Source organism: Thunnus albacares, chromosome 21, assembly GCF_914725855.1.
Source record: "Thunnus albacares chromosome 21, fThuAlb1.1, whole genome shotgun sequence".
Lineage (NCBI taxonomy): Eukaryota > Metazoa > Chordata > Actinopteri > Scombriformes > Scombridae > Thunnus > Thunnus albacares.
The window spans coordinates 5,135,101-5,279,279 of record NC_058126.1 but is presented as its reverse complement, the minus strand read 5'-3'; the positions used below and the strand labels follow the sequence as shown (position 1 = coordinate 5,279,279).

Here is a 144,179-nt window from a genome sequence, read left to right as displayed (position 1 = left end):
TAGAGTACAGATACACTCAAAAACACAACACAAGTTTTGGAGTATCAAAGTGGTATAAGTTCTGCAGGTTGGTATTGTATTGTACTTTTCATTACTTTTATTTTATTTGGCCTACATATATATTACCACATGGCTCCTTTGTGTGTTATGACACCAGTTTTAAATTTATGTAGGCTAGTTTCCTTTGTGCCTTCACCACAAACCTTTTCCTAAATTAAATTAAAGCAGCTTTGAATACAGGGTGAAAAATCTGTGCCAGTGTCCACATCACAAAGAACCCCTTTTTAAAATTGATTGCCATATCGAAACTGATCTGAGATCCTTTCTAACAACAGCAAAATTATATCAAACTGGTTGTAAAAAGGTATCAAATGACAGTACTCCAGCAGCATAATCCAGGTCTGGAGTACAGTTAAAATACTATTTTTAGCTATAGCTTTCCTGGCCAAACCCTGCAGCTGTGCAGTCCAAACTTCCACTACTTGAAGGGCATTTAGTTATTTTCATAATCCTACAAGAAGGCTGAGAAGCTGTTTTAGGAATGTTATTAATATCTATAAGAGGCAGGTCCAAGAGTCTCCGTAACCTGCATATTAAATAACTGAAGTCAAAAATAGAACCACAGAAAATAAATCCCTTAAGTACTCATGGTGTATTCTTTTTAAAAATACATCCTCATATTATTATTACTAATTTATTATAAGAGTGAGTTGCTTACTGCTTTTTTTTTTTTTTGCAGCAATCACCAAGCATTAAAGATACTCATTTATGCTGCTGTCAAGTCCATCTCCAACCATTCTGTCTTTCAATCAGAAGAAGACAAGAAGACAAAATGAAGACCAAACACACACACACCATTTTTTAAGTCAACTGAAATTACTCTCACTTAGCGAAATGACTTTGTAACCCAATTCTACCCTGTTGGAAAACAGCCAGGGAGCGCTGGAGAATCAGTAGATGAGAAAGAATTAGTTGAAAGAAAGTTGTCACTTTCTGTCAAATGTCACCATGAATACATTTTTTTTTTTGAAGACGGCAGAGAGTTCAGGAGCATGAAAAGACCAGATGTATCAAAGGACATTATGTCTAGAAGTCAGAAATATATAAAAGTGAATACCTTACAGCATATTCTTGTCCAGAGTCAGTGTTCAAGCACCAAATTCAAACTGTCATGTCAAAAACCAGGTTACTCTGCTTTGTAAAAAAAAAAAAAAAAAAATTGCATTGACATTACAGCCTTTCTAATATGGAGTACAGTCTGTTACAATCTTTGCATGAAAAAACATGTTCTCACTGTCAGAGCTGGAGGGGATGACGACAAGATGCGACAGGCCTTCGAGGATGCTCGTGCTAACCCGTTTGGCATTGATTTTGGCTTTTCACCATACTACCATACATCAAACAGCTTACAGTAGCATGACTTCTTAACTGTGTTAGCGGTGGAGCCATGCTCTCTATCAACTGACTTCTGTCGGGAAGTTCGGAAAGAGGCTGCAACAGCTCCAGGCTGTTTGTCAGTATGACATCATACATTAGTTAATGTGTGTTTTTTTTTATTATGGGGATCATACTGTATCATGTCTATAATGTTACACTGTGAAAAATGTACAGTCCTGGCAAATTATTTTGTACATTTACTCAAGTGATATACGTATGGTGACATATCATGCACATTTCCAGATCAATATTTATATTCTGGGGCTCCAGTGGAATATATTTGCAGTTTAAAAAAAAACTCCTACTGGCCCTCGATGCAGCACCTCAGTTTAGCCTCTGTCTGACACAAGCTGTTCTAGCTCCTGTCTGTTGAAGGCCCCCCTCCCAATGAGCCCACTGATGGTCTTGTATATAATCTCTAATAATCTTGCTTTTAATTTGACAAGCTTACATTATTAATTTCTAGTTGACATTGTGGGTGTATGTGATGTGTTTTTTTTTTGCTTTGTACTGTTTGTTATTGTGCTTTTATATGTTTTATTTGTAAGGGACTGCAGATGAAAATGGTCCAGTACATCAAATGTTAACATTTATGTTTAAAACTGTACATTGTCCTAATAAATACAATACAATTCTGATTGGTTAGCACCGCAGACGCTGCCCTCAGCAGACCACTGCTGGCTCTAGAGGTTACATAAACAAACAGTAGTCGGATTTGCTTCTTTTTCTCATTCTTTCCTAAAAATATAAACTTCTCAGATACATCTGCACATGTTGGAGCCTGAATCTGATCCAAAATATGTGAGTGGACAATGTGAAAAAACCCGTGGAACAACGAGACGCCTGTTTGTGGTCATGTGCAAACATCTGATGTCAGTTCGGTGTGCAAGTAGAGGTAATTTTGCAAACAAAGCATTCAGGGCAGGTTGAAGCCTCAAGTTTTGCAGCTTTGACCAATCCAACATTATAACTTTATATATAAATGACAGAAAATCACAAAAATCTTGTTATGACCCCTTTAATAAACCTGGGAGACTGAACGACATGCATGTTAAGATATGCTTTTTGCATTTAGGGATCAAATAAGCAGTAGTGTTGAAACAAATACGAACACCGAGCAATCGCCGAGAGCTCTAAGACCTCTCCACAAGAGGGATCGGACAGTAAAACCGCACAGATCCTGATAAGTACTTTCCAACACTGCAGTGGCACCGTATGACACTCTCAACTCCAATTACATGCAGAGCCTCTTCTTGAGACTCACACCCAGCTCACCTAAGATGTTAGGCTTGAGGTTCATTGGCTATGCAAGAGGTGTTTGTCCCCAGAGAGCCTGCACCATCTTTGTTAATTACCCCTTGTCTACCTTTTACTTTCGAGAAGGCTCCCATCTACTCAAGTCAAGCTGAAGAGGGAAAAGGTGTGCATCTTGAAGAGTGCTATTATTCCTCTCGTTTTTTCCAAGTTTCAGTTGCTCAGAGGAACTTAAACTGACTATAGTTGTTTGGTTTAACTGTGTAGCTTTTACATTCAGTAAAGACTCCACAGGATGGACAAGAGCTGAAAGCCTTTTCCACTTTTTATGTCATGGCGATAGATTAAATGCTCTATTTTTCTCAAATCGCAGTCAAGTGCACTGTTGCCGGTGCATTGGGGGCGTGCCAATACACTTCAGCAAGAATGCATTATCATACATTATAGGTGGGCATGTTAGAGGCTCTTGACTATCACGGCCAATCACATTTGCAACTTTCATCCCATTTAAACGCAAGGCTTTCATCGTCATGATGCACAGTTTGGGAATCCGGCGGAGAAGAAACTTATCATCCGGGACGTGCAGATGTATAAATATAGCAGCTTAAATATTTAGCCGATAGCAGATGATTTATGATCCATACAATAATCATCTGCAGTTAAATACCACAGTAGTGCTAGTTGTTTTATTTCTGAGTTTATTCCGAAAGTTTTCTTCAATTTTGATTTGATTTGATTTGATTTATCCTTGGCTTCACTGTGCCTCTCCTCCCACATGGGGCGCACGGCAAGTCTCCTTACCAAAGCATCACAAGCCAGGAAATAACCTCACTGTGCCCCAAGAAAATGTTAGTTTGCCTTTTCAGAGCCGCACGCCTGCACCAAAACAGAGGTCCAAGTAATTATCCCCAAGCTCTGATTTGTAGGTCAAAATATATCTGGATGTACATTAAACCTGGAAGTTTGCCAAGACATCATAGTTATTTACATACACATATTTAAAAAACACTATAATTCAGTGTGATGCAGTTTCCAACTATATACTGAAAGCTAGTCATTTAAAAGCTACAATTGTATGTGATCTCTACAGCTACAAAAACGTTTTGGCTTGTGTAATCTTTGATTTTTTTTAATCTACAAATCACCATATCAATGCATTCTAGGGGTACAGACACCTTCATCAACACAAGTGACCACTTACGCAGGTTTCTTTAATCAAGGCAATCAGTGGAATAAGTGTTGAGCTCACAAAAACTCAAAAAAGTGTTTTGATATTGGCAACAACAACGTCTCTAATGTAGAGAGAATATGCACAATATACAACCATACAGACGCCAGCAACATCTGAACTTTAAAAACTAATTAAATTAATTCTACTGACTTCAGAACATTAAAGATATGTTGCAGAAACTTTAATGAAAACCAGGCTATTCCACACTCAACTGACATCAGCACTGTTATTTGCTTGATGTAACTTCTTGCCTTTAGCAGTGCTTGATTGTATTTTTTATTGTTTTAACATTAAACGTAACATCATTCAAAAGCTGTCTCTCTATGACCTCAGCTTCATATGTCCGTCCATTCCCTGTAATTTCCCTACTTAATCAAAAAGGCAGGAAAATATTGTGGATGACTAATAAAGTGATAAGATTTTGCATTAACGCATGTAGGAAATGTCACTCGAAGCTGCCCAGGGCTTATATTCTTAATTATAAATCATTTGGTTAAGCTGCCTGGCATTACTACACTGTTAAACAGGATCTTGTGGAAGTACCTGACTCTTTTTCACGTTTGATCATGTTCCTGCTGTGACTTTCATAACCAGACGACACAAATGTGACTCCCATAGCCAGTGAAGTAGTCTAGATGACTAACCAGCAGATATTTATTTAAGCTTCGATGTTGACGCACCTTTCAGCAAATCATCATTTGTGTCGTGACTTCATGCAAGTCTCAGCCCATATTCAGCTGCTGGCTCTAGCTTCATATTTACTGTACAAATATAAGAGTGGAAATTGTCTAGATTATTGTAGCATAAGTATACACCTAATAGCAAATATCCAGATTAGCTAAACTCTCCTTGGTCGCTCCTTAAACCTAACAAACTTGTTTTTGTGTCTTCACCTAACCAAACTTTAACCATAAATCATAAAATATATGTATTTTTCAACAGGGTTTTATAACGAGACTGTACTCCCAAGAAAAACAGCAGGATCAGTTGTTAGTGCAAGTGCTTCAAAACAACATATATTTACCTTCAGCGTAGCAAAGGAGGAAGTCACATGACTTTATTATATAGCAACAAATCCCATGTAGAGAGGAGATTGTTCATTCTCCGCTTCCAACCACAAGTTTCACATTTCCTGTCTTTTAAGAACAATGACCACGATCATCCTCCAATCCTTACCATGTTATTATTACTGTAACCATGACGACGAAGGCCACCTAACCTTAAGGAGGAATATCAACCCAAACCGCAATGTCTCCCTGAATCTTACCAAGTGTTTTTTATTCCTGATCAAACCTTAAAAGATACAGCTGCTGTTTTTCTATATTTTTCTTATTTACAACAAATCTTTTATTGTGGAGAGCCAAACCAACAATGAACTGATCCTTCTCAAAGTATTGTGTGTGTGTGTGTATATATCCATCGCTGCTGTTGTTAGTCTTGGGAAGGAAGTCAAGGACGGTGTGACTCATTGACGTGTTTTTAATGGTTTTTGGACAACAACGGAGGTTTACAGCACAGATATGATATAGTAGGCTTCGGATAAACACATAATACTTGTAAGAAGGACGAGTTGGTTTGAATGAGCACATGAGATTTGTAAACAACATGAAAAATGTAGAAAATGGCCAGCCTTGTCCTTTAACCGTGGTGTTGTCACATCATAAAACATGTTTGTGTCAGTTTTGGAAGGCACAGAGAAATGATGTCTTCTTCCCAATAGGGCCACTCAGATCAGAAAATGTTTGTATGTGTCAACAAATTTTGTCATTTAATTTGAAGAACTTGTGGGTTTAAGATGCTGAATAGTGTATTATTTATAGCTTTTCTTTCAAATTCAAGCTAAATACTGAGCAAGATGTTTAGAGAAACAAGTAAAGGCAAACTATTGCATCAGCACTTGTAGAAAAACTCAAATGCTGTTTTTTTTTTTTTACCTCTAAGTTCTTGCAGTTCGTATCACATTTGTCTGACACTGATTCTGGCACCGTCTATGTATTTTTTACCATAATGTGTACAGCCGGAAATGCTTGACCTTTCTAGTCCATCTGCCTTTTATAAACCGCTAATTAAGACTCCAAAAAGGGATCTGACACCTAGCCAGTGAATAGACTCCTAAACACAACGATGTAGGAGCTCAGCAGTCATTGTGTGAGGTAAATGTCAGCTCATAACCCGCAAAAAAAGGCTGTTATTACTCTAAAAAATAAAAGATTTGTTACAGAGAAACTACCCAAAAAAATTTAAATATCTTTGAGCACTTTGACTCTCTTTATTAAAGGCAGAAAAATAAAAAATAAGGTCCAGCAGACCTTTAAAAACTCTTAGAATCACTATCATGTGTGTATTTATTAATGATTGTTTGATTTTTACAGTTTAACAAAAATATAAATGCTAAATGTAATGTTGTGACTGGTGAAGCACATGTAAAGTCACATGTGCAGTCTCCCCTACTGTCTCCCCTTCCCCTCCGTCTGGTGAATTAAGACGTTTTGATTTCATCAGAGAGGAAAGAGGAGTTGGGTTTTTTTTCAGTTTTTAATGCAAATTTTTATCCAGAAGGTTTTGATGTTTTGAAAAGTATCCCTATAAACTGCATCTGATTCTGTGTATTTGCAAATGAGTATTTTTTTTTTTGCACTCAGCATAGGTTGGATCTGCACTACTAAACCGAGCGTAAAGGGCTCCTGTGTTTAAAACATGATGGTTTTATTATGAAAATTTCCTTTCATCTATGTTAAGAGAAGTAATTTGACTAATGAGCCTCTGGCTGAATTATAATTGACAAGTGCCAAAGACCAGGTGTTTCCCTGTATTTGAATTTCAAAATCATGCTGGATAGATGTTTGCTTAAAGCACGTATTCAAATGCTGAGTGTGTCAAGATGAGGGACCAGTTTTGGCACCAGCTGCCTGGCACTACAGAGCCCCTGATTACGGCACCGGGGGCGACATGTCAACTTGAAATACTACGCTCTGGGTTAGCATGTTTTGAGGCCAACAGCTCCAGTAAAAACCCCAGCTGGATCATGACTTTAACTCAGTGTGTGATGGAGAGTATAGACGAGAGAGGGCTGCAAAAGAAGCAATCCCAGGCAAGGGCATCTGCAAGGCCAATAAATAATAGGGTGTGTAAGGAACTGGGGTGATGGCTAGCTGTATTTATTCACTGCTCTTCTTGACAGCTCTGTGAATGTGGTGTTTTTCTTCTTTTTAAACTCTCTTGCCTGCAGAGGGACAATTAAAGAAGCCCATGCTCGGTTCTAGACTCAGTGAATGATTATGGAATACTGATGAGAGGTGATGCCCAGCCAATCCTAACAGAGTTTCACTGCTGAGTCCTGCATTGATTTGTTTCTGTTCATCTTTTTTTTTTTTTTTTTTGCCGACTAGATGAAAAAGGCTCTACCAGCTGACAGACTGAAAAAATAAATCTGGTTGAGGATGATGAAGGAAATATACACTGGGCTGAGGTAGTTTTTTTTTTGCTCAGGAGACAGAATGTGCGGACCATTAAGGTGTTTAATTTACATTTCACATTATGTTTTGTCCTGATAGTGCTCTTTATGAACTACACCAGGGAACAGACATAAAGGGCAAGTTTCACTCGAAAGGTTCGGATATAGCTAAGTAAATGAAGCCTGTATTTCACATTTTTATCTCAGTAAACCTTCAAAGAATCAATGGCCAGCATTGGGGTTTGAGGACTTTTTATAAAATCTGAATCCAGTATTGATAGTTAACGAAGTCAACGGTCAGCCGTTTGGTTTCTTAGCCCAATGGGAGCCCATGAGTACAGGCCTGACCCCCTGGAGTTCCCCTCCTGGGCCTGGCTCCACAGGGAGGCCTCGTCTCCTTATCTAGGCAACTTTTCTCCATTCTGAAAATGGCAAATAATAGATGTCTTCTGGTGTGTTTCAATCACCATTTGTCTTCCACTTGGCACTTGCAATTTAATGAGCAAGAGGGTTACGTCCGAGTAGAGGAAGATTTAAAATGGAACGCACTTGCCCTCGTCTGCAGACTACTAAAGTACTTTTCCGTGATGGATTGTCAAACATCTGTTTGCAAAATTGCCCGCACTTTGCAGTTACTTTGTCTCACCAATGTACCAATTAATGTCAAGAAGGAGACAACATTCTCAGTCAAAAACAACAAGCCACCTGGACGCTGTGGCTGCTACAAAAAGTGGGAAAATGGATGGATGAATCCAGGATGATGTTATTTGCTACTTACAATTTTAAAAAGCAAAAGTTAGATATTCATTATGAGGCTAATCTAATATTTAAGAACTAAAACTTAAAGATTGCAATTCAAAGAGCAAAACATTCAGGTTGAGATTTATTAGATTTAATATTTTAGCTAATTAGCTAAATGAGAATCTGAATTTACTGTCTGTTAATTTTTGCTAGCAAAAAAAACATCCCAGAAGGTATGAGATTCAGTTGTTTTACCAGTTATCGCAACAGTATCACCACCCCACATAACAACAAAGGCAGAGAAACTGAGGAAAAAGCAAAATTTGTGTGAAATGGTGGAAGGAGAGATTTGGGCAACAAGAAGTGTAAACTCTTCAGAAAGAATCAGAGGTGAGTGAACTTAAAACCTGCGATGAACTTCAGCTCTGCACTGATACTTGGATGAACTAGATCATAAAATAATACTCTCAGTCATGGCATAGTGCAATATTTCTCTGTTTTCAGTCAGTTTTTTTAATACTATGTCTCCCACATACACATAATGTCGACTATCATGATTTCAGTCTTACAAATGCTTAAAATAATCTAACAGGAAACAACTGGCAGTGAAAAGATCTGGAAGCATGAGATCAGACTTTTGAAACATCACACAATGATTTTTATCTCCCTTCTGTTTTACAACCAAGTGGACTCAGGCCAGCTTGGTTGGATCGGTCGTAGCGTCCAGTTACAACATGAGCTTCTGCATCATGTGACAGTAAAAAACGTTCCATTGAAGGCAAAAGCAAATGAATTCTTTCAGGCTGGATTATGAGCAGTGTGCCTCCTTCTGCTCTTCAACAGCAGGAAAAACTCTGAGCCGCAGAATAAACCTGGAATCAAACGACATGAGTTCTCAAATCTTGCCTGTAAAGGGCAATATTGACTGTGAACTTAGCTGCTCACAGTACGTGATAGGGCAAAGATGGCTGTCACACACATAAAGACAAGCAATCACACACCAGCAGCTCTCATTCATTAATATATCATTTGTACAGAAGCCTTCATTGTGAATACAATTACAAAATGTTGTATTTAAATCATGTATTTAGGTGTTTTTGAGATTAAGGCTTACTCTTATGATTAAACGATCCTTCCAAGGTGATGTCTTCCAATAACTTGTTTTGTCCAGCAACAGTTCAAAACCCAAAATATTTTATTTACAATGATATAAACCAAACAAAAATAGCAAATGCTCACATTTGAGAAAGTAGGACAAGCAACTGTTTGGTATTTTTGCTTTATAAATGACATGAATGATAAAATAATTTGTTAGTAAGTATTTTTCTGACAATTGATCAATTGATTTTCAGCTGCGAGATTTAACCAGTGAAGCACCTTCCAAAGAATTACGTTTCCAAATTGTCTCTATGAATAGAAGTTAATAGTAAAAATGAATTCTCTTCCAGTTCATTTCCTCTGTTTGCCTCCTAATCTCCCATTAGTATTTGCCAGCATTCACTCTCAGAACTTGGTGATTCTTGGACCACTTCACACTGCATGAGCCGGGACAGACTGGGCTTGTCAAAATCAAACAAAATTACTGTCGGATTCCAGCTGAACTGGACTCGTAATAACCCAGTCTCCTGTTATGAAGCCACAGGAAAACCTCCAGACCAGATTTAATGCTTGGGGGGTGGGCTTAGAAAAACTTTGTGTGACCTTGACTTTAGTCTATTAAAACCAATCCACCAGGAGAGTTTTCCTGATTTGGTCATTCAGCCAGTGTCTCCATTGTCCTGTTTAATGATATGCTTCTCATCTAATCTAAACAATAGCACAAGTGTTGTGCTGATTACGGTTGACCCTAAAAGTAATTGGCAGGCTGCTTGCCAAAGCAGGGAATTAATCTAATGTTTTGGAGCAATGATGAATCAAAAGCATTCAGAGGAGATAAATCACAAGAGGCCCAACAAACAAATGACAGTGACTGTAATTATCAGGAGGACTTTGTTTTGCAGCTTCACCTAAGAACTCAGTGTACTGAGAGAAAGGCAATAAACCTCTCTGAGACAGAGGACGCAGTCTCAGCAGACTCCCCAGCTATTGTGTAAGTTGATGCCCAGCAATTACTTTTCTGCGTCGACCACAATCGACACAACACTCAAGGGGAGGCTGCAGATTACAGACCTCTCTCCTGAGAGGTGTGAACAGGAGGGTTGCCGGCTCAAATGCTGAACCATCTGGGAAAGTGTAGTTGAAGAAAGTTAATGTGAAATGCTCTTGCCATCTCGCAAGACCTAAAATCAGGAGGCCCTTGAGCAGGGCACTAAACTGGGGAGTCACTTCACAACTGTATAGTCATAGCATACAGAATGCACTTCAAAGAAATCAATGTATAGATCGGTAGACAATAGACAGCATACAAAAAACCTGGCATTTTGAAGTGTGCATATGGGAGTTTTTCCATTGTGAACCTGCTTAGAATTAGGATGTAATATGGAGTTTGCTCATACCTTCGGAGAGTTGCCAGTTCAATAGTGTTTATGAAGAAAGATGAGTCTATTTTTGGTGTCCAGACCCAAGGAGGGAAGTGCTGCAAATGACTGGCAATTGCAGCACTTCCAAGGCTTTGATAGTTTGATGGATACTAACTTCTCCCATTTAAATAATAAGTGAAAAGATTAACGACTACGTTAGAAGATGTCTGGTTAGGGTTATGGTTAGGGTTAGGGTTAGGGGTTAGGGTAATTAGCTAAACTATCAAAGGTTTGTGGCCTGTGTTCATAAAATGTTAAGGAGAAAAAGTCAACTATGATCCCATTTCAGTGAGAAAGTCTTTCTGTGTGTATGACTTGCAATGACTGGAAGCTAAAGATTAATCTTTGTAGACATGCATTAAATTCTAAGTCATTGTTGAGTATCTACTGCACTTGACATTAAAATTTTAACCATTCATGTTTTTAACAAAGTTAAACAACAGTACAAAAACAGCTCAAATAAAGTTTTACAAGCCCAGCAGGTGTAACATGAAATATATCATTGTAGCTGTTGGTTTCTCCTTGATATCCACCCACAACTTTTTTTAGCTGAAGTCTCTGCTGTCCAAAAAAATATTCCAACACCATCCCAACCAGTCTGTCCTGCTAGTTCTGGCCATGTCTCAACTAGCTGCAGCCACTTGAATCTAGCCTGGTTCCAGACTCCTGAATTACCGCCCACATCTCTGATTTGTTGAGAGTTTCATGAAGGAGCTATTTCAGGCACCCCTGGTTCCAGAAGTAATGATCCAAAAGTTCATTTTTCCCATTCACAATGTAACATGACTCACAGTTGGAGCTCTTCTACAGCTTGTATCAGCATGAAACTTTCCTGATTAAATAATCAGTACAAAAGAGTAACGACAGCATTGTTTGGTTCTTTGATAAAAAAAAGTAAAAACTTTGTGGGTGGAAGTTAACTTCACAATCAATGAGCTAAAACTTCTTTCACATGCAACAGTTGGCAGAAGCTAAAGGTTACGATGTTGAGAAAATCGATTTTACTATCTACTGTATAAATTTGCTTTTTATTTCTTGATCATTATTTGTCCTTTCTTTACAACTTTTAATTCTCCATAGAAACAGGAAGTGGGTATTGTAGTATTTTTTTAGCCATCCACCGTGCCAAAATGATGAACAAAACATGATTTCCCATAAAGTTTAAACCATTGACACTAGTGGTCATAACATAAACCTGGAGTGTTTCTATTTTTTAGCAATATTGAGGGAATTGTTTGAAGAACATTTTGAATGGGACTACAGAATAAGAGGAAACACTTGACAACTTTATATTGGTCTGCTGTTGTGGATCACAGTTGTTTATTTTCTGCTAGTTGGACAAACAATCAACCAATCAGACCTTTACGGAAAGGATTAACATCATCGTATAGCATAACTTGGTGGCTACTTAACTCACATCTATGAAAAACAGCCACAAAAATGGTGACAAACAGGAGACTCAGCTGTACTCTCATGAAAATTTCTCCAATTGTCCTACATAATGTTAAATGAAGTGCTCATTCCAACCACTTCCACAGCGATTCATTGGTATTCTATTATTTAGAGTCATCCACTATACCAAACTAACAGAAAAACCATGTTTTCTTAGAAACCAAGTTGAAATAATAAAGCTATAGTATTGTTAAATTATGCAAGAGACTTGTGTGTCTCTGTATTCAAGAGCACCGAGGATTAATATTGAAATAAAATTTAAAGTGGTAAAAACCAGCAGCTGTATTTGTCAGATAAATAAAGGTTAACAAGGACACAGTGAGTGATTCTGCTTCTGTTTTTGCAATGTGTTCATAATCACCATCTATTCTTGCATATTTTATTATCGCCGAGTGTCATCGATTGATGAATGCAAATCAGATTCAAATGGGTGGTTCTAAAATCAAACAACACTGATTTGTTTCCAAATCTAACAATAAAAATCATTTCGAATCCAATTTCCAATCATGACTGATGAATAATGAAAACATGTCAGCAGACATAAGCCAAAAAAAACAGGCCAGTTAGTCGGCTTGCTGTGATGTTTGTTTGTTTTTTTTTGCTCTCTGAAACACTTTGGCCGCTGACGAGAGGACTGCCCTCCCCGCAGACGATGTGCTGAAGGTGCTGCTTCTTGGGGATCTTTTGAAAGAGCATAAACATGGGTATTCATAGGATTCTGGAGAGCTTTCTGAACCGGTGCAGAGCTGTCCCTCACCGCAGCTGAGACAGTCACAAAATACCTCAAATTAAAGGATGTTGGGCAAACACTTGAGTGGGAAGGGAGTGGAGGAGGGCAGATAGGAAAAGAAGAGAAGGAGGGAGAGAGGCTTGTGACGATGCAAGCCAGTGCTTTTATGTCCTTCCAGGGCTCCCTCTCACATAAGGGTTTACTCACAGAAATCTGCCGCCTGTGGTTCTTCATAGAGTTTTGAATTGGCCCTATCGGTGGGATTTGTTTGCACAAAAGGGAGACATTTGGCCAGGGATTATCACAGGCCCAGACCTCCATGTCTCAGCTCACTGTAGAAGTCTGCCAGAGATGCTACTTCTTGCCAAACTCCTGCAATTCTGAACAAAATCGGTGTGCACGGGGCTCTACTAAGAGCAATATTTCATGTTTAAAAAGTTTGGAGAGTGGTTTCTTTTTTAGAAGCGCTCACAAAAGCCGTTTTCAACTAGCACATCCACTATGTAGTACTTCCCCTCTTTGTGAAAGACAGTCCTGGATGTTATCAGAGTTTAGTGTAATGTTAGCAACTCTGACCTGCTCTTTATTGGATTTGGGGAAGTTTATACACCAAGACCCCAGCTAATAGTTCCAGAGATAGTGTTTTCCAACATATTGGTTAGTCATCATCCTAAAAGCTCTTCAGCATCCATGAATCATCAACCCCAAAGACCTCTGAGCTCTAGCTTTTAGCACTTATCATATATGTAGTCAGACAGCTTTTACAAGATTCTCATTCAAAAATGTGCATTTAAGTGATTTTAACTAACTAATGAAGCTAATTAGTTAGCTCAACGAGCTAGCTACAGCTGATTATCTGCCAGCAACAGTTGTCTTTTTATATAATGAAAATGATAAGCAGCTTTTGTCTTCTTCCTTCTTAAATCAATACTGTCTGAAATATTTAATTTGCCTCTGTTAAATCTGAGCGGTAAATCTGCCACTGTTAATCACTGTAAACTGCATATATCCGTACATTTATGTGTCGTGCGAGAATAGAAAGTTTAAAAGGCATACTGTAGCAACTTTAAAGGTCAGGGATTAGCTGACAACTAATTTGTAGGTGCACTCGGTTCCTCAGTTTACGGATGGAGGTAATTTTAACAGTCTGAGGTCGACAGCAATGTTGTGATTGTATTTATACTTCTAATGCTAAAACCTACCTTAGCTGCTGCTCAGGGGACTGCAGATGGAAATCTGAAAGCTGGTGCAGATCGTTTATTGTTCTCCGTCCCTGTTGAGGGTGAGAATAAGTAAATAATGTGCCCAGGAGCCCCTCTCAGTGCTCATTTCCACTTGTTCATTGCAATCCTTTCCTCTGGGTTTTTCCATCCTTAAATGAATTCTCAGCATTACTACACTATTTCTTTATTGCAAGCTGGGAAAAAAAAAGATATTTAGATATTTGCAAGATGAAGTTACAAACATCAGTGTTTTCATCAGATAACTGATGCCGTTAATCACAAGATCACAGTGTCAACATCTTCTTTTGCAGTTGTGTCTCAACCATCTGCTGTGTACCATGAAGCACGCTGCGCACAAGAAAACAAGAAAGGAAAGGCACTGATTAAAGGAAATTTGGTAAAAAAAGAGGTTCTCATTAATTTGAACAGTAGCACATAACTGTCTGTGAAACATGAAAATGCTGCAGCTGCTTATCCAGCTCCGAAAAAAACAAAAATAGAGAAAGATTAGTCTTGTAAGATCATTTCAATCAGATTCCCCTTCAAAAGGATAAAATGGCATTGCATCATATCTCTTAGAGAAGCATGAAACTGTTTATTCTCTCTCTCTGTTGGTGTTTATTCTGGGCCGAACACACAGTAGCGTCAGGGTAACGATCTCTTACACTGAGAACCACCACAACAAAAATAAATAAATAGATAAAATGCCGGGGTGCTCATGGGAAGAGGGAGACAAAAGCGAGTCATGGAGGATTTGCAAAGTGAGGAAAACAAAAAAAAAATATATCAACATCACAGCCGATTTTGAGGCACAGCTGCATCTCATCGGAGGAGCTTGAACCTTGAAGTCTTTTCTCTGCCCCTTTTCCATGCAGATGCAACTTCTGCCTCTCTCTCCCTCCCCTCCCGTCTTCTTCTTCTTCTTCTTCTTCTTCATCACCCTCTTCTTGGCGTTCCAGTTCTGAGCATTGCCACTGTGAGTGTAATGGTCTGAGATGCACAAAAACAGAGATTTAAAAACACATAAGAGAGGAGAGGAGAGGGGAGGAGTGGAGAGAGAGAGAGAGAGAGAGGAGCTCCAGAGGCGGTGGCGGCGGCGGCGGTGGCATTGAGTATATTTTTGTTAAGCTTCTTTACTGCATGCCCCACAGATGTACAAGAGGAGATGCAGCAGCTACCGTGGAGCGAAAAAAAAAAAACCTGGAGAATATCTGTTTGCCTCATTAAAAACGACACTCTCAGTGAGGTGAGCGCAAACAAACAGACAATAGAAATAATAAGAAGCCCTGCAGCCCTTCACATATTCAAATGAGTGGGATACATGCAGATTTGCACTTCATTATTTAAAAATGCGTCGTCCGTGCTCACTAAATACGACCAGCCATCAGGATAAAACAAGCGGAGGAAAATAATAAAAAAAAAAGAATTAATTCCACAGTAGTTCATAGCTGTGAAACCCATTAGACTCCAGACAATTGGGGCACATGTATTCCGCATTGTGTCGTGTGCAATATGGAGAACTACCCGAATCGGGCAGCTAAAAGGTGAATTAATCAGTTAATTAATCAGAGGTTTTTCTGTAAATTATACACACAAGTTTTTCGACAACTCAAAAGAGATGGAAAAAAAACGATATGAGAATAGTTGAAGTCCCTCGATATCATTGCATATGCATGTATCATCTACATAAAAAGTAGTCATTGTTCCACAACAACACAGACACATTTAAAAAAAGTACTTTCATTAAAAAGTTTACTCCCAGAACTGCTGTTTAAAATTCAAGATTGTCCGTCCGCGAGTTCTTTGGCGTTATTCCATAGTGACTCGAAATGTATCATCTCAAAGATAAACACGGAGAGATGATTTTTTTCCGACGCATTTCATCAAGAGCCAATCGCCACAAAAATAAATAAAAACCACTGTGAAAGACTTTTCACGACTGTTAATCTGTTTCTAATAAAGTTTCTGTTTTTAAACTTTATTAAACTGATAACATATTCAACTCACTGGCATCACAGCTGTTCAGAAGAAGTTATGCCAGGTCATAGGAATACATACTCAAAAATGCCTATAAAAACTGAACTAGACTTTTAAAAGTAGTGGAAGCAAGCTAACGTAACACTGACATATTATCATCTTTTAAGCTGATATGGCAAACTTGTTAGCCAATAGGTGCTTAGATACAGAAAAACGTCAGTATTCACATTTCAGGTTACCAGACAACTTACTATATTGGTCTGAATATAAAATGACACTGATTATGAGATTCCAACAGCACTTTTTGACGATACAAAACACTTTCACAGTCGTCCTTTTGGGGAAGTTTCCTGACATACTATTAATTCGAGCAAGAACAGAGGCCTCATCCTTTCTCGTAATAGTGAAATATTTCCATTAAAGCAGAATGTAAATCCCACATTTTGTGTATCTTGTCACATATTCATTCTCTCCCCTGTCAGGCTCTTGGAAGAGCGTCTAAATTAGCTTCTCCAGCAGTTAGCATCTTTCAGACTGTTTTTTTTTCTGTCTTTTGGAGCTCCTAATTACTAAGTCTTGGCTGCTTGAAAGATGATTCAGTCTGCGGCCGTCTCTGTAGTAAAAACAGATCGGAAGACACTTTGGACTCGTTTTTACTTGTCATGAATTTATTTCCTCCGCGACAGAAAAAAAAAACATGTTAAATAGGCCTTCAGAAAACTCTTGTACTGAGTTTCTGAAGCTAAACTGAGCTAACGAAACCCTTTTAGGGCTCACTTATAGACTCACTATGAACAGACTAGAAGAAACTGGCTAGCCAAGCGACAATAATGCTACAAATGACCCATAATGCAACACTGCCCATCTTACAGCAGTGCACTCTCCATTCAAAATCACGTAATTGTCTCATTTTTGAATATAAAATGACTCTGACTTTTTCCAAAATGTAATTACCAGGATAAAATATCGTGCCAGTGCAGTAAGTCCACTCTTGCTTGGATTTTTAGAGCTTCTTATAGTGAAAGCGGCTTCCTGCGGCTGAAAAAGATTCTGTAAACACTATAACTTACCCGTAGTCATGATACATGTGAGAGACATCAGCTCATGCTTTTAAAGAGAAGAGAAAATCTGATTAGAGTCTGGAGCACACGTTGAAAACTGACCCACAGATATGTGCTAATTAAGGAATTAATTGGCAGAAATAGTAAAGCAGGTTATTTTTTTTATACGTAAATATGTTAAAAGGTCATTTCACAGGTCGGCAGCCATTTTTCTTTGATCAACTTCGACTGAGCTCAGACAGTGTTGTTTGTTTTAGGTTTTTATACTTTTTTTTTTTTTGGTTAATGCTGCCATTCAAAAACCTCAATAAAGCCTTATTTGCCGGGGGATGCCACACAGCAAGGCAATAAAGTAAAATGTTATTTGAATTATGTATATGTGAGGGAAGTGCTGTGAGTACAAAGCATTAGAAACAGGTCCTCTTTAGGGATGTTATAATAAAATTTCACTCAATATGCAAATTTTCTCCACGTTTTCAAGGCAATCATAAGTACACTCTGACAATGCTCTTTTGCTTGTGTGGTCTTTTTTTTTTGTATTGAATTGAAATATGTTGCTTTTCTGAGTTTAATGTTTTTTTCCCGCTCAATGCGGTTTACAGTATCTAGGCTGAGGAAACTGATGCATTTCGTCATGGCACAGACAAACACTAATAGGGATTTAAGGGAAATAAAAGTTGAATCATAAATTTCAATGATAAATTGATTATGTCTGTTAAATTTCAATGTAAACCAGTTTTCCTTTTCCTTCCAGTCATGCATTTGTTGTCGACTGAGAAGTTGCAGGCCGCGCTCACTGACAACATGACGACATCAAAAAAGAGAGTCGGTCACCAAGTTTTTAGTCATCGCAATACAAAGCAGAAGGAGCAACATGCACATTTGTCAAATAGATGTTTTATCAGGCAGATCTTATGAACTTATGACAGTCCTCTGCACATCCCGGTGGGGACGGAGGAGTCTCACCAAAGGGTGTCATTAGACTGACGGGAGAAATGAACGGTCAGATTCAAAGCTTCCTTTGTGTGTAATTAAGGGAAATTATCCTTCACAGTTTTGGCAGGGCAACGGGCTGATGAAAATTTGCCTCCGCTGCGGTCAGACTGACTGCAAAGAGGATAGTAAATAGCTTCGCCGCTGAAAGATGTGTCAGAATGAATCCTCAGACCACCTAATGTTATAAAATTGCGGCTTCCCTTTCAGTTAAGGTGACATTAAAGTGACTTTGAATCACATTGCACAAATGGACTGTGTCCTATTATTCAGCATTTATTCCAAAACTTTGCAAAACAGCAATTAGATGGAATTTTCTGAACATTTCCTTCTGGATGGATTGATTTTTCAAAATACGCTGGAGAAGAAATCCTTTAAATTGAACTTTTTATAACTTACAAAAAATATGAAAACAGATTTGTTTGCTTTGGCAAAAGAGAAATTAATAAAAATATTATCGTAAAACATAAGCCTAATTTAATGAATTCTTAATCTGGATGCTTCCAAACATGTAGCCGGTAACCATCTGTCCAATGTAATGATAGATAACTTTATTTTGCCGCCATCCAAATCACTGTCACTCAGGGAATAATGCACATTGATAAATTCAAATAGCAGTCCAAACTTTTTCAAAAAATCCAATCCCTAATATTAAATGCAAAATTATGTGTTGTTGGTAAATTGCACACACAGCATACTCATGTTTATTAGTCTGTCTTGGTAATATAACACCTTTGGACATTGAGTTTTACTGCATCCTCCTGAAAAATAGCCAGAAATATGTATCAGCGTGCACCTTGCTACAGCCTAACAAAGCAAGGCTATAGCCAATTGTGTTATAATCTTGTATAATCTGTAGTGTTTCCTGCGCACTGGAGACTTCTGGCAACAAACAGTGCACCCTAAAACCCAACCAAGCACGAAAAGAAGTGTTGTCTCGAGGATAAACTCAGGGGAAGCACATTATAATAAGAGGAAACTGTCACACACATGCTGACATTGATGACAGCCATGAGCTAGAGGGAGAGGTGTCTTCAGAAGGAGATTAGACGGATGTAACGCAGCGGTACATCAGCAAAACCCAGAAAAAATGCTTGAATATATACAGTAAGTGATGCATGTAATATACTTTTTCGAATGAATGTGCCAATATCAATTAACAGTACAAACTTCATTATAAAGCAGGAGCTTCCCCTGTAGGTGTAAATGTTGATGCAGCATTTAAAATTCAAAATAGATACATGACAAAGCCCCGCCCCCCCTTTACCTGCATTTCCTGTTTGTATTTTTACTATCACTATAAAATAAAGGCAAAAATGCTACCCCCCCCCCCCCCCTGTAAAAAGCTTTAAAAAATATAAATACATGAAACATTTCTGGGAAGTGGGGCAGGTTTAATCTTTCTCATTAGCTAGAAGTAGTAGCGATATAGCTAATAGCCAACAAAACCATGCAAAACCCAAGAAGAATTGATACAAAACTAAAGAATGTGGTTCGATAATGGACTCACACTAAATTAATGCAACTAAAGCAACGGCTGCAACAATTGGACATCTTTCACAAATCCAATACAATGCAAATATGCAGCAAAAAAAAAAAAACCTTTTTATTTTGCTTTTTGCTTTTGCCGACGTTGACTTCATGTACTACTGACATTGGTGGTGGGCATTTCCCTTAAAGAATAAGGCTGGTGATATTATATATTTTGTTATTGTTAACAAATCCCATTAAATGACCAAAACTAACAATTAATTGATCCAGTGTTGCCAACTTTGTAATTTTCTTGCTAGATTTGGCAACTTTTAAGACCCCAAAAAAGCACCTGGTGACAAATCTAGCAGCTTTTTGGGCAGAGCTTAACTCTTCTCCTTGACTGAATGAGTGTTATTGCGGATGTCGCTCTCTGGACTGATCGAGTTCAGTAGCACTTTCAGTCAACCAATCATCAGCCAGAGACCTGAATGAGCTCTGAATGTACATATCGAACGACCAATCACTGATCCCCATTGTTTGTCCGGGAGACCCCTTCCCTTTTATTTTTATTATAAGCGGTTTAACTTAAAGTGAGATTTTTACAGTAGTGAGGTTATTCCAGTGTCTGGATCACCTCTATTCATGACATATCACTTCCACAGTCTGTTACAACAAAGCAGGTGGTTTGAGTCAGTAAAGTTTAGTTTTTTAAAACTATTTGGGTATTTTTTTGCAGATATGCAAATAGGGCGTGACATCATGTTGCAACTTTTAAAAAAGGCTGAAAATAGTTGGATCACCAAAGTGATCCTACTAAGAAACATTGTCTATGTATCAAAGGCCTGAAATATCTTTTTTTTCTCTGTCTTAGAGCTTCATTGTTGTCTAAAATCTATTTAAAACTTCTCAAACTGCCCCCCTGAGGGACAAATAAAGTATTTTGATTTGAATTGGAAACACATTAATGAGCCACACTGGGTGACATGTTCCTTCATCACCATGAACACACACACACACACACACACACACACACACACTAGTGAATTGTGAATCCGTCCCACACACACCATCTTGCTTCCAGAAATACTCACCAGAGCACCAAATGTGGATTCATCCACCACTGAATATAATAGAATAATAGTCCCCAACAAATGCACCATTTCCTCTGTTTGAGTAACATTTTCTAAAAAACCACAGTGTCCAGCTGTTTTGGAAAATGAATGAGCCCTTCAGAACTGAAACTAATATATTTGTGTGCTGTTTTTAAAGGTTTGGGTCTTCAGGAATCAATGGGCTTGAAGCTGAGAGCTGCAGACAGATTAAAGACAACAGAAAGTATTGAGAGACAGACTAACAATTGTTGGTTTTGGTCTTTTCATGGAATCTGTTCCCCACAGATTAACCTTAACTTAAGCCAGTTGTAGGCGGTTTAGCATCATGCAGTAATTAGTAAAGGCAATTGGCACAATTTGGCCACTTGGAGATGTTTGGAGAGGATTGGGAACACCAGTGCCACCACAAACTAAAAACTCCCTAGCTCCCATAAAGTAAGGCCTAGAGGTCTGGGATTTTATACAGGTGTGGTTGACAAGATGTAGAAGGTATGTGGTGACTTGCATAGTTCTGGCATAAAGCATGTCCTAGTTATTGTTATTCAAATATGACTCATTATAGAGGAGTACCAAAAACACTTTTTTGAGCCATATTTGAACTGATGTGCTAAACAAGCACCTTTCCAGAAACTAGAAGATGTCACCTTTCAAATGAAGCCTAATACATGCATTTTGGCCTTTCAGTTCTTCTCTTATAAGCTTTTCCATTTAGGTACGCCAAATAGGCAAAAAATAATTTGAAAAATGGTTGGATGTTAAGAGGTTAAGGCATTTTTGGGACCTCTGCTGAGAGCCACAGACAGATTAAAGACGACAGAAAGTATTGAGAGACAGACTTTTCATGGAATCTGTTGACAATAAGAAAAATATAGAATAACATAAACCTTCCCCACAGATTAACCTCTACCGGGTCGCTGGCGACCCTCTTAAGCCAGTTGTAAGCGGTTTAGCATCATGCAGTAGTTAGTAAAGGCAATTGGCACAATATGGCCACCACAAACTAAAAACTTCCTAGCTCCCATAATGTAAGGCCTAGAGGTCTGGGATTTTATACAGGTGTGGTTGACAAGATGTAGAAAGTATGTGGTGACTTGCATAGTTCTGGCATAAAGCATGTCCTAGTTATTGTTATTCAAATATGACTCATTATAGAGGAGGACCAAAAACACTTTTTTGAGCCATATTTGGACTGATGTGCTAAACAAGCACCTTTCCAGAAACTAGAAGAAGTCACCTTTCAAATGAAGCCTAATACATGCATTTTGGCCTTTCAGTTCTTCTCTTATAAACTTTTCCATTTAGGTATGCCAAATAGGCAAAAATTAAAAAAAAAAAAAAAAACGGTTGGATGTTAAGAGGTTAAGACATTTTTGGGACCTCTGTTTCGTTCTGTGAAGGTATTCAAGCTGAAAAGGTATTGTCCACACCTGAACCAATTAAAAAAAGTACAACAGAGTTGCAGTGTTTGAATGAACCACTCAGATTACACTCAGTGTTAACACTGGACAGATGTAGAAAGAGAGGAGTGAAAAAAAAAAAAAATCATAATGATGAGCCAAAGCCTTAACATTGGCTATCAAGATTCTCATCAGCACCATGTTTTCTCCATAGAGGAAATTTTTGCCGTTTTCATTATTAGCCGGTGAGCTAAATAATAGCTGCCAAAAACCATCAGGAGAACCTTTTCATACTTAATGTGCTCTCACTGGAAATCAAGCTGAAATCCGGCTGCCTGTGAAAGAAAATCTACTTTTGTTGTGTCACGTTTAATTCCACATCTCGCTTTCTTTATTGTCTTACTCAAAGATATGCAGAGGTGGGTTTTTTTTTTTATATATATATAAAATGAACACACAGGTCTGCCAGATCCCTACACCACTACCACCAGCGCCGCCGCCGCCACCGCCACACTCCTCTTCCCCTCTTTCCTCCTCAATTCCTTTTGTCTTCTGAACAATACTGACTCTGGCATTTTGATCACAGCTTCAAGGTCCCTGATGCCTGAGCTTAAGTTGAAAGCAGTACGAGAGAGGAACTCCAATTAGGGTTTTTTTTTTTTTTTTTTTCTTTATAATTTATTTTCAATCAAACAAAAGAAGTATGATGTCTTTTTTAAAAACGAGAGGAGCGACATCTGTGCTGGTCTTTGAGCTCCTGGAGGTACAGTAAGTCATTTAACATCAGTTTAACCATTTTCCCACTTTATAGGAATTACAATGACAAACACTGAGCGGCTCTCTGTTGGCATTATTTTCCCTCATTCCTATTATGATTCATAATTCACCAACCTACTCTTTATCAGGAGGCTTTTTCTGCAGGGAGCCTGGAGTTTCCCTGAACTGAACCAAATTATAATAAAGTACTTTATTATTATGATTATTATGATATAATTTTGGCTACTGCTTTTAAATACAGAATGCAGAAGGATACACGCTCACAGACTGGTTCTAGTCAGCTGCTACCAATGGGAAAGGTTCTCATGTTTACAACAAGTTAGGATGGTTGTATGATTGTATTAACAATACTTCTTTTTATCCATTATATCCGTAAAATTGTCTTGGCAGAATTTGGCTGATGTGAGACGTCCATTATTTGTCTGGTTTTCCAGACACTATCATTAAAGGTACCCCGTGGAGATTTTGTTCTCTAGTAGCGCTATGGGGCAGTTTTGTTTGTCTAATGCATTTGTATACCTTCCTGACAGTTGTTTCACATTATTTCACTGATCTGGAGGTGGTGTTAAAGCACCAATAAATGCAGCAATGTGCCAACAAAGGCGCTGAAGAGGAAGAAGACTGCAAACTAGTAACCATGGATGTAAACAATGAAGGTTTCAAACTTCAAAGATACACACAATGAGTTTTGGTGAGAAATACTGAATGTAAACATAACTTTTGTTTCTTTACAAGAAAACTTAACATATATTGGAGTTTTTTTGAGTTGCAGTTACCACTTGAATGTTGACATGAAGGTTATTTACAAGCTGGAAACTGGCAGTATGACATGAACGGAGCATAAAGGCTGATTTATGGTAGGTCACTCAAAAGAAATGACATATTTTCAACAGAAAAAAGTGTTGCTGTGTTTGCAATGTAATTGGGTCGTGCTATTAACATCACCATGGAGATTGTAGTTTTCTCTGAACTAACTTATTAATATTGTGGTCTGTAACTTTAGACAACTGTAACGCCCTTGTTTAATTAGTCTCCGTCCGGATGATATAACTAAACAAGCCGGCTAGAGGACAGCGTCTTGTCACCATTTTTGTTTAGCGACACTTATCAAAAGTGTCAAGTGACCTACCATAAATCATCCTTTTGTAATCAGCTAATCCATCACGATGAAGTAGAAGCGTTGCAAGCTAGCTTATAGGCTATAAATACTGTGGCATCTGACATTGATCCATGATACTTTTTTCCTATAAAAACAAACATAAATAAATGAATAATATATATATACTGCACATTTAACTCCTCAACTTCCCAGAACTTCATCAGTCATGTTTATACTGAGGTGCAGGTGTTACTGGTATCACACTTTCCCTTATGAATGTCTAGACTGCATTTTTTGATCCACTGTTTATTTCGAATATTTATAGGGGTGTTCACCTCTCAGTATAACATCATATAATTCAACAGCACTATAACCTAAAGCAACCAAAATGACCATAAAGATGACTTTTACATCATATTAGGGGTGTCGAGATATACCAGTATTGACATTGATATGCCGCTATTCATGTTAATAATACACATATGATAATGTCATGTAAATAATCCAGAGCCTCTTAAAACCCCTTAACTTTCCAATGACCGGTCCACGGGCCCTCACAGTTACGCTACGTGCACAATTCCTGTCTTTAAGTTGGTACTTTGTAACTCAGATTCTTGTGATTCGATTGATACAAACCATTTCCAGTCACAACAGCAGGTACAATCAACGCCTCTGTCAGACCACCAATAAACAAACAAACAATTGCAAAATTCACGTTACTCCAGTCAATCCAATCCAGTACAATATTTAGTCCAAAACACATTATTACGTCAATAAATATCCACGAATGGCTGTTGTATAAAGAGATATGACGTATTCTCCGTCATATCTCTTTATTGCTTTTTATAAAGCCACAACATGGAAATTATGTAAATATAAATAGTTTTCTGTGATTTACTTACTTTCTATGAACTGCTTTTCCACCATAGTACTTGTTTTGACTCTTTTATATGCACAAAGTTTAGTTTCAACAGGGGAACAAAGCACTATAATGTGTTTATGCTTCAGTTACTCTGAATCAGGGGTTATTTGGTGTCTCTAAATGGCCTTTTTTGGGAAGACGCCTAGACAAACCCTTCGAAAAACGTGTGTAAAATATTCATTTTCTGTGGTATTGTTATGAAATTTAACTTTGGACCAGGTAAGGCTCCGTGCTTTGGTCCTATTGTGTTTTCCAGCTAATAAGTCACAGCTATAGGTCTGCAAGCATCTGTTTGCAAAAAAATATTCAGGCGGAAATGAATACCTTATACTTCAGTGTGTTCAAACTCCTTTCAAACTTCAAATCATAACCTTCAAGAAAACATCATTTACTGCAGGGCTGTTGCATTAGTAATAGTTTTCGCCACGTGGACCTAACAAATTGCCGACTGTCTTAGGCCTTAAAGCTGCAATAATCAATATTTTAATATTAACAATGTGTCAAATAAGTATGTGTAATGAAGGGGTTGCTCATAATGACAAATTCAACTGTCACTCTCTATAAAACTCTCAATTTTCAGCTTTTAGCATCTTTCAGCTCATTGTTTTGGTTTTACAGGCTTAACTGATTTGGTTCACTCTCACCGCTCTCATTTGCATAATTTCCAGCAGCAGGCTGTTGGGTTTTTTTTTAGCAAAGAAGCTCTGATAAAACCACTATATGCTAGTTGCCCAGCACCAAATGACAGACAGACAAAACTGGCGACTAGACGGTGACAAAAGTGGAGTTTTTTAGCAGTTGAGTGGAAGCAAAACAGACTGAAAAGGAGAGTCAACATTACACTTACATTTGTCAGGTGATTAAAAAGACTCCCATTGAATACTAATTTTGCTCAGTATCTGCAAATATGTTTGCCATATCAACTTCATAAGGCAATCATATAATATAATAAACTTTATTTGTATATAAATTTTCTTAAAACTGTGTTTACAAAGTTCTTTACATAAAATAAAACCCAAGGAGACAATGACGTAAAATTACCACAATTAAATAAATAATAGAGCTGAATAATAGAGAATAAAAATAATAGTATTAATAAAAATATGAATAAAAGGTTGTACAAGAGATAAAAACAAACCAACAATTAAAAACAGATGGAACTTTACAGAAAAACACAAAGACCCCATAGTAGCTCCAAACACCCAAACAGCAGTGCGTGAGAAGGGATTCACATAAAGGCTTCTCTGTATAAGTGTGTTTTTAGAAGAGATTTAAACGATGAAAATGATTTAGCTAGCTGAACGTCCTCAGGCAGATCATTCCACCGTCTACAGAAAGCACAGTCACCTTTAGTCTTGAGCCTTGACTTTGGAACAGCCAAAAGGGCCTTGTGTGAGGATCGTAGGCTACGTTCTGGCTTATAAGGGGTTGACAAGGGTCAGCAATATAGCTAGGGGCTAGACCATGCCATGCTTTAAAAGTAATCAATAAAATGTTAAAATAAATTCTAAATCTAACTAGTAACCAGTGCAGATGTGCTAAGATTGGGGTAATAAGGTCTCTACATTTGGTGCCTGTTAAAATCCTAGCTGTGGCATTTTGAACAAGCTGGAGACGTGAGAGTGATCTTTGACTGAGGCAGGCATACACAGAGTTGCAACAGTCTAGACGAGATTAAATAAAAGTATGAATTTACCTTCTCTAAATCAGTGTGAGATAAAGATGATTTGACATTTGATATATTCCTCAATTAAAGGAAGCAAGACTGCACAACTTTCTTTACTTTCCCCTTAAAAGTTTATTTTTTTGCTTTCATTTAACTGTGAAAAGTTGTTGGACATCCAACATTTAATATCCTTGAGACAGTTTCTAAGAGTTTTAAAGCCATTGGGATTATTATGTCTTCAAGGTAGATATAGGTGTGTGTCATCAGCACAACTGTGAAAAGAAACATCTTGCTTTTGAATTCAAGTGGAAGCATGTAAAGGGAGAAGACAACGGGGCCAAGAACTGAGCCCTGTGGAACCCCACAGGTGATGTCTACTGTGATTAACGAAGACTTTCCTATTGTGACAGAGAAAGTCCTATCGGATAAATAGGTTTAAAACCAGCTCAAGTCTGAGATACCTACCCACTGTGCAAGTTAAAACAGTATGATCCCCAGTGTTGAATGCTGCACTCAGATCTACAAGGATTAAGACTGAGCTACTTTGACGAGGGCTGATTCTGCGCTGTGTAGTGTCCTAAAACCCGGATTTTTTCAAAAATCATTATGGTTTAGATAAGATGTTAATTGGGTAAAAGCAGTTTTTTTTTTTCTAAAACTTTTGATAAAAAATGGAAACTTAGAGAAGGGTCAAAAGTTACTGAGATTAGACGAATCAAGGCTGGATTTTTTAAGGAGAGGCTGAACTACAACATCCTTAAAGCTATAAGGAAAAGTACCGGTGGCCAGAGAAATGGTGACAGTAGACAAGATACAAGGACTGTCAGAGACATCTTTGAGAAATTTTGTTAGAATATCAGAAGAGCAAGTAGAGGACCTCAGTTGGAATACAATATCCCTTAAAAACAATGAAGAAATTGGTTGAAAACCATTTGAAACAGCCGAGTTAAGGGACATAACTGAGAGGTCAGCAGAGGAGATCTGACATCTTACATTATCAACCTTTTGAGTAAAACAAGCTTAAAACTCCTCACACTTCTCTGTGGAGGCTTTAAGGCTGTGGCTGAGAAAAATGCATCTTGTTCATCCATTAACGATCCTCTCATATGTGAGCATTCGATTTCTCAAAATATCATTTGAGATCTGTAATTTATTAGCCTTCCATTTACGCTCGGCTTTTCTACATTCTCCTTAGAAAGGCCCATTTGTCAGTGTTGTGTTTACAGCTTGTTCTGCTGTCCCCAAGCGGCTAAAAATCTATTAATGCTGCTTTAATATCTCCTCAATACAACTTTCAGAACTTGCACTAAGGCAGACATTAGAAGAAGTAAAATTAGCTATTGATAACCCTCCCCCTGCTTGTGGAAAACAAATATCTCTGGAATATCTTGAGAGACATTGGGAGTTTTCCCACCCATCCTAATACATTTTGGAATATTATTGAGCTAGCGTCTTGTGGCCAGTAAGGGAAGAGCATCTGGATGCTCTCTAACAGTCATTCAAAGAGCAATTTTATCTATTTTTATTATTTCCATTGCTCATTGAGGCCCAAAGTACTCAAACACACACGGCAATGCCCATCTGACACATTACAACGTGTATTTTCACATTCTTCAGGAGATATAATGCCCTTTTCTTTTTCACTTACCACTGCATTTCACAGCACATTCTTTCACTTATTGTACACTAACCATCATCTTCTCCAATTTCTCATCTCTCCTCCTCACAGATGGGCTCAAAGTGTCTTTTCCCATGATGCTTGAAGAGGGAGTAAAAGCAGGCTGGAAAGTCCAGGCCAATCAGCGTTATTCAGCTCCTTCTTGGATGTTCAGTACAAGGTAGCCTGGAAAGCTGACAGAGCCAATCGTCATCAAAAAGCCATACATTCCCCCAGAACCTCCCCCCCCCTTCTCTTATCCGAGCACCTCGTCATCTCACATTAACCTCCCCTCCCTGCACGGCGAAAGACGTGCGTTGCACCCCACCAACCTGGAGTCATCTGGAGTCCAGCTTCATCTTCATCGGCAGGATCATCACGCTGCAGCTCTTCAGCCCCCCGGGGCAAATACTGTATCTCCTCTGAATTACTTTGTTAGACACTCAAACTGCTTCAAAACAGGTAATGTCACTCCTGAGATCTGATAACCACTCTCGTTCATGTTATCTCTTTATTTGTTACCTGAAATAAAGTCCGACTTGGGTTTTTTTTTGTTTTTTTCAATCAAATATGACGTATATTCTCCAATATTTTCAGTTGGAGTCATAAATTGTACATGTATTCGTTTGCATATGGATTTATTGTGCCTTTAACGGTCTTGCAATAAGCCTTTTCTCCTCTGAAGACAGTGGAAAACCTGCTTTAGAAATACAGTGAAGGTTTATTGATCTTCACGGGCAGATTAGGCTTCTGCAGCAACACAAGTAGAAGGAGTCTGCAGGGAACAGAGAAGACTTTCAATGCAAGGTACGAGGGCGTGCTCAGACTGACATTAACGCCGCATATAAAAACACGGAGCGTTCATTTATTTCAATGAGAGAAAAGGCAGAAACAGAAATGCAGAAACGCTATATCGTCTTCATCGTCACGTCTGCTGTCATCTGCCAATCAAACATGGGCAAACACACGTTCCTAATAAGTCACTTTGTAACATGAGCAGGATAATTCTGCTGTTTAACTTCACAATCATTCAGATAAAGAATAAAATGATTGTCTGTGTGATAACTTTCCGGAGTTTCAAAATATTATAAACCGCTGTACTGATAAGCCTTTAAAACTAAAACCAGCTTTCCTAGATAGTATTTCAAAGTCTCACTGATACCTGAAGGAATAAACTAATGCGGCCCCTTTTATTATTTCTTATTTTTATCATTTTTCCTTGATAAATTGCTCTCTTTTTTAATACATTGGACAAATACAGGCACATCACAACAGAATATCAGTACAAAACAAACAAATAACAGGAAAAAAGCAAATAAAAATGACCAATTATAACTATTTTACGCTGTGTTATGAAGAGAATACCGGCCGGAGTTATGTATTTGTTGAGTGAGCATCATGGTACATCATGTTGCGGCTCGAGAGGAAGCAACAGGTGCAGCGATGAGAACTAGCCGACCCTTTCCCCCAACCCACTAACCAGTGACAGACTGGGATTTTTTTTAAAAATGTACCTGGACGTCAACATAGACTGATGAAATGGCATAAAACAGCAGCATCGACATTAACAAGCAGAGAGCATTTACGGGGCACCATGCCATTACCAACAACAAACCTTTTTAACATTCATCATTTGAAAACAAATGCATTACCTCTCTCTCTCTCTCTCTCTCTCTCTGAGGCTGATGGGAAAGTCATTACTTTTACAGGTCATAAGCCAATTTTGACAAAAACATTTGACGATGGTGCTAGATGAAACTTTAAGAGTTCATCAAAGTTTTTACAATTCATCCTAGCGGGGGACATGTCTATCGCGAATGTAACTATGAATAATCATATACAGAAGACAGAGAGTGTAAAGAAAACATCTGATATAGTCCCATAAAAACAAACATTTTTCATGTTTTTTTTCAGCAAGAGCAAGATTTGAATGAGACCAATTCATCATTCAGATTATCTATCAAAATTTATGTAAGATAGTAAGTTTCTCAAGTCTCTTTGAAATTAATTTCACTTTACTCAAGTCGAAGGTTGTTTCTCTCCTGAATCTATAGTCCTCTGGATGGTTTTCCGAACTTCAAACGAAGCTAAAAATCTAATTAGAGGGTAAATTTTAGCATCCGGTGGGTGTATGTGTGTCCGTTTTTGTGAGGTTCGGTTGATTTAGACCTTGAGAGTGTGAACATTTTGGCCCGTCCTCACTTTGTCAAAGGGTTACTTAAGACTTGACTAATGTTAGAATAAGGTTTAGGTTGGGTGTTTATACATTTTGTTAAAGGGTTTAAGATTGTCCAGATTTGTTTAATGCCGTTATCTTTAGCTTCTGACGGGACGATCTTGCTACAAATGGAACTTTAGCGAAAGTTCAGACAGGAAGACTATCTTTTGCGTGCTTCGGCCTCCTGCCATTCACATCTCTCACACATGATCACTCATAATTCCCCTTGCTGTCATTGGCCGGGGCTATCAGCTGTTCACATCAGATGTTCACATCTATCCAATAGCACGTCGACACACGCCCTCCGTTGTTAGCCAATCATCTTGAGGCCGTCTTTTAAAATCTTTTTTAAAGTTTCTCCCTCTCCGCCCCATCGCCGCCTAGTCTTCCCCAAATTCATCAGTGTCATCACTTCATCAACCTCATCAGCCTTATCAGTCTCAGCAGAAGTCATCAGCCACCATCAACACCAGTGTCTGGACTAAATGGGGGGGATTTATCCTGCTGCTGCTGCTCAGGACTGATGCCCCTCAATTACAGAATCTCCTTGTAGAGTCTAAGCGGCAAAGACTTTCTTGACAAGACTTAATTATCACCATATCATCTGTTATAATAAACAATCATCATCGCTTCATTCACTTGTCTCTCCTGATTGAAACTCCTTTATATTACCTTTATGTGACAGTTAGTAGTGATAGATTTCTCACATATTTCTCACATAAAATTGATCATAAAGTTTCTGACATTTTATTGCTGTTTTAGTAGGTTAAATATTGGCAGAGTTGCAAGTAAAATTCTTTCCTCCTTTATCTCTCGCCATGTTTCCTTCAATGGAAGAATATTTTTTCTAATGTTTTGTCTTTCACAAAACATAAGAAGAGAAGTCTCTAAAAGAAAGCTTTATCCAGCTCTGTAAAAAGCTAAAACAAATATATGTTTGTTATTTTTTTTTTTTTTCTGATTTCGCACATTTCTGGGGAGACTTGAAGTATGTGTTAATAAGTAAGAAAAGCAGCTGGGTAACACAAGCTGCCTCTGCTTCTTCTTTTGTTTGTTTTAGAGAAACATTGTTATTATGATGTCTCTACAGTGAATTTGTGAAAGTCTGCCACAGACAGGTCACAGCTCTTTTTGTATTTGCACATTAAAAAACCTCACAGTTTCCTCTCCTATTATTATTATTTTTCCTCTCTCTACAACAATAAAGAAGGTCCCTGTAGATGTTCGCTTGGCTTTTATGTCAAAAGCTATCTGACTGATAGGAGGAAATGTCAGCCGAATCCAAAAGTAAAAAAAACAACCTGATTATTCCTTTCCATGAAAGGTCACCTGTGACACAGTATCTCTAAAATGTAAGATAAATTTGTACAATATTAGGTGTACCGAGGCATACCCGAGCATCTGTCTCTGCTGAGCCACAAAAAAAAGAAGAAGAAACAATTGGCTGTAGACACTCGACTGAAGTCACACGTTTTTTTTCATTTGTTTATGAAAACCACGGGTTCCTGATAAACTCCACATAATTCAACAGCAACTGCAACCCATCATAGGACCTTTATTATGCCTTCAAAGCGTTCACAGTGAATGCATCGGTGTATATTCACACCACGAGATCTGATGTCTCCATCACACTGATTGTGCACATGCAGTTGTTTTGTTTGCTACCACAGGTGACCGCCTCGTTCACTCGTACAGGGGACGGAAGATGTAAGAAGATTGCTTTTTATGGATTGCATTTTTAACAGCTGGGAGTTTTTTTTTTTCTCTCTCTCTCTCTCTGGCTGGCTGGGCTGCTCTGTAACCACGGCGGATGATAGAAAAGCTTTGCATCGTGCGTCATTGCAGCACCTCTTGAAAAGGTTCTCCTCTGATGGCCGTGGCAATTCACACGCATCTGTCTTTGTAGGAAAATTGAGGTTATATTGTGCTATACATCTTTTGATGATTTTTACCTTATATTGAAGGTAATATAAAGCACAATATAGGAGCAGAGTGTATGGAGAACACTTTACAGTATATGGTGGTGTTTCATGTGACTCCCTGCTGCGGGTGGCACAAATTTCCATTGGAAGTCTGACGGTGAACGCAGCACAGCACGCTTTTCTTCTTGCCTAATGATGCAAATTATTAAAATGGTTTCCCTCCACAACCTGTTTCATGTATTTCCTTCCAGAAATAATTGAGGAATCTTTTTATGTTTTCAATTAGCTGCTTTTTTTTTTTCTTCTTCTTCTTCTTCTTCTTCTTCTTCCTCCGGTTGACATTCGTTCTAATTGCTAAAGATTCAGGCTTTGCTTGGAAACGTTGCAGGGCATTACAATAACAGGCGCTTTATTTTCCCTGTCAATCTTATACAATGGGAAGGAGAAGTGAGAGGGAGTTTACAAATAATTACTGCAGGAAAAACATTAATTTTTTTTGCCTTTCTGCCTCAGAAAATAAACACACACATATTGCTCTCAGGGAGTAATTACAGTGAATATTGACATAGTACAATTGTGAAATTTTTGTTATTTTCAGGAAATTTGCTGCACTCACATCAGATACACATACATCTCTAATAATGTCTAGATTTAAACCTTTTTTTTCTCTATTTCTTATGCACTGCTTGAAGTTTCTTGCATTGGGCTCGTCTTGTTTTGATGTTGCAAGCTGTAGAATAGCTTACAGGTTACAGAAACTGAAAGGTTGCAGGTTTAATATACCCCCACCTCCCCCCCCCCAAATATCCTTTGCTCTCTCCTAAAAGAATATTCTGCTAAAAGGATTTTTAGTTTCAAACACGAAAAATAATAAATAACTGCAGGCTTGAAAGGTGCTTTTTTTTTTTTTTGAGAGCTGGCAGATTTGTCCTTTGTGAACAACAGCAGCTGCGGTCAGTTTGAATTCAAGTTGGTTACAATGGATGGTGACTCAATTTTATAGAAAAAAAAAAAGAATCAAAACACCCACAGAACCTTCAAACAACCAGCACAACACTCTGTATTCTGTTAGACAGTCCTATTGCTCACAAATATGCCAAATTACGTAGCTTCTCATTGTAGATTGAAGCACATGAACATGTTTGCTTGAAGTAGCTGGTCAAGCAAACAATCAATTATTACAGTATATTAATTATTATAAAACAATCAAAACATGTTCAGATTGCCTGTTTTGTCTGATACATACTAAAAAACAAAAAAATACATTAAATTTGCAAATATATAGCAGAGATATGAGCAGAAATTCTTTTTAGAAGCTGATACCAGTAAATATTTGATATTCTAGATTTGACTTCCACAATTAATCAATTATCAGATTAGTTGCTTATTGTTTTCTGATGATTAACCAATGAATCAATTAATAATTAAAATGTTCAGAACTACTTTTTACAGTCAGCTCTCAACTTTGCAGGGGCGGAGTGTGGTACACATTTGGGTGGAGTGTTCCTTTAAGCGACGTACTATGACTGGATCAACGTACGAGCAAAAATGAGCCAAAAAACGAGGTTGAATGTTTGCTTGTCTTTGCCTAAAATTATAATCCTGAAGGTCCTGGTTGATTTGGAAACTTTGTAGACTGTAAATAGTATCAAAAATGGGATTTTATATGATAAAAAAACATAATTTTAAACCATTATTTTAAAGGGTTGTTTAAACATTTAAAATAGTTTTACAGAAGACTCCCGGTCCTGCCATCAGATGCAGATTTAATCCCCATTTAGACAGGGATTAATATTCCAGTGGAATGTGGGAAATAATATTTCTCCTCTGTGACACCGTTCATGACATTTAGCTACTGCCAAAATACAGGAAGACCACAGAAAAATCCTGATACTCATGGCACCGGTGGGCTTGCATCATTCAATTATACACGTTACAGCTCTAATGTAGATTATAATGTAGATTATTAACCTGATCATAGCATGTTTCAGCTTATTCTGATTGTTGTTTTCTAGAAAAAAGAGGCAATTAGAGTGAAAATTGGTGCAATCAATGTTGTGACAATGTGTTTTTTGATACTAAGAGTCACCAAGGTCAGAAATTGGTGTATTCAGAGGGGGTGGGGGTGTGATTAATAAGGGGGTGGGGGGGGGGGACAAAACACACACACATATGTGGACTCCAGATGGGATGGGAAATGAATATTAAAATCAACTTCTAGAGAGTTGAAAATTACATCTAAATGGGGCTTAATACTGTTCTCGTCCAGTCCCAGTTGGTGAGAATAAACTCACCCTCCTGACTCTTGCAGTGTCCTTATGGAGGTGAAAACTAGGCTAACCTTCCTGGCTGTTTCCCTTGGGAGGAGGTGGCAGATGTACAGAACCGCACTTGCCCTCCGCAGTACACATACAACAGACATTTTTACACAAACACACACACACACACACTAAACCCAAAAGCTCTCCAGGGTTCTGTCTCAAGTCGAGCCAAAAGCCCAAGCTGGGGTAATCCCAAGGGAGCTGAACTCTACCACCGGCTCTCCCCTCAAATCCTATTGGGTCAGAAAATCCAGAGAGCAACTGCTCCACCACTGGAGGGAGGGAGGGGAGGGGAGGGGGGCGCTTGTTATGTTCGAAGCAACATACAGTACTCTTGTCCCTGTGGAGAAAGTGAGGATGGGAGCAGGAACGCTATTCGGACACAGGGGCGTTTCGTGACTTCGCGAGGGGGCCCCAGCTGAGCCTAGCCAGCTGTGAGCACGCTCTATACGATTGTAAAAACAAACACACACACACACATATATATATATATATATATATATATATATATATATATATATATATATATATACACTGGCAGCCCTCTCCTGGGGTTTAACATTAACAGCACACCACACACATTTTAAACACAACAGCCCAGATTCATCAGCCATGATCATGTCACCCTCCCAGCTCATCACGTAAGAGAGGAAGAGGCAAAAATCAACAGAGAAACTTTTTTTTTTTTTTCTTTCATCACTCAAAGCATTCTGGAGGCACAACAATCAATTTCAGCCTAATCCGACCAAACGCTGCGGTCATCTAATCAGCAGCAAGGCTGCAAGGTTTTGCCTTGAAACATGGCACGGCGGCGTCATGCCGGATGCCTGGTGCTGGCGTGGAAAATCAGGAAACAACACCAAAGAGCCAAAACGTGCCAAAGAAGAGGCTGTTGAACAAGCCGAGATGGGAGACATTGTTGGAAAGTACATCTGTTGTAGAGCTAAGATAACACAGATAGATATGTAAGAACTTGTCAATAGTGCTATAGGGAAATAACAATAGGAGGCTCCCCATGTGTAAGAATTTGTTATTGATGTTTTTTAGTGTAAATTATTACATTTTAAATGACATTTTTCTAGCATGTAGGGGGAAACGTCAAACAGTGGCTCTATGGATGTGCTTTCTAATAGAGTCTCTGAAAAGAAAAAAAAACTATTGCCAACAAATTGCATGTTTGTTGATTCATTTATTTGGTGATTTATAATTAAAATTGGTATAAATACGAAAGAAAATATAAAAACAACAGCAAGTAGCATCCTTGAAATGACCAACTGTCTCTAAAAAAAAATATGCTAATTATGTATTTGTGATTAAAGTAAAACCCTTCATACAATGCAAATTACCCCCCAGCATCAAAATACACATGAATCAATCAACTTTTGGGACTCCTTTATAACAAATATATGATTTACAGTCATGAAATATTTACATCTAATATCCACATACAATCTGTGAACTGACGGAGTGGCCTAATAACACCTTCATTTCCCATCCCCATGTGCATAGCAGCCAAAAGGTCAACATCTGCTCTCGCCAGTTTGGAAAACACTAGGAGGCAGAGGAAGGACTGGGAGGAGGGAACGATATCATTAATTGGCAAAATGAATCTGAATCTCAATCACTTTACTTGCTCTGTGCGGTAAACGAACAGGAGTTTTATCTTGGTGATAATGATGCAGGGAATTATATGAGCAGGTAATATGTGCACAACAGGAGCTCAAAGTGTGCAAACTGACACACACACACACACACACACACACGGTATCACTCTGCATGTACGTTAAACATTAAATCAGCTAAAATGTCATGTACCACTCTTCACGGGAATTTCCTGTGTACATTCAGACATGGTGAATGAGGGATAATTAGGCAGTTCTATGCTGTAAAATGACATCGCTGCACAGTTTTAAGCACCAAATCCTGATTTATGTGACTTTTGTTTTATCTTTTCATGCCTTTAAATATATACCAACAACACGACATAATAATGACAAATGTTTTGCATGCCGGAAAAAAAAAACATCCAGAGAAACCTTTTCTAATCTTTTGCAGAAAATCTTTCTTCACCCATCTGTTAATAAAAAATGACAGATTTTATATTAATTAACCTTAACTTGTAAATGGTAGGTTGGCTGAGCATACATGTCTTTTACACAATTAAACTGAGAAATAATACAATAGGAATAGACTGAATCATACACACAATAGAATAAAAGTCCAAACACACCAGCATGCCAAAATAAACAAATTCACTTTTGGGTGTTAAAAGATATGGCTGATTTTCTATATTTCTGTTATTATCAACAAATCTCAGAGCCAAACCAACAATGAACTGCTCTATTAACAAGTGTTGTGTGTATCCAAAGCCTCATATATCATGTTGTTGTCCAGAAACGTCAGTGAGCCACATCGCTGCACTCTGGGTGACGTGTTCCTTCATTATGAAGAGTTTGGTCACGTTAGTTTGTTTAGAAACAACTCCAAAGACTAATAACAGCATCAGGTTTTCAGTCTCCTGAGAGTAGTTCTGTGTAAGGTAGCTAGCTTGTTGTGCTACATATCACAACCTCTTGACTTTGTACTTAAGTTCTTTACAATATAGTACAAAGTCAAGAGGTTGTGATATGTAGCACAACAAGTTAGCAAAGCACCATAAACAGAATCACATTCCTGCACATGCTCAGTGGCGTCTTCCTTACACAGAACTACTCTCTGGAGACTGAAAACATGATGCTGTTATTAGTCTTCGGAGTCGTTTCTAAACAAACTAACATGACCAAACTCTTCATAATGAAGGAACATGTCACCCAGTGCAGCGGTGTTGCTCATTGAAGTGTTTTTAATAGTTTTTGGACAACAACGGAGGTCTACGGCACAGAGGAATAAGATATATCGGACTTTGAATACACACACAATACTTGTTAGTAGATCAATTCATTGTTGGTTTGGCTCTGCACATGAGATTTCTTGACAGTAAGAAAAAAGTAGAAAATTGCCAGCCATATCATTTAAAGACCCCCTCCAGACATGTTTTAAATTGTATATAAAAGACTCTACTTTGAATAATAATGTGTCTGATATGGTTTTTCGACAAAAAAAAGTTCAATTATCTTGTTGAAATCTTTAAAATGACATCTACTCCTTCTCCTTCATTAAAATGTATGAATATGCAAATATGTCTCGTTTCAAACGTTTAACTGTTGGATACAAGATGTTTTGTACTTCACTTAAAAGTCCATCCTCAGTGTTTGTGCACTGAAGGCTTTCAAGTTTCAACATCACACTTGCTTGAGTTGAATACTGGACCCAGGATTGGCTTCCAAACTAGTTGTGATGTCACAAATCATGCTTGTAGGCCCCGCCCCTTAAAAATCTGATTTTTTGAAACTTTCCACTTTCAGCAGATGAAGGTGAAAACAGCCTTCTGGTGTCAAACTCTGCACAGTGAAGCTCAAACATCCAACTGTAAGAAACAGTAAAAAAAAAAACAGAATTGTGAATGAAGGGGGGACTTTAAGCAATACTTGGCCATGCAACATTTGACCGTAATACAGGGTTGAAAAGGTTGATATGAGAGCAATTATCACGCCACAGAGAAAGTTTGCATAATTTAAGCTGCATTAAACACATTTGCATGTTCATGGCCCCAAATAACATCAAGCAGTAATTGTTTCCTGTGGTTTTAGCTCTTCAGTACCCAGATGTCAGTAGACCAAACCGACCACAGGGACACGAGGAGACACTCTTTCTCTTGTCCTCTCTTTTGCAGACTCAGTGTGCGAATTAAACTGATAAAAGAAAGGTTTGTTTCTTACTAGGAAATCTTTTTTTTTTTCAGACTTTTACCATCTCCTGTGGTTTGACTGTTATATACAGTATATCTGATCCACTATGCATCATTTATTCCAATAAAATTATAGATATTGGATATGATTTGCATCCCAATGTGCACAGCATGTATGGATCACTCCACATGGCATCTCGCATTTTCACACATCTCATCGGTGCAGAGGAGAGAGACGGTCCCCGCGGTGAGACACAGCAGCTTCTGCCAGGGGTCCAAACACCCACATAATACAAATAAACACACAAACACACTGAAGCACAAACACACATTCGCTCAGTCATGCTGAGATACTTGGAAGAGACTGACAGAATTTGGCGGTTGGGGGGGAAAAAACAAAAAAAGGCAATCCAGTTTATTTGCTTGTTGACTGACAAGCAATTGCATATCAGGTTTTGTGAGACAGAAGGCCTGAACGTCAACTGGCTAACTGTAGAATCGGGTCATGATCAAACCTGGCGAACTCCAGCTCACATCACACACCAAGTGGGATTTTCTCTCCGCAGAGCCGTCCGAAGCGTCACCTCTGGGACCACGCACGACTCCTCTACAGCGAAGTCCTCCTCTGTTTTCTCAGGCCCGACAATCATGAGCCAATGTAGTGTAAGGGTGTCCTGAATGATGTTTTTATTAGCATTAATATTTTCTTATCTGCTTGCTTATAAATGATTTCAATAACTTTATAATTTCAATCTCATATTCTGTTTTTAGGGTGACTCTGCAACATCTGTCCAGGGACTACAGATAAAAAAAAAAAAATAGCCTCTTGTTTATTAATGTGCTCTGTCCCTGTTACATAAACCAACAAATGAAATAAATAAATAAACAAGTGAGCGGCTTTCCATCCAAATTATTTATCAGGCCAACACTGGACAGGACCGCTGGAAAATGGGAACTGAGAGAATGGTAACTAAGTGTCAAGAAAGAAATTGGTTGAGCCTCTTTCTTCTCTCCTCCGGTGGTTCAAGATGCCGAAACGCAAAAAAAAACCCCCAAAAAACACATCAATCTTGCATGTGTTGTTGACAGATTTCGGACACCTTTTCCACAAGATTTGGTTTGTCATTTGAATAATTTGAGGACGTTGTTGTTAACGTGACCGGACCATATCAACAATTTACAGCAGCTGTGCGGTTTCTCTCTCGCGCCGCTGTCTTGTTTGGTATTTCAAACTATGACAAACTTTATGTGACAGTTGTGTTTGCAGTATAACACTGATCCAATATAGAGAAGTACAAGGCTCCCAAAACCTAATTTGCCATATATGGTACCCTGGTGGCTCAGTACCCGGCCGTTATTCACATCTCACCTCTCCAATTTCTCTTTAGATTTGTGTGAAAACCTGTCAAATCAGAAAATGTTTATAAATTTATAAGATAATTAGCATTCTGTACCTGATCCCTGCACTTATTCTACTGCTACACCCATTATAAGTTGTTTTGGGGCATAAGATCATTTGCTCAATGCTCCTGCTGTGATTTAGATGTGATAACTGTTCATTATTATGCATTTTCTGTTCCTTTTCTTCTTCTTCTTTTTTACTGCGTATATGGTTTTTACAGTAACGTGGAGCTCAATCACAAATCAGACAACGAGAACCGGCAGCCGCTGCACATGTCCATCACAAGGCAAATAGCCGTTTGCATGACTGCAATCCAAAAGCTTCTGTCAAACTGCCAGCTAGTCACAAAAACAAGCAACTGTCACAAGGAAGAAATATAGCTGACAATTAGGAAGCTGTCATTGTCATTCACTTGCAATCATTCACATTTGAAATTGACCAGTGGGCCAGAATGGGAGAATTCAACCAGTATTTTTCTTCCTTCATTGTTTTCTCTCATTATCTCCCACTGATGCTTCACAGAGACTTCACTCACCTGTCAATTCTCGCTAGCAATTTGGCCATCAACCGCAGCACGCAGAGGGCATTTGGCATGTCCCGAGTTCTCACTCTATATGACTTCCAGGAAGCCGCTGTGTCCAAGTACAGTGGGAGAAACAAAAACAAGATTGCAAAAAAAAAAGGGAGGAGAGTATGCCGGGATGTTATTTAATAACCCTTTGCTCTTTGCACATCTGTATTAAGTCAAAGGGAAAAACTAATAATTTGAAAGGGCAGCTATGACCATTGTCTGATCTCAATCAGCGGCTTTTAAACATGAATGGGATGAAAACCACAAATGTGTGTATCTGGTTTGAAACAGTGCTTAAATGAATAGTATGTGTTTTCACAGCCTTGGTTTTGTTTTTGAGGTTTGGCAATCCTTTGTATCGGTTATGACGACATTTAATTAAGCAGTTTCTTTGCAGAGGTGCGGGGATGTCACAACACCAGAAACACAGCTTTATAATGGAGTCCATTAACACCAAGACTAAATTGTCATTTCATTTTCGCTTCATGCTTGCCATCATCAGTCGGCAATATGCTTATTTAAGAGTTGTTACTTCTGTCAATTTACAAAAACCTGTAAAACTGCGTCAATCTCATTCATGTTTGTCACCATTTTTGTGGCTCTGGCACAGGACAATACCATGCTCATTGTTCACACTACTTGCAAAACTCTGATTGGCTTGGTTGTTTTTCCAACCAGTCGTCAATGAGCACAACTGCAGACATACATTACTGTGCAAAAGTTTTAGGCACTTTAGGTATTTAGATTCTTACCCATTATGTAATACTATCAGGGAGGCGTCTGATCGGTCCCAAAGTCATAAAGAACTATCTTCAGCAACAAGAAGAACAAGGAGTCCTGCAAAAGATAGTCTTGGCCCCCACAGAGCCCTGATCTCACCATCTACAGAAGAACTGTGCAACTTCTCCATGATGTAGGAACAACCGACCTGCCAAATACCTGAAAAACTGTTGTGTTTTTGTTTATTCTAAACACAAAGCCTGCTCACAGCAAATATTGATTTGATCTAGTTAATTGAGTGCATTTAATTTAAATCTGTCAAGTACAATTTTCATCAGTCACATCGGTTCACCTGAAATTTCTCTCCTGTGTTCCTGTTTGTACTTTCAGCCGTATTGGAGCAGTGTTAAGTTACCGCTGATGAAAACATTTCCTGCTGCTGCTGCTTCATATTAAAAGTTTTTCATTCACAAACTAATGGAAGGCTTTTAGGAAATGAAATGTGTTGATCACTGAGTTAGCAGAGGTTTGTTAGCTGTGCTACTCTTCAATAAAAACAAGTGGACACAAGATTTGGAGATATTTGTTCAGCGGATCAGTTAAAAATACTGCAGAGAGGAAGAGAACAAGCAGCAACAGTCTCAACAGCACGTCTCCAACAGGTAGCCTAAACAACTTATTTTAACTTGCGGTGAGGACACTGCACTATTGTAACGTGAGGGGAACAGACTTCAACACTTACTTTTGTGACATCCTTCGTTGTGCTTCTGGCTGATCTTACTTCCGTGATCGTCAACATCTGAACCCACGGCAGCTGCTAACAGCTAGCGTTATGCGGACTGACTGATCCGCATCATATTCACACACCGCAGAAAATACAGTCCGGTGGCTGCTAGTATGTATTTTAATCTGTTGATAACGATATAGTCACATATTGGGAAGATAACAAGAAACAAGAGGCACCATTCTCCCTATTACAAGTTAGTGTACCAGCTGTTATTTTAGGGTAAAATAGTTGCATAATGTTGCTTTAAAACATACAGAAATTAGTGTTTTTAAATAAATTTAAAGGCAAATGTATTTTTTTGCTATGTGGTTTAGATAATATGGTTCAACTGGGGTTTCTGTCTCTCTGATTGCTTATGTAATTGCCCCATGCGCTCTCTCTTATGAAGCCATGATAGCTCAGTATTTGATCATTTGCATATCAAAAGACGTTTAGATGTCTACATTAGAGCTAAAATTAATAAATTTGGTGGAAAATTGAAAGATTTTTAGGCTTTGCTTCAGCCTCATTACAATCAACCATATTAAAATAATTTCCTTTAATTACATGGTTTTAAAAAAAATTACTTTTACACCAAATTTATCCCCGTTTAAGGGGGTAAGGCTGTCATTAGGACCAATTAATTGTTGATTTTGCCCTTCACATGGGGTTTGTTGACAGTAATTAAAAATGTTGCCTTCCTACATCTTTTGACCTGCAAATGACCTAATCAGCGCTAACCTGGCAGTGTCGCCGCTCCCTTAGATCTCGGTAATTAAAGCGAAGCGAATAAATCAGCCTGGAAATGGTGGCAAAAAAAAAAAAGAATGATAATTATTTATTTATTTATTTATTTATTTATTTTAGAGGAATCGATGATGAAATGGTTGTGAAATAATCGTGTTTAAAAAGTAATCAACTACAGATTTTAAGAGTGCACTCTTACAGAAAACTACAAGTAAAAAAGTATTGGATAGGATATTGGTAGGTTGAGACATCTCCAGTGGACTCCACAGGTCAAAATAAGGAGGCAGGGTTACGAAGAAATGTCAGCGACTGTGTGGGGTAAAAAAAAATATGAGAGAACAACATTCTCTGCTCTATTTAATGACTTGTTTCCTTGATACTTTCTGTCTCTGCACCTTTGACAGTTCATACCAGCATAACCCTTATTTTGCCTTTATTTTCTATCACCTATCTATCTATCTATCTATCTATCTATCTATCTAAGTCTTACTTTTGTTTCATCTCTGTCTCCGTGTCTGTGTGAGTTTACCATACTCCTCCTAATTGTTTTCTCATCTCACTCTCCTGGGATGTGTAGGCATGGCCTTATTATCCAAGCTGATCGATGTGATTTATAGGTTTAGGGAGCGAGACATGCAAACTTTCTCATCTCCTGGGGATAAACCGAAGAAATCAATCACACACACTCACACTGTGTGCGGGCCAATCCAGTCCTGAAAACGACTTTCTCCAAAGACCATCACTGAAAACAGCAGCACTCTTTTCAAATTGAGCTACTGTGTCTGAGTTGCCCTTTTTTCTCCCAAAATACTCTTTATACCTCAGAATAGTTCTTTTTGTGTATGCTAAAAAATATACAGTTAACACCTGGAAACATTTTTTTTTCATGAGTAACTGATTAATTTGTTTATGCCGGTGCACTGTGCAGTAATTTGCCATGATGCAGATGGCCTCCATGTTAACATAATCATGTTGGCCCTCATGAAGACAGCAGGAAATCATATAGCTGTGGAGATAATTCCCATGGTAATCACTATCTTTTTTTTTTTTTTTTTCCAAATATTTATGCGTTTTAATGGTATTCAACTTCATCAGACAAGAAACACTTGATTCTGACAGATGTTGCTGTTTTTTTATTGTTCTTATACATGACTCAGGCTGCTTGATAAAGGCTCAGTGACAATAAAAAAAACCCTTTCAAAGACTAGTGGATTAAAGTTGCTGTTATTTTTTTTAAAACCTCTCTTTTATCCTTGATGTGCATCTGCCAGACAGGCATGCGATGTCAAATCAACATACTGCCGGCTGTATCGATACAGCTTCTGGATCAATACGAGACATTTTAGCATTCAGATCTCGCCTCTGGGCTAAATAGAAGAACCAGGAGGTGTAATGCACATGAAAGAGTCAGCAAATACTCTTGAAAGTAAATCCAGAGAGGTCAGATGTTTTTTTTGCTAACCTCAGCACTAGCTAAAGCTGTTCTTGCTGTAATGTCAGATATGTAAGCCACGTTTGTCACTATTCAACAATGTGTTGTTGTTGTTTTATAATCCAGTTATGCTTTGTAGCAATGCTGCCTCTGATAAATGGTTTAAATTGCGAGACAGTTTACTGCTAGTTAATCTGATGTCATTGTGTTTCGACTTTGATTTTTGGCTTCAATTTGAAATAGAGTATTGTGCTTTGAAGTCAGTATACTTCAACAGGCCATCGTTCATATAACAGATTTCCATAACAGAACTTAAGAACCCATGATCTGAGACTTTTCATTACCAAAATTTGAAAACTGCTGAGTATTTTTATATTGATATTGGGTCAAATGACTATGTGTAGGGGTTACATGTAGAGGTGGACTTGCAGAGAATCCACATTTTAGCATTTTCAGCTCATTGTATTGATTTTACAGCTCGTAACTTTACTGTTTTGGACATCTATTTTGTTTCCAGCCGGTGAAAAGGCCCATCATAAACCCGCTTTACGCTACCTTCCCACAACCAATCAGGAGACAAAATTAGCGACTAGCTGGTGAAGATAGTGGAGCATTTAGCAGCTAAAGAACCAGATATGTTTTTCAGACACACCGGAGCTAAAAGGAGAGTGATTGTGGTCAGAAACATGACTTCCAATTAATGCTAATGCTAAAATCATCTTTACAAGGTAATACTATGTCAGTGTTGAGTTTATAGTTTGTTGTGCTGCCTCCAAGTGGCCAAAAAAATCAATTACTGCAGGTTCAAAACTTTTCAATTGTATTTTACAAACTGGGACACTGTGGAAATAAAGGCCAACTGATGGTCTAGTTTGGATCCAGTGCTTTAAACCAATCACTGTTTTGTGGTTTAGGTTGCGTTCAGACTAATTCCAGCAATGTGTGAAAAAGACGTTTATGCTGCAGGGGTGGGGACCACATAGAGCTCAGCAAAAAAATAAAAAAAACAAAACACAGCGGTTGAACCAGGCTCAATGTTTGCCTGAACGCAACGTGATGTCATCCGACTACGCTTACTAATCACGTAAGCAGGCGATCAGACCAAAGACACCCACGGGAAGAACCTTGTTTACCATGTAGCTTTGTAGCATTCCGCTGTTTACCGAGGAACTGTGAAGATGGAAGAGAGACTCATCGCCACCATGACGACCTTTCCAGAGCTGAACAACCCTGCCATGAGGGAGGACGAAGACCTAAATCGCCGTGCACTCGCTTGGCATTGTATCGGGCTGCAAGTCAGAATTTCTGGTTAGTATTTCCACGGTCAGATACATCGCAAATGGGCCACGTACCGACAGGCTCACACTTCCGTAGAACCCTGCGTGGTCATGCTGGTCTGAACACGACCTCACTCCGCTGTTTTGTTCTCCAAATGCTGCGATATTTTCAGCTTCACTCTTTCATTTCTTACAGCCGTTGCCAACTGTTCTTTCCAAGTGCTTAACAGCGCTTGGACTATCATTAATTGTCCGACATGAACTTTCACTTTGTTCTCATTTGTCAGTCGCATTTTCATTAGCAAAATGGTGACTATTATTGTAATAATTATTATTCCAGCAATCACTATCAAGAGACTCTGAAAGTTGAAGTAGAAGAAAAGATTTAATTCCGCCTGAGTCTGAAATCAGAGAGACTCGACTCGTAATTAAAGACTTTAAACCGCATTTGCACTTTTTCTTTTTAGAGTTTCACTCTCTCTCACTCAGACACTTTAGACTTTACTCAGACTTTGATTTGGTGACTTAAGAACTGAACATTTCTTGGTTCATATGACATCAGTCGATGAGTTCACCAGAAACACTCCTCAGCCTTCGGGGACAAAAGCAGTTTGTTGTCGCTGGATGATTTTTATCTGTTTCCCAATGACTCAATATCTCCAATTAACTCCAATTAGACTTGTTTAAGGACAATTAATCATTAATTAACCAAGGGAGGAGGGTGGTAAATATTTACTTATTCATCATACATTTTTCTTATTTTGCTCCTGATTAGTTTATGAGACAATTTTCTTATAATGTGTGAAGCATTCTAATCTAACAGGCTGGCTTCCTGACTGCACATTCATCATGGATTTTAGACCATAATCTTTTATCCCTGCTTCAGACCGTCAGTTGATAAGATGCAGTCGAGAGCAGGGACTACAAAGTTAATAGACTATCACTCCCCCTAAAAAGAACTGATTGTACTATTCAGGAGGGTCGCATACACAGTGAGAGGGGTCGCCGCAAAAGCGAGAACAAAAGAAAAAAAAACTGGGGAAAAGTGAGCGGAGCCAAAGAGTGTATTTTGAGTCCTGCGGGTTAATTCAGTGGCTTTCAGCTACAATTGCCGTGTCTAAACATTCATGAGCTGTAGAGGGATGGAAGGAAGGAGGGAGAGGCAGAGTAGGGGAGGCAGAGAAGCGAGGGGAATGGATGGAGCAACAGCACATCGCTCAGACACAAGAGGGAGAGCTGGAGGAGCAGCAGCTGCCGCGTTAGCTCGTCCACACCGATCTGAGCAGGTAGAGCGAGCACTTGGAGCACAGGGAGAGGCGGTGAGAGTGCAGCAGCAAGCAGCAGCAAGCAAGCAGGAAGGGAGGGAGGGAGGGAGGGAGGGAGGAAGTCTGTCTTTTCACCTGAAGATTACTTTGTCTCACACTTCACTCACCCTGTGTGCTGGAAGGAGCAGCGAGGAGGAGAAAGAGGAAGAAGGTGCTGTTCATTAGGAGGTGTGAGCTCTTTCTCACTGGTCTTTTTTTTTTTTTTTTTTTTCCTCTCTTTTACTCCTTATTCACTCTTCTTCACGGGGGTCAGCTGGACTTCTCTGCAAAAAAAACCCCCGGTGATCAGACTCCGTTGGAAAGACTGAGAGATAGAAAAAGGAGAGAAAAAGTGAGAAAACTGCGGTAAATGGCCCTCGGCTGCAAAGGAAAAGAAGTTTCCATGAAAATTTGAGAGATTTTAAAAGGTAAGATTTCTTTTATATAACTGATTGTAACTGAACATCTGGATGAATGTAAAATCACCATTATATATATTTGATTTGTACTCATAATGATCAGAACAACCTGTTACAAGGTAAGTCTTAAAATGCTGCATTTAAGAGCTGAAGTGTCGCTTTCCTTTCTATGTATGGAACTCACAGTGTCGCGATTACCAGTAAGCACCAGTAAGCCCTCATGAATATCATTTATTGACTTTGGCGAGCAGCGGCAATTTGCACTTGTTGTTTTTTATTTAACTGAACCACATGTGGAGAAAAATGATGTGACAACAAGGTAAAGTTGAATAGAGTAGCGAGAGGAGAGAGGAACACAGTATGTGTTAATAAGATAAGCTGGAACAGAGCGGAGCATGTCGGAGCCCGAACAGAAAAAAGAAAAAATTTAGAGGGATAGAGGGAGAGATAAAAAGAGATCAAAGGAGGAGTGGGAGAGATGGGGAGTGAGAGAGAGAGAGAGAGAGAGAGCAAAGGGGGTAGGCATTGAAAGAGAAAGAAAGAAATATACATGAGTGTGAAGGAGAGTTGGAGTGAGAAAGACAGACAAGAGAGAAGAGAGAGAGAGAAAGAGTAAAAAGAGGAATAAGAGGAGGGATGGAGGAGTGGAGTGGCGGGGGCTCGCTGGCAGCCAACTCAGTAACCAAGGCAGCTGACATGAGGGAGAGCCAACAGGGGACAGTGGGATTTCTATTTTTCACCCTCGTCGAGATACGCCGGGGCTCTGCCAAGTCCCCTGCCTCATCCCCCACGGATAAAGATTTCATTGTGCAGCTCTGTGACCGAATTCATTAAGCATCTACATTACTCTCCCCTGGCCGCACTACTCTCTTACGCTTCTTTTCTCCCCAAACTCCCTCTCCGGGCTGATACTCACTCTCTCCGTCTGCTTCACCCTCTCGCTTTCATTATAGTCTCAATTGGCCCTATAATCAGCTCAACTCGTGTTGCATCAACAGTTGTATTTTGTGAAGCTCTGCAGGGAATAATAAATACATACCGTATCATTCTTTAGGGAGGACTCTATCAAAAAGGGCCGCTTTGGCAAGGCTGCCCCCCCCCCAGACCAAAAGTTTATCGAGCTTGGCGTCAGGATGCCACACGGGGTCGCTCTAAATGCAGCTGGAGGTCACGGGAGATTTAATAGATGGCAACTTTGCCTGCATTGTGCAAATTTGGAATTTTTAGAACAGAAAGAGTGTTTTCAGAAATCCTCTTTGCTGTTTCAGTGTCAATCTGAAATGCTGTAAATGCAGCAGAAAATTCAAAATATATGCAGTATTTTATGGCATTTCTTTGTCACAACTCATTTACAACATTTAGTGATGCTTATGTAACCAAAACCAAACAAAATCAAGACTTTAACCCTGATTAAACTGTTGTTGCCTACTCACTTTTTGACCTGACGAAGCCCCAACTAGGATTGAAACATCGTCTCCTTTTGATCAATGCTGTTTTTCAGTAGCCCTACATGTACACTCTACACCTACATGTTACTGTAGGTTTGAATATTTACATTTTATTGCTTACTCTACACCAAAATGCTACTTAGCTAAAATTAACACCAACCAATGTTGATTTACGTGCTTTAAATTGTGACAAAGAATCAAAAATTGTTCTTCAATTTCAAATCCAAATCTGGAGAGGATTTCCAGCTTTGGCGCCATCCAGTGGTAGCATCCAAAATGACAAAAATGAGGCAATTCACACGACACATAGTCAATTTCACTAAATTTTATGAGAATGTGTTGGGAGAACCACTCAAAAACTCCAGGAATTGACCCTACAGCAAGCTTTTGTGATGGGAATATTTAATTCCTTCTTGAAATGCGATGTAATTGGATTGGTAACATCCATGTGTGTGCATACATTTAAATGCACACTTCTCTCTAAGTAATCTCATTTTATTTAAGAGGTCATTGTGAATACAAAGGTCCCTTTACAGAGACGGTTGTGAGGGAAGCTGAACAAAGCTGTATTCAGAGGTAGGTAGGTTTTGTATGTGTTCAATGTACTGTATATCATGCATTAGTCCTTTCATGCCTTTTGTTCACATTGAAGACCAAGTCATCACCACTTCAGGTAAAAGGCTGGTAAAAGGCTCCTCATTGTTTCCAAGATGTGAGACACTTCGCTTGTGGTAAAATCAATAGCCCAGTAAATTCTTAATTGAATGAAAGCAGGGCCTGGAGCCCGTTGGTGCTTTATGGGCTACCAGAAAGCGCCTTTGAGAGAGTACGGAATAACAAGGACCCTGCTGGCATTGTTGTGGTCTGGGAAACATCGTCATGTCAATCAGCCAGGCCTGGCAGGCGACAGCGGCGGTGGGAGTTTGTTAGCGCTTGTACACCTGCCATGTTACGCTTGAGCTGAGACTGGTGTCATATTACCTCCAGTTAGCTTTTGTTCTTTTGAAATGCTTTTTTTTTTTGGTTCATTATTCAGCACTGTCTCCCAGTGTTATCTGACACCAGGGAGTGGTATCATAGATGTCATCACGCTGAGCGAAGGTAGAAAACCACCTTAAGGATTTCAGGGAAGAAACAGAGTTGACTGGAAATGGACACTGGTTGTCCAAACGACAGGTATGCTTTCTGTACATGAAATGCCCTTGTCCTGTTTTGGAGCAGAGCAAATCCTTTTGTTGAAGCTGTAACTCATCTGTCTGAGCTGTTGATGGATTGGCTGACCTCGGGGCTCTTGTTGCCACTCCAAAGGAAGCAAAAGACTACAATGCATGCTTTTGGTCAATTTGCTGAGTGTCATGCTTGTTTCATGCTGCAGAATGTTACCCATCACTTTGTTAACCAGCTCATCCACAATGGAAAGTGTGCAGATACTGTGCGGTACAAACTCTATACTGAAATAGCAATATTCTTTGACTCAAATGAATGGAAGTCAAGACAAAGTCCACGAAGGCCAAATATTTGCTTCAGTTCATGATAAAATGCTTGGTTGTACCTGGAGAAAAAGTAGCATTGGTTCTTCATTGGAGAAATGGATGGTTCATCCATAAATGTCAATACATGCTCCCTTAGAAAAACTGTTTGATAGTTTGAAAGTGGTGAAAAGCTCCTTTTATATCATATATTAATCCAATTTATGAAGAGAATGGCATGAATAGGTGTGAAACTGGGCAGAGATCCCAAAAACTTTTGTTCACAACATTCCTACTTCCAACCCTTTCCATGATTACTGCTGCACCGCATTGATTGTCTCTGGTTTGGTAGCGAAATTTGGACCACGTTGTCTAGCACACCAGCAAAATGTAGCGACCTGTCTGCTACCTCGAAATGCAATATTTCCCTTTTTGTAGCCTCTGTATTGATCTGTACCAACAATTACCTCTGCCTTTGTCACTCGACAAAAACTTCACCTTCAAGGGTTGCTGCTCTAAGAAAACGTGAAATTTTCTAACATTCTTGAAGAGACATTGCGCAACCTTGTTCTGATTCTGAAAGGGCATATTTTGTCCCAAACTTGTGACAAGGATTTGAAATATTTACAATTTTGTCAGGTCTTTAAATAGATAATTTGCAGTCTCTTAACAAAAAAGAGTCACTACCAGCACTTTTCCAGAAGAATCTGTTCAGCACAACAATTTAAAGAAGTGGCACACAGTGGACAAATGGGCCAAGGCAGCTAAAAATACAGCTGTAATTTAAACTGGCAGTAGCAGTACAGCTAATATACCTCTGCAACCTTAAAGAACACCTACAGCAAGTAACAAGTTTATTCCCCTGACTTTTAAACACAGGCAACACTTCCTCTTTTCCCTCAGTGTATATACAATACAATAATAGTCATTTGTGTGTATTAATGCGTGTGCATGGGCTATTGTTGTGTGGGTTAGCTAGAATAAATTCAGCAATGCCTGAGCCTGATCACGCACCAGAAGATGCAGGTTTTCATTTCATTAAGCTGCTCCTGCAACTCCCTCTAAACTCAGACAGTGAATTATTCCATCCCCTCTTGGGTTGAAGAAAGCAATCATGTTTTCACTTCATTTTTTTTTTTTTTTTTCCAGGACTGACTCTCAGGCAGTGGAACTATTCAAAATGAGAGTTGCTTAAAGTAATAGACAGAAACACCTCATCTCTGAAATTAATTTGAATTGATTCTCCCTAGTCCTTTTCCCCTTGCCCTGACAGGGTTTTTCAGAGGGAAATTTCAAACATTCAAGGCCACATGTAAAAATCAATTTCTAAATCAAGCTGTTTCGAGAGATGAGCTGTCTCTGTCTCTGTAGTCCTCGCTGTGGATAGGAAAGCATTCTGAGCACATACCAAACTTCTCTTAACTGTTGCATGGTAACATACAGCTCATTTGCTTTCACTAAACAATTGAGGATTTCTTATTAAGGAAACCGAGACTGCTCTGCCTGTATGTGTGAGCATTTGTGAATAATACCTAATGTGCACAAAGGATGACTGTCAAGGTATGTACACATACTGCTCATTGTGATTATTTATGATGACAAATCGCACAAGTGGCGGGGGTTTATAAAGAGTTGGATGCCATCTGGTTGCTCAGGGCCATCGGAGTGCATTGTGCGGACATGTCATTGTTTGTTGTCAATGAAAAACAATAGTGGCGCCTACAGGGGTGGTTCTTGACAAGACACAAACACACTGGTTCACACTTTGTACACACCAACCCCAAACAACTGACAGTCATGGAAATAAAGAAGTGGCTGTTTGTCAAAAGCTACCACAACTAGTATTAAACTGGAACTTGTACAAAGTGAGGTAGGTTTGTACAAGTTTGTTTAAGAATTTCTTGCTAATCATTAGCAGGCTACTTAGCTTTTCTAATTGGTATATATTCATGTAATCAACTATATCAATAACATTACTTTCATATCATCATTAGCAGCGTTCAACTGGCTTAGATGAGAAGCTCAAGGCTCCTTCTTTCTTTTCACAAAACATGTGTGGTTCACATCCAACATTAGCAGGTTAACCTTAGCACAACAAAGTTTGTTAACAAGAAGCAGTTGGCAGTTCGGTCAAAATCAACAGTCTTTTTGGGAGACTGTCAATGGACAGCTATGACTGATGGATAGTTTTCTAGTCTAGTTGTACTGTAGAACAAGGTTAACAGTGGAGAAGAAGAAAACACGTTGAGTAAAACTCTACAGCAAAGAGGATCCCTTCACCATTTTACTTACCACTTGCATATTCCCTCAAATTCTCTAATGTGTGGGTTTGTCACCCATCAAAACCAACTCTGATCAGAATATCTATTCAGAGAAATATCAGATAATAAACTTTTTATTTTCAATAATGAATTTCTACTGAAATGTGTCCATTGTGACAATCTTTAAATAAAAAGTCAAATCGATCATAGCTAACAGCTCACATTGTGATCAGTTGCTAGCAAACATGCTTGTGAAGCAGCTGGCGAACAGCAGTGCTAGCTTGACTACCCCTGTCGGTCATGTGATTCTCTCCTTGCAGGTTGTAGCTGTCGAGTTTCCCCAGTCTTGTCATGACTAGAGCCATCTGTGATGTCCAGAAGAATTTATTAATCGTTAACAGCTTTAGTAATGATTGTGTAAAGAGAAAAAAAAGTATTTTGGTACCCAAGTGCATCACATGACCTGCAGTTCCATCTGTGACCACTATGCCAAAATCTCAGCTCAGTTCTGGTCCTGTGGGTGGTTGGGTGAAGGGCTGTCCATGCAGAAAGCTGCGATGGGGGTTGAAGGACTGAAAGTAAACAGGATGATGTCAAACTGTCGAGGCTGAGTAGTTGAGGAGGCTGTCCCCTCACTGAAATGTCACCAGTTTAATTCATGCAACAGCAAATGTTCTCACTGTCAACCTGTTCAAATATCCCGCCTACTCGGTTATCACACTCTAGATTAGAGCATCAAGAAAAGAAAAAAAACCACCTAAAATATAGGTGCAAATTATGATCTGCTATTACATCAAAACCAAACACACTCTATTTAATCTTTTATCAATCCATCTCTGAGGCATAGACGAAAAATAAACAACTAATCTACTTTCATCGAAGGCCAAAATAATCATCATTGCATACATTGCATAAGGAATACAGTGTGACCTTGGTCTTGGCAGACAGTGATTACGTTTTATTGGCCAGAAAAAAAAAAAAAAGGAGCCCAATACTCACCAATGTACTCTGGCTGAATAAAATGGAGCCTGGTCGGGAATGAATTATAGCCTCTGGAGTCGGTGCGCTCCAGTCAACTTTTTCTCTCCTATTGCAGTGGGAGGGGGGGGATGAGTCGCCATAAATCTGACCCGGAGATCCATTAGGGTTTCTGTACTCTGCTGCTCAAAGCGTGAGGCTACTCTTTCTTTTTGTCACTCTGTCCGCTGCTCTTGTGACCAGCGTTGACATTAATAACACCAGTTGTGTCAATTAATGTTATTCAGGATTTTGTATGTTCATTTCTACAGTATCTCTTTATGTGTGTTTGCGTCAGTGTTGCTGATGAATTGTCGCGTCTAGAGTTAGTAGGTTTGTCTAATATTCAATGTGTGTGTAAATGTGTTTAATAGCAAACAGAAAAGAAACCACTGAATTGGTAGAAGTCCCTCAGAGACATCTGTCAAGCCCACACTAGAGGTCTCCATAGGGCCAAAATTTGGGCACTGATCTGAAACGAACCTGTGGAAACAACCTGCCCGAACATTTTCAGAGAATATGATCTAAACGAGATATGAGAACCCAGTCAGACTCAGTCCAAAATACACACTAAGATAACTAGATACAATTCAAAATGATTTAGACCCAAAGATAGAATAATAAGAATACTGGCAGCAGCATGATGAGCCCCAATTAACTAGCAGCTGCGGTTGAAAAAAAGGAGTATTATATGTCATTTATTGTCATTTTTCCTGTACTCCGCAGTTCACACTTTCTGCCTGCCTCATAAAACACTTTTATTTCTTTGTTGCAATGTAAATGCAGTAGCTAGGGTCCACTTGTTTAGTTGATATATTGTTACACAGACTCTTCCTTGACCTGATTAGATTGGATATATAATTGGATATGGTCCAATTCTGACATCAGGTCGGGTCTTCATGATTAAGGGGTCAAGATGCCTCGTGAAGCCACAAAATTTGTTATTTTAATAACAAAAATGATAAAAAATGTTAAGTTGGAATCTGGATTCAGATTTGCATCAATATAAATGGAAAATTATGCACATTTTTTGGAGAATACCTAGATCCTATCTGGGAAAATTTGAGCTTTTTACAAGGATGGGTTACTTGATAATTGAGTCTTGCCATTTTGCTCAAAGTTTATATTTGAAGTGTCGACAACCAGTTGGAGAACGATCTGAGGAATGTAGAATAAATACACTTTTGTTTAAGCAGTTATAAATGGTCTCTTTTTGGTGCTATCCACATAAAAATGTATTTATTTAGTATAGTAGTATTTAGTTCCTCCTTGGTTCATGGCCATTTTTCTGAGATCATCTGTGTTCTCATCCAGTAACTGAAGCTGGTTTCTTCTCTTTTTCATGTCCAGGCTTGACGTGAAACCTGCTACTAGAATACAGTACGTGTGCACACAATGTTTGTGTATATTTCTTTGTTCGTTACCTGTGAATACGTGTGTTTGTGTGTGTGTGTGTGTTGTGATGGGGAGGGGGTTGGGGGGAGGGTTGCATCAGCGCAGATTGCTCATGAAATATGACCTCTGGAAAAGTTTCCTGTCCGCATTCTCCTCTTTGAACTCCAATCCATTATCTTCAGGTATCAAATTCATCCCAACAGGTGTAGTGTGTTAAATGATATGAGCCTGTGGCAGCCTGCCACAGATGCAGGGCCCCATGCTGCAGTTATCACCCGCATCATCTGCAGCTGTGAGGGAAGTGAGAGTGTCGCGCTATGACAGCCATCTGATGGAAGTTTAGTGAGTTTCCTTTTTTTGGAAGGAGATGTGAGTCAAGTCTTGAAGACATATATGCATTATAAGATATAGTTTTCTCTCTGATTGACTGGAAAGCTTTTATTTAAGCTTCCCTTGAACATCATTTCTCTTCTATATCCCGAAGCATCCGATCGATACAGTGAGAGTCATGTAGACAAAGAAGACAAAGACAGAAAAGAAGAAAAGTATCTCTTTCTTCCTTGCCGTTTGCTGAGACAAGCAAGAATAGCTGGTTGTTTGAGATGAAATGATAAAATCTTTTGCTACACTTTTGCCCCCTAAGTACTGGAAATGAAATTGTTTAGATCCAATCGGCTCCTGTCAAACTCCACCACAGCACGATTAAATACTACCTGAGTTTTGGTTCAGTCACGACACTCTCGTAGCCTCGTTTTTGGACGTACAAAGCAGCTGTTCCCAGCAAAAAAGCTCTAAAAATCCAACCCAGCACCAAGGTGACACCAAACCGACACTGTTAGGAACTAGCTGGTGAACACAGGGGAGCATTTAGCAGCTAAAGAGTCGGATATTTCCCTCAGGAGTTGGTTGATAGAAAAAAACTGAGCTAATAAGAGAGTGAATATTGGACTTACATTTGTCAGGTTGACATGACTGCAAATGAATACTGCTCCACATCTGTGTGAGTAACACATTCACTGCATCACTTTTATAAAGTTGTGTGTACAGCTTGTTGTGCTATTTTCAAGTGGACAAAAAAAAACCACTCACACTTTTTCATTTTTATTTATTTGACGGGGACAATGCTCATTAATCAACAGAAAGAAAAGAACTGTCAGTGAGCCAGCGTTAGCTTACAAGGCTAACTGTCATCTGTTGTCCCAGGCCAGATGTTAAAAAGGCAATCTCAAAAAAAAAAAGAAAAGATATTAAGTTGTCATTGTCACTCATTCAATTCTCTTTTAGTCACATTCTTTATGTAAAGTTGTATTATTAATGTTCATACTATAAGCAGTTGCCATGAATTCAAGGTTGAAAAGTTAAGGGGTTTACCAATTAATGTGATTCTTATCCCCAAAATGGGAATGCGAGAGAAAATCAATGGAAATGTTTATAGGCTGATCCGACATTATGAGAGTCTCCTAAAGATTTAAAATTGGCTCGTACACGTTATATTAAAGGAAATGTCTGGTTTACTTGAACCTGATATGTTTCCCATAAATGTGGCCATTGTGCCTCTATGTGTCGTGCTAATTTCTCTCTCTCCAGTTCCGTTATAGAGATTCTGGCGAATCACTAAAAGACATTTATCTCCCCAAACAGCAATAACCGGGGCAAGCTGCTGAGCCTCCTACATCTGTCCAAATAAACATGATTTTTTACATGAATAGCTTCAAAAGTTTGTTTCTGACAGAAGATAGAAACTAGCCACCTGTAGCCGCCATTATGGCTGACTGCATAGTCTACATTTCAAGTGCCTAGAGATAGTTTCACTTTTATGTAAAAAATGACTCTAAAATTGGCACATTTGGGTAATTAAGTAAATATCTACAGAAGAATTGATGCTGTTATTGGTTTTATCTATTTCTTGTTGTTCTCAGAGCCTGTTGAAGACAGTTTATATTACATGGGAGAGAAGGAAGATAAAAATCCATCTTAAGTTAATGACTCTTACTTTCTTTGCTGAACTTCTTGAATAAGTGATATTGTCCCTCAAACAGGCAGGATAAATGATCCTTCCTCATTAGGCATTTTTCACTTCCTCCTTACAGTAAAATAATAATCTAAATGTTTTAAGTTACCGGTGAGGATGGGTATTTTCCAGCAGAGATGAATGATACATGCTGCTGAGCGTCGGTGAAAGAGCTCCAGTCAGAGCGTATTTATTTGCTCATGCGGAACCAAAGTCCCTTGTGTTCACCCCACGCTGTTTGATGGGGCCGACATCCCCGACACCTGGTTGCGGTGATGGGTGGGAGTGATAGGGCGGGGCAACTACAGTTCCCCCACCCCCACCCCTCTCCTCGCCCTCCCCATCTACACAAAAACACAGATGAGCCTGTTTGATCTCACTCCACTCTGGTTCAAAAGAGATCTACCCCTCAAATGCAGTCATACCCTTCAACACCCGTCCTCCCTCCCATCCCTCCTCCTGGTATCGTTACACTATACCTCCCTTTGAAATGACATTACCTGTGTCCTCTTTTTAAGCTTAGGAGAGAGGAGTAGTAGATGAGACAGAATGGGTGATGTCGATGGGAGTGCAGTGGGAAAATAATCTACAGGAAATTCCCAATAAGATTGGAGGATTAATTCCTATTCCAGCTGCGTTCAGGGTCTCGCGTGTCTCCTGAGGAGACTTAAATGTACCATGTGGTAGCCAATGCTAGACATAAAATAAAACATGAGGAAAACTGCTGGAATTTCTACTCTATTTCTATTGTATTCTATTTATTTTTATATGTGAGTTAATCTATTTAGTTATTGTATATAATTTAGCCTTTACCTACTTGATTGTTTTTGTATTTTGTGATTTATGTGGCATTAATAACACATTTTAAATGTTTATCTATCTATCTCTGTCTGTCTTGTCAGTATGAATGTTCTTGACTATGTTAAAAAAAAAAGGTTTTTTAGCATTTAGCTTAAATAAAATCATTGTTTTAACAACATGTTAACAACTAAATTTAAGTTAATTTAATCAAATTGAGTTTAACATGTGGTTAGGACTTGCTTTGTGTAATTAAAGCAGTTTTAATACATTTATTTGTCCACCTAGGGGCAGCAGAACAAACTGTTAACACAACATTGACATATTATCACCTTATAAAGTTGATATGGTGTACGTGTTAACCAAGCAGACATGAAGCAACATTATCATTTATTCAGAGTTTTCTGTCAGCCTGATGAATGTCGGTTCAATGTTTATTTTCCTTTTAGCTCTGGTTTGGTCTCCACCAGCTCCTGAGGGAAATATGCAGCTCTTTGGCTGCTAAACTTGACTACATTCACCCGCCAGTCGCTAATTTTGTCAGTCGGCCATCAAGGAATCATATAGTGGGGTTTATTTTTTGTGAAAACAGCTGTCTGCTGCAGCAGGAAATTGGGTTGATGAGAGTAGTGAACCAAAATATTAAAGTTGTAGGTGGTAAAACCAAAATAATGGCCTGAAAAATGCTAAAACTTGGCAAAACTGAAGGTAACTGCAAGTAATAATTGTCTGTTTGTAACCACAAACAACCAATTTCACACTACACTTAGTCGTTTGCCCCATTGTTACTCTAAAAATATTTATCGATGCAGCTTTAATGTTGAAACCATTATTAAATGTAACCCAGATATCTAAAAACATTCACTTTTCCATAAAATGAAGCCAGTTTATTACTGACCTCTAGATGTTGTTTGACCTCCAAATTACCAAATTAGTGCTTATTGTGCCACATTTCATAAACAGGAGTACAGCTCCCTCCAAAAAATGAACCAGTATGAATATATAATTGCTAAGTAATGGAGCAAAGACAGTCAGTGATGCAGGCACAATGGTTTGGCTTCCCTTCTTAACTTCTGTGGCAAGCTCCTGTGGCCATATGTTTGAATAAGTGCCTGTCTTGTACAACAACCTACCTCGCCTTGTCAAGTGGGCCCTGGGATCCATGTTTGCAGTCACTTCAATTCTTAAGTCCTACCTTTAAATATTTGAAGAGCCAGTCACGAATTAAGAACAAGGAGAGGAGAGGCTGCACAGCGCACATGCAAGAATAGGGAGTGCATTCATAATGAATGCGCCTCAGCTCTCGCTCTTGATTTATTTCAAGGCGAATGAGCATAGCGAGCGCGAGCGAAATTAACTTGTTTTACACACTTAACATGTGATGTGAATGGCAATTGTTTTCCTGCAATCTAGTTAGGAATGCAAAGACTGTGTCTGATTATTATTTAAAGGGGAATTTACACGTTTTCTTTGTCAGATATCAATTTGTAAAGTTCACTATACACCAGGTGTGAAGTTTAGTCATTTATTTTTAAGAGAGTACTCGCTTCCCCTCTTCCTGTCTTGTGTATGTCAACTTTAGTTTGTCATGTCTGACATTTCCTGTAATATAGTCTTTTTTTTTTTTTTTTTTTTTAAGAGAGAACATGTGAGCTACAGTCAGGAAAAAATGTGAGTCGTGTAGTGCGGCCATGTTCTGTATCTTTACGGTCTGCTGAACCTACTGTTGTTTGAGAAATTGCTCTCCGTTTTAAAAATGGATTTTTCTCTGTATGACGCTTCTGATGCCTGAAAATGTCTTGCTATCAAGTCGCCACTGCGGTTGGAATATTTTTTTTGCTGCTCGCAACATGAATAAAACCACAAATTACACCCAGCAAACAATGACAAGAGAGATGTTCAGCTGAGAGGTTTAGGTGTTTCAGGGTTTTCTATAGATGACAACATATTATTTCAAAGATTAGATATAATCACTGAAATAGCTGCAGGCACAGAAGTGACTAAGTGGATTTAAGGGTTTTAAGATTCTGAACTACACTTCGACAACACACTGAGTCCCTTCCTGATCATTCTCTGGTTGCAAGCTAACAAAAAAACCTGCAAAAATAATAATAATAATAATAATAATGTTCCTCTTTTTGTTTGTTTGTTGTTGTTTGTTTTGTAATGGGAGTTGGAAGCACACATAATCATTAGCGAACCCTGTACTTGAAAAAGCAGTTGAAACCTTCAGTCGTGTTTTATTTGCTTTAGCGGACACTCTAATCTGTCATTTCAACACCGACAGCTTTACACATTTAGCGTTGCCGGATCAATTTGTTTTTTTATGACTCAATGTTTATTAGAGCAACTACTAAATTACTTCTCTTGAGGAAAACGCTGCAGTGCAGTTTTATTCCCCGCTCCCAACAATTACACAGCCCCCCCCGCCCCCCCCCCCCCCCCATACACAACACTTACAACACTCACTGCAGTTTGTTTGTTTGTTTACTACAGTTCTGAAATTATAATTTGCAACTTTACAGTGTTGTGTCTTTTTTTTTTAAAAGATGATGGATGATTGCTATTCAAACACAGGAGAAGGGGGAGCGTGTGTGTGTGCGTGTGCGTGTGTGTGTGTGTGGGTGTGTGATGTCTGCTTGTGGACAATCCTTTTTGCGAATGTGCCAAGCTCTAAAATGAGCAAAAAAAAAAAAAAAAATGTCAGAACACTGATATGGTGTGAGTAAGAAAGAGAAAGCAAGACAGAGACAGACGCATGTAAACAAAGCAAGCAAGTGAAAAAAAGCGGGAGTGGAAGCCTGCTGAGTGTTGGACTGTGGATTTGTCTCCTCAGCTGCTGGCTAAGTCTGTCATCTGTTCAGTGGTTGAATCAACATCTGGTGAAAACCCGCATAAACACAGCTCTCTGAGCCACCGACACAGTCAGTTAGGAAGAGAGAGAAGCTTATACACTCTTACACCTATAGAGAAAAACACACAGGGAGAGAGAGAGAAGCAGCAGCTAGTATACAATGATGCAGCATTTTCAGCACATAATAGAGTTTATTCTGCTGGAAGTGATGCATTATACATCAGGCACCTCATTGTAATCACATTACTGTTTCCTGTAAGGGAACAACGTTGGATATTACAGTTCTACTTTTAGTCATCGCATTACATTTACCGATCCTATCAACAGGTCATGACTCATAATACACATGCGGTGTTATAAATAATTCTGATATATTACACTCATTTAAGATTTATTTATTTAGTATTAAGCCCGTTCTCTGCACTTACTTTGCTTCGAGAGAGCACCGAGGTAGAGGATGCATGCAAGATGAGACATGGCAGCTGAAGAGGAGGAAAACTCCTGGTAGCCGGAATAATAGATTTCGCTTTGCTCATTGTCATCTGGCAAAGCAGGGCGCTTTCTTCAACCTTTATGCAGCATTTAGACCCAAATTTTAGGTAATTTTCACACTGAGTTTCCTTGTTTGAGGCTGAAAATGAGTTTTATTTCCTAATCTCTCTCTAACCTTTGTGGTGCTCTTTCACACTTATTGTTACGCCAATGTTTTGATGATGCTTTTCTTACTGGAGTGCGGCTTGTTATCACCATTACTAGGATTGTATTCAGTCACTCTGTACCACAGGTGGACTGGACCTGCTGTCAGACCACCTCCTTCAAGTGGACTTTCCCAACAAAGTGTTCACATTACCAGAGGTTTAGGTGAACTGTTCCAGATTTGGACTAAACTGTCAGTGTAAACACATCCTTTAGTGGTCAGAATGCTTCAAGCTAAGTTGTCATTCTTCAAAAATTTACTTCTTGTTCTGTTTACAGTACTTCTCTAGATTGTTGTGCTACACACAACCTCTTGACTTTATATTAGTTTATACTACTTTATATTACAGACTGTATATAAATCCTAAACCCTAAACCTAACCCTAACCCAAGTGGAGCCAAAATATCTCACTCGCCCCCTGGTGGCTGCTTGCAGTAAAGTCATAGGTCCATGTTAGTGGGTGGGACATGGGTCAAACTAAAAAAATCAAAGTACATGTCAAATAGATTTTCCCCAAAGATGGTTTCTGTTATTTTAGGTAGTTCTCATCATGCTGGTGTTTGTTCAAGTGCTCATTTCTCTGATATGTTTGTTTTTAATTAGTTAATTGACAATAGAAAAAGGGGGTGTGACATCATGATTGACAGCTGTGATTGACAGCCGCCCTCAAACGTCCATCAGATACGGCAGACGAGCCGAGTGATCGCAGCAGTTTCTGATGGAAATGTACATTTTCATTTGTGATTCACTACTAGCTATAGCTGCTGGTTATGAACTGGTTTTGGTTGGTTTAACTCCATCGCGGCTCCTGGGTTCACTCGGCTCCCAGCGGCTGCACGGCTGTCAGTCAAGTTGAGGAGGCGTGTCCCACGGGCTGTAATCGCGCCACCTGACTCTGCTGCACACAGCTGAGTGGCTCATTGACGTGTTTTTAATAGTTTCTGGACAACAACGGAGGTCTACGGCACAGAGAAATAAGATATATCAGGCTTTGGATACACACACAATACTTGCACAATTCATGGTTGGTTTGGCTCTGCACATGAGATTTGTTGACAATCAGAAAAGATATAGAAAATTACCAGCCATATCCTCAAATACTGACTTATTGTTCAACTGATTTAATTTAAAGCCAATTCATAAGAGTTTCTAATCACACTGACTGGACTGAGGTTGGTCACAGGAAGTGATGAGTTAGTATTTGACATTTCTGGCAGCATGCCAAGTGCACAGTTAGCATGGACAGTGATATGCACCATAGATGAAAAGACAAAGAAGAGCACTATAAAAAATTAATTCATGAACTTCATGAACAGGAAATTGTAGAGAATAAATAGCACTGCGCTGTGATATTTGGAAAGCGCAGCACAGAATCACGACAACGTTGGCAACATGTCGCCAAAGATGGCGCCAAGGTTAAATAAAAACAATTAACAGATTACCTCTTTAAATGAGTGTGCAGACAGTGTTTCAGTCGGCCATCGAGGGCCATTCTCGATGCATCAGACTGTCGTTCTATTTCTGGGCAGTGGGAGAGAGAGACGTCCTATATCAGTGCCTGTTCAGGCTCCCTTTATGGGAGACCTCCTCCTCTTGCAGTTCAAGTCAATTGTCAACATGATTTATGGAGATGTGAGCTATCTCTAGACTGGCTCCTCAATCTCCCCCTGACGAATTGGTACCATCGGCTCTTGTAAGTGTCGTTTGTTTTCTTCACTGGCCAATTTTCATCCGAGCTGACAAATTAAATCTGCCATGTTTTTGAGGAAGCTATTTTTTCCTCCCTTCTCCTTTTTCCATATATGACCTGCTCGATAATTACCGGAGATGCGGGATTGACACCAAGGAATGAACCCCACAAAACAGTTTGGCACCTGTCTCCAACGCTTTGATATGTCCAGACTTTTAATGGAGCTATAGTGTCATAACATTTAATGGCTGGGAAGTTGGTTTGGATGACACGTTCTGACTCTCACATCTCTCAAAGACATGCACCACTTATTGTCCCAATCATCTCATAGAGCTGCTCACCAACACCAATACAACTTTATTAATGTGACCGGCTTTTATGAGCAGGATAAAAAGGCTCTGCATATTAGCGAGGCAATTATTATACCCAAGGAAACTCTTCTAAAAACAATGGAAAGCTCATGCAATCAACGTAAGTGGTGGTAACTTTTTAAAGTTTGGCTATTTAAGTTTATAATTGACTCCTCTCCACCACCAATAAAATGAAATGAGGGTCAGTCGTATCTTTATCCAGGAACTTTGTTGCCCTGCTTTGCCCCGGCCTGACTGCAGATTAAGGGAAATTAACTGCCGGTGGCAAGGTTGCTGAAAGGTTGGTGAAAACTGGAAAAGGCATTGACCTTTCCATCTACAGCCTGTGAAATACTGTGCCTGAGTGTCATCAATATATTTCAAATGTCAATAAAGCAAAGAGGTTTTGATGCAGAACTACATCAACAACTTGCTGTCAGGCTTCCCTTAGAGTGTTATAATCTATCTAGTATTTACTGCAATGCTAAACAGGGACATTGACTGCATTTACATGCACTTAAGTGCCCTGGTTACAGTTGGATTTCTCCTGAAAGCTGATTTTTTTGACTGTAATATAACTGAAAAAGTTGGTTTCCATAACTGGGGTAGGGGATTAGAGAAACCTGGTTTCTCCAGGTAGATTTCTCCAGGAAAACGCTGGTTATTCTGCCATGAATACGCGTAACCAGGTTTCACAAAGTCCATCCGAAGTCCGACTAAAACTGAAACTAAAACAAAGTAGCCTGTAGAAGTCTAGAGGTCCGCTCTTGTCAGTCGACTCCGACACACACACACACAAATAAAAAGTCAGAAAGCAGCATCTTCCATCACCGATAGTTAAAACCATTAAGCCGTGTGTATGCAGTCAGCGTTTAGAGGCCTCCCGTCCAGAGGTGCAAATTATGGGTGGAGGAAATGGAAATTCATACAAATAGCCACAGCAGTTGATTTACCACAGCAGACGGTTCACTGCGGCAGCGGAAACCGCGTCTCAGATTTAATGTTGTTGTGAAATCTCCAGCGATGTTTTATCAGAGAGAGAATCATGAGGTTGAAAATAATGTGAAAGAGAGAGAAACACCAATTAGAGGTGCTTTATAGAGATAGCTTTGCAGCAACCTTTCATTTCCCCTCGGTGGAATCCTGCTTATTTTTACTTTTAATATGTTGCAGCAACTAAAAAGCTGAAATGCAAAAACACATCGACAACTTGTCAGTCTGTCGCTATACAGTTATAGATACACACAAAATTTACATAAGATTTTTGGCATTAAAAACATATTAGAAGTTTAAAAAAATCAACTAAACAAGCATGCATGAATATGCAAACGTTTAAAATGTTTTGGATCTTAAAAAGTTACTAAAATGTCGATGGAGATCTTTATCAACAACACTGTTCAACTTTAACTTCTTTCCACTTTCTGTTAAATTAATGACATTATGAACTTAAGGTAATGGGGGCGTCACCTGAGCTCAACTGTTGCAAACAATACTTGCAATGTGACTTCATGCGAGGCTCAATTTTAAGTTTTGATGAGTAAAAAAAAAAAAAAAAAAAAAACCCTAAATCAGAATGCACAAATATAACAAATATATAGAAGTTTGAGGTTCCAGGTTATCAGATAAGATCATATAAACTGTCCAAATGCTCGAGCAAAACACAAACTATCAGATCCTTTGACGTGCTCGAACAAAACCAGCAGTAGATTCTCGTGAGATCATCACTGCAAACAGATTGATAGTAATGAAAAGTAATTCCCTTGTTCGTGTCTCTGATGTTATTATGAGTTTCACTTCTCCCAGATCCTGCTGATCCACCAACAAACATTATCAAACTGTAACAACAGTTGTCAAAATTCCTGATATATATGATGTTTGTGCCGACCGTGCGAGCAGCGTGTACTGTAGTCTCGGTCACGCCTACGGAAGGTTCAAGTGGAGATTAAATAAGCTGTGGAGCGCTGAAAGAAAAGTAATCGGGCTAAAAACAGCAGAGATGGTGATTCATGGGAGCTGTGGATTTCAGGAGACAGGAAGCAAAGCGTAAGGCTTTTAAGACTCTTCGTCACCCCTCCTTTTTCCTTTTTTTTTTTTTCTTTTCCTTCCCACTTCCACACAACACAAAACAACACGAATGCACACAAATGCACGCACGTACGCGCGCAATCACACTCCGGAGTATCACCACCTATAGTGCCAGCTGAGAAAGATGGATGGGGCGGCAGTGGTTTCTGATTTAGTCTGCACAATGTGGCTGAGTGATTTTCTCTGTGGAGCATGTCTTGCCTCTCTATGGTGGTGAGGGAGTGGGGGGGGGGGACACAACCCGTCCTCCCCTACCAACCCCCTTGCCCCCCCCCCCCCCCCCCCCCCCCCCCCCCCCTCTCTGTACCCTCCTTGCTGCTCAGAAGATTGCCTCCGTTTTCCCAGTGTGATTGGGGTGATAACCACTAATGGATTCGGAGCCCTGGGCACATTTAGGAGGAGAAATGTTGGTGAATCTTACTTTAATTCCATAATAAGCAGGAAATGCTTGGAAACATGTTATCCCAGTGCTGTGTGGTCTGCATCAGGAGCATGTTTCCCCTTCCATTCATACTTTAAAGGCGATATATCATTCTTATTGTGATTTTCTGTTATTTTTATACTGTTATGATATTGGATGTCCATGTTAAACGTGGTCAAAGGTCCAAAACTTGAGGTGAACGTATGTAAAAATGCTCCCTGCATGTCAAAAGCCAGGACTTCAATCTGTTTACCTCTACGTCCTTGTGATGACATCAGATTGTTCTCTCATGCCCACAAATGGCCGTTGTGTTGTCCACTCGCATATGTCAAATCGGATTCAGGCTCAAACGTGTACAGATGCATGTGAGAAGTTGATATTTCAAGTAAAGAATGAGAAAAAGAAGTAAAACTACTACTATTGTTTGTTTATGTAGCCTCCGGAGCTGGGGGACACTTGCATAAGGGTCAATATAAGATAAATAAGGAGTTTTTTGAACTGTAAATAATGCAAAGATATTCTAGTAGAGGGTCAGAATATAATTATAGACCTCCACGTTTCTGTATAAATCCCTTCAATGAGCAGGATAAACAACAGCTAAGCAAAGGGAAAAACATAAAGATACATAATCATGAATTCATATACACAAACACTGGTGCGCCTGCACAGCGTGATCTCTGTACAGGCCCTCTTTTAGCTTGCCTGGGGGGGGGGGCGGGGAACTCTCATTGTCATGTTGAGCAAATGTGCCGTCAAAGCTCTGCACTTTAAAGATGGGACATGTCACAGGGGGCATGCGAGAAGCCCACTCGCCTGGAGGCAACACGGCCGAACGGTCTGAAACAGAAGGAAGGGGAGGAGGAAGTAAACACAACAGGCGGCGGTGACAATCCTTGACATTTCGCCGCGAGCACTCGTCTTAACTGCCGTTGAATACATCATCTGAAGCGAAGGAATGATAAATAACCTGACTGGTGAGGAGGGGAGAGTTGTGGGCAGACCTCCAGAGAGAAGAGTTATGAGGTTTCAGGTGAGGAGGGCTGAAATACGCAGGGAGTCCATCTGACTTTTGTCCAAACAGAGCCAAGTCAGATGATAGCTTTTTGTGCTCTAGGGGGGCTGTTCAGCAACTCTTTTCACCTTAAAAAACACCAATCTGAACACTCGAGTGAAACTTCTGTAAGGTGCATTCAGTTAAAGTTGGATTTCTCCACACAAAATCCCAGAACTCCTCAGTGTTAGAACGATATGTGAACATTTTAAATTACTGCCAGAAGTCTAACCTTGAAGTCCCTCAAACTAAATGTCAAGTTTTTTTTTTTTTTGTGAATGCCTTTTAACTGACTTATTTGAGCATTTTCTCATCTGGTGGAAAGATCTCGGTTTGGGTTTTAAAAAAAAAAAAAAAAAGACTTGATTCGGGAGCAATTGTGGTCATTGTTTAAAGAAAACAACTTTGACTGCTGGGAGGAAGTATCCCTTGTCAAAGTCCATCCATCCATCCACCCACCCCAACCTTCTTTCCTAAAGGTGTTTTCAGACAGAACACAAAGCTAAATTTGTCCTTTCATTATTTGACCGCTGGACTGTTTGTGCAGTCTTTGTTTATTCATCCTAAACGGTGAATGTACTGATCTCAGGAATCACCATGGACTCCAGTTATTTTCCTCTAGTCTCTCTCCTTTTACCTCTCATCTTGTAGATTCATTGAAGCCCCGGGATAAGCTTGAAATGTCTTTCCATTGACTTTGTATGAAAGAGTTGAAATTTGCATTGTGTTTTGTCTAAACACACCTTAAAGGGGACATAACAAGCTTTTTGTGATTTTCTGTTGTTTTTATCCTGTTAAAATGTCAGATATCTATGTTAAACATGGTCAAAGTTCTAAAACTTGAGGTGAATATTTGTGAAAATGCTCCCTGAAAGTCAAAAGTCAGAGCTTCAGCCTGCTCAGAACGCTCCGTTTGCAAACTTACCTCTACTTCCTCCTCCTGGTGATGTCAGATCGTTCACACATGCCCACAAACATTGAGTAAAGAACAAGAAAAACCTTACTTTTACTAATATAGTTTGTTTTCGTAGCCTCCAGAGCCAGTGGAAGTCTGCCGAGACGCAGTTTTAGACAGCTGACCAATCAGAACAACCTTAAAGAGACAGGAGCTAAAACGGCCTGTTTTAGACAGAGGCTGAACTGAAGGGCTGCATAAAGTATAAGATAAATAAAGAATTTTTTGAGCTGTAAATCATGTAACGATATTCCAGTAGAGCCTCAGAATGTAAATATAGATTTGGAAATGTGCATGATATGTCTCCATTAACCTCATCATAGTTGCCATACGCAGAAATTGCAGAAAATGAGTATTTTGAAAATGCTTCCATTGGACTTGGGTCTTGGGTTTTTAAGTGTTCTTTCCTGCCAATAGGTTTGTTTTTGTAGTTAAGTTCCCCATTTTTGTTTACACTTCATATTTCCAAAAGATGGTATTATCTCAAAGATTTTGTTTTTTTTACTGTAAACTACAGGTGATGAGCAGGAAACACAACGTATGAGTGCATAGCGACGTAACTTTGGTTGTCTTTATATCTCTTAATGTCTCATATTGGAGACTTTTATAAGCATTTATCTTTTTGTGTGTGTGTGTGTGTGTTTTGAAAATAATATCTGAAAATCACTACAGCATTTGCCTCCATCAGTAAACAGTTGGAAACACAAGTGGCTTGGCGGGAAGTCACAAATCTCGGCCGAGGCTTCATTTGATTTTCTTTACAAGCTTCCCACGGAAAACATCGAGGGTCGCTTTTTGAAATCAGACAGCAAAAGATTGTATCACTTTAAAAACGGAATAATGGTTTGAAAGGGTCTTAAAATGCAGTCATAGTTGTTTTCTTGAAACAGGACATTATCTCTCTGTGGCAGATCCTTCCACTGGCATCAAGATTTCCACCATCTGATTCTCCTCAAACAAGAAAACTCTGATTTTTTTTGTAGAGGATGAATATTTCACTTGTTTTAAGAAAAGTTGGAAGACTCCTCGGCTGGATTGAACTGTTTGTTGAGATGGTTTTTTTTTTTATCCTGGTCTCCTTCTGTTCGTCTCTTCCTGTTATCCTATTCGTATGCCCCCTTTTGCACCTCGCTCTATTCTGTCTGTCTAACACGCTGCCTCAGAGGGCTTTCATGCTTCAGTAGGTATACATGCACCTAGATAGAGCTTTGTAAATGGGCAGATAGGTCAAACACTAACAGAAGCAGGAGTGTAGTCGACGCAGGGCTTACAGCTGGACGTACAGACAGTGTGGCCAATTATTATTTTTTCCTCTGCTCCGTGTCCGTTCCCTTTTTTTTTGCACATGTACAAACACAGATGAGTCCTACGTCAAAGTGAAAACTGCCCTTCTCTTGTTAAAGGCTTTTAAACATGTTGGATGGAGACGGGAATGTGTGTTTAGCAAGCTGGAAAGGTGTGGGTGGACAGCTTTTCGTGTCTTTCTTATCAGTTTTATCCATCCTGACAAGTTTCCTGGCGATTCTGTCAAATGCTTTGGCATCGGAGGAGGAAACCAACCTGTGCTGGCCCCAGTAAGAACGTGTGAAAATCAATGATGTTTAGATAAGCTTGCTGTCAATTCTGACATCTGCTCTGCCTCCCCTTCATCTTTTTTTTTTTTTTCCCCTCCGCGGAGAACAACAACAAGGAAAACAAGCCTCCGAAATATTGTTCTTTGTGTGCGTGCATGCACATGTCGGATCTGAGCGAGTCGGGGCGAGAGGGGAGTATTCCGTGTACAGAGGGAAGCTAAGTATCGGAGAAGTTTGTGGGTAAAGTTGCAGGCAGGGGAACACTCACTGTAGATTATGTTAATTTTTCTCAAATCCGCCGCCTCACACCAGCAGCGGTGGTGAGAAGTGGTCGAGATCTGAGACACTTAAAGTTCAGGCTTGAAAGTTTTCAGATCCTTCTGTAAAGAGGGATGAAAATATTCACACACACACATAGATGGATAAATATCATATATTTAAAGTCCATGTAGATTTCTTACACGTTGTACATGTTAGAAAATAATTGCTGAAAACGTGAAAAGACTGTGAACCGTGTACTTCTGAATTGTGGAGTTCAAGCGTTTCTGTGTTCAGGGTTTTCTGGGCGGGCCCGGGATGGTGGTTCAATGACGTAGCGGGGTGATTAGCATGACCCGTCTCTCGCTATATGAACACTAGAGCAAGGTAACAGGTAACAGGTAGTTTAACAAACTTCCATCAGAGACAACTGGGAATCACTCATAGACTGTATAAAAATACGGACGTAGTTACCATGACGTCATCATTGGTTTCTGAAGAGCGGTTTTGAAGCTCAAAGTGAGCGCCATCTTGGCAGCGCGTGACTCGGCCTCACTCCTAGCCAATCAAAATTGGGCAAGGAGGCAGGCCCAATGGCTGAAACAAGCCACCTAGCAGCTTAATAGAAGTTAAACGAGTGAGTTATAAAAAAATTCACCCCCCTGTACAGTTGTCATGAAAGGCGAAACTAGTTTTTTAGTTTTTTGTACCAGGCTGTAAACATGTTGGGCATTTTAACATGGAGGTTTATGGGGAATGACTCGCTTTTGGAGCCTCAAGTGGTCATTCAAGGAACTGCAGTTTTTGGCACTTCCGCATAGGCTTCATTTTTCAGCCCCGGAGATTGCCGCTTGGATTCACTTCAGATAATCTGTTGTTACTGGTGATTGGGGCCGTTTTCGGGTAACGTTAGCACTCAAAGAGTTATTTTAAACCCAGCTTCAGCACTGGCTGTGCGGCCGAGAGGTCCCCGGCCAGAGGGAGAGCTTTTGCCGGGCAGCACTTCACCAAAAAGCACGGCATGAGAGGCTCCGAGGGTGACGGCCACAGTGAAGCCACCGGGGATGTTTCAGCAGAGAAGTGAGTAACGTTCACCAAACTCCACTGAAAAAAAATTACAATTTCACATAATGATGATTGGTGATGGATCGCTTGTTAACTAATCATTTAAGTTACATTTTTACTGAAACAAGTCCACATTTACCCACACAATATGTGCTGAATTAAACATTGACCTCTAACGTTACTTTATTTTTAAATTATCTTCCATGCTTCCTTGCCTTACACGTATCAACAAGGCCTATTTTAAAATGTGTATTTTTATACGGAAGTTTGGTAGCGTTGTTAACTCAGAGGCTGTTCATATGTATAATTTATATTTATTTATATTTTATTTAACTCAAATGATTTGTGTTTTACTTATTTTTAAACTTATTGTTTTTATTTATATGTAATATTATTTTTTATTTTTCAGCATTTTTTAAGTAATTGAAATAATTTTTTACAATTATCAATTACAATTATTTTACAAACATTTTTTTACAATTTATTATTATTTAGATTTTGAAAATAACTACAGATTTTTTTAAATTTATATTTCTGCATATTTTAGTTTCTCTGTATTGATTTCATTTTGTATTTTTATATATTACTATCATTGTGATCATTTTATTCCTAGTATGATACAAGTAGCATCACCAATTGAGCCGTGTGCTCTGCTTCCCTCTAACCGACATCACAGACAAGTCACGTCCGCTGGTTGTAAAACTCCACGAACCAGGATCAGAGAAGAGATCGCTGCATTTCGTTTCCTGGCTTTCTTTTATTCATTTGCTCTTCCTCCAGCCTTACTCTATTTCAGACGTGCTGACAGGGGATTGAGACCCAATATTCTCTAACCCTACCTTCCCACCCTCTCTTTCCTTCGCTTACAGAGGCTAACATGAGACATGACAGAATGCAGGAGATGGAAGTTTCAACTCCTTGAATTACCAGATAGATTAGAACCAGCGTTGGAGGGGCACAACAGGCCTCTAAGGGATCAGAAAGATCTGGCGTGAAGAAGTGCAGGTCAACATTAGATGGGTATCCCAGAGCCACAGCTGTATATGGATCCTGTCGCCAGTAGCAGATGGCATGTGGAATTACACATAATGAGCGATGAGAAGTGTTTGGTGCAGTCTGGATGATAGGATGTGGGTTGAGGTGAAGGATCGCAACCAGAGAGTAACACAGTGTACTCATGTCTAATTCAGAGCTCAGTGAAACACAGCTAAGTCTCTGGACAGGAGATGGTGTCCTGTTGCTTTCAACAAAGTGAATGCCGTTATTATATGGGTGAGTGGAAAGGGAGGGCAGACAGAGGACTAAATGAGGAGTGAAGTAATCATGGCTGGGCAGCAGTGGAGGATCTGAAGAGGCAGATTGTACTATTATAGTAATTCAGTTTCATTTTTTTTTAAGGTGTTTAGTTACAGATTGTTGGTTTAACAACCTTTTTCAGAGGCAGAGCTGCTCATGGGAGCAGAGAGAAGCTTTTTTACAGAGTTTCTAGAGAGCCGAAGTTAATGGGCAGTTGTTGCATGATGAGCTGCAACACCAGAGGTTGGCAGGAAGTTGCTGTCGGTGCAGAAGGTGAGCTGAGCTACCACCTGATTGGGTGATAAGTTGCAAGTGAAGAACAGCGCTGCAGAAATCTGTTACTGACGGACTCACCAGTTTTCTGAAAGTTAAAATTGAATTTCTTGAACATGTCCAGGTTGCATTAGCCACTAAAAACCTGACATTTATATATAATATTTATAGAATTAGTACCATTAAATATTATCAGTATGAACCAGGACTTTTTGCTGTGACAAAAGTGCTTATAAATGCTTTATATTTGATTCATTGCCCCAATCTTGTACTTTTGTTGCTCTGCTGGTCCATTTTTCATACAAAGTTTGAGGAAAATCAAATATAATCCGTCGGCAAAAGGATCCAATGGCCACAAGCGGGCACTAGTCCATCTGTGACTCACTGGATCTGAATGAATGAAGAACTTTAAGCCTCTCTCAATCCGACAATACATCAAAACATGCATGACAAAAGAGGAAGACAAAGCCCAATAAATAGTGGAGCTTTGGTGAAACACGACTGCAGTTTAGCCAAACTATCATCACATAGATGGATGGTAAAGATGGAAAAGATTCCCATGTTTACAACTTGCAACCGTTAATATCGCAGGACAACTCAAGGCGGCCGTATGATTGGTCGAGTGAGGTACATTGACAATATAACACCATATCCAGTAAATTTAATCTTTGGCTGACATGAGGCTATTTATCACTATTTGGTTGATTTTCAACCAGTTCCATATCACAAAGCACCAAGTCTCTTCTGGACTTTCTGGAAATTTGGTTAAAATTTTATTTGGATAGAAACCTACCTACAGTCCTGAAATGAGTGATATCACCTGTGCAGGTGTGCCATGGGTGTGTAAAGCCTTTAAAGATTGTCAGGTAGCTCCATGGACTGTATATAAAGAGGAATATACCGCAGTGTGACATCAAATTAGCTAAATTGTGCTAACAGGGCAGGTCAACGCCCACATGGCAGACATCAAAGCTGCTATAAGTCTTCAAATCTCATTAACAGAGCAAAAATGACCACAAGCACACTTCAGGGCCTGAATTTAGAGATTGAGACCATAATGACTCATTGAAAAAAAACTACTGAACTCAGTATTTCTGGAGAGAAATCGACGCCTTTTGAAGAAGAGTCAATTGGTGCGATGCCACCGGCTGTCTGTGACATTGCACTTTAAGCACTTTTGTACTTCCACATTGGCTTCAGCCAGTAGTTGTTGTTTGAGTAGCTCTCAAAGAACGTTGTCCTTGCAGTTTCTAAACTGATATAAACTCCCAACAATGAGATTTCCGCCTCCAGAGCAGCTTTGTGTCCAATAAATATTTGTAGAACTCTGTCCAATGTCTCTGTCTTATCTGCTGTTGAGCTTATCCAGAGCGGTTTGAACTTAACCGCTTAGTGTTTGGTTTAGGAATATTTGAGTAAAACAAACACAGGTTGCATGGCAGCTCTCGACTTATTTTTTTTTTTTTAAATCAACTGAACTTGTGACCCTCCAAGATTTTAACTGAGTTTTATGAAGGGATTTGCTGTAATGAAAAAAAAAAAGGAGTAGACATGAGAGAACAGTCCCGCGGGGAGCAGAAATAGGAAGAAGAATGTATGCAGCTCACTTTGGGCTCTGCTTGTGTCATTTTTTTTTTTTTTTTCAAATCTTGCTCCGTGCCAGTCCTCATTCCCTTTGGGCTCTATTACAGCCGATACCAACTCGCCCTGCCCGGCCAGATCCAAACATAATCCCTCTTGGTATAGTGAAGCCAGGAGCTCAGGGGCAAGGAGCATGTTTAACATCTAGACTCTTCTTATTCCACTGTGGGGGAAACGGTCTTGGCAAAGCTCGTGCTCCAAGATCAACACAGGTTTGACGGCCATCTGGTCTACAGTGCTGAAAATCCTCAAATGGCAAATACCACCCACAGCCTGGTTTTCTGTCTCCCAGCAAACACAGCAGCAGCAGGCTCCAACAATCAGTCAGCCCAACAGCAGACCAACAGGCACCCCCCCCCACCCCCCAACCCCAGACCAAACTAGGGAGATTAGATCAAACAAACGATCCCCCTGTGTGGGGCGGTGGCACGTCTCTTTAAACAGAGAGGTGATTGGCTTTGTACTCTTTTATTTATGGCAGCGTTTATCTGAGGGAGAGAAAAAGACTTTGTGAAGGCCAAGAGACTCAGTCATCCAAGGGGAGCAGAGTGAGGGGGGGGGGGTTGTGAGCCAGTCAAGGCTGTGTTGCACCAAGCTCCACGGTGGATGGCAAGGAGCTGTGCACAGGGGGTACCATTACCCTCCTTGGCTAACATGCCCTCTCTGGATCATCATTTCTATGAGAGCTGCTGTAAATCATTTTTACTGCGATGGAAACATCTATTGTGATTGCCTGCCCTTCTATTGGCAAAAGTCATTGTCATAATAATACCTGGGAGGGTCCGCTTTACTGGGATTATGAGTGCCACGCTGATGGGGCAGTGGTGGGCAGCGCCAAATAATGTCAGTGAAGAACATCCTCAGGGGGATGATGACTTTTACACAGCGGTTAACAGCTTGTGTGTTCTGTATGAAAAGTCCTGTGTGAAAGGTTGAGTATAACAAGAGTCCTGCTTTGTGGTTACATCTGTTGACATGTTTTGACATCTGTTGACGTCTCACTTTAGAAAAAAATACATGAATGAACGGTTTTCTGCTAAAGTTGGACATGAGAGATTTATTTCTGTGATGTTTTGTCTGTTTGAAATGAGTGAGGTCAAGCTGGAAAAGACAGATGTTATTTACTTCCTTTCACTTAACAACAACATTTAGCAATATTTAAATTGAAATGTGATGACAGGCAGAGACATTTCCACACAATCCTGATGAAGCACTTTACACTATTATACACTATATCATAAATATTTAATGTTATACAAAAATACATGAGTTTGGAATCGAGTTTTCAGGCAAAGAGGTCCTATTACTATTATTACTTTGTGCCCTATTTATATACATTATATATTACTGCTCATTTTCATAGTATACAATGTTAGCATACAAGAAATTAATGTACTTCTCAGTTTTGCACAAATAAGATACAAGTCATGTGTGGCCAGACATCAATTTGTGACACTGGAACTGAGAGAAAGCTAAATAATTTTGCAATTTTACTTTGTTTTTAGTTTTTTTGTCTGTTTCACCAGCATCCATTTACATATTTGCAGCTGTGAATAGCTCCCCTGGTCTCCTATGTGTCTCAATGTCTAAAAGTCACATTTATATAAATGTTTTTAATACATTTTGAAGAAGACGTTATTGCTCTGTGGATTAGGTTTGTGTCATGTGTCTGATGTGTGGTCACGATCGGGCTGCAAAAAACTTTGGTAAAAGTCCAGATGAAACAGCATTTCCAGAGTATCTAACCTCCATATCGTGACGTTTTTTTCCGAGTGAAACAGGACAGACAGACGGGACGTAACATTGGGAGGAATTTGATTTGAAGGTTGAAAAGTGGGCGTGTCATAATGAATCTTAAATCTGTGCCACTAAAAGTTCAAGATTGACTGATGGGTGGTCATGATATTATTGGTTGAAATTGGTTGGTTCAAGCCAAGCACATGTAATATTTTGTTTTACAGGAAGAAAATATGTTTGGACTTTGATATAAAAATGCAAAGAAATTAATTTTTTGTGCATATATTGTTAAATAGATGCCGAATATGACCAGGGATGCGATCTAAAACGATTTTTCATTTCATCTCAACTCGAAAAAATGTGGTTTTGTCATGATGTAGAAAAAAACTGAAAGTAGACGTCATTGCATTTATTATTTTTCTAATTTTCAGGGTTGTGTGGAATAAAAGTGTCTATCATGAACAAAAAAAATCATTTAGTCTGTATATTGGCTGCATCTTTTCACTTTTTTCAATTTGAACACATCATTATGTAGTATGGAATAGGGACAAGCTCTATACACATTAATATGTCAATAATAACCACATGTGATTTGAAAAAGGCTATTATTTGCTTAAGTACGAGGTCACACACATGGGGCAGGCAAATCATATGAGCTGTATGCAAAGGGAGAAATGTACTATGTTTGAATTCTGCAGCATGCATAAACCAGCTCCCCAGAGTCTTTTGTAAACAATATATTCCAGGAACCTATATGTCAAACATTAGCATGCTGTGCAACTGACTAACACACAGAGGAATTCTATTGTTTAGGACCTGGGATGTGTCATCCTGAGTTAAGAACATGTCAGCTACGAGGGTGGCTTCCTGCCCCCCCCCCCCCCCCCCCCCCCCCCCCCCATCACCCTCCACTGCACCCAATAGATCTATGTAACTCTAACTTTCTTCTATCTTCCGCTCTCAATCTTTACAGCCGCACATCACTTTTTCCCTTTACTTCACTCCCCTAAGACAGAGGATCCTCTCTTGTCTCTTTGGTTAGCTGTTCATAGATCAATCCCCCTGTCTGTTTAGCTAATTGTCGGCAATTGTGAGCGGTGTGTAATTCATCCCCAGGCGTGATCCATCAGCCGATCGATTGTATTGACGTGCAGAAGTCTCCACGTCCCGACATGTGTTTATCACAGTGCCGCAGAGAACACATGCAGAGAGAGGCTGATGGCTGTTTGTCATGTTGATGAATATGGAACAATGCACTGAAGTGAGGCGAGAGTCAACACGCTTCTTGAGTTATTCTCAGTGCAATATCATTTCTAAGTGTAGTTTTTTTTTTTTATTATTTTGTCATCTTAGTAGTTCTCTTTTATCTTTATTGATTTTTTTTTATTTGTATGGTTTCTTACCTGCAGCCTTAAGTGTCTTCTGTTGTTTGTGACTGAAATGAGATGAAACAACACAATTTCCAAGTGCGATTGAGAAATCACTATTATGTCTTTTCACAAAATAATCTCTATTCAAGGCCTATTAACAAGATTTTTTCTGAGCTGTGCTCAAGGTCCACTTACTACCTTTTTTCTGAGCATTTCAGCTAAAAAAAAAAGTGGACTGTTAAGATTATTTTGTCAAATTATCCATCATCTATCCCATCTATCTATCTGTCCCTTTTGAGGTTTGTTTAATTTACTTTGTAGGAATATTAAGCAGCAGTACTTTTTGTTCCCCTGTAAGTTAAAAGTCTGTTTCTGGTTATATGACAGAAGCCTAATTTTGCAAACAACGGCAGATGCATCTCACCTTTCCTGACAGACACATGGGGCTTTAGAAAACCTGAAATTGCTCCTGAAATCTCTAAAAAACCATTGTGTGAGTAATGAACAACAGGCACAGGCCTCATTTTTGATGGAAATGAACTACTGAGAAAGAAAGAAAGAAAGGAAGGAAGACAAAAAAAAAAACCCCAAACAACACAAAAGGAACGGAGACACCATACTGACAACACATCCTCAGCACTCAGATCTGAAAAAGTCCAAGTCTCTGACAACAGAGATGGCAGCGCCTGCATTGGGTGACAGGCCCGATCCATTTGGCGCAGGCGAAGACACAAACACAAGCTGTCTAAAGGGAGTAAGGTAGACTTCAATCAGCTAAAAGGTGATAAAACATAATTAATTCAATCACCCACTCACTCTCTCTCTCACTCCTTTTCTCCCCCCTCCTTTCCCTCCCTCCTGTCCTCTGAGAGAAAAGCAAAAAAAAAAAAAAAAAAAGCAGCTGAGGTTTTTTCCTTCACACAAGCAAGTTAATGGGAAACTGCATTCATAGTTTCTTTCAAAGAAGCCTGTCCTTTCTCTCTATTTTTCCTAGTCCTCAATAACAAGCTTGTATCTGAGTCAGTGCTGTTTCACAAGATGGCTCACAATACACCCCATGTCATTAAACACACACTGACTCGCTCACACACTCACCATTACCTGTGCAGGCAGAGAGGAAGAGGGATACTTATTCATGCATCACATGTTGAGACCCTTTTTACACTTCTACCTTTAGTCATTAACTGTAAGACCTCGAAAAATGATAAATGACAGGCGCGTGTGACGGATAAAAGATTGTTGAGTGAGCGAGTACATACGAGTCTGTGTGTGCACTCGTGCGTCTGTGAGCGCAATGCAAAGTAACGCCATTAGCGCTACTCGTTGCCCTCACACTGGCAGAGAGGCCATTAACACCCCAACCAGCCCAGCCTTCATCTGCCAGGGTCAAGTAGGCCGCGATTACTTCACTGCGCCACGCTCCAACATCTCGAAAAAAAAGAGAGACTGAGGCACGGGCTCGGGGTGGAAAAGGAGGAAGGTGGGGGCTTCTGAAAAAAAGATCAGATTTTGTTGTCAGGCTGGGAGAATGAGTTGTTGTGTGTCTGTGAAGATCAGGATGGTCTGAAGGCTAGATGTGGTAGGATCAGAGAGGAAGTGTGTGATTTGTGAGCGTGTGTGAACACCTTTTCGCCAGCCCAAATGAGTAAGTGAGCAGGTGAAAGTGTATGAGTGAATCTGAGTGGGAGAGTGGATGTTCATCGCAGGTCGTAGAGGCAATATATCCCTGAGAACTGGTGCACCAGTGAAAGTAGAATCCACTTCCCCGAGGCGCTCATCTCCCACTAGAGCAAGGTGTGAGGAATGAGAACAATAGCTGTTGAAGGCAGAGTAATGTTTCAGCACAATTGCTGGTCTCTGTAATACAAGGCCGCTACATCCTGTCTCCCATGACAACCAAGCCCTGCGCCCCAGGGATTGGTTGGTAACACGGGAGAGGGTTTCTCGTCGTCTCCGGTCTTACCTGACCGCAGTGGAAACGTCGTGGTAAATAAAATCATGGCTGCTGTTTGTAGAAAGACAGAGAAGCTATAACAAGTTAAAATAAGTCTTTGATCTAATCTAATCTAATCTAATATTTAAGAAAAGGCATAAATGTAGGCTTTTTTCCATTTAAAGACTCTGATCACATATTTACAATTAGATTTTGGTTGATAGGGGTTTTTAAAGGCCTAATGTGTCTGCTGGTTGCAGCTGTGTTATATCAGTATCTTCTGATGTATTTTTAAAGCTCAGCCAATCAATATTAATGTAATTAATATATTTTTTATATGAACAATGAATCATGACTACATGTAATGTGAATGGGGTTGCTTGCAAACCAAAACAGAGCTAACATGATGACATTGGGATGACAATGTTGCTCTGTCTGCTGGATGCGTTAAAGGCTATTTTTTTGCTAACATAATAGTCAAAGCAACTTTATGAGGCAATAGATAATATATAGATAATAGGGCTGTTAGTCTGTCAACCTCTGCTGGAGTTTTTCCGCCACCTAGTGGCTGAAATAAAAGTCCACAGCTTTAAATGGAAAGAATGAAAGTGATTGGTTTTAGTGCAGAACACACAGATAATTATGACCCAATAAAGCTATACGGTTTTTGATTTTCATAAAGTTTCCAGTCAAATAAAAAATGAAAAAGCTCTGATAAACCCAGTGTACACTACCTGCCCAGCACCAAACGCCAGACAAAGTTAGCGACCAGTGAAGTATTTAGCAGCTTAAGTCAGAAATCTCTTTTGGAAAACGGTGGCGACGAAAGTAGAGTTAAAGTTGTGCATGAAAATTGGAGTTACATCCATCTGTGTAATTAGGAAACTTATTGCTAGCATGTTAGCCAAATGCGATAGTACATCAGGGTTGCAAGTCAGGCAGGTTTTGGATTTTTTTTTCCCCTAGTGGCTGGAAAAATGCAGCTTTGAAGGACCAGTGTGTAGAATTTAGTGGCATCTAGTGGAACAGACGTGGCAGAAATGGAATATAATATTCATAAGTATGTTTTAATTAAGTGTATAATCACCTGAAAATAACAATCGTTGTGTTTTCGTTACCTTAGAGTGAGTCCTTTATATCTACATAGGGAGTGGGTCCTCTTCCACGGAGGCCACCATGTTGCACTGTCATGTTTCTACAGTAGCCCAGGATGGACAAACCAAACACTGACTCTAGAGACGTTTTACACGAGTAGGTTCTCCTACATGCTTGGAAGGGGAGGGTGAGGAGAGGGGTATTCATTTGGTTGCAATCTTCCACCAAATCTTACACACTGGTCCTTCAAGAAAAAAATAATCACATATACTTTCTGAATGAATATTTTCTCAAGACAGAAAAGCTCCTGAAGTAGCATCTAGACCATCAAGAGACACTAAAACTGTTATTTTCAGCGACATATTTGTGATTTAAAGCTCATGACTCTGCCGGTTCAATAGCAGCAAAATTCTGGAATATATTGCTTTGAAATAAGAATTCATTAAAAAAACAAAACACCACTAAGTAATTAGATGAAAAAGAAAATGTGTAAAGAAAATAAGAATTTAATTGCAGCCCATACAGATTGATTTTATGTCACAAATGATTAAAACTTAATATCATCAAACTCATATATCATTCTAACCTTGCTTGACATAGATTCTCGTGGACCAGAAGAGTCTGCCAACATGTGTTTGTGCAGCTAAAATGATATGTGAACTGATTTTCAACGGCTTTACTCTCCACCTGATGACACATTACTGCATCACAGTGCAACATAGCATAGCACGTATGAAAGTCATTTGTTTTGAATTGAGGGTTATAATCTTGTTTTCTTTAAACGATGATTTGCCAAAAAACAAAAACATGGTCCAGCTTGACACCCACTGCTGCTACTATTATGGCTGCTCACCAAGAGCCCGGTTCTGCACAAGGTTTCCTGCCATTGAAGGGGAGTTTTTCCTTGCCGTTGTTGCCAAGTGCTTCCTCATGGTGGAATGTTGGGTCTCTGTAAATTAAAGAGTACAGTCCAGACCTGCTCTATGTGAAAAGTACCCTGAGATAACTTGTGTGTTGTGATTTGGCACTATATAAATAAAACTGACTTGCTTTGACTAATGAATGGACTTTGGGGAGGTCAGCACACTAAAATCACCTAAAATGTGTTTAAGAAGCAGTTGAAAGTATGAAATGGATATTTTCCAGAAATACAGTACAGTTGACTCTCTCAAGTCCTCATCTACGGTATTCAAAACCGTCAAGACCTGAGCTCTGCTCCTATTTTTTTCTTCAGCATCAAGCAGTCAATGAGTGAAGGACAAAAGAAGATGAAGAAGTGTGTTAACCCGTGCACCAGCTGCCGGTCCAGCTCCATCCTCCTGTTGGATCCTCACCCTACTGTGAGGCTTGCATCAGTGCTTTGCATGCTGGGCTAGCACTTACCCCACAGGCCGCCTGCCAGCTCTGTGCTTGCTTGCCTACGCAGGAGCTGCAGCGACAAGCAGATACTTTCACGGTGCTCCATGTTGAGGGAGGCAGTGATGGCAGCAGGACTGATATGACCATGAGGATCTTTCACCGGAGGCAGAGATGGACCTTTTTTCAGATGACTTGTCTCCTTCCATTTCAGGTTCTCTTCCTGGCTCTCCTTCCTTACCATCGGGAGCCCTGGAGCTTGATGTTGGGGGCATTTGCGGCTCTCTCCATCCCCACCACGGCTAGCGGCCCCGCAGCAGCAGCTCTCCTTCTCCGCGTCAATCTGCTAGCCATATGCCCACTGCTACAGCACTTTTTCAGGACTTGCCAGGCATCATTAAAAAGGCAGCAGAACAGCTTGTTGCCTCTTTGGTGGGGACATCTACGACCAGGAGCCATCAGCCAGACATCCGGTGTCCGGAGTCCACAAACAGCACAAAACACTATCTCGCTGTCTTCCACTGTCTCTGCCTTGGCCACTAAGTCCAGGGCTCTTTCTCCAGAGCTAGCTACTGACATCAGGAAGGTTATGACAGCTGTCCTGACTCTCACCACGGCTTCGACTGTGGCTTTGTCCAGGATAATGGCGTGGCAGACAATGATGCAGCCTAACATCTGGCTCCAGATCTCAGCTTCCCCCTCAAATCAGACGGGAGCTGCTGGATGGTCCCATATCCCCGAGAAGGTTGTTTGGACCACTCATCCAGAGCGCCACGGCTCATCTGCACAAAGCAACTAAGGAAGTGGAAAGAGTAAGGAAACTCAACTTCTGGAGCAAAGCTGCACTTCAGCCACAGCATCAAAAACGCAGAGATGCTCACTCCAAGAAGAAGCACCCTGCAGCCGCCACTGCTGCTGCCTACGCGCCTCAACATGCACCTGCTTCAGTGCCACCATGATATCCTCCTCCAGCCCAACAAACATTACAGCAAGAGCCTGCAGTCACCGTCCTCTTGGTCTAACCCGCTGGCCAAACTGCCTCACAAACACCGGCATCAGTGGCAATGACAGGATGCTGGGAACACGTGTCTCAATCCAGCTGAGCAAAGGAAACACAACAGCCAACCACTTTCCTCTAAAGAGCAGTTACTTCTCAGTGAGCCCGCTTTTACCCCTGCCGAGCATTTTTCGGTTGTTTCCAACAGAGACACGGTCCCCACACACACAGAGGCTCGCTGCCACACACACAGTGCGGCAGGTGCAGTCTGGTCACTTCCTCACATTTTCATGAGCAGGTACGAATCCCCACTTCAAATGTGCATTGCTGACCATAAACAATTATCACCCACCTCCCACCCATCGGGGCAAGTTAGTTGGGATTTCCTATTATGGCCTGTTTCAAACTGAAGGTTTGCGGAGCTGAAAGCTGACTCTGTCATGCGTTTTCAGCACCACGGCTAGAGCCAGCCCTTTTCATTCTGCCCTGTGGTAAATGAGCACACGCTTCACACAGCTGTGGAGAGGACATTGCACTGGTTGGTAACTATGTTCAGAGCACTGCTCAGCGTGGCAAAGCCTGCTATCCATGAAGTCATGGATGTCAAGGCTAATCAAAGAAGGCTACACGCTTCAGTTCGCCCGTCCTTCACCCCCATTTACCGGGGTGGTAGAAACAGTCATGTCATCTCAGGTGAAGGTAACAGCTGTGATTGGTTCCCATCCATCGATCTGAGAGATGCTTATTTTCACATGCCAATCATTCCAAGTTACAGAAAATTCCTGTGCTTTTCCTTCCATGGAGTGCAGTACTAGTACAACTGGTTACCCTTCGTTTATTCTCTGGCTCCACACACCTTCTCCAAGAGTGTGGAAATGGTGCTAGTGTACCTGTCAACACAGGGTTTTGCCATAAATTGGCAGAAGGGCTCTCTGCTTCTCACCCAGTCAATAATTTACTTGGGTGTGCACATGGATTCCTCCACCATGAGAGCAAAGTTGTCCCCAGCCAGGCTGGAAGCAGTAAACTCTTTGCTGTCATGCGTCGCGCCCCCATCTGTAATGCATCTGCTGGTCATGACGTCTGCAAGTCAAGTTATTGTCCCCTTGGGATTCCTCCACATAAGGAAAATTATTCAGAGATGGTTCAGCTGCCTGTGTCTCAACCCAATACGGCACAAAAGACACATGCTGACTATTTCTCCCTCACTGGAGTCAGACCTGGTGTACTGGAAAACCCCTCATATTCTGTCATGGGGGTTTCCCCTCGGGAGAGCTACGTCACACATATCAGTGTACATGGACGCATCTCTCTCCAGCTAGGGAGGGATGTGCCAATCTCAAGTTGCTGGAGAGAGGTGTAAGAAGCCTCCATCTCTCCACATAGACTGTGTGGAGCTGTCCATGGTCCTGAAAGTGTTAAAACACTTTGCTGCTGACAAGCAGACATGTTTTGATGAGAACAGACAACATGACAGTAGCAGCGTACAGGGCGGCTTACGCTTAGCTCGGCTGCTGGAAATAGCCAGGAGCCTCCTGCTCAAAAACACCTGCCCCCCTATCAGAGTGGTGTACATCCTGTACACCCTGTACAGTACAGAACCATGCAGCAGACTTGATGTCTTGCTTGGAAGTTGAGTCCCACCCTCATTCATATGTTGTGGGACAGATTTAGGAAAGTGGAGGTGGATCTGTTCGCCTCACGATGACACCTTGGTTCTCCACAAACACACAACGCCACTGGGAGTGGATGCTTTCTCTCACCAGCCATGACCCACAGCTCCCCTTTGTTTACTGCGGTTGCCCTGATTCTAGCGGTCATTTTGGTGGTCCCAGAACGCACAAGCACATTGTGGTTCTCAACCATGGTGCAGCTGCTGGCGGGGAAACTGTGGCAGCTCAAATGGCACAGAGACACACTATCACAGCTGGACAGTGCGATCCTCCATCTCCTGGTGATAGGCCAATGGCTGGGGGCTGGAAAGGTCAGGCCTGCCCCCCTGCAGTGGTACGTGCAGTCCAGGGGGCGAGAGCTCCTTCTACTACAGCCTATTATGCAGGTAGATAGTCCTCTTTTCAGTGCTGCTGTATGGAGAGAGGCTCAGACCCCATGTCATACCCTCTGCCCCTCCGAAGACCTATCTCCAGACGTTGGTAAATAAGGAACTGGCTCCATCTATGATTAAGTTCTATGCTGCAGCCATCTCATCCTGTCATGAAGACTTCAGACAGAGATCTGTTTTTGCACATCCTTTGGTTAAGTGTTTCCTCAAAGGAGTCAGGTGACAGAGACCTGTCATGCGCTCTTTGGCACCTCAGTGGGATTTACCCCTTGTGCTGCCTGCTCCAGAGAAACCTGTTCGAGCCAATAGCCAAAATCTCTCTCAAGATGCTGTCTTTAAAAACAGCGCTCCTCTTAGCCCTGTCTTCAGCTAAAAGAGTGAGTGACTTATGCATGTTATCAGTTTGCCATCTTGTCTTACTATCAGGGAAGATGGGAGCTACTTTAAAGCTACTTTTACATCTAAGAGCATGAACATCTCTCTCAGGTTGAGGGTTATCTCCCTGGAGGCCCCCCGTCTCACAACAGTGAAACAGAGGAGGTGTCTCACTGACTCTGTCCGGTGCGCGCTCTCTCATAATGTTTTGCGCACAGCTAACATCAGACAGAAGCAACAACTGTTAGTCCACTACAGAGGACACCCACAAGCTATGTCCCTGTCAAAGCAGCAGCTGTCTCATTGGCTGTGTGATGCTATCACACAAGCCTACATTGCAGTGGGAGCAGAGCCTCTGCAGGGTGTTCGTGCTCCCTCCACGAGAGCCTTATCTTCATCCACAGCCCTCAGGGGGATAGTGGTGGCAGACATCTACGCAACAGCACGTTTGGCCTCTCCATGCCCCTTCACCCGTTTCTATCTGTGTGATGTATTTGAGTCCTCCTGGACTCACTCAGTTTTAAGCATGCTAGACAGCTGATGACATGTTGTCAGATCTGGCACTATTACACACGTGCAAAGAGGTGTTCTTTTAATCCCATCATGGATTAGTGAGCAGCATGAGGACCATTATGGTGTGTAATTAATGTCCCACTCTCTTGCAGCACTAGGTGAGTTGTGTGAAGGGAGTGTAATTTTCACTCTGTTTTTCCACACAGGGCCTGACATGGTAAATGACCATGACACAGCCCATACCTCCCTGCCTTATTGCACCTCACATTTATGGGGTTGTGAACTGCTGTAGACCTTCATGTCACAGCGGGGCATTGACTACATCAGCTCCACCCTAAACCCAACAGTGACAACTCTAAGAGCCAGTGCTATACAAAGTAGAACATTAGTTACGTATCATAAGACCCAACCGGCATTAGCTGAAGAAAATGCTTACTTTTGGCAGCAGATCTGAGATCTTGATGGTGTTATATACCATAGATGAGGACCTGAGAGAGGCAACTGTACAGTGGCCAGCGGTGTGAAAGAAAATCTTCACGACTGTGCATGTGTGCGGAGATAAACCCAACAGCGACGGCTCTTTGAAGGCTACGCCTATGCCTCATAGAATCTGGTGTTACAATATGTAACTAACATTCTTGTTCTTTTTTCTGTGCACCAGTGTGTGATGTTGCCCATCAAGTAAGAATTCAAGTCCAAGAAAGAAAAGGAGCATAATAGGTAGACAGATGCACACAATGAGACAGAGAGCGAAAGGAAACACAGAGATGTGGATAATTACATTTCTACCTTTCTCTGGCAGTTGCATAGCCTTAATGCTCGTAATTAATTTCATTATTTTCAGGCCTGGCTGTTGAGTGCAGATTAGTTCTCTCTGAGTTGTGGGGATAAACACGCGGTAATTGCTTATTACTCTCAGAGCCCACATTAGATTATACTCAAGCCAACGAATTAGAAAATATCCAATCACCTTTAGCTAAAATTCAAAACCTGCTTTTGTTACTGTCTTTGCTTGTTTTTCATTTCTTGAATAAGTCTTTCAGTGTGTGCTGGACACTGTGGATCAGCTTATAACAATGCTCCGGCCCCTGGTATTCTGTAAATACTCAGCAGCCCATGTTTTAGCTTCTTTGTTTTCACGTTATTTGTATTTGTCTCAATTTATGACAAGACTATTTTCTTGCAAGGTCTTCCGAATCCATTTTAAATGAACAGTAATAGAATAACATGGAGACATTTTGATACTGTGCCCATACAGTTGAATTCTTTGAAAATAGCCCATTTAGAAAATCCCAGTTATCCACAGTACATTTCATCAAAATCACATAAATCATTGAGTCTTTTTAAAATCTATTTCTGAGAAGGTTATCAGAGCATTTGTGGTCTTTATTCAGTCTACTTTTCTCAAGTACAGGGTTATATTTATATCTGGGAGATGTCCACTGCAAATGCAGTTTCTTTCTGCTGTCTTCTGACCAGTTCAGAGAACCTCAGTGGTTATTTTTGAAGGTGGTAAATGTTCATCAGCAGCTTCAAAGACATTTGAAAAGGCAGAGTATAACACTGTGGGATATTAATTAATCAAGTTTCTCACCAAACGCTTGTCAACTAATGCACATTACAGAGCAAGCAATCAGCAAGTTAAAAAAGACGTTTAATAGTCCACCCACACAAGTGTTTTCACTGCTCAGACCTCTTCTGAAGGCCTGTACAGACTGTGTTTGACTGACAGGTGCTTCACTCTCCTGTAGGTTTTGTTGCACCTGTTAAGGCGGGACAATTTAACACCTTTATTACTGTTATTATTTCATAGAATTTGGTGACATCAATGATAAGGGGTCTAATTAGCCAGAGCAACACCTGTGTGGGTGTGCATGACCTTTAAGAATATTAACAGTTACTATCGGCCCAATTGAACTGTATAGCAGAGGTCTGTGATACTGCCTGAGGTAAAAGGATCAGGTGCATGCTGATGTTCTAAAAACAAGAAGAAGTTATTGAGGTTTGGCTGCTTATCAGTCAACCTTTGGAGCTGCAGAAGTCACACAGCCCATGGAGGCAATTAAAGTCTTTTAAAACCGTTGGCGCCCAATTGCTGCAATTTGTGTCAAAATTCGTACTCATGTAAGTTATAATTCAGTCAAATCTGAACACACAGACATGATAAACATGTTTTTAGATTTAGTGTGACATGCACTTTCCAAGGATATTATCATTATCATGAAGAAATGTCTATAAATCCGCTTGGAAATCATAAAAACAGATGCTCCTGATAACTCTATAACATGAAAATCATTACATTTTTAAGGTTTTTTCAGTATCAAAGTAATCGAGTGTTAGCTGTCTGTACATCCATGGGCACACTGCAAACAGGAACTGCTAATAACTAATTCAGCGTACTTTTAATGGTGCTGATTGGCTGAAAATGTATATAAATGTAGGCTGAAAAAACTGAGCTCAAATTGAGATGGAGGGTGTTGGGGGGTGGGGTTGTTTCACCTGAATCAAATTATGATGAGTTATAATATATAATATAATTAATATAATATAATATACAGTATACAATAATATATAGTTTTATGGTCCTACAAATTTGTGATTTAAAAAGAGGATATAAGTCACTGAAATCTTTGTTTTACGCGTTTGAAGTGTGATGCATAAGACTAGAAGCGTAATTTTTACTTGACTTTCTACATGGTTCCACATACATTTGCCATATTATTATATTATTATACTGTATATCAATACTGGAAAATATCCTTTTTTTATCATAGTGATATTGATTTCAATCATATCATCCAACTTTTATAGGAAAACTTGGCAAGCAACACATATAGTTATATACATCGGTTTCACTCAAAAGCCTTTTGACATCACTGCCAAACACTCAGTCATGTAGTTACACACACAAGTGAAAAGAAATAAAAAAAGATGCTTCGGGTTACAGCTACACACATGATACATGAATGAAGCATGAGCCGTTTGGAAGATATATGCAGACGTCTGTCAGATGACTAAAAAAAAGCGACTGAAACAGGTTTGATGTTCGTAGACTCCCTGTTGTAGAGCAACTGAAGTCATTATGGTCTGAATTCACCTGAAACATGGAATAAGTCCCAGTAAATAAAGAACCTATACCCAAGAGCGATTAGTAATCTTCTCTTCGAAGACGTATCTTAATACAGTATCTACTTCTGTGGTGGGGCGACACTCGAGCATCTCCCTCGGGGCTTAATATATGGTTACTTCTGCTGAAAGGCAGCAGCCCACTTTTCTGTCACCACCAGCAGAACTCTACCTGAGAAGCACATCAGAGCGGAGGCTGTTATGAATAGATCATAACTCCCGTAACGAGATCTCGACACAGACACCTCGTGTTCCATCAGGCGGGATGAGAGCTTGTCAAGGACTAAGGGCAGGACTTCTGACAATGCTTCTTTGTATGGAGACAATTCTCAGCGTGGCTGGGTGAAAAGGGCCTTGCAACAAGATATAGCAGTCAGAAGAGGAGACAAGGGAGACAATGACCCAAAAAAGAAAGATGGTTAAAGAAAGAGAGGCATCACTGTGGCAACGGAAAAATGCATGGATGCAGCCATGTTTTCATTAATAATATCAATTTGTATTCCACCTGCACTGCTTCCACCCCTTACTGCATCTTTACACTAAATATTTGAGACATTTTGCTTGAACCAGCTAATAAATAAGGCAGCCACTTCACCCCAACTATAAGAAACCTTTTTTTTTATTTACCTGTAGTGGTATCCAGTCATGTAGATATTTTTTTATTTTTTATTTGCCATGGTTTTAAGCAGAGGTGTCACGCCCATCAAAATATTTGAGATTTAGAAATAGTTCAATTCTGTTTTCTTTTTAATTACACTTTAATAACATAATATATGTACAAGCTATGTAGGCTATATTTTTATATGTACGTCACATGTGTAGGAAGTAGCTCATTACTGGTCACAACATTTACGTGTATGTTGTGAAACTGTGTCCTTGGTTTTAAGATACTACTTTTCTTAGATCTTTCCCATCACCCCAATACAATAAAAATGCATGAAATTTCATTTGTGTTACTACAATATGAAGAATTACTGTAGTCAACCAGGATATTGAATCTGGCAGAAGTGCAACAGCAACCAGGCAAAGCGGGAAGTCGTACCTGAAAATGTGTTTGTTTTGGAACACGCTGCTCTATTCAATATGACAGAATTTACCCATTTCAGGTTTCCATCCTGCAACTTTAATATTTTTTTGTGTGTAGTTTCTGTTATTACAGGTATTTTTTTCTGTAAATTGGTTGAACTAAACCTTTAAAATGTGAGTGGGGAATATGAGTGTTTTTTCTAAATAACCTCACCTTTATTTGCATTCTACCTGCTCTGCATTCACTCCTTTCCTTCTCTTGATGCTAAATAGTAGGGACATTTCGCTCTAATCACATGCGAGCTAACGAAGCTAACGAATGTAGCAGACGGCCCCCTTTGACGACTAAAAAAAAAGCCTCGTTTTCTCATGGAGGTTGACGGGCCGAGGGGCAGCGCGCACACACACGCATCGGCTTATTAACACGGACTGACTCGACTCACAGATCAAATCCATGCTCTCAATTTCTCGCTGTCAAGCCCACATGTACGTACAAACATGCAAGGTGAAGCATGCATGTGCTGAGATGCAGAGCCGTTTAAAGCCCTGACTAAATTTCTTCTGAAGGACTGGAGGAGCTCTCCGGGGATGCAGCAGCCTGGCCCTGCCACTAAAGGTAATAGGGTCAGACAGCTGCATATTAGCTGTGGATCATCTCCTTTGACACAGCCGTTGATCTCACTGGCGGCAGCGGTGCAGAGCCCATACCTGTACCTGCCAGGCATATCTGTGCCTTCTCTCTGCAGAGAAGGGAGGGTGGGGGTATGTTTAAGCAGCGAGGGGGTGAGCGGAGTGCCTTTTATTTCCACACTTCCCAGGTACACTTCACGCCCCGCACTCACCTTCGAAGACATCCTCACTTTCTCCATGTGCAGGGTGGCAGATTTGCGTTGTGCAAAAATGCACCAAAGCAGGTGTACACACATTCCTAATAAGTTAGGAGAATACTCACTTACTCTAATAATCAACAACTACTCTTCGTCGATGCATTTTGTTAGACGGGGATGAGTCCAGGGGAGATGGGAGATGGGAGGTCAGGCCATTCATTTCACAGGAACAAGAGCAGATCAGACGGAGAGAGTTGCCTCTCCCCGAGGCCCCTCATTTGAACATGACAAACACAAGGCCTGTAATTAAAGATGTAACAAAAGCTCTATCAATTGTTTCTCTCATCTCCGCCAGCGCGTCACCTTGCATTACGGCACAAAGCTTAGTCTGGCGTGCTCTGTACACAAGGCTGCTAGCTAAGGTTCATCTGTCCTCATCTCCACTCCAGCTAAAAAAAAAACAAAAACTCCTCTTTGCCCCCTTCGAGAGAGAGAAAACAGCACTCCGGCTGGCTTCTGTGTTGTTCTTTTGTTTTAAGCTTCACAATATCAGCGATGGAGATGATGAAATCCTTCAGAGCTCGTGGTGATTTATATTGCATGACTGAGCAGGTTGGGATTTGGAGTCTCGCTCAAGGACACTTTGACGGCGCACATGGCTGTTGATGGACGTATGCCGGCTGTGGAGGGAATTTGAACCTGTGAGCAGATTTGAGTTTTCGCGTCCGACATTTCTCGGAGACAGAGCTGCTCCGGAGGTGGAAATAATCTCATTGATTAAGTTAAACCTCAAGTGGGCAGCGCTAGAAGGGCTGCAGCGTTTCAGAGCGTGTGGAGGTAACTCACAAAAGACTGAGGTCAAAACATGATTTTTCAGATATAACTTGCAATTTTTCAAGTTAGAAGGACAGCACTTCACTATCTTCACTTGAAATTCACTGTAAGCTGCCTATACAGGAAATATAGATGAACATCCATTGACATTAAATCCACAAATGTCATTTCCTTTCAAAATGATGATGGACAGATTTGCAATATTTACTGCATCAACCCTCATGTCAATTCTTTATCCTTGTCATTAAATAAATATACGTTCTCTGATGCATCACAAGTGCTCGACGGTTTTTATTTAATTCACTGTGCTCTGTCAGTCAATATCATCCTTAGCATTGGACGTAGAAAAAGAAATAGAAAAACAAGGGTTGTTTTTTGACATGTTGTTTGCGATTATTTTAGCAGCAAAAAAACAAAGAGGCAAAGATGAGGAAGTAGCTAGTCGCACACTAAAACCCTCAACTCTGTACAAGCTTGAAAATAAATAATTGATATTTATTAAAGCAGTGCTGAAACGATTCTAGTCTTATTTTTATACAGGAGGTTTATTGCTGAGCTCTTAAAAAGCAGCAACAACACTAAGAATAAGTCCAGCAGGGCAAGAAACACAAGCAAGCAAACAATCAGACAGATTTTTTAAAATCTTCTGGACAGATAAAGCAAAGGTGACGGGTTAAATTATTGTCTAAAGGTGCTATATGTAAGAATAGCATAGCAATAAATGTCTCGTAATACCACTTTGCACCTCGTGAGGCGATAGTGAGTCACTGTAGCGTCCAGTCTACCCTCAGTATAAAATGAGAGAATGAAGAAGAAGCGCTGCCCCGAGCTATTGTAATTTTCAATCTAGGACCATTATCATGTCACTTTATTGAGTTTTAATATTTTTTCAGGCGGGAAAGTAGCCAGTCAGTTTATCCAAATAACGCCTGCTTGGAAATTTGCTCTGATGTTTTCAAAGACGTGAGGTCATCTCGGCCGCTAGCAGCCCGACTCCTAAACTTGAAGTTTACAGCCTGACATCCCGGTTCAACTTTACTGCCCTCTCTGTTGTTATATGTAACCCAGGTTTCATGTGAAAAGAGGAATTATTGTATTATTACCCCCAAATAAAGTAGTTTAGCTAATCTGGCTAACCTGTTAACAACCAGTCTGTCTGAAGACTCGTGTTTCTTGCTCAGTCAGATTTTGTCGGTACTTTGTGAGGACTTCCTATAATATTATCATAACCGGTAAAAATGATAGCCCAAGCTATGAAAACAAGGCCCTGTTAAAGGAATTGTTAGTGATGTCACAGTGTACTGACCACACCCTGGAGTACACTTCTACATCACCACAGCAAGGTGAAAAGTTAAACCACTGGAGGTCAGCAAAAACAAGATTTTTAGCTCACATTAAATTGGAAAGATGTTGTGGTTCTTTTTTTTTCATCACAGAAAAAAAAGGTGTAAAACTGAAATTTCAGTCATAATCGCTTCATTAGTTTTTCTGTAATAACATGTATGGATACTGAAGTAGGAATTGTGTGCACTATAAGTTACAGTGGGTCACTTTTTCCTACTATGAACCCTAAAATACTCTGACACTAACTGATACGCTGCTCCTAATATTTCATGTCACTCTGACTTTCTGGCTTCAGCATCTCTGCTAAATTTGCATTTGTCATTTCGGTGAATGTGAAGGTGTCACGTTATCCTATTTTGTGCACGGGGAATGAATTCTGGTTTAATTTTCCCGCAGATAATGCCCAGATCAGTCCTAGAAGTGTCACATCTTCAGAAACTCATTCATAGCAACGGCGGCAGTGACGGCAATTAACTCCAACTTTAGAAGCGCTGGCCTGCTTTTTTTCCACCTTCGTCAGTACCGAATGCTTCCACGTTGCCGGGATAGTTTTTGTCAGTTCCGTAAATGGGGTATTAACATTCTCCTTTGCTTTCTGTGACTGTCTATCCAGCACACAAATGACTCTCTTTTAGAGATAACTGATGGTGACGTTTCTCAGACGCCTCCAGGATCCAGCAGCCCAGAATCCTTCTTCACCGTGGGGCAGAGCACAGCAGTCGAGTCATTAGAGCAGTCAGAGAGAAATGATTTCAGATCAGTCTGTCACCAACCTCTGGGTTGCAACCCCAGCGTAGCGTTAATGGGAACATTATTAAATCAAGTAGAAAAACAGGTGCCAGATTTTTTACTGTGAATCAAGAAGCCACTTTAAACCATTGTTTCATCCCCGCTCTCCTGCTTTTTTTTCTCTCCTCATCTCCTTTTCTCGTTATGTTTCTCTCCGCTAGCGGTGGAAATAATAAAGTCAATTCATGATTTCATAACGTAGGAGTTCACAGTTCGATACACTTGGGATAATTTGAACAAAATTTGAATCAAAACAAACCACGGCTGGTATGAAATTCTTTATTTATTCCTCCTTAGGCGTAACAGGCAAGAAATGTGAATTATGGTTACACAATTCAAAATTTTAATTGTTTGGTTGTAAAAATTCAAATAACAGAATCAAATTAAAAGATGAAGCAGATCAATCTACATAACTCTAAACTGAACTAATACCCAAATTTAAAGTCGCACCTATTGGACAACCTTGATCAAAGATTCATGGTTGGTTCATGGTTCCCAGATGAATAGGTTGACATTTGTCGTATTGAGTTAAATATCTAAACAACTATTGGATGGATTGTCATTACATTTTGTACAGATATTCACAGTTTTCCCCACAGGATGAACTGTAATAACGACACCATGATAGCGCTGAGAGTGAACCAAAACAGTAAAGTTGCAGCCGGACAACTAAACAACGAGCTGAAACTCGCTCTAAACCTCCGTGAAGCTTGTTCAACACGCACGACACAAGTAACACTGTCATCTCATACGTTGTTACTCTGAAAAATATCAATTTTATCCTCTTTAAAGCTTCACTGCAAGACGTGCATAATCTCTTAAATGAAAAAAAAAAAGCAGCTTTTCACAGGCAAATCTTTATCTGCGTGAAACTAAAGTGAATTAAGATAATGTCTTCATCAGAGAGTATTTGTACAACTCCCAAATTCAAACATCTTTACACAAGCTGAGTTAAGATTTCTTAAAGAACAAAAATTGCTCTCTCTGGTATTTGATATGTGCAAACTGAAATTAGAAGCTTTTTTCAGAGTCTTATCTGATCCCATTTAAGTAAATGTTGTATTTTAATGTTCTGCTCCATGATGTCATGAAGTATGGTGCCACAGTGCATTGTAACCTACTCTCAACCTCTCCCTCTCCTCCTCTTTCATCCTCTTGTGTTTAAACAGGATGTTTAATGCTAATGCTCTCCTCTTTTGTCCTGCTGTACACTCTCACATAGGAACATAAAGGTTGTTCAAAAAAAAAGGCACACACATAAAAATAAACACATGCACCTTTTATCCAGCAGTACCTTGTAAATCCACTAACAAGGGAGTCTTCAACATAATCACTGTGAGTGCACGGAGGAGAAAGTCATGTGCTTTAGTAAAAGGGTTCACCGCTACCGTCCAAGATGCTTTGACCCCCAGCTAGTGTGTTTATAAGAATAAAGCCAGGGGCGAAGCAAAGGTTTTGTGGATCTGAGACCTTCTAAGATGAGCATGTGCTTTGAAGCTTTTAGTTGCCAGGTGACAGAGAAAAAAAAAAAAAGATTTTCCCCCACACAATTCGGCAGAGCGTGCTGTTACAGACCTTGGGTTTAAGACTCCAAGTGTAGGGCGGACTTCATAACTATCATAATTGGGGTTTTTTTTTTTTTTTTTCATGCAACAGCAGTTAATGAGTAGCAGCTTCATCTCCAGTTTAACACCAGTTCCTCTGAGGACAAATAACAGCGTCCTCTCCTCCTGCAATAACTCCTGCTCCTTTCCTCTGTTTAGATTTATCATGTTGTTTATGACGTTGGAAAAGAAAACTTTTTTTTTTTTTTTTTTTTTTACACGCACGTAGCTTTGAAAGGAACCACTGGTTTTTCCACTGTGATAAGCCAGGTTTGTTTCGAGGTGGAAGGAGAGTGGCAGACGGTGTTGTTTAAACCCCCGCTGAACTATTTCTTCCTCTGATCACTGGATCAGTGTGGAACTACAAACACACAGAAACCAACAAAGGAGACATTTATCCTGTGTGTGTTTGTTTCTGGTTCGACATGGCTGCCTGTGCATACACCCCACTGCATACCAAACGTGTAATGGAGCGCGCACACTGCCCTAATTGTTATTCTATTGACTCTGGGAAGTGGGGGGGTAGAGAACTTAAGAGTCAGCCAAACCTGCTGATATGAGACGCGTGCACTTACAACTGGGACATGAGCCATTTTGAACCATTAGTTAGTTTAGGTTAATTAAGTTCAGAAAAAAAAAAAAAGCTTGAGTTTCTGAAAACCTTTCCAATCGCTGCCACTGTTTGAGTTAAAATACTCTGGAATGGGATGTTATTTTTCATTTGAAGAAACATGTTTTCCTCTCTTCTTTTTTTTTTTCCTACATTCATTTCATTGGCTACATGTAAATAATTAAGCAGGAATAACATTGCAGACAGAACGCATTCATAATTCAAGGCGTTTCATGTTCTGCGTGCATTTGTGTTTGTTTCTTGCATCAGTCACAACATATGTGCTCCACCTTAATTCCTACTTCAAAAGTTACTTTAGTCTTTTTCATTTCGGATGCAGCGGCGCAGACAGGGTCACGGGGACAGAGCAGAGAGTTAGGGGTTATGGGGAATGACAGAATAGGGAGGGGTAAATATCAGAGCGAGGCACACTGTTCCTGAGGTTTGTGGTCCTGCTGCTCCGAGGCCCCCGCGTCTCCTCGGCTCCTGTCAGCTCATCAAGGCCAAGTCCCTGCCTATCCCCGTCGGAATACCGCATCAAACAGCCCGGGGAGCCTTTTATCCCAAACAGAATGCCGCCTCTTGTCACAGCGGAGGCTCAGCAACAAGCCCCACACGGATGGCAAAGTTTAACACGGCGGAGTGAAAGTCAATACCCTGCCGAGGTGGCGTAGCTCAGACACGAGAGAGAGAGAGAGAGAGTGTGGGGGGGGGGGGGGAGGCGGTGAAAAGGTCACCGGGAAAATGGAATCTTGAAAGAAACAGCTTGTCTGAGACAAGAGCATGCGAAGCAGGAAGCCAGATGATGCCAGGCAGGCAGTTAATGTCACGGTTCACTCTTTCGACCCTGTGCCAATGTCTCACAATTAAGGCCAAACGTCTTATGTTTGTCTTTTCCACCAATTACTGTAAAGGTTACCGCTTCAGTTGTGAACTTGGCTTCTGTATACAAATCTTCCTTTTCACGTGTGTATCTCCCTCCACAAAGACACAATGACTTCCTCGTCTAATTTCCCTTTGTTTCAACCTGTAGCCAAAATCAGACATGAAAAGGCTTGACTGCACACCCCAAAGACACAGAAGAGCTCTTTGTACTCAGGCTTGTTCTGCTCCATGCCATTTTTAATCCCGGGCAGAAGGGAAGAGAGCTGCTCTTCTTATCTTAGATGACATGGAGGCTTTGCTCCCTCTCTCCCTGGCGCTCTCTCATCTTGTTCTTCTGAAACCTAACCCTCTTTCATGCTTTCCCCTAGTGGTGGTTGTGGTGGCAAAGTGATACACTGAATGAGACTGGCTGAATTTTGTTTAGGTTATTCTGTCTGAAGGTTCTTACATGATAAGTGGGGGTAAAGAAGGGCAGACAACGAGTCAAGTTATTTCCTTCCTGGGCTATATTTTTCATTAACCTAACTGTTGCCATTATTTTAATTACCTTATTGGAAGCGCAGCACTTTTAAGAGCTTATTTAGCTTTGAATCTTGAAAGAGTGTGTCAGGGATGTTTATTCAGTGGAGGATTCTTCAAACCTTTTGAACCGCCACCCATTACACTGGCTGTATCCCCAGTGAAACAATCAGAGGCTTTGCTGCAAGATCAGAAACATCAGGTCATTTGAAGCCTTGACCGCATTCAAAAAATATAATAGCTTCTTGGAATATCTTAAATCTTTAGTTAAACTTCAGAACTTTAAAAAAAAAAAAAGAACATGAGACAATATCTGAGACGAGGTTGGAGAGAGACTGACTGGGAATCCACATGAAAGGTGAGACGTGAGCAGCCTGTAAGCACTATTGAGGCGTTCTATTTAATCCACGCCAATTACGACCTGCGTTCGGACGTCTCTGTCCACAGAACCGGTCGTCTGTCATCAGCAGCTGACGGGGGAGCTGAGAGGACAGCGGCCGACCAAACTGTCTTCACCTGGCTGGCTGACTGCATAAATTTACTGAACCAAAATAGCTTTCATGTAAGGCTCTGGAGGAAGAAATCGACAGTGTTTGTATTCATTGATTCATTGATTTTATTTCCGTAGCGGGCGAGGGGAATCTGCTTGTAGTGAAACCGGCAAGCTCATAGCCACACTGGAGGTCCTGATCAATCAATATAGACACCGTTACAAAGTTCAGAGTGGGAGATTTGTGCGATTTAAATATCTATCTGCGGAGATTACCCTTCACTAAACGAGCCAGAGCAGAAACATGGGAAGCATATCTGTTCTGAGACATGCAAATGATGGTTGAATGATTCAAAAAACATCAGAATTTCTAGACATGCTTTCTATGTGGATTAGCCTTAACAGTAACACAACCATTTACTGGATCCTTTACTTTTCCTAATTACTTGAGTTAAAAGTTACAATTTGAAATATTTCCTCAAATAAAAGACGGTAGTCATTAAAAAGCTGGGTCTCTGATATTGGGCTGGGGGCGTGGTCGACACAAACAAACAAAGGCTGGCCTAAAAAACAGGCCGGGGAAAAAACAAGGGTGGAGGAGACGCCATATTATTTAAATACATGGATAATGGCACATATTTGAATAATAATGACAGCAGCGACACTACATTAGCATGGGTATGCTAACCAGGATAAACAGAGTAACTTGGCTAAGAGGGCTAGCATACATCTGTGAGCATGCTACCCGCAAGCTACAGCTAAGTGGTGCACTGCAAAAACAAACTCAAGCACTAGAACTATTACCAGTAATGCAGTAACAAACATTTCACAGAGCAAAACGAAAGCACATCAGAGAACAAGGAGGCTTCATACTAAAATATGAGCAAATATATTTATCAAACAGAGGGAATAAAGGTCTCTTTGTAATATAAACCTGCTTCCAATAAAGACCTGGCACTATTTGAGGAATATGTTTTTTTATGCCAAGTTGTCTTAACAAGGAACAGTAACATAGCTAAACTAATACGTTAGTTAACTTAACCTCAGGTTGTAGAAGCTTGGTGATGGAGTGACTACTCGCGCGGCTAGTTGGTAAACTGCTGTAAGCTAGCTGGAGAGCAAACCAACATTATTTTTAACATTATTTCTCTCTACTGCTACTTCCCTCTGGCATCTTGTTTGCCATTGCACATCATTTTGTTAACTAAAAAGTTATTAAAAGGGAAAATAAAACTCTCCAAGCTAACAAACTTGTTAACAATCAGTTAGCAAACTTGTTAGCTCATTAGCTTAGCTTGGGACAGTAACATCACACAGTTGAAACAGATTTGTACTATCGACCCGGCTCAAAAGTGCTCCTTTGTGAAACAGTTTTTACTTCCTCCATTTTGGACGGTCGGTCAATAGCATGCAATCGCGGTCAAAGTTCACCAAAGTTGAATTGTGACTCCATTGGAATTAATTAATTCACCACAAATTTTAAAGTTTAAATGCTGGTATGACCAGGTCTTAATGGAGGGATGCTAACAAAGTGGCAATTGAGAGGCTATTTGTTCAAAGAGGATGTAACTCTTAACTACCATAAAATCTGCTTTCCTAATGAAAGACCTGAACAATCTTGTTAGCTTTGGTAGAGGTACTCTGAGGTGACGGAACAAGACATTGCCTTTATAAACCTATAACCCTCAATCTTAAGAGTAGGCGTACTTGAGCCGATGCGTGAACGCACCGTGCCCCTATAACATCTAACATATTACCACAAAACCAAAGTCCAGCAACATGCAGAACATAACTGTATCAAATCTATTGCTACGGCGGATCTGGGCCTTTGTGAGGGGACCCAAAGGGACTTGTTTTCCAGATGTCTACCACCATAACAGACTTTAAATACAGACAGAGGCCCTTCCATAAGCCCTATAGGTTCAATTTGTTCTGCCAATTATTATCCTCTGCTCCGCCACATTGATGGAAGGTGTTGTTCAATGGGCCTGAATGCCACCCTCTCCGCGGCCCGCCCCAACAAAGAGGGAGCCCCTGACTTTTTTTTTTTTTTTCTGGAGGTCCAGTCAAGCATTCGCTGACAGATTGGCTGGGGGCGCTAACCAGTCAGGTCTTCAAAGAGACAAAGACGATGGGGAGGGCAGCGAGGAAAGGAAGGAGGGGGGGCTAGTGGTGAAGAAGAATGACCTGCCAAATCAGAAAGAAGACATATTGAAAGGGACAGAGTGGGAGAAAGAAAAAAAACATATTGAACCGATGGAGAAGTACAACCTTTTGACCATCTGGCTCGGTGGGTGATAACAGCCTTCATCTGTATTTTTAGGGCTGTACAACACACCAAATTACTCTGTCAGGAAGATTAAGGAGAGTCAAAGGGTTGTCGAGTGGAGAAAAAAAAAAAAAAAGAGCAAAGTCGTCCCAATCGGGAGAGAAGTGGAGAAACTCAAAACTTTGTAAGCATATGTCTGAAGCACCATCACTTTATTTTGACTATATATGTAATATGGAAACATTTCAGACTATATATATATATATAAAGAAAAAAGAAAAATACAAAATAAGAACCAGAGCAGCCGCCTAGAACACTTCTTGTTTCTGTGTAATATATTCTCATTTCTATTGAAACATGGTTGAGTACATCTCCAATATGATTTCACTTTCCCAGTCCTTCTCCTCCTGAGCAGAAATATGCAAGAGACTCATCTCTGAAAAACGTCTTTTTGCTGCATTAATTCCATGATTGCTTAAATGAAACACTGCTATTTTCTCGCTCAGTACTAAACAGGGATCAAATCTCTGTGACCGTGACTAATCTTCCGCCGTGCTTTTTGTGTGTATTGGCGTGCACCTAATTTTTCAGGATCTTTTTGCCAATTTGAAAAACTAATTGCTTTGACTCTGACTGGGCAAGCAGCGGAATATAATGCAGTTTAAAGCTTCATCTTTTATGCCCATAAATCCTTCTACAGATCCAGTCGTGTACAACACCGGCTCATTAAAATGCATTAGGGCAGGTTCTCTGGTGCAGGAGGGAAGGTGATTTTTTTCTCCTCTCTCTCTCTCTCTTCCTCATCCTTTGCGTTTTCTACTTCGCTGGTCAGTGATCCAAGGACCCTGCACCCCCCCCCTCCCCCCCCCCCTGCAATTTCCACACACCCCTCTCTGCCGTCACACGCTCCCGAGTTTTTCCTCCGCCGCGCTGGTCACTTTATTCACTTGCAAATACCCTGAGATGAAGTGAGTTGCTTTTGTGGTGCGTGCAGGAGCATTTCCCTCCACCGCTCACTATCTACCACCTCATGTCTCTCTCTTCTCATTCCTCCATCCCTTGCTTGCCTGATTTCACCAAACCTCTTTGATTTTTTTTCTCCCCCCCCCCCCCCTCCTTCCTTCCACTCGCTCTAATTTCACCCCTATCCTGCTGTCAATCTACCCCCTACAGCTCTTTCTCTCTCCTCCTCCTCTTTTCGTTCTCTTTCTCCACCTCTTCTCCGTCCGCTGCTCCTTCCCATGCCCGAGGTTGTAGATTGCTGGATTACGCTGTAGCCGGGGGGAGGCCGTCCCACTGATTGTAAAGAGAAGGACAATTGGTCCTTTAGTCTGATTGGGTCCCCAGATAGGCAACACCAGGGATGAGAGTGTGCAGACAGTTATGAGAGGCAGAAAAGGAGCAGTGACAGAGTGGAAGCAGCAAGAGAAGATATATATTTATATATAGATGTGGAGAGAGAGAGAGAGAGGAAACTTTACAAAGAGGGCAGCGAGCGAGAGCTTGGACTCAAGGTGACTTTAGTGAAACTGATGCACTGCAGGCGGTAGCTTTCACAACTTTTACAAGGGAAATTTAGCAAGTGTGCAGGGAAAAGAAGAACAAAGAGATAAAGAGAGGAGGAAAAATGAGCATTTTTCACAAAAGAAGAACTGAGAAAGTGGAATAAATTTGAAAAGCATAAGGTAAGGCATGGAATTTTTGCTAAAAAAAAAAAAAGTAAAATCATCGACTTTCACTGTAGTAGTGGCAATAAGAAACGCCAATACTACTTTCAAGCTGTAAACAAGGAATGCTGAGGATGATTTAAGGGTGACTGGAGATTTGATAGCTGTAACTGAAGTTTGAAACACTGTGAGTGGAGATGGAGGGTGCTGGGATGAATAAGACACGAAGTGGGAGCACTGTATCATTACCGCACCGAATCGATAGCACTTTTTTTTGTGTGTGTCTTAATTGATAAGCAGTGTTTACAGGAACAAATATATTGCACTTTCTGGCTGTCAAAAGTCGGGAGAGCCTTGCGTCAGCCGGCGGGGTGGGTGGGGGGGAGGGGTGGGGGTTGGGGTTTGGTGGCACATTTAAAAAACTTTTATGTACACAAGCTCAGGCTCAAAGCTCCAATTCTCAGCACGTCTGCACTGTCGCTGCTTCAAACAAGTCACGCTGAAGGAGAGGAATGCCTATCTGCTTCTTTTACGGACCTCTGTTTGGCATTCAGACCTCATTCCTGAGCCTGAGCCAAGGTTCTAGTTTCTCAAGATGAGGACAGATTCATTATTTTTTTTTCCCCCCACCTATCAAACCCATTAAGCTATCGCCTGTCTTGTAAGCCCAGCCTGACAAATAAGATTGGCATATGCTCTCTCGCCGGGGCAGAGAGACTTTTCTTGCCCATTATCGGTGTCAGCGAGAGGCGGCGGTGAAGATGAGCATCGTGCCTTCAGAGTAACAACACCTTTCAGGTCGGTGCTTGTGGTCCAGTGACAATCCAGTACAAAAAGTGGTCTTCTTATGGAGAGGATGGGTTTTTTTTTTTTTTCCCCAGCAGCAGCCACAAGATGGATAAATACTCTACAGCCAAGTCTCCTCCAAAAAATTTCAAAGGAGAGTTTGATGAGTTCGATATTAATTTGAATGGATCTGTCCCCAAGACGCCGCTGTTTAATTTGCGACGGAGTGACACTGATTGCAAACTTTTCCAGATGACGCTTATGCATGGTGACATCATTTCCATGCACCAGTGCCTGGGATGAATGCCAGTTTGTGTGATTTAATTTCCCCATAAATGACAAGGCTCCTTTTATGGCCTCCACCGAGCGATGAATGAACTAAATGTGCATCGGGGAGAGGAGAGGAGAGGAGAGGAGAGGAGGGAGAGTAGGAGAAGGAGGGAGGGAGGGATAAGGAATCGGAATGTAAAGAGTTCAAATGATATATTAATACAGACATAATACAGATGTTGAAAAGATGGAGCAGAAGAAGGAGAAGGAACAGAAGGAAACAATTAGGAAGAATGAATTCGATTTTTTTTGTGTCCGTTTTATTGCAGAGTACAGAAACAGGAGCAGCAGCAGGGCTGAGCAAACTTCTGACGGCACACACACACACACACACACACAGGCAGATAGAAAGTGGAGGGAGGGACGAGTAATTAAAAACACCTTACAGTAAAGCAGCCGCAGGGAGGGAGACGCTCGTCACGGCACAGCGGTGGCGGCGCGCACACACACAGCTGCACGGGGGCCCAAGCCTGGGGAGCTGCTCCCCCACAATTAGAGAGCACGGCACAGGCAGGTTCAAAGCCTGCCCCATGCCAGTGTCTCTGTCCTGAGGGGGGGGAAGGGTAAGAGGAATGAGGACGAATAGAGGGTAGCATTGACACACACACACACACACACACACAGGCATGCTGTGCATCCACAGAGAACTCATACCCACACACAAACAACTGTGTGATCTTGAGAGAGTTTGGCCAGTATACACGCCTCCCTTTAGCCCGAGTCTGCCTTTGAAGGCTGCCTTCTCTCCCTGTGAGCCTGCCGAGGAAACTGGGTCCTTGCTGCAGGCAGTGACGGTATAGAGACCCCCTTCGCTTTAGAAAACCAGAAGACCTGGTCATTTTATTCTGTCTCGACACATAGAAATATATATATACCGGAGGCCATACTGCAGGAGCGGTCTGCTTATTAAAAGTTAAAAGTGCTGCAGCAGTCTGAATTTAATTATGAGTAAATAAGTAAATAAACATTAGCATTCAGAAATTAGAAAAACTACGCTTCGTTGAGGAATGCGGCTTGTCGCGCTCAGGCCAGGAAGTGAAATTAGATTCAGTTGTGTTTAAGGAAACCTTTATACATTCAGCTTTCTCATGCAGGGGCATCCAAAAAAAAACAACAACAAGTAAACGTGCATGGATGCAACCCTCATCCGGGCCGGAGATATGCAGAGCTTTGGCGGTGGCGTCGTTTTCCACCATGCCAAATCAATTGTGGTTAACAAATTGGCCGTGACGTTTTGCTCTGCCAGGGTGGGAGGAACCCCTTTTTTCATGGGTCCACCCAGTTTTAAAGGACCTTTTCCACAGTCTGGGAGGCCTCTTTTTTTTAGAGCTGAGGTGAGTGGAGCACATACATGGCCACTGTGAAATTAACACTTAATAATGCTCCACGTAGCACTTAAACAGGCTGAACTCATACTAATGTGCCCACACACACTGAGTCGACCCTTGTTAACCTCACAGAGTGAATCCAGAGTTTGACGGACCGAATGATCTGGATGAAGGTTTTTACTGCATCTAATAACTGTTTTTTTATCATTGCTTATCATTTTCTCAGTTAAGCAATGAATCACTTGGTCTACAAAAAGTCAGAAAATAATTTTAAAAGCGCCCATCGCGACTTCCTAAAGCCCAATGTGATGTCTTCAAATTGCTTGTTTTGTCCAACCAATACTCCAAAACTGAAAGATATTGAGTTGACTATCACATAAGACAAAAAAGCAGCAAATCTTTATGTTTCAGATGGTGAAACTATGTAATATGTTGCTTTTCAATAGATTGATTAACTCTTTGTTTTAGCCCTATATACAGTAACATTTTACAAAGCTTTATTTACAGATGTTTCGCTACCAACTGTCAAATTTCGGGACTGAAACCAACTAATATGTTATTTGATTCCTTACTCTGAAGAAGCTAAACAAAACCCTTTTCTCATTTAACAAAACATACCAAACTTCTGAGTGTTTACTTGTGTGTATGGAGCCAAAATGAGCAAAATTGTTGCACGGGAGCTCTCTGAAGTACCTGTCAAAGCATCTGACGTCAACCTTTGCTCTGTATTTACAATGTTGAGGTTTGATATCCAGCTCTGTTAAGGTTTCATGGGTTAATATGCTGTGGTTGAATGGGTTTCTGAGCTTTTGGGGGGCTTTTAGCAACTCAATAATCTGAACAGGTGTCGTTAGTCAGTCGTGGTCAGTCAGTCGTGCTGCAGCAGTTTGTTTCCTGTTTGTTTCCCTCCGTTGGGTGGAAACATTCACTCCTCTCTCACTTATTTAGGAGCAGTTTGATAAAGTCTGTTGTTGTCAGATCGCAGTTAACGGAGCCGCAGGTGGACTCGGAGTAAGATGATTCTACAATATGGTCCATCATTTTGTCACACTAGCTGCTCCCTCTGACAATCACCATCTCTTCCACTGTCACTCAGTTTCTTCCTCCCTCTCAAACAAACACTTTTTCTTTGCAGGTGTTTCTTGCTTTTCAAAACAAACAGAAAAAAAAAAAATCTCACGTATACCTATTTTTTTGGTCCATTTTGACTTTGTTTCTTCTCATCGTGTTTTCTAGATAACAACCTAAAATTGTGTTATTTTCTTTGGAATATAATGGCTGATTTTTCAGCCGGGAAGAATGCTTCAGCACGGTGGGAAAATACCTCTTTGCCTTAAGTCTGGCAAAGCTTTTTCATATGATTGCTCCTCCACCCTCCACCTCACTCCTCATCCCCTTCATCCCTTCTTCCCATCCCCTTCACCTCGCCTTTTCACAGCATGTGTGTGGCAAACGCCAGCTGCTTTTTTTTCTTTAAACAAGTGAAATGCCATAAGATTAGCAGGAGAGAGATGTGTGAAATGTTTTGCCAGCACAATTATGTAGCGAGTCACCTCATTAAGCACGACAAAATGGAGCAAAATGCTCGGGTGCGAGCTGTGACCTTTGAGGGGCGGAGCTGAGAGGGGAGGCCGAGAGGGGGTTGAACAGGGGAGCTAATTTTACTTCATAATGGCAACCAGGCGGCTTGAATAGACAGAAAAGAAGGGAGCAGCGAGGTCAAGTGTCAGCCGTCCTGCCAAGCGGCCCTCGCAGTGTTTGTCTCTGTAGAAGAAGCCCAGAAACACACACACACACACACACACACACACACACGCACACACACACAGTCGGCCCTGCCTCCTGCTGACAATGCAGCCATGCCCCCCCCCCCCCACCCTTCCCTTGCCTTTTGTGCCTCTTCAACAATGATTAACTGAGTTTGGCGATTCAGAGAGAGTCTACAGCAGCACAATGCACTCTCTCTTACAAACATAATGAAGTCAACCCATGAGTCAAACAGTCTCTCTTTCTTCCGCTGTTTTTTTTTTCTTCTTTTTATATCGGCCCCAAACTTTCCATCTCTCCCCCTGCTAACAGCCTCTTTGCTTTTCTTAACCACCCACCACCACCACCACCACCACCATCCCCTTCTGCTTTCTCTCTGCCTTTTGACCATAAATCCGCCTTTTTTTCCCCCGAGCTCGTTAATGCAGGAAGAGCGGGCAGATGCGTCCGTCCTCCTAATACATAAAAAAACAAGATGCAGATGGAAAGAGGCAGCCTAGGTGCCATGCACTGCATGTGAAAAGGTATTGATTAGCTCAAATCGATGCATAACCTTAAAAAGCATCTCCTGCAAGGAATTCGAGGAATTGACCTCGCCGATCTTAAAGATTCCTATGATGCTCGTTTCAAAAAAGAGCGATGCGGAGGGAGATAGTATTTAGAGGCATGAAACATCCAGACGATACCATAGGGACACGGAAAACCTGAGATATGGGTGAAAAAAAAACACACACACACACACAGTTCTCTTGTAATGAGCGGTGTGCAGCGCTGAAGGGAAACTTGTAGTACATGGTGTGAGCGGAGCTTAGGAAGGCTGTTTGCAGAAACACTACAGTTTCAGAACATCACACCCCCAGGCCTTTTACAAGAGGTGTGAAGGAGCTCACCTCTCCTCATGACAGGAAGAAGAGGGAGGAAGGGAAAGAGGATGGTTGCACTTTTTTTTTTCTCTTTTTGCTTTGCTGACTTGAAATGTCTGATTGTCCCGAGCAGCAGGAGAAGGAGTTGAAGCAGGTCGTATCAACAAGTGCATCATCAAGGCTCCAAAAAGCGCCATTAATTAAGTTTTTCATTAAAGTTTTAAGCTAATTTCCAAATTAGCTAAAAATTAGATTATATATACCACGAGTTAAGGTTGGTTTAAGGTCGATCAGAACTGACTCGTGTGATCACGTTGATCACGCCGCTGTCATGGGGAGAGGGGAGCGACGTGAGATCGTTCAAATGCGACGATAACTGTGCATATTTTTAGACGGTTTCTCCTTGAAGGCATTCATTGTGTTGCTCTTGGTTGTTCATGTTAAAAGTGGCTGAAATGGTTACGCCAGGAATATAAAAAGAAAGCTAGAGAGACAAGTTAATGTCCTCCTTGATCCGATGTCAGAAAGGTGTGGGGTGAGGTGGTTTCAGAAGCGATTTGACCATCTGAAAAGTACGCCTGATGGCGTATAAAAGCCCCTTTAGGCTGCTGTCATGTCTGTGTACAGCGCACAGAGAGAAGTCAGGAGGCAATTAGCTTAGCTGAGCTTGAGGTGAGTCAGTAAATACATCTACCAAAAACCTCTAAATTTAATCTTTTCAAAAAGAGAGATGGAAAAACCACAAAATGTGGTTTTAGAGGAGTTATAAACAACAGTTTATCCATCCGCCTGTTGTGTCATCTTGTGTCGTCATGTGGTTGACAAGATGATGTGACTCTAACTCACCTCTTCCAGATGTTGTCCAACAAGTAGAGTTAAAGCACCATTTTTTTTTGCAAAGCCAAGATAACGTTGCAGTTGCATACACCGCAACATGTCCAGTCTCTTTCACCTCTATTTTTTGAATTTCTGGTGGAGTGAAGGCCTGTGATTGGCTGCATGACATGAATGTTTTGCTTACAGTAGCAGTAGCTAAGCTATGTACTGCAAAGTTGAGGTGGAGTACCGAAAAATCTCCAGTGTCTGGTGTAACGTGATCATATTTGTCTTCTGAAAAGGAAATAAGACACATTTCATCCATACAGTGTTTTTGTGTGACTTTTTTTTGACCATTTTGTCTGTATTTTAAGGTGTGCAGGTGACCAGATATTAGGGAGGAAAGAGGGGGAATGAAACACAACAAAGGTCCCCAGCAGGGAATCGAATCTGGGATGTTGTGAACAAGTACATCGTTTACATCTTTAACATTATTTAGATTAAAGGAATAACATACACAGTTTCAATATCAGCACAATGTACACAATCTAATGATCAACAATGACGACTGTGATTAAAAAAAACATTTTTCATATTGCTAAGTAGACTGTCTCTCAATACTATCAACAAAAAAGGAGATCAAGTATTACCAGAGAGGGTATCATAGTAAATTCTCTCTTTTGCAATATGCCAACTATTCTGGAGCTTCCACTCCAGTGGAAATTGAAAATGCTCATAAAAACAGGTGGATGGAAACCTATTGCCCCCCCCCCTCTTCTTCTCCTCTCATATTAGCTCCTCTCCTCTTCCACGTGACCTCATCGGCAGTACAAGAGGAAGCCCCTCTTTCAGCCGTGATAAGGCACACACCGACACACACAGAAAGCTCATTATAACTCAACAAAAACTCAGTAGTAGAGGGCTGATCTGGAGGAGGGAGAAAAAAAAGATTGCGGATGTGTGTCACCCTCAGGTTTCAAACACTGCAACACAGTGTTGATGCTCAGTATACAACAAAACGATGATCCAAAAGGACATAAATCTGAGACTCATCTGTCCTCTTCTCTTTTATCTTCCAGGGCATCAACAGTAACTAGAAAGAAGGAAACCAGGAGGCAACTGTACTTGAGTGGCAAGAGGAAACTAGAAGAAGGAAATAAGACTTTTCAAATACTACTCTGCTTCACAATGGGAGCCCGATTGCATCTTCCAGCAGTTTCCAGCACCTTGCTCCCTGTGGCCCTTGGCATTTTGACCCTTCTGCCTCATATCCTTCTGGGTAAGCCCGCAGCGGAGGAAAGCACAGAAAGCTCACCACTGCTCCAGAGGGTGAAGCGAAGCTGGGTGTGGAACCAGTTCTTTGTCCTAGAGGAGTACACTGGACTGGAACCACTTTATATTGGAAAGGTCAGTGAACACTATATACTGTACTGTATCCACACACACACACACACATAAAGGTAAACCCCGGAGAAATGTAAAGCATGGAGGCCTCTGGGTTGGTTGGGAGGCATCTTGACCTTTGACCTTTCTACTCGCTGCACCTGATGTGAAAGGTGACTCAGTGTAGGTGCTGCAAAAGAGATTTCAACTTTCAAACTGTGCAAACTAAAGGATCTATAGGGGAGCTCTCAGCTGCTTGGCGGTAATCTACAGCTTGGCCAGAGATGAGCTCATGAATGCAAAAGAGGAGATCATGAGTTGGCTTCAAGAGCTGCAAAAAAAAAAAAAATTCCAATTTAATCCCTGGATGCACTGCATCCATACTAAGACAGCCCTTCTTCTATCCACTTTGAACCAGAGCCAGACAGCAGTGATTGAGGTAATTGACTCGAACCAAGGCTTCACTCAGTCGGCCCTGTTTCACAGAAGTGGACGGTACGTCCGCAACACAACTGACATGCTCTGAAAAGAGAAGCCAGTGGACGCTCACAAAAGAGCACTTTGATCGCTCAGTTGCTAAAGTGGATTGAACATTTGATCAATAGTTGTAAGGCCAGTCATCATCAGCGGAGAGACACAACAATCTTGCATACTGGGCTGAAAATTGCCATTATATTACTATGAGACAGTTTTTAGTTAAGCTTTTAAGTGGCAGAGTTGTCATGTGTGCAGGGTTTGAGCCGCAGCTGGCTGTTGCCACAATGTGTCCTTAAATATCCTTTGACTTCAACCTTGTCCCCATAAAATCAATGCTGTTAGCGGTGAGCCACACTACAGAATGAAACCGTTCACTGGTTAAATGCATGACATTTGTACACTCAGACAAAGATGGTTTTGTTATGGAAAGTCGGCTGTCTCAGTACATAAACAATCTTGCGTTAGTCACATGTGCGTGTTTATTTTCCAGCCTTGTGCTTCAGCAAATGTAACATTAGCTCAGCAGCTACAGGAGAGACTCAGAGCTGTTAACAGGATCATTTAGTATCTTACCAGCAGTCATCATTAACTTTAATGCCACATTTGTATATAATGATTTTTTTTAAAGATATATTTCAGATCATATTTTGCCTTTAATGGATATCTTATAGTAGATAAGCAGAAAGAAAAGAGATGTTGTGGTTGTGTGCCATTCACAGTAACTGCTTGGCTGCCAATAATTTTAAGTTTCCCACTAATGTAGCTACTGTCACTCTGTGTGAGTGGTAAAGCAACAGGTGCATCAGGGGAAAGTAACTTAAACACACCTGATGAAGGTCGGACAGAATGAAACATTGTGAACTAATTAGAGAAACAGTGTGTGTGAGCTTTTCTCGTTGTTTTCAAATAGATTTAAAGTAAAATACAGATAAAATATTTGTTAGTGGCATAGTAAAACTTTGGAGATATCCAATAGAAAGTGTGTTTGCATAATGGAAAACAACATTAGTTTAACATGATATATAATATTACTTTCTTACACTCAACAGGTGTACAGTTATCACAGTTTTGCTTTTTGACCCCCTTGAATGGAAAATTAATGGGCCCATTTGACCCCACTTCTATATAATCCTGGCTCCAACACTGTATGTACATGATGCTCCGCATGTAAATTGTGAATTCAGTAACGTCCGTTCCTGTTTTCATCACCCAATAACGAACAGAAACTGAAAACCCTACAGAGCGTTCAGTCGGAAGTTGGATATAAGAGATTAATTATATAAGATTTTTTTTCCTCCAAATTCCTAAACATACACCCTGATTGATTTGCCTTTGCCTCAGCATTCCTCGTTGACTTTTAAAGCACTACGGTATTAACCACTCATCCTCTGAAATTTCCCCGTTGGGAATGATGTAAACCTTCCTAATTAGTGTTCTGGAATAATCTCATCGCAATCGCTCGGGAATACTGAGGGAAATACTGGATTCCAAAAAGTCACATGCTCTGATTGGATAGAAGAGTAATAAGTCCTGAGAGATTGTAGCTATAGCGCTGTATAAAAAGCACAATATCTGCGTAGCATATGTGGTATGAAGAACTACTTAAAGATGCTGTTGTGCTGTATATTCTCTTCCATTTTACCTATTCATCGCTTCCATTTTGCGTTTCTTTGCTGGTTCTTTTCAAGCCATCCGCTGTAATTTTTCCAAGCTGAATGAAATAGGTGATGCTGACAAGCTTCTACCTAGAGAGCCACTCAAGGTAGAGAGGCATTGTAGGATATGATAAAGCTGGAGAAAAATGTCCTCTAGCCTCCCTCCTTTGTTTTTTTTCTCCTTAGTTCAGCCTACCTTGCCTCTCCTCTCCGTCGAGGCACATAGCAGACTTAGTATTCAAAGCCGTCGAGATGTCGGAGGTTTGTGCTTTGGGGCCGGGGGCCGAGGCCGAGCAGGTAATTGATAGCCTGAGTGTCAAACTCCCTCCTTTCATAGGCTTCGGTGGAAAGGAAGGATCAGTGAAGAAGGTGGCGGATGAGCAGGAGAGAAGGCACCGGCCCTGAGATATATCACCGCGAGACACGGGGCTGAAGCCCACAATGGGGTGTTGATTAAAAAATCTATTCTGGGCCGAGCCGGGCTACGCAGCGCTTTGCAGGAGAGAGCGCAGGTGGGCACGTTGTCCGAAGAGATAGGAAAAGCTGTATTGTCTGCCAGCTCGGGAATGATAGGTATTGTGAGGATTACTGCTGAACTACCGCCGGAATAACAACAATGAGTGCTGTAACTGTAAACTTTTAGCAGTTCGACAACCTCAGCTTGGTCATTTCACTTAGTGGCCCCAAATGACACAAAGGCCAAGAAGTGTGCTTTGAATCAGCGGGGGGGGGGGGGGTTGTCAGCGCTGTGTTGTGTGTTTACTGTGCATGCCTGTTGATTATATATGAGACAGACGTCAATGGGGGCATTTAATTCCGCTCTGCTAGTGTGATGGCAGTAAGTACTCATCATACGCAGAGATCCTACAAAGTAAGGAGTGATTGCACATCAATAGGCTGTCATTTGCACTTACAGGCCACAAAAGGCTTCTGATTGCACCGCAGGGCCCGTGGCAACAAACGGGGCTGTAAGCTGTGATTAGATGTCAACTTAGAGCTACAGTATTATGGTACGCATATAACCATGTACCACCCATAGAGGTCTAGAGTTAATTTACCCCCCTGGTCCAATTAGGAAGGAATTTGTTGACAATATGCTTTTATGTACTTTAGTGTATAGAATGAAAAGAAAAAATGTTGTGAAAATGACTTTAAACTGCTTTTTGAAATAGCATAATTAGCATTGTTTACTCATTGCTAAATCTGGGTTGTATAATGTTAAATTAATTGGAATGCCTTTATGAACAGAAAACATAAGAACAGTGATGTTGGCTCTGTAGTCCAACACTTTGAATTTGAAATGAGCTTTAATTTTAGGGTTTTACATCCACATAAGGTGAACAATGTAGGAATTACTACCGCAATTGGACAAGAAAACTTTATTATTTGGTTCCAAATCTTTAGCAGTCACTGACAATGTAAAAGGCAACAAACTATTATTTTCATTTTTGTTTTTTTTTTTTGTTTCTTTTGAGTAACTGATTAAATGTTTAGTCGATAAAGTTTCATTCAATCATGAAAGTGCCCAAAGCGACGCCTTCAGATTGCTTATTTTTTCTGTTCAACAGTCTTTAAACCAAAAATATTGATTTTAAAATGATATAAAACTGGAAAACACAGCAAATCCTCATATTTGAGAGGCTAGTTCCAGCAGATATTTGGCATTTTTGTTTATTAATGATCATCTTGTTGATTTATCAGCTATTACAGTCTTGAAGATTGAAACAGGTGACATCACTGTACCGCTGCATTGTGCTAAGACTGGGAAACTCTCTGGAATCCTAAAATGTTCACATAATATACATGTAAACATCAAAAATATGTCACTTTCCCAATACGTATTTATTAACATTTTTGCCAGTTTCATCCTGTATAATGATTTTAAATATTGATGCCTTTACAGTTTGTTTGTTTTTTTTACAGTTTTGACACAGATTTGACCACTTTGGAAGTTTTTTTGTTGTTTCTCAGTGATAATAAAAGCCATTCAAAATCTAAAAAAGATATTTTCTTTTGAAGATGCGCCTTGTGAAATCTTTTTCTGACTGACATGTAAACATCTCCGCAGCTCCACTCAGACATGGATAAAGGGGACGGCTCCATTAAGTACATCCTGACGGGTGAGGGTGCGGGCACCACCTTCACCATCGACGACAGCACGGGGGACATCCACGCCATTCAGAGGCTGGACCGGGAGGTGAAGGCCCAGTATGTCCTCCGCGCCCAAGCCCGCAACCGCCTGACGGACAGGCCTCTGGAACCCGAGTCCCAGTTCATCGTCAAGATCCAGGACATCAACGACAACGAGCCGAGGTTTCTGGACGGACCCTACCAGGCGACTGTACCTGAAATGTCCAAAATAGGTAAGGGAATAGACAAAAATAAAGGCTGACAGATGGACGGAGAGAGAAACTATACTGTTTCCTGTGCATGTCTGTTGTGTTTGTTTTCAAGGGAGCGGCTGCTGTGAGTTTGCAGCCTTGGTGAACAATAGCAAAGTACATAATAACCCTGCAGAGTTAACGTTGTAGCTTGTTCTTACTGGCTTTTCTCCATCTGCTTCATTTACTATTCATAAACCTACTTTTGTGGTTACTTTGATGTAAATAAACACAGTTAATTCCTGGAGATGCTCAAGCCACAGATGGAAAAAACCCAAAATTGTGATTTAAATGATGATATTTGCGTAGCTGTTCGGCATCTTCCTCATTCGCCTCTTAACTTCTTCTTCTCGTCCTCTTGTCCACCCATCCTCACCCTTTATACTTTCTTTCCCAAGGTACATCTGTGATCCAGCTAACCGCTACTGATGCCGACGACCCCACATATGGCAACAGTGCTCGTGTGGTCTACAGCATCCTGGAGGGCCAGCCTTACTTCTCAGTGGACGCTAAGACTGGTATGGCTGCACATCTGCTGCAAAACTCACTCTGAAACACCTGTAGCCAGGGCCATGGGCACCTGTTTATGTTTTAAAATCGTGGGGGGCAAACTTGGAAAGATACAAAATTGTGATTTAAAACAGATTTCCTGCATTTCTATACCACCTAACCTCTTGGATTCAGTCAAGAAACAGCCACCTGCACTAGTCTAGATTAGTTAGATTGAGAGTGCCAGGAAAACCAAGAATGCATCAAGAACAGTGTATAAATTGGGTGGATCAGGACAGGAAATGATTATTAGAATAATGGCTATTGGTGGGAGAGGAAAGGGACAGATGTGCTGCTGCCAGAAGAGCTGCTGACTGAGCTGACTCTGAGCAGCATGCATGGAAATAAATTACTATATAACAGATTTGTGTATATTTCTGGCTTTCCCCCTGATGGTCTGAATAAATCCCTGCTGCACAGTGCTGCTCTTTCTTGTCTGTCTGTGCGCTGTCAGTGTTCTCTTTTTGCACTGTGACGTTATCAGATGTGAATTTGTTTTTCACTGCATGACAAAAATGGATGTGTGGCGTGAGAGCATGTGAAAAATGTCAATTGCATGAGTCTCACGGTCAATGCGTGAGAGTTGGCAGCCCTGTTAATAGCAACGTTACACTTAAAAGAGCCGACTCTGATTCGGTTCCTTCTTGAACGTCCAATCTCAACAGCTAAATCCTGTCTGATCAGCAAGCTAACGTTACGTGGACAGGCTGGCAAATTTAGCTAGTGTTGACTTGCAGATTGGTTTGGCATTTCAGTGACAGTAGGATCTTAATTTTAGCTCATTTAAATTTTGGCTGGAGTCAAGTTCATTCAACATACACTAGGCTATCTTTTTTCAGTCAATGATCACAGTTAAGCTAAATGGCTTGTTTCTCACCTTTGTTAACAGTCAGACTCCTGTGCAGATTGACAAACTGTGATTGACAGAAAAAGCATGTTGTGACAAACAGTCAGCCATGTGTTCAACTGGACCAATTCGAAGGGTGGTCCAAGAATGTGTAATTTTTTTATTACTTGTTTTTGTCAGGCTGCTTAAATATAATCACCTGTTTGCAGAGACTGTATGATGATAAGTTTAATTTTAAAAAGATGAAAGGAGGTGTAGCAAAACCATAACTTAACTCCTCCTAACTGAATAATGGGGATGCATTTGCTCCACTTGCTCCATTGCTCAGGCACCTTTGACCAGAGCAACCAACGTTTTTATCCATTGCATGAAGAGTCTGATGGATTTCAAACTTCGCCAGACACTTTCACTATTTTATGAGCTACATATGAATTTATAATGAGCATGAATGATGTTAGATGACCTGATAAAGTCGACAAACTTGGCAGACAGTTGGTGTTAATTCCCAACCTTGTTTATAACACTGGATCACACTATAATTGCAGAACAGTCTGATTTTAGCAGTCCACACTCTAAGCCCCTGTGTATACCAACCAGCTCTGAATGTGGGAAGCTCAGCATGGCTCCTGTTGTTGCTATGAAACTACCGAACTCACTTGCTAAGCTCAAAGTGTGAAAATTAGGACAGAATAAGACAGGCAGCCCCTTGTACCTTGTGTAGTGTAGTGATTGAGTGTTTCAAGAAACAGTCTTATAAGACAAAGCTCACAGGTTCAGTCTCGTAAAAACATAAAAATATATCCATAAGTCATCATTTGTCATTACAGGACCATAGCAGTGATTTTGCATATTTTAGCCTGTTTACCACAAATTAAATATACTATTTTCTAACATTTTATATACACAGAGAAGATAAACTTTACATTTATTTATGTCAGAGTTACATTAAAAGAATCACATTGACATTAGAGGGAAATACACTTATTTGCTTTCGTACTGAGATTTAGATGAGGAGCCTACAAAGCTAGAGCCAGGAGGCTGTTAGTTAGCTTAGCATAAAACAGCTAGCCTGACTAAAGTTTAACAAATGCCTTCCAAAAGATCTAAAGCTCAATAATTAACACATTTCATTTTGTTCGTTTAATCAGTAGTTTTTTTTTTAAATCTAGACAAAAGCAGGCTAGCTGTTTTCCCGTTTGTAATCTTTATGCTATGCTAAGCTAACCGCCTCTTAGCTGTAGCTCCATACTTAACACACAGACACTAAACTGGTATCAATCTTCTAATATTACTAATATATTTCACAAAATGTTGAATTGTTTCTTAAAGAGGAATGATTGAAGCCTTTATTTATATAAACAAAATAATGTTTGTAAGGAACCATACGTTTTAGTTACATTATGTTCCAGCTATTTTATTCCCTTGATTATTATTTTAATCTGACAAGAGAATAAATAATAAAAATCAAATGAAATTGCCCACATAAATTTACCTTTTTCATTGGTGCGCCATACACCCGCAGCAGAATGTTTCTTTTAAAATGTGAAGAGGAAAACTTGGAGGGGTGAGATGAATGGAGTCGGATTAGTGTACAGACAGTTATGCAAGGTTACAACAAGAAGTAAAATAAGATAAACTCCTATTTTAACATGTTGCAACCTTAGGAAACAACCTACCCAGTGAAAATCCAATAGTCAACTTTATTTTGGTTCATATTTTGGTTTCCTGACTGTAAATCATATTGAGGGTAAGCGGGTCGTATTCTTGTTTCTGTATCTTTAGAAAAAGGAAAAATTCTGTTTATTCTGCTGTCAGCATAAAACAGTATTTCATCCCAGCTATAGACGAAAAAATGAAACAATACAGTTGGTTTTGTAAATATAAATGAAGAAGGGAGAGTTTCAGTCGTTTCTGTTTTCTGTTGGTTCTTTTTTAATTTCTCCTGCTGTCGTTCTGAGGCTTTAATTTGGGGACACAATGCAAAATATGAACACGTACAGCCCAAACCCTCAGCTCTGTTAATGGCATCCCTTTTCTTACTTTTAAGCACAAAACATCACTTGACCTTGGTTGGATTCTGCTACATCATGTATGGATCTGTTTGTTAATAATACATGGTTGATAATAGAGTATAAGTAGGATCCAAACAGCAGGGAGAGCTATCTGCAAACAATGAAATCAGGCATCCTTGAAGGTTGAGTTCTGGTTACATGTTCTGCAATAACCTCATTGTAAAACCTGCATTAACATGATTAACATGAAGGAGGACAATAATTAGATTTATCCATTAACCACAGACATATTTTGTACCAAGGCTGGTTGATTTTATGTGACATAAGATGCAGTTCCTGAAGGGCTTTTTGTTGTTTTTTTAATCAATTATTGTCTCTGGGGGTGGACTGACAGTGCAGATAGAGACTCGGCTCTGTACATTCTTAAAAAAGTTGTGTCAATTCCCAACACACTGATGATGTGTTTCTGCAAGGACCACACATTTTGTGTTACTTTTAACACACCTACTGTGTTGAGAGTTTTAACACAAGATTTGTTTTGGATTTTCAAACACAGTGATTGTGTAAAACACAATATGTGGTCCTGATATAGACACATTACTATGTTAAATAAAATGTGCTATTTCTATTCCTAAGGACTTGAATTTAAATAAGCAGGCACCCAGTTGTAGAAAAAAGGTTAACATTTATTGTACAATTCAACAATCATGGTTATGAGCATAAAAGATTTCAATTACAATTGAATTTTACATGCATATGCATATGTACATGCATACTTGGTCGCCCTGGAAACATGACAACAGGCTTAATGATCTGATATCTGCAAGGTGCTAACCATTTCAATTACATCTTTTTTTGTCCACCACATGAGCGATTTTTCTGACAGCCTGAATTTGTCTAAAGTTTATAAATACTTACCTTTGGAAACCAACTTTTACAAGCTACCATCCTTTTAGTGTCAGTTTCAGTTTAAGTTTGGATTTGCTTATTTTTGATGCAAGCATGCACCCCTACGATTATTGATCTTTCCTTCTGTCCCACCACACTGGTGTCACGGTTATACATTTCCTGTCTTAAGTGTTAGCCATTCCCTTCTAAAAACCTGTTCAAGTGTACACATGACCAAGAAATCAAGTTTCTCCAGCAGAAAGCGTGCTATGTTAACTGTGTTTCTCTGTAACCTCACTAAAAGAAACCCAGTTGCAGCTGTAGCTCAGGTGGTAGAGAGGGTTGAGCATTAATTGAAGGATCGGTGGTTTGATTCCCAGTTCCTCCTGTCCACATGTTGAAGTGTCCTTGAGCTACATAGTTTCACACAAAGAAAGTTCACACAAAGCAAGACAGTGCAAACATCTAACATTTTTTTTAAAGGGTACATGTCATGCACATCTCCAGGTCTGTGTTTATGTTCTGGGGCTCTAATGGAATATCTTTCCATGATTTACAGTTCAAAAAAACTCCTTTTCTATCTTATACTGGCCCTGTATGCAGCCCCTCAGTTCAGCCTATATCTGAAACACTTCATAGATAAAACAGACACTATTAGATCAAATTAATGTCAATGTCAGCCTATGAATCTTAATACCCAAGAACCTATGTTTTTATGTAAGGAAACACTGGAGAAATTTGTCCTGGTTGATGCTGAGATGCTTAGCAGTTATTTCTCAATTAAAACCAGCAACCTGCTTTTTAGATCCCATTCCCACATCCTTTTTTAAAACCGTTTATAGCTTTTTTGATGAAGATTTACTCAACGTTGTTGACTACTCTCTTCAGATGGGTGTTTTCCCTACTGCTCTTCAGACCACCATAGTTAAACCTCTTCTGAAGAGGTTTTCAGGCCAATCATAGCACTGAGACAGCACTAGTCAAGGTTGTAAATGACCTCAGGTCATATATGGATATGAAAAAACTTTCTGTATTAGTACTTCTTGACTTAAGCGCAGCCTTTGATACAGTAGATCACTCGATTCTTTTAGGTAGACTTCACAGCCTGATTGGCCTCTCTGGTACGGTTTTTAATTGGTCTTATTGATCTTAATCTTATCTTACTGATAATCACGGAATTTTTTGTAAGCATGGATGAATGCTCATCTAAAAGATATAAAATGAATTGTGGTGTTCCTCAAGGTTCAATTTTAGGTCCGCTTTTTAATCTCTACACGCTGCCACTTGGAAATGTCATCAGGAGACACAGGAGGCATAAATTTCCATAGCTATGCTGATGACACACAGCTTTACATTGCCGTGTCTCCTGATGAGTGAGGGCCAATAGATGCCCTTTTTAACTGTATTTTAGATATCAAGTTATGGATGGCAGAGAATTTTCTACAGCTCAGTCAGGACAGAACTGAAGTCTTGGTCATTGGTACTGAGACTCAGAGAGACTAACTCAATGCGAAACTATCCCTGTCAACAAGTAAAAAACCTTATCTTTGATTCAGATCTTAGTTTTGAACCTCACGTCAGGAACATATCTTGGAATGCATTGTATCATCTTGAGAACATTGTCAGAGTGCGACCATTTGTCTCCCAAGCCAACACAGTTTAGTTTACTGTCTCCACCATTTTAGCTCCTGTCTCCTGAAGGCCCCTCTCCAGATGAGCCCACTCTGTTCCGATTGGTTAGTTTCAGAAAGCTACAGGAGGCTACATAAACAAACAGTAGCACTCGGGTTTTACTTCTTTTTCTCATTCTTTTTTCTTTGAATCTGATCCAAAATATGCGATTGAACAACACGAACAACCTTAGCAACAAAGGCTACAGAATAGACAGCCGTTTGTGGACATATGTGAACAATCTGACATCATCACAAGGAGGAATTAGAGGTAACTTTGCAAACGGAGCGCTCAGAGCAGGCTGAAGCCCTGGCTTTTCACTTCAAGGTGACATTTTTTCATACGTTCACCTAAAGTTTTGTAACTTTGACCACGTTCAACATAGACATCCAACATCATAACAGTATAAAAATAACAGAAAATCAAGAAAAGCAAGACATGTCCCCTTTAATATGGCAAAAGTGCCACATTTTTCACACTTCTAAGTAACTTTTTTATGTGCAGAAGCACACAAAAGCATCAAAAAACATTTTAATCTGTTCAGTCTGAAGTACGTGGGTGGAAAGTTCTTTTTTACTGCAGCAAAATAATACACTAGTTGTGTTTATACCTCATTGTGTGGTGCAGCTTTAAATGAGAAACCACCTACAGAGTAGAATAAAATGACTAGTCTCATTATAAAACATTCAATGACACCACCATCACTCGGGCACATGAACCTAATCTGTGTCACCAGTTTGCTGTTGCTGACCTTTGATTCACTTCTTGTGTTTTTTTTTGGTGTCTCTCCTCAGGTGTGGTCCGCGTCTCTCTGGCAGACATGGACCGGGAGACCAGAGAAAACTACACTGTGGTCATCCAGGCCAAAGACATGGGTGGCCAGCTGGGGGGGCTTGCTGGCACCACCACCGTCAACATCACTCTCAGTGATGTCAACGACAACCCACCCATGTTTGACCAGAGTAAGAGATAGCTTGCACTTCATACTTCCTGCACTCAGTCTTATTTATCTCCCCTTTTTCAATTTCTTCCTTTCTCATTTTACCCTCTGAACCCTTGTCACCGTCTTCTAATCCCTGCTGATACTCTTCCAACTGAAAAAAGGAACAAAATTAAAATGTTCTACACACTTTCTCTCTGCAGTAGAGAAAAGGTGTGAGTAAAAATGCAATAATATACATTGTGAAGCTGAGAAATGGATCACAAAATTACAAAATTAATCTGATCAGTTATGACTCCCATGTTTGCATACATTACTTTAAATATCATACATTAACAACAGCCTAAAAATGCAAACACGCTTATAGTCTTTGAAAAATGTCCCACTGCAGAAATCTGAATCCAAGGTTTGAGAATATTACTCCAGACTTTTTTCATCACATGTTGTATTTTTCAATTTAGTTTTATATTAGAAAAGATGTGTTTGAAACGTGGCTAATATATTTTTTCATTGAAGAGATTCTAATGTGCTCTAAAACCTAAAAGAAAGGTATTCTAAAAAATAAAAATACTGAACCTTGAAACTGTTTTTTTCTCTTTTCATACTTATAAATAGAATAAGAAAGGATATTTGTACAATCACAATTAGTTCCATTCCAACAAATATCATGAGTGTACCCTTACAGATGTCACGTGTACAGTGAACCCTGTATGTTACCCTATAGTATGTGCAGACATCTGTGGCTGAAACGCACCACGTACCTCATACCTTTTCACATTTTTTTAACAAAACTTGTTGTTTGTAGTGCTTTTCAGTGAGTAAGTCTGCCTGCAACAAGACTACATTTAAATTTCATGTGTGATCGCTTATATCCAAAGTGACACACACGCTGCCACACAGCCACTCCACATCTATCCATCTAATTTCTTGCAAGCATCCAGCCGTTAGCCCCTCTGCCCTTCTTTCCATGTCCACTTCTGGTCACCAGTCCCTGGCCATTTACCCCCTGGCCTCCTCCCTCCCATCCTCCCCTCAGCCACCAGTCGCCCCATGCTGTCTCTTTGATTATCCCAATTTCTGCTTCTCTCATTACCGTCTTCTTGAGGTCAGGGGTTGTGTAGTTGTCTGCGGCCATCTCAGCTTGGCCGACGGGTGTCTTCACTCCTAGACAAAGAAAACACCCGCCCACTTCCACTTCCATCACTGGTCCCCCACCAATTAGCGCCATCACTTCGATGGAACTTTGATTGGTTGTGAAGAGCTTCAGGGATTCCCCTCTGTCAAGCACAATGTGCAGGCATTTCACTTTGGACTGTAGGGAGGGCCACAAATTGGGCAGCTGTCACCTCTTCTTTGAGGTTAAGCAGTAGATGAAATTCAAGCCGACCCACGAGACAGTATATAACCCAATTGTGAGGCGTTTATGGAGCCATTCATTTTAGGCTGCCTGAGATGTGATTTTTAGAGGAGAGAGCAGCCGTGGAGGTGATGCTAGAGGTTTGGCTCCCTCTAGAGGATAAAAGGGTAAAACAGATGGAGGAGGTATAACGGTTCATTTATTTCCTCAGGGCTGTACCAGATGAGCATCCCAGAGTCAGCGACTGTGGGTTCAGTGGTGGGTCGTATCTGGGCGAAGGACAGGGACATCGGGGTCAACGCCGAGATGAAGTACAGCATTATTGACGGAGATGGAAGGGACACCTTTGACATCAGCACTGACCCCACCAACCTTTTTGGCATCATCACAGTGAAAAAGGTACACAAGGGAAAGGAATTTCAAAATGTATTTATATGTGTGTTACATGTTACACGTAAAACATATAATTGTTACATTTATTTGTCCTTGTATTAATCTTACTTGCTGTAAAGTAGAATAAGTGGGAAAAAAGGCAAGATTTTTAATTTTTGTATTAATGTTTATAACTTGTACACATTCATAATTCATAAATTATTTTTGCCTTTCAAGTAGAAAACATCAAGTACTTTGTAAAGTTGTGTCTACAGACCATTTTTGTTTCTTTTGGTGAATTCAGCACCAAAATGAATAAATTAAGTTTCTCTTTTGCAGGAACATCCATCTTCAAAATTGAATTTCTATCGTTTGATGTTTGTTACTTTCCACTGCTATTCCTCGCCTTTTTAGTGTTAGAGTAGCTATAGAAGAGCAAGAGATTCTTTTTTTAACACTAACACAGAGGCTGCAGATCAAAATTTAAGTGCCTCTTTAATGGCTTTTCAGCAACTTTTGACTGTAAGGAGCTTAATTTAACTGCAGCCAAAGTGCATCAGCAGTTCACTCAAGAATTTAAGGTGTCAGCTATATAACAGCTTTATTCACCTGAGTCTCTGTTTTCACCCACCAGCCACTGAACTTTGAGAGCAAGCCCAGTTACACTCTGAAGGTGGAGGGTGCCAACACCAACCTGGACCCTGCTTTCCGCCAACGCGGGCCCTTCAAGGATGTAACCATCGTGCACGTGAGCGTGGAGGACGTGGACGAGCCCCCGCTATTCGACTCGCCGGCGTACTACATCGAACTGCCAGAAGACGCTGAGATCGGGACGGTGGTGAAGATGGTGTCAGCGAGGGATCCTGATGCTGCCAACAACACTGTGAGGTGAGGAAAACAACCACCACATACAAGAGACCTCCAGCACTATTCTGTGTTCATGTGGTTTATCAGGCTTCGCTAGCTGTTTTCAACCTACTCTCCTGTTGATTTCTGTTACACTAATCAGCTCTGACTGAACAAAATATCAGTTGTTCGAAAGTACTTTAGCTTTCTTTGCAAGTACTATACCGCTTTTCTTCTTTTTTTGAGCATTGAGCACCTCCCCTGCAGTTAAGCTACACAATGGGTCTACAATGAGTCTACAGTTCACAATTCAAACAGAACAATAAATACTCCATCAAAGAAATGAATCTCGAAAACACATATCATGTAAAACAGATGTAAAATCAACGGGATATTTTCAAATCTGAATACATTATTCAACAGGGTACAAATCATGTATTTTATACAGTTTTGTTAGTATTATTTATATTCAGAAGTCTAGGAGGAAAATATAGCTTTCATTTGCTGAAAATCTCTTTAGTCTTTACTTTATTAAAACATAAAACTGGTGTTTTTTTCTGTAGTACAGCAGAGCCGTAGACTGTTGGTCCGTCTTTTCTTTCCATTCATCTTGGATCCACTGGTTTGACCCCGCAGATACACCAAGTGTTGTTGGGAACTAAGACAATGAACCGCACATTGCTCCAGATGACTGTGTGTGTCAGAAAAAGTTTGCATTAGACAGCAGTAACTTACTTTATCTCTGTTACATCATTACAGTATTCTGTTTCATTTGCCCAATGCTGTCAAAAGAGATAAATTTTATTTACTGGCTTGTGATGCTTTTATGTGCTGCTGACAAGCTCTGAAATCACAGATATGAGCGTTTGCCGCTAAAATCTTTTATTTAGAGCTGCAACGATTGGTCGATCGACAGAATATTAATTGCCAACTAATTTGATAATCAATTCGTCACAAAATCGTCATTTTCCAAGAAAAAATTTAAAAATTCTCTCTCTCTCTGTTGACTGTTACTCGAGACAAAAAAAGACATTTGAGGACATCACCTTGGACTTTGGGAAACAGCGTTCAACATTTTTCACCATTTTCTTACATTTTATAGACCAAAAGACAAATCGATTAATTGAGGAAATAATCGACAGATTAATTGATAATGAAAATAATGGTTAGTTACAGCTCTACTGTCATTAATTCATTACTGCACCTGTATGTTGTCAGAAAATCAAAGCAGGAAATCAAACGATAAATAATACGGGCGTCATAAAAAGGATCATATGGATTTGACAACTCTGTCCAATAAATATAACAGTAACAATATAATATTTAGCGGCTGTTCGGCTGATGTCATTAAATTTCATTATTATAATTGTTAATTTCAGAGCATGAATTTAATGCATCAACACCCCAATGAAATGAATGTCAATGACATCATTTAGACACGAAAACACGGCCTTTTAAGTGCCAAACTTCATGAGAAATGCATGCTGGGACAGTTTCTGTAATGCCAATAAAACATATGTGTCTAAAATTTTATTAGAACATTTAGCAGAATTTATTAATCTAGAACAATTGATCATAAGTTGCTCCAAGTGGGGATCAAACTACAGTTTTGTGGCTCTGCAGATGTGATGTGACCTTACAGCCAGCAGGGGGCAGCATCACAGCATGACTTCTCAAAGCAGGCTGCAACTGCAGGCTCTTCAGCAAAGCAACATGACTGAACCACCATTCACCAACATGTGTGTTGAGAGCTAAACAGTGGGACAACTAATTCTAATGTAGACGAGGATGAGGAGGGAAAACATAATAACAATAATAACAACGAGTTTCAAAATCCAACAATTAGTCAACACACATAAATGAGAAGTGAAGGACTTTCACTTCTCTTAATTATCAGAGAGTATGTTTTGCGTTCTAACAGAACAGATGTGTGGTGGGTTGACTGTCCAGACTGCACCTCTCATAAACTAATTAGACATAAAGCCTTTAATTAGGCTATTAATCATCTGAAGGAATCAATGTCTGCAGCAGTAAATGAGTGTTTCACATGGCACAAGCTGTACCCCGTCCCAGCTGTCCGTTTTACAACCTGTATTAGGGCTGAAAGTAGTGCAAAGGAAATGAATATCGATAATACAGTGGCTGCTTGTGTGTGTGTGTGTGTGTGTGTGTGTGTTTGCTAAACTCCTCTGTCTATATGGACACTCAGCAGTTTTATCTCAAGTGCTGTGTCCGAAATCTCTCCCGGATTCATTCGTTCACTATCCCTCGAAAGCTCAGTGGATTTCTCTATCGTCAGCAAGAAAAGTGTGGGGAATATTTCACAGCACACAAAAAATATTTACTCTTAGAATCCATCCATCCATCCATTTTCTGACGCTGGTCTTGGTTGCAGTGGTGGCAGGGTGAGTACAGTAAGGTATCCCAGAGGTCCCTCTCCTCAGCTATGTCTCTAGGGAATCCTGCAAGTGTTCCCATGCCAGACGGGATATATAATCCCTCCGGTATGTTTCAGGGTCAGCCCCAGGGTCTCCTTCCAGTTGGAGAGGCCTGAAATACTTCCTTTAATGGCTAAACACGAAGGAGCAGAGGTTCAATGGGATGGGAACTCCTCACCCTGTCCAAGGATGACACCCAACCCTATGAACCTCATTTTGGTTTCCTGTGTCCATTAGAGTTGCAGCAATTAGTTGATTTATCATTAGTCTATCAAAGTAAAGTTAATGTGGAACTATTTTGATAAACAATTAATTGTTCCAGTCATTTATCAAGCAAAAATGGTTGGTTCCAGCTTCTTAAATGTGAGGATTTGCTGTTTTTGTCATATTTAACATTGAACTGAACACCTTTAGGTTCAGGGCTGTTGGTCGGACAAAACAACCAAACTGAAGGCATCACTGTGGGCTCTAAGAAACTGTGAATTCAGTCATTTTTCACTGTTTATAACATGTCATAGACTAAAAGATTATTCAATTAGTTGAGAAACTAATCTGAAGATTCATCGATAATGAAAAATTAGTTGCAGCCCTTTCAGTCAACAGTAAGGGACTCTGGACGAGAGAAAAATGCACAAATACCCATCTGTCTCCTCCCCTGAAACCAGCGGTTCTCGACCGTTTTGCTTGTAATACTTTACTGTCTGTTTTCTTTTCCTTATCACCAGTCACATATCATGAGTTTGTTTAAGATTGTTTCATTTGATATTTTCCCAAGAGGTGAAACTACAGTGTATAGTATCAAAACCATGCAAGATTAAAGAAAGATATGAACCAATTTATGTAGCAGAAAGTTGTCTCCTATTAGGATTAAGCAATATGAAGATGTGTATACTGTGAGACAATAGAAATTTGGAAACCACCTAATATTTTGCCGCATCATTTTTTACCAAGGTATCTGTTCCTTTAATACCTTGCAAACTGTCCTTGACTGCTTTATGGCTGTATTGGATTTACAGGACACATTTTGTGATATTTTTATCTGCCAAAAACATTCCCATGGCGTTATTTTGTCAATAATCTCAATAAAATTTACATAAAATATACCAAATCGCAGCACATTTTGAAACTACAATCTAAAATGTCATACACAGGACCATGACAGAAGATTTTATCCTATTTCCTGCCGTGCTAAATATCTCTCAAACCCTTCAGATTCTTAGATAGGAACCACTGAGCCAATTAGGCAACAACACTCTCATTCCTGAACAGCCGCCGATGCAGCTAAAGCTCCATTCTGAATATCATGCTTCGCTGAAATCCCCAGAGCTGGCACCGCATCCTGGCAGTGTATCAGTGAGAGATTTTTTTTTTTTAAAAGCCGGTTTGTAGCGTGAGCAGAGTTACGGCACAAGTAGCTGAGAGCTGAGGAATCAGTTAAGGGTGACAGTGAAGCGCTGAGGCCAGATACTGCAGCAGCAGCAGCAGCAGCAGCAACAACATCAGATGACAGATAACGACAACAAGCAGCAGGTGACCTTCAGTCTCTCTGTCTGTCTGATTTCCATTTTACATCTTTCTGTCCTTTCACTGACTGCAGCATGACTGGCAGATATATCTGAACCCACACAAGTACATGGCCCACACACACACACACACACACACACACACATAGCAGCCCCTCCTCATGACTGTGGAGGAGTGATATTAATAGAGATCCTTCAGGGAGATCCTTGCTATCCGTAGATGTGCCAGTCACGACTGTTCCCTGTCGGAGTCCAAAACACACACATACACACACACTTACACACACATACACTGCAAACAACCCTACGGACATGAACACACACACACACACAGAGGATAAGACAGACATTAATGCTAAAGTGACTCTAATATGAGTTTGCTAATATTGTTCTATTATCAAAATTAGATCTTCACCAGTATGATGGAGATTAAATATTTTAATTATGTGTTTTGTAGGTTAATTATTCGTTTAAAAAGAGTAATGTGTTGCAGTTTATTAAAATATTTTTGAAGTCTTAAAGGCGCAGTGTGTAGAATTTAGTGGCATCTAGCTGAACGGACTTGGCAGAAATGGAATATAATATTCATAAGAATGTTTTTATTAGTGTATAATCACCTAAAAGAATAAGAATTGTTGTTTTTGTTACCTTAGAATGAGCCCTTTATATCTTTACCATCTGACATTATAACTAGAAAAATGACAGAAAATTAGAAAAAAGCGTGATATATGCCCTTTAAATGATCACATTTATCAGCAAGGAAGACAAGAAGTCTAAAATATTAGTTACAATACATGACCAAACTTATGTAGACACTCACCAAACAATCACACGTCCCCACAAATACAGTACGTGGACATACAGTTGAACCCACGATCACCCATTAAAAAACATCCAAACCAGAATAAGTGATGAGACAGAAAGAGAGAGAACGTGACAGCACAGTAGTGTCCTAAAAATCCTCTGTGTTGATTAGATGAATGTTGATGTATTTGCTGACCTTTAATAAAGTATTATTTTTACATTTGTAAAGAAATTTAGTATTTCATCTTCATCTTTAAAAAGGGATCCGTTGTGCTCTGCTCTCTGTCCTGATTATTTTCCTTAGAAATTAATCTTTTAACTAAACATTTGATTCATTTCAAACTTTCAAATATAAGGAAAAGTGGGCCTTGTGAGTCCAAGAAGACACACGTAATATCTTAGGTTAGTTTATTACGTCTAAACAACTATTAAAAGTAGCTGCGTGATTAAATTTACAAAAAAATATGCAATGAAGAGAACAAATCTTCACATTTTGGAGGCTGGAATGTGCTCATGATTGGCATTTTTGCTGAATAAATGTCTTGAACAGTGTATCTGTCCGACAGTAAATCAGTTGATTACATAACTCGCTCTGGTTCGGTTTGATTCAGACAGACGTACACACCTCTACTTCATCCAGGTGAGAGCAGAGCGGAGCAGCTACAGGTGAGCTCAGTTCACGTGTGAACACGGGACACCTCATCGTTACATAAACTGGTTTCTGCTCCACAGCCTGGAAGAGGATGTGCTGTACATTTCCCTGTTCCTCCTCCTCCTCCTCTTCCTCCTCCTCCTCTTATGTGTGTGTGTATGTGCCTGTTGTTGCATGTCAGAAGAGCGTTTTGGAAAACGGCCCGTGGTGGCAGGAGATGAGCCAAGGTGCCACGCTGCAGGTCTGTGTATCCGCGGCATCAGTTTGGCAGAGGAGGCAGATACTCTGATTAAGCTTTATCTGGAGCCTCTTCTTCTTATTGTGCCTTCAGAACCTGCCAGCCTGACGCCTTATCTCACAGATACACACACATGATGCACATGCTGGATTGTGTGTATGTGTGGTGTGTGTGTGTGTGTGCGTCCCCCTCAGACAGGATTACAAGGTCCCGCAAACACACAAAACTGCACTTAAGTCAATCGCGGATACTTCACATCGCACGTGTCGTTTTGTGTCATCAGGTATTCCATCGAGAGGTCCAGTGACCGCGAGAAGTACTTCTACATCGAAATCACTTCCGGATCGCTGATGACGGTGCGTTCGCTGGACCGAGAGAATATAGGATGGCACAATATCACTGTCCTCGCCATGGAGATGGGTACGAAACACGCACACACGCACAGATATATTCATGTAATTTCTTTCTGTTACAACCTTATTTTCTTGATACAATTATAAAAGTGTAAGTGTTCACTTCACTGTCTGAGGTTTACAATACTAATATAACATCATATCAATTAAATTTGGGCTTAATTACATTGACTGATAGTCTCTGGATGATGTTTGTTTGGTTTTATATTGGAGCTATGAGACAAATATGAGATTTTTATGTGAGTGCTGTTTACAAGTTGGAAACTCATAATTACTATAACTGTGATATGACCTGAACGCAGCAAAAGCAACAGAGGAAAAATGAATAAAACGTCAATTTTCTTCATGTTGGTTGTTACAATTTTGACCAAATAAGTGTAAAAGTCAACACACACTAAGAACATGTAAACGGATTCCTCAACAAAAATGATTTTTCACTTTACTTCGACTTTGAAGACTTGAATTACAGACGAGAATGACTTCATAAGAAGGAGATTTTGTTCGGTGGGTTTACCCAGAAAAAGAACAGATGGGTGAATATTCTCGCACAAATGCAAAACCAGTGATTTTGGAAAACAACTCCTGCAGAGTTATGTAATGTAGAGATGCCCCGCAGACCTGCACACAGCTGGTAGCACCCAAAGTCACCTTCATCCCCCCGTCCCCCTTCCCCCCCTCCCTCTGCTTTGTTTGTCTGTTTGTCTCTTTGTTTGGTAGACACACCTAAAAGGAGACGGTAATTGAATTAATGACTGATTAAATAACGTCCCGCATGGTGGCTAATTAAAGATGTGACGGAGACGGAGAGAGAGAGAGAGAGAGAGAGAGAGAGAGAGAGAGAGAGAGAGAGAGAGAGAGAGAGGCAGGTGAGGGAAAAAAGTGAGAAAGAAACAGCATGGAAGAGGAAAATTAGCTGGAACAAAGTCAAGTTGACTGATTCGCTGCAGTTAATGAAGCGAAGAACCAAAGTCATTCTTCTCATGCACATGTTTAACTTATTACTACGAAGTTATTCTAAGTAAGTTACGTCTTTTGTTATTAAACTCTTTATTTTTACAATTCATATAATTGTTTTTCATCTATTTTTTCCTTATTCTGCTGCTTTTTTATTACCTTGTAGAGCACTTTGAACTGTGGATGAAACAACACTTTTCTATCATGGAGTTTTAGCATCACTGTGGCAAAGACAGATTTTGAGAACAAAGATATAACATTTTTAGAAAAATGTCTTAATATTATAGGAAGCAAGTTGTATTTTTTTGGAACAAGAATGACGAAAGTCTTGGTTTTACGAGAAAAGTCAGGATTATTGTAAAGATAATGTCAAATTTAATCAGAAAAGACATAAAATAATTAAGATGAAGTTATCATTTATGAGAAAAAGTTATTATATTTTGATATAAAGTTGTAATTTTATAAGACAAATCTCAAGATTATAAGGATGAAGTCATAATTTTGTATGAAAATCCTCTAAATTATAACAAAGTTGTAATTTTATGAGAAAAAGTTTATATTATTATATAAAGTTGTATTTTTATAAGAGAAATTGCAGTAATATGAGGATAAAATCATAACTTTACAGGAAAAGTCATAATATTCTGACAACTTAGTCATTTAAGGTCATTTTATTATGATGTAAAGTTATAATTTAACAAAAAAAAGTCAGTGTTATGAAGATAAATGTTAGTTTTATGGGGAAAATTGTGATATTATACTATAACATTGTAATTTTATGACAAAAGTGATAATATTATGAGGTAATCTTAGAAGATAAAGTCATATTATGAGATAAGGTCAGAGTATTATGAGGATTAAGTCATAATTTTATGGGAATAAAGTCCTACTTTTAAAAGACAAGTCATATATTATGATATACAGTTGTAATTTCACAAGAATGAGTATATGATGAAATATAATTATTATGGTATAATATATATTATTATGGCCTTTCATCCTTTTCACAGTCTTTGTGGAAGATTTATAGAAACTAAACTCTCATTTGTTAAAGCAAATCAATCAATATTCACATTTTAATTGGATTTCTATGTTTTCTTCTTTAACGCAAATATTTTCCATACCACAGATTTTACCTCACTGAGGTAAAACATCAGCAAAGTTACAGTACTTTCACTGGAGCCGGGTATTAAAGTACTTCTGTCCGACCCTTAAACACACACCAACTCTCTCTCTCTCACACACACATAAGGCGTCACGGAGCTTCGACCTCCAGAGTCAAAGTCACGCCATTGATTGATCGATCATGTGATGAAACCTGAGAAAGTAGTTACTGCCCACTAATTGCGTTTCTATTGCCTATTACACAGCTGGTTAAGATATGCAAATTGCAGATTGGTAATGGAGAATAATAGAAATGTAATCTGAGCGTGAGAAGCCCTAATGTGCCGCAGGCTCGCTGTAAATGAGGGGAAGATTAAGAAGAAGCACAAACTGAGCTCAGCAGGATCCTGAGAAGGGTCATTTATCTGAGTCCATCAGTGCATCTTACTGTACAGCCTCTGACCAATATGTGTGTGTGTGTGTGTGTTCCTGCAGCTAACCCCACACAGATCGCCAGTGTGTCGGTGGTTGTAAAGGTCCTGGATGTGAATGATAATCCTCCGTCGCTGACGCACTACTTGGAAGCTTATGTCTGTGAAAACGCCAAAGCAGGACAGGTAAAGAGACACCTGACATGACAACATTTCACATCACAGCATGAAAAATTATACACTTATCAGTGGTGGAAAGTACATTCACAAAAGTACTTTATACTTTTACTGCAAAGGAAATTATTGTACTTTTTACTCCATTTCTGTGATATCTGTAGTCATTAGTTACTTTGAAGATTAAGATTGTACATACAAAGTATATCATCATACTAAGAAATATCCAACAGTATAAAAAATAGTTACAATTAGCTCAGCTGCAACATTGAAAGGCTGCTTACACATGAATGAATCAGTAAAATGGTAATAATTCACTCTGAAACACTCTGAACACAGATGTTTAGTACTTTTACTCGTCATTTTTAAGTATTTTCCTGTAATACTTTAACACTGTCAGACTTTTACATACACAAATACATTTTTTTTTCGTTGTTTTGCAACTTTTACCGCAGTAAAAGTAGGATCTAAATACTTCTACCACTGATAGTGATACTATAGTGTAATACTTTATAGTCTGATGCTCTTATATGGAAAAACTCATCATTCTACCCAACTTAGCTTTTGTAATTAACATTAACATTTGTAATTCTTTGCTATTATTAGTTTTCTATCATTTCTTTTCTGAAAAGTAGGGCTGCAACTAATGATTAAAATGTCAGAAAACTGTAAAAAAATGCCAACATCTTCAAATTACTTGTTTTGTATAAAACGCAGAAATATTCACAGTTATGAAGCTGGAAACAATGAATATTGGGATTTTTTGCTAGAAGAAATTACTTGAAAGATTAATCAATTATCAAAATTGTTGAAAATTAATTATCTGTCAATCAACTAATTTATAAATAAATTAGTTGTTTCAGTTTGTATCTGACCTGCTGTTAAGCCTCATGGCAGCAGCTGTAAATGCTAATAAGATAATGTGTTTTTGTCTTTTGTCGTTTATATGATAAGTGGCTGAAGATGTAATAACTAGAACATGTTTGAACTTTTAAGATATTAATGAAAGAAACTCACAAGAGTTAAAGATGCTGCAGCAGTTGTTGATTCTTGATGTCAACTTAGCTTTAATGTCTTGTTTGTTCTTGCTTCTGTGGTCAATAGCTTTGGATTTTGTGGCATCATAAGCTTGAGGTCAAGTAAAAAATGATATAGTTTAGTAAAAACAGATGGATGTAAATATATTATAAACTAATCAAAAAGATTCTGTTATGTAAATCATTGCCTTTCTTCTTCTGTGATCTGCGTCTGTTACCCAGCTGATCCAGACGGTGACGGCGTTGGATTCGGATGAGCCGCTGGGCGGACAACACTTCTACTACAGCTTAGCTCCAGAAGCCGCCAACAACCCCAACTTCACCCTGAGAGACAACCAAGGTAGACGACGTCCCAAAAACAGTCTGTCAGGATTGTTGTTTTATCTGGGGTTATAAGAGTGAGGTGTTTTACCAGCTCAGACATCAGTTGGCACCCGTGAAAATCCATTTTGTATGATTAGAGCACTGCTTTGAAGCTACACGTAGCATCAAAAGATTATCAGTCTTCACAGTTTTCTGCTTAAGGGAAGAGGATGCCTGAGGTGAGATGCCTCGTCCCTCCGCCATCTTCAGTCACTTGTAATCACTGTACTGTGTCATAAATCATACAGAGGATTTCTTGTCACATTTAAGTCAGTGTCAACATCAAATAGTTCCCATATGGTCTAGCGGTTAGGATTCCTTGGTTCAACTCCCGGTATGGGAATAGTACACTTCACCTGTGTAATGTTGGAACAAATAGCATTATCCATATCTACAAAGCAATCCTAGTTCTCAGTGTTTGGCGTAGTTAACTTATCAATTCTTCTATTCTTATATATTGTTCTTTTTATTATCCAGATATCCTTCCTTTAGTAGATCAGTGCAGTAGAAAGCTGACAGGAAATGAAATATGGGGTACGTAATGCAACAAAGGTCCCAAAGGATTTCATGAATATATGGTCAAGATCACCTGATACTCTTAAAAGCCATAAAACATCCTCCAGATCTGAATAACTGGCTCAAAATGTCAAGTCAGAACAGTAAGCAGAGAGAGATCCCATATGGTCTAGCGGTTAGGATTCCTGGTTTTCACCCAGGCGGCCCGGGTTCAACTCCCGGTATGGGAACAGTTTCACCTCTTTCCAGGTCAAAACTTGCTACATGAACCATGCAAGGTCCAGATTTGTTGTCATCATACAAGACAGGATTGCACAATGAAGTGCAGTGCAGATTTGACCTGTAACTGCTGTTAATTGCAGCTTAATCATTGCTTCATCTGTATCTTATATTGCTAGTGCGGCTAAAGTTTTCAGCTTGTTCACTATGAAAACACAGCTCACTCTTTGTTTTTTTGCCCCCTAAACTAACTCGTCGGTTCACCGAAATCTGACTCACCGGCTCAAAATATAAAAGTCAGTATTCCTAACACAGATATTCCCCACATGGCCTAGCGGTTAAGATTCCTGGTTTTCACTCAGGCGGCCCCCGGGGTTCAACTCTTGGTATGGGAACAGTTTCAAAACTTTCAGTGTGAAGAAGTTCAGTATTTACTCCTGTGTTCCATCAACCCTAAACATCCAGTAACCATTTGATCTCCATATAGGTAACGAACTGTAATTGATGCTAAGAGTCACATACGTACTAATCTCACTTAATCTCTTATGATTCTGTGCTAGTATGGCTAAAAGCTTTAGTTCATTTGTTCTGGAGGAAATCTGAATTGATGGATGATAATGTTTCAACTGTAGAGTCCCTATATGGTCTAGCTGTTAGCTAGCGGATTCCTGGTTTTCACCCAGGTGGCACTGATTGGTGACCTGTTTTATTACCCGTCCAACAATAATTAGCCGTTGCTATCACTGAAGACACTATGGTGAAATTTTGGGAGTAGTTTGCATCCTGTAATTACACATGTTGGGTTTTTAAGGCAGATATTTGTTTATATCTATATAAATAGATTTAGCAGATTCACCTTTATAAGTACCATATGGGAGAGTGACCTGATAATTAGCTGTTGCTATCACTGAAGACACTATGGTGAAATTTGGGGGTTTTAACTACATCCTGCAATTACACATAATGGGTTTTTAAGGCAGATGTTTGTTTAGACTGAATATATTTAAATGTGGCTGCATTTATACCATCATATAAGGAGATAAAACTAGAAAACACATATTTATTTCAGCATTCATTTGACTTTTTCTCTACTTGTATAGCATAAAACCAACCAGTACGTACAACAACATACTACAACCCTGCATATACTGCACACAGACGTCATTTGGCCTGTGTATAGCTACTGTATGTGCTATGAAAGTTGATTCTGTGTCTGACGTCAGCAAAGACTGACAACCTTTTGATGACACTAATCGCCCTGATGTCTCCAAATATCAAGCAGTCACTGACTGGTGTTAAATTGCTGTTTATAGCCTCTTCAATCATCACTTCATCTTCACAGCTGTACAAATCTTCAAATCTCGCTATCACCCCCGACTCCCATGACTCTGCTGTTTCACAGTTACCTTCTGTGAACTCAACCCTATTATCTATATTATAATTTTAGCTCAAATGAATCTAAAGTCTCTGTGTCTCTGTTCAAAAACTCAACCTCTCCCTGACCTTTTTGTCTCTTTCCAGACAACACAGCGTGGATCCTGACGCGGCGCGGAGGCTGGTCGCAGCAGGACCAGACCGTCTTCTACTTGCCCATCTCCATCTCTGACGGCGAGCAGCCGGTCCAGACCAGCACCAGCACGCTGACCATCCGTGTGTGCAGCTGCGACCATGAGGGCAACGTCATGTCGTGCAACGCTGAAGCCTACAGTCTGCCCGCCAGCCTCAGCAGAGGAGCCCTCATCGCCATCCTGGCCTGCATCTTTGTCCTGCTGGGTGAGTTACGCTCTGCTGCTGCGAGGATGTGGCTTTCTGGCATATCTGTGTAATAATATTCAATCTGATGCCATGTGAGCTAAAACTTCATGCCATAGAGATACTGAAGTCATTATTGAAGTCTGTTCCACTAGCTTCTGTAACTCGATGCAATCTCTGGTTTAATGTTTCTTTCATCAGTCTTTCTGAAAAAACTAAGCGTGTCCCTGAAGTTTACTTTCCATATTGTACTTAGCATCCACTACAGCAGCTGCTATCAGAAATTTAAGTCCATATTTTAATAAAGTTAAACAACGTTTTTGTTGTGCTCAAAGAAAAAACTACAGCCCCCATTAGAAGAACTACAAGCGTTGCAGCATGGGTGGTTGTATCACTATAATTTGGAAGTAAAGCTAACTTGGCTAATTGCAAAATTTTAAGAAGTAATTTAATACAGAGGGGTTTAGTGAGTTTGTAACTTTGTTTTTTTTTTTTGGGGGGGGGGGGGGGGGGGGGGGGTTGTGTACAAAGTATTTCTTTAGACTAAGAAGTTATCAGCGAATTAGAGACTCAAATAAAAGCCTAAACAATCATACCTTTATTGATTTTTTAATTTTTTTTAAACAAACATCATTTAATAGTCCTTCGGCTAAAATAGAAACAGCATTTTGGAACAAAATATATCCTTTTAAATCAGAATTATTATGTCTATTCTAAAGAATGAGCTCACACTCGAAGCGAGTGAAGATGTTTTCACAAAATTTATTGCTGCCTCTCGGTGGAGCAGAGTGAGTCAACCTGCTGGGCTCCTGCTCACAGTTACAGGTCTGCAGGGAGAGATAAAGTGGGTCCATATCAGCCTCCAGGGAAAATGAGAGTGTGATGCTAAAGGGCAGCTGGTGCTAATGAACGCTGGGATGCAGAAGGAAATCATATTTAATCCCACACTGATGATGTCACACTGGGAGATGCCTTACTGGCTGCTTTTAAAGGTGCACTATGTGAGATTTGTACAGGATTTTAGTTTAAAACTGTCAAAAGTTAATTAAAATTATCAACAAAATGTGAAGAAATAACAGTTTTGACGTTATGTCAAAGACATATATGTATTGTGTTGCAGAGATATCTACTGAAGTTAGCATGCTAGCCAGCTAGTCCTGGCCCGTCTGTCTTGTAATTCCACTTTGTACCTTAAGAGGCAATAGTGAGTCACTGTAGCGTCCAGTCTGCCCTCAGTCCAACATGAGAGGAAGAAGATGTAGCTGCACCAAGCCACCCATGGATGTATAATAAGAACTGGATAGGGCGCCGCCGCTCAGCCTTGCAGCCAGTTTTTCCCAGTGGCCACTCGCGGTATTGCAGCGAAAAATCCCCCTGCGGCCCAAAAAGGATTTTCCCCAAAGACCACCAATGTAGAAGAGACGCCTGTAAAACTGTTGACAGGACGCCTCGAACTGCAAACATCAATTATGACTCTTTCTATTATGAACTTTTGATTCATGGAGGTTTTATGTTTGTAAAACTTTCCTCGAGCCGAGAAAAGCGATTTAAAAATCCGTCATCACAATGTAATGTAAATTTTGAGCCAGGCTGAAAGCTGCTCTAAGTTTCATCGTAGGACTGATATATATGTATATAATATGTCACTTTATCAAGTTTTAGTTTTAAAGTAACCATTTAGATTCCCAATCTGTGGTCAGTTTATCCAGAAAACACCTATTTGGAAATTTTGTGCCGACACTGATGAACTGATCTGTGCAGCTCTTTGGTAATTTACCGCCGGCTCTAATGTCTCTTCAGCATTCTGATGTCTGTACGCCATCGTAGCACATATTCTCTGTAAACTGTGAGCTTTACACTAAATTCAGTGGGTGATTATTCTATCAGAGTGGTGGTGGGGTGATGTGTTTTGCTCTCTGGTGATATGCTGCACCCTATTTGTTTGGTGCAGGTGGCCAAATCTTATGTAGTGCACCTTTAATGGTCCTGCGTCATCTCCATACTCAAACTGAGAATTTCTGCTCTGAAGTGTTGACTGCTATACATCTTTTTCTATCTTGTTCTCGTGTGGTGAGCAAGCGGAGTGTGTTTAGCGTAAAGTCGCTTCAGAGGGGATGAATATTTAAAATTATATATTTTGATTCAGCTGTGAAAGCTTAATGTTCTGTCCAATTACCTGATGACTCACACAAATCCTCAGAAGTAGCACATTCAGTAGCTGAAAGGTCAGAGTGTAAAACAAAGTGCTGCAGTGATTTTTAATCAAGGCCTCCTGCTGCCCCGAGGCTCGCCCTCGGTCAGTATACTTGTACATTCTTCTACATGAGTAGAAAATGCAGAAAAACTCAGGTTGAGGGCAAATACTACGTGATATTTTTCTGCATTCATGTACCTTCACGTTCGGCCTCTTAACATTCGTCCAGAGTACGAGAAGGTGCAGACATGTTGACTCCAATTGCAGTTTGTGTGAGGCCTGATAAAAAAGAAACAACTTCAATCCTTGAAATCGGGTCGTTATATTTATCTTCAGAGCTGTGATTTTAATTACACTTCAAATCAAAGGTTGTTTATGTGTCTACGTCTCTTTTTTTGTTGTATTAACCTTTAATTTTCTGATGAATTGATCAAAACGTTAATTGAAGATGTCAAAAAAAGTTAAAATAATGCCAGTCATATGTTCCCAAAAGTGACATATATACAGTATTTTAACTAACTGATAATCAAAATAGTTGTAGCATCAGTTCAGACTTAAGAAAAATGATCTTTTATGTATCAGAAACCGTGAAAACAAAGTATTTGTGCTTCATCTTTTGGAAATTGTCTCTATATTGATTGTTTCTTTCCTCTCCCTTCCACCAGTGATGATTCTGCTCATGCTTTCCCTGCGGACCCATCGTAAGAAGCCCTACCTGTGCGACGAGGAGGAGAACGTGCACGAGAACATCGTGCGCTACGACGACGAAGGAGGCGGCGAGGAGGACACCGAGGCCTTCGACATCGCCGCCATGTGGAACCCGCGAGAGGCGCACCACCACCTGGGCAAGATGAGGCAGGACATGCTGCCGGAGATCGAAAGCCTCTCCCGCTACGTCCCTCAGGCCTGCGTCATGGGCGGCGGCGGGGACAGTAACGTTCACGGATACGTCCTGGCGAAGCTCCTGGAGGCCGACATGGACCCGTGCGCCCCGCCTTACGACTCTCTGCAGACCTACGCCTACGAGGGGGAAGGCTCGGTGGCGGAGTCGCTCAGCTCGCTCCAGTCAGGGACGTCCAACACCGACCACGAGTACGACTATCTCAACGACTGGGGGCCTCGTTTCAAAAAACTTGCGGAGATGTACGGCGTGCTGGAGACAAACAGTCCTCCGATGTGGTAGGACGACCAGAACCTTTGCCTTTGTAATTTACATAAAAATTACACCAACAAAAAGAGAAAAAGAGACTTTAAACACATCACAGAAATGACACAAACAGACAAAAAAGTGCGCGAATAGAAGACACAGCGAAAAACCCGGGATGTGCTCACATCCACATCCGTGACTGTTAGCACTTGAAATCCTGCCGAAGCCTCGATTCTTCACAGCCTCGAAGGCCTGAGGTGCCCGCAGCAGCAGCAGCAGCAGCAGCAGCAGCGTGAGCCGGTTTTAAACCTGCCCGAGAGACGGGGGGCTTCAGAGACGGGCTGGATTGGCAGCCTCGGGAGGCCCACAAAGGAACGGCTTCAAAGCACATGTTAACTCCCCCCCCCCCACCCCAAACCCCCCCACCCTCCCCGCCTGACCCAGCCACAGGCAGAGCCCCTTTGGTTCAAAGTGTTGAGCGATTTATGCCAGAGATGAAAACGAGAGAGAGAGAGGGACTACCTAACTCACAGCAACACAGGAGACAAACTCTGAAATCCACTGTTCTGAGTTTGTGCTTTTTATACGACCCCCGAGCCACTACAAAAAAAAAAAATGAGAGTGAAGAGTCATCGCTGCGTTTTCGTTTCATCCGTGGCAGGTCTTAATTTATTTCTTTGTTTCATGTGCTGTATTTATATTTTTTGCTAACTTATTTGGGTACTTCAAAACCGACACTGTACTTAAAACTGCCGCTACGTGAGGAAATCTTTAAAAGATCACACATATATGTTGTAACATACATGATGTAACTGCCCTTGTTTCAGTCTGTGTGAAAAGGAGTTTTCCCCATACATCTCTGAAACGTCACATGACACGTGACGCGGGGAGATGGCGATGCTGTAATCCCATGTGGGTTTTCCAGGTTGATATGTTTATTGTATTATTGTTTTTTGTATCATTTTGAACTCTTTGTATTGTAACTCTGTGTTGCAGTTATACATTCATGAGGATAAGAGGGAAGCCAATTTTTAAAATAAATGTTGCGGGGATATATATATATATCCCACATGATGATCCCACATGACGCTTCCCCCGTAGCGTGGACGAGCACACGACCGAGTCGCCTTTCATTTCGGATCCACCGCCGTGCCAACCACAGTGCGACGGCAACGAGGCTTGATCTGTCCTGTTAAGAGATACTGTGTTGCTTTTCTCTGCCACCACACAAATGTGGCTTAATCCTCCAATCCTGTGGACTACAGAGACATTGATAATCTGCATTAAGTGCCAAATGTAAAAAGGACAAAACAGACATTTTGGAAGAAAAAAAAAAAAAAAAAGAAGCAAAACGTTACCAAAAGACAAAAAAGGATTTTACAAACTAAGAGGGAAGTGAAGGTAGATTTTGATAATTTGATTGGGTGAAGTTTACTTGAAATCTATGTGGTCAGTCATGCTACAGTAAGTGGTATGTGAATGTAGATATTTTTTGTATTCTTGGTAATAAAAAAGTGAAAAATAACATCTCTTCTTCTCTTCTGTCCTCAAACCACCTGGAAACTGTTGTTATTATATCCACGACGCTGACGCAAGAAAAAGAAATGATCCTTTGCGAACATCTCTCGAGTAGTTTTGGAATAATAAACTGCTTCTTTTTGGCAGCCGAGAGCTTTATGCGATCCCTTGAAGCATGACAAAAATGTGAGTCCTTCAAAAGATAAAGTAGCTATTTAAATTTGCAATCATATGCTAAATTGTCCTCCAAAGTGTTATTGCAGATGATTCAGTTTTCATTACCGTCTCCCTCAAAGTGCTTAATTTGCTTGACTTATTTTGTTTTGCAGCGATAATGCTTAGCATTGATTAAAAGCTCATCCCCCCCCCACACACACACACAAACACACACACATACACACACACACACACACTCCGCCTGCCGTACCTGAGCCTCCGGTCTCGGTAGCACAGCTCAGAAACCCTCCATCTGATTGCTTCTACTGTAACGTTTATGTGAGCGGATGGAGCATGTGCCAACGGGAATCAATCAATTATAAACAAGAGTCTCTACTTAACTGATTACGCCGATCAAAGTGATACCGATGAAGGGAAAGAGAGAAACAAGAAAAGATGTGGGAGGAGAAGAAGGGAGAGGAAAGAGGAAATATAAAAATAAAAGCAGCAAAAGAAAGGGAGAAGGACAAGAACACAAAGGAGAGAGGAGGAGAGTAATAGAGATCAGAGTAATAATCGACTCAGAGCAATTTTTATGTTCCAATTTCCACTGTGAAATCTTAAAAGGTAAAAAAAAACAAACAACAACAAAATAACTCTTAGGAATCAGCGTCTGTGGCGTACCTGCTGGGTGGCATTCAACAGTGAAATTGCACAGAAGATGAGCCTATAATATTCTCAGGATTTAAATTTTCACCCTAAATGCATTCATATCCCTCTGCACGCTGAGCAGAACACTTCAATTACACACCGGGGATCTTTTTTCTCTCATTTGTCTGCTTTTGTTTTAACGTTTAAAAGTCCACAAAAAAAAAAATCTTTATGTTTCTCCGTCTTGCGTCATATCTCAGGTTCCTCGTTAGCGTTTTAAAGAAAACACTCTTCTAACCTCCGACCTTCCTCATCATCGGTTAAACACTGTTATCCCTCTGCGGGACTTGATGTATCCTGAAGTGCAATTACTATTTCAAATGCTTGCGAGGTAAAAATGAAAGATTCAGGAGTATGAATGTGTTAAATTGCTCAAAAAAAAAACATCCTAAAATACTTCACAAGTCTCTGAGTGCCATTTTTTAAAAAAAGGAAAATATGATAGAAACAAAGAAACTATGATGGGAATTTGACCTCAGGAAATCTTTGTATGTGAAATAAAGGGGTGTTAATGTATTAAGTTCAATGCTAAGTAGATTATGGCTAGCAATGTTATAATATAAAGTCGAATTAGCTGTGATTGCTGAAAGTGCAAATCCTCCCATTGGAGAACTTGCAAATGTTTAGTGGAAACATTACCTTATTGTTTAAGCACTTCTCATAACTCTGAATGGCTCTTTGTGCTTCTATTTTTTTTTTAGGGTTTTAGGGGGTTTTATTATTCTATGAATGCTTCTCAAACTTCCTCAAGCTCACAGACAGACAGGAAGGATCTGCGCTCGCTGCGACTTTATTCCCATCACTTCTCACTATAAATCTCTTGTTAAAAGCAGTTTTTTTTTTTCCCAGCATATAGAGCTCATGTCCTCAAGTCCCTTTCTTCCTCAGTGCCCTTCCAGTGCCCACCACATAAATTAAATCCTAACAACCCCTCCGAAGCCAAACCGTTCAAACCCCTCGCACTCGCACGGACGCCCCATCGCAGCCTCCTTCTTCCCCCCGTTTGCTCCCCCTCCTCCTCCCCCCCCCCCGTTTGCCAGCCTCTCCCAGGGCCATTTCCAAGCCGGTGCAGTGCCATCCGAAAAGGCACTGAGGGGGTAATTTGTCTTAAGCTCCACTGCCTCTTTCTAACAGACGAAGGAGCTCAAACGGTAGAAGATAATAAGAAGCCTTCCAGCTCTAATCCTGCTGAGGGTAAACCGCAGCAGACCCAGTGAATCATCCCCTAATGCGAAGTGGAAAAACACACTCCGCTCGGCTGGAAATTGAGGGGCGGAAAGAAAAGCAAACTCCAAGGCCCTGAGAGAGAAGAGCAGGTCCAACCCATTTGACATGTGGAGTTAGTGAGCGAAACATATATACAGACCCAAATCGCTGCCGGGCTTTCTCTCGTTGATCCTCTTCTTATCTTTCTCTCTCTGTCTCTCTACCACTTTCATTCTCTCCCCGCAGTTCGACTCTTCTTTCTATCCTTTCTGGTTCAGTCCAAACACTCTTTCAAACGTCTTTCATTCCCTCTCCCTCCTTCACAGAAAGTGTTTCCCCTCCTCGTCCTCCTCTCAGCCTCAGCTCATGAGTGCGGCGATGGTGTTATTTCTGCTTTATCTCTTTAAGCTGCAGCAGAACATGAGCTTTTTGCCGTCAGGGTCTTTGCTGCGAGAATACTGGCGTCTCCTGAGCGGCGCATCATCAGTGTCTTTCAGAGGTTTACAGTAACTTGACTGGTTCACACTCTGCTGGAGACACTGGTGCATAGCTTTACTTTTAAACAATTCATTTTATTTTCTTCCTCCCTTCTTTGGGCTGTTTTCCTTCTCTCAACTGCTAAGTGGCCTTTACTGCACTTCACTCATTAAGCTCATTTAACAGTCACATAATAGAGAAACAAATGTTGTCTGCTTCACTGTATTTTGTCTGGACATGGTGGTAAAGTCTCTAAAAACACAATTGTATCATCGTCTAATATTTCTGTTTTTAGAAGACTTTAACGGACATTATTTCACACAAGACCAAGAGATTTTAGGTTAAAATGTCACATGTTGGACAGAGTGATGACAGCTAGTGGGAGGACTTCCTGCAGGGTAGCTTTGCTATGTTCGCTAATCTCTGGTTATGTTGTGGTAGTGGTAATAACTGTAATATATTGTCACTGTTCAGTAAAATGTCAACCATCTGTTGTTTTGTCCCATGACTTCATCTGCTTCTCTCTCTCTCTCTCTCTCTCTCTCTCTGCAAGTTTAAGGGGACACACAGTGAAAGAGCAAGGAGTTGATTATTTATTGTACATTAACTACAGAAATAACTTATTGTGGAAAAAACTCCCATGAATGATCCAACGATCCAATCACATCTCTGCTGAAATCTTCTCAGACGACCATCGTTGGTTCTCACAACCTCTTATAAACTACTTCTTGTTTGGTTTGGTTCACCTCAAGTTTATGATACAAAAATACTGCATAATAAACAACAGATACATGAACTGTGCTAAACTTTTGGTACAGATTGATATATGTTGCACACTCACACTCTGCTCATGTTGTACTACTTGTACATTATAAATAACTTCAGTATAAAGTCAAAAGGTTGTGATACGTAACACAATAAGCTAATGAGTCACTGTAAATGGCATCATGTTCCTGCACATGCTCAGTGGCGACTGAAAACGTGGTCAAATTTATTGGTCTTTGGAGCCGAACTCTTCACGATGAAGGAACATGTCACCCAGTGCAGCGATGTGGCTCATTGACATGTTTTTAATAGTTTCTGGACAATAACGGCGGTCTACGACACAGAGGAATAAGATATATCAGGCTTTGGATGCACACACAATACTTGTTAGTAGATCAATTCATTGTTGGTTTGGATCCAAACATGAGATTTGTTGACAGTAAGAAGAATATAGATAATCGTCAGCCTTATCTTTTAAAGTAAAGACTGTATCATTAACAGTGAATAGTAGCTGGTGGCGGCTGTGCGGTCCATGATGAGCGCGGCCATCATTAGTGACTGCCGCTGCCTGTGAGGAATAGAGATGTTATGCTGCAGCAAAGTCGCCCGCAATTGGTCCCCGGAGAGCGTTAATTACCTCCCTGACACTATATCAATAAATATTTAGGGAGAAAAAGAGGTTCCTGAGGGTAAACAAAGAGAGCATGTTTCCACCAAGTTCACTGAACCATGAAATATGGGACTTTGATAAAGAAAGCTACTGGGAATAAGCTTTTTTTTTTTATCTTTCAGTGAAGTTCATTTCTTTAAAAAAGGAAACATTCAAGCAGTAAATGTCAAGTAGTTATATCTCTAAAAAAAAAAAAAAAAAAGAAGGGACATTTGTGTTAAACCTATAAAAGCTCAATAAAACATTACATTTAAAAATGAAGACCGCCGGAGTCCTAGTTGTTTCAGATTCAGAGCGTTTTGCTTTAACGTTCGTCAGCCGTCGACCCGACGCAAACAGGAAACTAAAAAC

At 40.2% G+C, this 144,179-nt stretch overlaps 1 protein-coding gene, 3 long non-coding RNA genes and 1 other non-coding gene across 9 annotated transcripts; 3 read left to right on the top strand and 2 right to left on the bottom strand.

Annotated features, from left to right (window-relative positions):
• The first annotated feature begins 38,070 nt into the window (after positions 1–38,070).
• LOC122972715 lies at positions 38,071–39,314 on the top strand. The gene is made up of 2 exons (XR_006399821.1): positions 38,071–39,086; positions 39,195–39,314. It is a non-coding gene; the product is annotated as an uncharacterized LOC122972715 (long non-coding RNA).
• Positions 39,315–45,132: 5,818 nt separating this feature from the next.
• LOC122972640 (cadherin-20-like) lies at positions 45,133–138,743 on the top strand. Of its 5 annotated transcripts, XM_044339880.1 has the most exons (13): positions 45,133–45,369; positions 46,917–47,070; positions 108,068–108,395; positions 112,572–112,866; positions 113,283–113,402; positions 119,646–119,813; positions 121,360–121,547; positions 122,155–122,408; positions 128,305–128,441; positions 130,988–131,109; positions 132,357–132,474; positions 134,754–135,005; positions 137,844–138,743. In XM_044339880.1, the coding sequence occupies exons 3-13, from the start codon at positions 108,177–108,179 to the stop codon at positions 138,359–138,361; spliced, it is 2,391 nt and encodes a 796-aa protein (XP_044195815.1). In that variant the 5' UTR covers positions 45,133–45,369; positions 46,917–47,070; positions 108,068–108,176; the 3' UTR covers positions 138,362–138,743. The 5 variants fall into 5 exon arrangements, with proteins under 5 accessions (XP_044195815.1, XP_044195814.1, XP_044195818.1 ...); XM_044339879.1 differs by lacking the exons at positions 45,133–45,369; positions 46,917–47,070 and adding an exon at positions 70,172–70,475; XM_044339883.1 differs by lacking the exons at positions 45,133–45,369; positions 46,917–47,070 and adding an exon at positions 89,821–89,876.
• LOC122972641 lies at positions 52,358–53,979 on the bottom strand. Its single transcript, XR_006399799.1, has 3 exons — positions 53,239–53,979; positions 52,703–52,811; positions 52,358–52,604 (listed from the first exon to the last, which is right to left on the bottom strand). It is a non-coding gene; the product is annotated as an uncharacterized LOC122972641 (long non-coding RNA).
• LOC122972642 lies at positions 87,854–89,412 on the bottom strand. The gene is made up of 2 exons (XR_006399800.1): positions 88,407–89,412; positions 87,854–88,205 (listed from the first exon to the last, which is right to left on the bottom strand). It is a non-coding gene; the product is annotated as an uncharacterized LOC122972642 (long non-coding RNA).
• On the top strand, positions 133,172–133,243 carry trnae-uuc. The gene has a single exon. It is a non-coding gene; the product is annotated as a tRNA-Glu (tRNA).
• Positions 138,744–144,179: the final 5,436 nt, after the last annotated feature.

Coding starts and splice junctions, on each gene's coding strand:
- LOC122972640 (XM_044339879.1), top strand. CDS start 70,417: ATGAGAGGCTCCGAGGGTGACGGCCACAGTGAAGCCACCGGGGATGTT. Junction 108,396..112,571: donor AACCACTTTATATTGGAAAG/GTCAGTGAACAC, acceptor ACATCTCCGCAG/CTCCACTCAGACATGGATAA. Junction 128,442..130,987: donor TGTCCTCGCCATGGAGATGG/GTACGAAACACG, acceptor GTGTTCCTGCAG/CTAACCCCACACAGATCGCC.